At 43.6% G+C, this 144,179-nt stretch overlaps 1 protein-coding gene and 1 long non-coding RNA gene across 2 annotated transcripts; one reads left to right on the forward strand and one right to left on the reverse strand.

Annotated features, from left to right (window-relative positions):
• The first annotated feature begins 51,006 nt into the window (after positions 1 to 51,006).
• On the forward strand, positions 51,007 to 92,073 carry LOC149440362 (chromaffin granule amine transporter-like). Its single transcript, XM_089658725.1, has 15 exons — positions 51,007 to 51,230; positions 56,095 to 56,227; positions 56,395 to 56,731; positions 56,823 to 56,881; positions 62,821 to 62,904; positions 65,693 to 65,785; positions 65,884 to 65,973; positions 69,206 to 69,249; positions 69,326 to 69,386; positions 77,926 to 78,021; positions 86,438 to 86,516; positions 86,605 to 86,656; positions 88,781 to 88,964; positions 91,283 to 91,416; positions 91,496 to 92,073. Exons 1-15 carry the CDS (start codon positions 51,147 to 51,149, stop codon positions 91,634 to 91,636), a joined length of 1,671 nt encoding a protein of 556 aa, XP_089514851.1. The 5' UTR covers positions 51,007 to 51,146; the 3' UTR covers positions 91,637 to 92,073.
• LOC149440363 (uncharacterized) lies at positions 86,810 to 90,836 on the reverse strand. The gene is made up of 2 exons (XR_016307652.1): positions 90,689 to 90,836; positions 86,810 to 87,097 (listed from the first exon to the last, which is right to left on the reverse strand). It is a non-coding gene; the product is annotated as an uncharacterized LOC149440363 (long non-coding RNA).
• Positions 92,074 to 144,179: the final 52,106 nt, after the last annotated feature.

The following is a 144,179-nucleotide window of genomic DNA, read 5'->3' on the forward strand; positions in this document are numbered from 1 at the left end:
GGCAACTGCATTAAAACACAAAAACATTGCAAAAAGTGCGACAGTTACTTGACAATAGACAACTTCTCCACCATACTAGTAATCAACAGTATATTTGCAGGTCAGTTACACAAAAAAATGGAGAGAGCAAAAAAATTGATTGAAAAACTTTTAGAATTTACAGTAGATAAACCTGACTGCACTTTATTACTCCAATTTAGAGGCTTCTATGCCTCTATTATGCATCTCTCTCTAATGTGTGTGATACTTGGATTAATTGACTTTGATCCCAAGTACACCCAAATTGACCACTCCACTCCTCCTAAGACATTATGATCTCCAGCTTCCTTGTTACCTCCTCCCATGCTCATCATCAGGACTGCTCCAGTACCTCTGGAACTCCCCTCCTCAATATGTCCAGCCAGCTCCTACCCTGTTGAACCTCATCCGCCTCCAACTAAAAACTAAATCTCAGCCTGCTCCATCAGACCATTCTCCGCAGCTATTTAATTTTGTACTACCACCCCCTCCCTTTAGATAAAAAGCCCCTTGAGCTGGGCCCTCCTATTAACGCTCTGCACAAACTGTTGGCGCTATCTAAAATCTGTTGCCTAAAGTCTAACAATCAAACTTTTAACTCCACCTCAAATTCCAAAGGCAGTTTCTGTAGGTGTGTGAGGGTGTCAGGTTTGAGACCAAGCCTTTTCTCTGAGGTAATAGGGGTATATCCCTGTGTCTCTGCTATATCTATGCCAAGGACAGGAGATGTAGAGTAGACTCCCCGAGGTAGTGTACCCCGCTGTGTACAATGTAACCTGTATGTAGAATATAGGGCATCATTAGACATTTGATACCAGCACCAATACCCTTGCCCCAAGTATTCTATAACAAGGTTGGGACAATTCCTCAGCATCTATTAGACAAGACCTTTCTTTGTGCCAGCATTGCTGTCTCCTGTAAAGCCCCAAGCATGACATAACACCCTCCTTTCTCCAGCACCCATCAGTATCAATCATCTGAGGATGTCCAGACTCATAAACCATCAAAACATGATGGACTCGGGGATACAATACAGTAAAGTCAAATTGACTGCGGTATACACACGTTGTTTAGTCCCTGCAACCGGACACAGGGATGAGACAGTGTAAGTCAGGCCTTGACATCCAGGGAACTGAACCATCCACCAATCCTTATGACTCATGACAAACTTGGATACTACCCTACCTGTGTCTTTTCAAAGTGGAAATTGTCCCACTGAGAAAGAGGCAATCATTCCTCCAAGGTCCTGGGACACCTCTGATTGTACCTGGGTACTGGACAGAGCAAGTTGGATTTCCTGACCCCTTCACCAACATGTAGCAGACCTCCCAATTTGGTTCTGAGTACCTCCAGATCCGTAGTGTAATATTAGTTGAGGTACACTAGGAGTCTAGGACAGGAAGGACACCTATGGGTACTATCCGAGGAGACTACAGCATACCCGCATGTATAATAAAGGTGAAGGGCTCTTGGAAAGACCGAGGCGCAGTGTTCAAGGAACTGCTACTATTGGGATAAAACGGGCAATAAACAAACAAGAATCCCTTGCAGCGACAAGATGCTGGGATCACTGAACAGTAGGGGGTACAATGCAAGCTGACAGGTATGCATAGAGACACCAGACACTGAGGGCAAATACAGAAAAACACATAAAAACAGCCGTGGAAACAAACAAATCTCTAGAAGCAGGTAGAGGCGCATGGTGACACTGTACAGGAAACAGACTTGAAATACACTTGGGGACACAAAAGGCAGGCTGCTAGGAACACTAAGGTGACAAGCCACGGAACTACATATGCCATCATACCTACTGATCTTTAGGAATATCTACACAACACACAAACACAATAAATGTAGTAACACTTTTTAGCCTTATAGCGCCGTCCTAATCAGATTTCCATCTGAAAACTGGCTTTACCTAGTCGCCAATCAGTGGAGCAAAGAAACTCATTAATACCAGAGCTCCATACATGTCAGATTAGGACATACAAGTGTACAATCCAAATGCACATGTTCCTGCATTACAAATGGCTGTGTATATAAGTGGGTGCTGCAGCGACCGTCTGCTGGAACCGAACAGAATCAGTAAGGGAGATTGTCACCAGCACACCGAGGATCACCAATATGGGTCCAAAAGTTTTAATGAATGATCACATAGTTACAACAAGGCAATTAGATTAGAACATACAACACACGCAAGGTCCGCAAGGTCTGAACACAGCAAAAGACAAACGCAAACAAGCACCATCTAGCTAATGGGGGGTGAAACTCATAAAAATGTACACATAAAAACAGACAATACAGGAAAAAGACAATTTTTGGGGATGACACTTCTTGTCATTAGAGACCATGATCGCCTTCTGTTCGGAAAGCCCTGAAAGCCAATGACAAAACCTGTAAGGTAAAACACCAATAAAATTTAGTAATAAAACATTACATTTTTCACCTAAAAAATAATAAACCAATGGTTAGGGACTTTATAACACCAACACAGCTTACAGTGAATATTTAAAAAAAACATTTTCTTAGATGTTTTAAGAGTGCACTTTTTCTATTACAAAAATTGTTGCCGTCAACTAATTATTACCACGTGGATTTTGTTTTTGTATACCATTAATATCCAAAAGAAAAAAATTGTTCACCGTGGTTAAAATAAAAATGAAAAATATGAGCAGCTCAAAACAACCATTTTAGTGTTACCATTAATTTACAAAATGTTGCACTTCACCAAAGAAATTCTTCAAAACTTGTCTTTCTAGAAAAACAAACACATTATAGTGAACACAGCTCAGTACATTTGCCTGTCAATAGAGTCATTTACACTGACAGACCTGGCTATACAGGAGGGGGGTCAGCTGCTAGTGGGCTGTCAGCAACTGAGACAACATTAGATTTTTGAAGCTATAGACCAGGGGCGGACTGACCATTTGGAAACTCGGGCACTGCCCGAGGGCACGGGGTCAGTAGGGGGCCCCATGAGATGTCCCTAGTACCTTTTTCATAGGCTTTTTTGAGTTTGGGCAAGGACACGGGCCCCATGATCCCCTATTGCCCGGGGGCCCCATGAGTTGTCAGTCCGCCCCTGCTCTAGACAAACATTCCATAAACACACTCTTACAATTTGTTAACTTAAAGACAAACTCTAGACACCACAAATACCAGCATGTCTTCTCCAATAACCTGGACTTTTTCTTTTTACTTCCATAAAATCTATTTTGGAAGTTTGAGTTTCCTTTAATGATTCATCCTGTTTCAGTTGCTTATTGTCAGCCTGTATAGATGCATTCTCTCCCTTAATATGCTGGCACCAGGGGCATCTCATGATATATATATATTCTGGGGCGGACTGACAACTCATGGGACCCCCGGGCAATAGAGGATCATGGGGCCCCTGTGTCCTAGCCCACATTCAACCACACCCAAAAAAGCCTATGAAAGGCACCAGGGGCATCTCATGATATATATATATTCAGGGGCGGACTGACAACTCATGGGGCCCCCGGGCAATAGGGGATCATGGGGCCCCTGTGTCCTAGCCCACACTCAAACCACACCCAAAAAAGCCTATGAAAGGCACTAGGGGCGTCTCATGGGGCCCCCTACTGACCCCAGGCCCTCGGGCAGTGCCTGAGTTCCCAAATGGTCAGTCCGCCCCTGAATGGGACCCATGATCTAGACCAGCAATGGGCAAACTACGGCCCGCGGGCCGTATAGGGCCCGGCGGACCTTTTAATCCGGCCCGCGGAGCTAGGCTCCCGCTAGGCTCCTCTCACAGTCTGCCCTGAAGACCGGTGTAGCATGAAAACCTGTCTCCTATGAGGATCTGTCCCCCTCGACGTATCTGCGCATGTGCCGGAGATCGCCGATCGGCTGCTAATGCCTGAAACTGGCACATGCGCAGATACGTCGAGGGGGACAGATCCTCATAGGAGACAGGTTTGCATGCTACACCGGAACAGCGCGGGAACACGGCGAGAGGAACGCGCGGAGCAAAGGTAAGTGAATTGACACAGGGGGGACTTGGGGACTTAATATGGGGAATTAATTACTATAGGGGGGATGAATTACTATATGGGGGATGAATTACTATATGGGGGATGACTTACTATGGGGGATGAATTACTATATGGGGGATGAATTACTATGGGGGATGAATTACTATGGGGGATGAATTACTATATGGGGGATGAATTACTATGGGGGATGAATTACTATGGGGGATGAATTACTATGGGGGATGAATTACTATATGGGGGATGAATTACTATATGGGGGATGAATTACTATGGGGGATGAATTACTATGGGGGATGAATTACTATGGGGGATGAATTACTCTATGGGGGATGAATTACTCTATGGGGGATGAATTACTATGGGGGATGAATTACTATGGGGGATGAATTACTATATGGGGGATGAATTACTATGGGGGATGAATTACTATATGGGGGATTAATTACTATGCTTACTATGGGGGAATATTACTATACTTACTATGGATGACACATACACATCATTCATCTACTCTTGGTCCGGCCCCCGGGTCCAATATATGAACCCATTGCGGCCCTCAAGTCAAAAAGTTTGCCCACCCCTGATCTAGGCTGTTCATACTGTACTTTGTAGACCTCGGCTATGCTCCAAAGCGTGCTGAATACACTTCAAAATCACGTCTCGTTGTCCTATATGGATTTTTTTTCCCTACCTTTCCAGCAGAAGAGGATAGACAAAATCGAGCAACGTGGCCAAATAATCCACATGCATAACATTTGATCTTTTCTAAGGTGGTACGGCATCTATTAACTAAAGGCTTTGTTTTAGACTGAGAATATTCAGTGACTGACACTTGATTAGCAACTTTTTCTGGCTGTGTACAAGATGAAGGGGCAGCTTTACAATCACTCTTACCATCCAGAGATTTACAGATATTGTCACATACACAAGGGGCGGATGATTTCTCACTGAATTCACAAATACTTAAATCAGTCTTTTTATCATCTAACGGGAAAATGAGCAAGCTGCTTCTGGCAGTCGACAGTGAATTAATTCAATTCACTTTCTGCATTCTTCAATCTTTCTACTAACTGATCAATTTCCTCCTGTAATATTTTGTTATCTCTTGTTAGCTGTTGGTGGCTAGCATCAGAATTAGTTACAGAAATTTTTAAACTACTCAGGTCACTTTTGGATATTTCAAGAGCTTCCTTTAGTGATTCATTTTGCAACTTCAGATGTTCATATTGCTTAGTCTTCCAACAGGCAGCAAAGATCAGTGGAGTCTTTCCAACACACTTACTATAACTTTTCCTGCTAGGCTTTGATTTTGTATCTTCTTCTAACTCCAGTCTGGCCTTTCCCTGCCTAACATCTCTTCTTTCCTTGTTCTGTTCCTGTTCCTCGCAGTCTTTTGGCCTTACCCTGTGGCTCTCCCTTTTCATCAACTGCTGATAACAGTCCATATCAGTGCTTGAGAATTCCACTGGCAAGGACTGGGTAACTGCATAACGCCTCAGTCCTGACGATTGCTCATTGTCCCCCTGTTCATCATTGCCACAGTTCTGGGGTTTAGACGTTTGTGACTGTGCCTTCATATATCTACTTTCAAGTGTTGTTTGGAATGATTTCTCTTTAGATTCCATACAGGGGCGGACTGACAACTCATGGGGCCCCCGGGCAGTAAGAGATAATAGTTCCTCCTGTGCCCCCACCTACACTCAAGCCACATCCACACAACACCCTACCTACATATTGCAGCTCAGCTGCATAGAAGGGGCATATAAATATTTACTGCAGCAAAGACTGCATGAATTTTCCCGGCTTCTTTCCGTAGAAGCCACTGGGCACTTCCAGGTTTAAAGATGGCTGCCAGGTGGGGGAAGTGAAAGAGAGAGGGGAGTGAGAGGGTGAAAAAGAGGAAGGGTGTGAGAGAGAGGAAGGGATGAGAGAGGAGGGGTGTGTTTTAAATTGCACTAAAAATTGGGCATGGCTTAAAATGGGTGTAGTTAATTAGTACCTGAGATGACTTATATAGTGCAGAATGAGGTAATGTTAAATAGAGGATGTACAGTGTGGCGTGTATGACAGTGGGTAGTATGTACAGGGAGAGGAGTGTGGAGTGCATGGCGGTGGGTAGTATGTACAGGGACAGGAGTGTATGGCTGTGAGTACTATGTGTAAGGTGGTGTCAGTAGTTCTTCATTTTTATTAGTATTATTTTTTTTTTGCAATTTTATGATTTTATTGACAAATTAATGTTTTATTATTTTTATCATTTTTTTTCAAAATGCTTTGGGTGGAAGGGGAGGAAGAAAGGGAGGGAGGGAGGGAGGGAGGGAGGAAGGAAGGAGTGGATGGGGGAAGGAAGGAATGAAGGAAGGAAAGAAAATAGATGGGCGAAGTAATGAAGGTAAAGGTGGGAAGGAAGGAAGGAAGGAAGGAAGGAAGGGGAGGGAAGGAAGGGAGGAAGGAAGGAAGAAAGAAAAGGGTGGGAATAGATGGCGGGAGGGAAAGAAAGAATTAAGGGAGGGGATGGAGGAAGGAATGAAAGTAAAGAAGAAAAGGGAGGGAGCGAATGGAGGAAGGAAGGAAGGAACGAACGGGAGGGAAGGAAGGAGGGGAGGGAAGAAGGAAGGAAGAAAAAGGAGAGAGGAAATGGATGAAGAAAGGGAGGAAGGAAGGAAGGAAAGAAGGGGAAGGAAGGAAAGAAGGAGAGGGAAGGAGAGCGAAAGGAAGGAAGGGAGAGAGGGAGGGAGGGAAGGAAAGAAAGATTGAAGGGAAGGGATGGAGGAAGGAAGAAAAGGGAGGGAGGGAATGGATGGAGGAAAGCAATGGAGGGAATAGATGGAGGAAGGAGAGAGAGGGAGGGAGAGAGAGAGGGAGAGAGGGAGAGCGAGAGGGGGGGATAGAGGGAGAGGGGGGGAGAGAGCGAGGGGAGAGAAGGAGAGATGGAGAGAGAGAGGAGAGGGAGGGGAGGGAGGGAGAGAGAGAAGGGGGTAGGGAGAGGGAGGGAGAGAGAGAGGTGGGTAGGGAGAAGGAGGGAGAGAGATGGAGAGAGGTAGAGTGAGAGGGAGAGAGGGGGGAGAGGGAGGGGGGAGAGGTAGGGGGAGAGAGGGAGGGAGAGAGAGAGAGGGAGAGAGACGTGGACCTGGTACATTCAGAAGCATCACAGAGCTGCCGGCTGATCTGGACAGGGGAGGCAGAGCAGATCCTCTCTCTTCTTTGCTCTGCCGTGGAGGATGGGGGATGCTTTACGTTTTTTTCAGCCTTTGTTTTGTTAAAGTGGAAATTGTTTTGTGGGGCAGATAAAAAAAATGCAAAACGCTGTAAAAACGGGGCACAAACGCACTACATGTGTTTCAGCAGCTTTTCCATTTAACTCTATTGTAGCAAAAACGCAGCTTTTTTTGTTTTATAAAAGTCCCCGACCTTTCAAAAAACACAGCAGTTCAAAAGAGCATAGATGTGAACATGTCCCATAGGAAACCATGTTATATGGACTGTAATGCATTTCTGCAGAAAGCGCTAAAAAATGCATTGATGTGAACCAGGCCTTAAGGTTGGCTATGCTAAAAACTGTGTATGCACCTTCTCTGGTGCATTAGGAAACCCATTCAAAATAATGGACTGCTTTAATACATTGCAGGATTAAGTGCATCGTAATGAGCATTCGTATGCGTGTGTTACCACACCACAAAGTCTTAAATGGAATCTGAAACACAGGGTATAGAACAATGTCAGCCTAACTGAAATAATCTATCTAATCTAAATCTATCTATCTTTTTCACTTCCCTCTCCTCATTGGCACTGTACTGTGCAGCAGCTGCCTCTCACCCTGAGCTTCCCTGATGTGTGAGCATCAGAGTGACCCTGTGTCTGCATTCACAGGGGGAATACCCCATTGTTGCTCCGATGCTCACACAGCAGGAAAGCTCAGGGTGAGAGGCAGCTGTTGCACAGTACATATATTGTGACAGTGTGGCGATCTGTCACCCTGGATTCTCAACAAGGCAGGTTGAGGGGCTCCAGGGTAAGTGTTTGATATGGAGGAAAGTGGCTTTTCACTTTCCTTCTTTGTTTGTAAGGTCTGTTTTGGGATCTGGAGCCTGGAGATTTCAAAGAGATCTGGGAGGGATGAAATCTCCAATCCTGGGACCAGGTTTTGGGATAGGCCAGGAGACTGATTGCACAGGTGTGTGCAGGCCTTTAGAGAGAGTCAGGACCAGGGTTCTGGGCTCCACCCCGGCAGATAGGAGTCAGCAGGGCTCCACCCTGGCAGACAGGAGGTCACTGCCTGGAAGTCAGGTGGGCTTCACCTAGGAGAGGTGGAAGCCAAAAGCAGCAAGGGGCTGCTAGAGACTAGCTGTGTGCTAGTGGCCATAAGTCTTGAAGAAGTCTGCAGGAGACAGACAGGAAGATTGTATATCTGAGAGAGCCAGGAGGCTGAATTTTGTTTTGTGGATGATCGATACCCCTGTGTGGGATACTTCTGTTTGATCTTTCATTTAAATAAAAGTGGGCTAAAAAAGGCCTTGAAAAATAAGCGAGTAGCTGTTTGCGTTTAAAAGCTCTACCACGTTGAAGCGAGATCCCACAATATATATATATATATATATATATACACAATATACTGTGTGTGTGTGTGTGTATATATGTATATGTATGTGTATATGTGTATATATGTATGTGTATATATGTATGTGTATATATATATATATATATATATGTGTATATATATATATATACACACATATGCAGTGCTCAGCATAAATTAATACACCCTTTTTGAACAGGAAGATTTTAATCAATATCCACACAAGAACAATTCCCAATCTTTTAACAAAACTGAGTTTTATAGAACATTTGTTTGGCTCATTTCATGTAAGTAAGGTTTATAATATAACTTAGATCACAAAATCTTCAATTTCACTAAAATTAGTTGATGCAAAAATGAATACACCCCACAAACTACTACATCTAGTATTTTGTATGGCTACATGATATGTAAGTTCAGCACCAAGTCTTCTAGGCATAGAATGAGCAAGTTGGCGACATATTGCAACATCGATCTTTTTCCATTTTTCAAGAACAACCTCTTTTAGAGCCTGGATGCTGGATGGAGAGTGATGCTCAACAAGAAAGCCGATGATCCCCGCAGGATGGATCCTATCCATCCTGAGGGGCTCGTCGACTTGCTTTACAGCCAGGGGCGGACTGACCATTTGAGCACTCGGGCAATGTCCAAGGGCCGGGGTCAGTAGGGGGCCCCATGAGATGTCCCTGGTACCTTTTTTATATGCTTTTTTGGGTGTGGGCAAGGACACAGGGGCCCCATGATCCCCTGTTGCCTGGGGGCCCCATGAGTTGTCAGTCCACCCCTGTTTACAACTTACCTTTTTGTGGAGCGGGTCCGGTGTCACCCAGTGCGGTCGGTGTCACAGCCGCTGCACCTGCCTCAGGACGCCACTGTTGGCCACTCAATCACTTTCACCCTCTTCTTCTTCAGAAATGCAACAGTGGCCTTAAATATGTGTTTTGGATCATTGTCATGTTGGAAACGTCAAGGAGAGATGGCAGCATCTTCTCTTTCAATATAGAGCATGTTTCACTGTAGGCACAATGCGTTTTTCTTTGTACTCACCTTTGCAACACCATACCGTTTTGAAGCCATCAGTTCCAAAAACATTTATCTTGTTATCTTGATCTCACTACTCCAGAATCCCAGTAGTCTTCTTTTTCAGCATGGGCCCTGGCAAATTCTAGGCTTTTTTGTGCATGGGCTTTAGGAGAGGCTTCCTTCGTGGACAACACCCATGCATGCCATTCCTCTGACGTGTACGCCGAATTGTGTCACGGGAAACAATCACCCCAGTTTGGCTTTCTACTTCTTTAGCTAACTGCAGTGAACTTGCATGGCAATTTTTTTTTTTTTCAGACCTTATCAGAAGACGCTCCTGACTTGTAGTCTCTCTTTCACAGAGATGACTACTTTTTTTTAAATTTGTCAGCTAGCAAGGGGGGGGAGAAGATTATTATTATTATTATACAGGACTTATAAAGCGCCGACAGTTTTCTCAGCGCTTTACATTACGGAAGGAGACAGTACAGTAACAATAGAGTTCAATACAAAATAGTGGTACAAAAGGTAATTAGCTGTGGGGGATGGAGTGGTTGGAAGAGTAGAGGATTCCAGTATCAGCTGGGGTCGGGGTAGGCTTCCCTGAAGGGATGGGTTTTCAGAGTGCGCCTAAAAGTGAGCAGAGTAGGCGATAGTCTGATAGATTGGGGTAGGGAGTTCCAGAGGATGGGAGAAGCCCTGGAGAAATCCTGGAGACGAGCATGGGAGGAGGAGACAAGGGAGCTAGAGAGTAGGAGGTCTTGCGAGGAGCAGAGAGTACGGTTTGAGTTGTATTTAGAGACAAGATCGGTGATGTAATTTGGGGCAGTGTAATGAACGGCTTTATACGTCAGCGTTAGTGTTTTGAATTTTATCCGTTGGGCAATTGGAAGCCAGTGGAGTTATTGGCAGAGAGGGGTGGCAGATACAGAACGGTTAGTAAGGTCAATGAGTCTGGCAGCAGCATTCATGATGGACTGAAGTGGGGATAGCCTGCGATGAGGTAGGCCAGTGAGGAGGGAGTTACAGTAGTCGAGGCATGATATAATAAGGGAGTGAATGAGTTGCTTAGTGGTTTCCGAGGTTAGGAACGGTCGTATCTTGGAGATGTTGCGGAGGTGAAGTCTGCACGAGTTTGTCAGCGATTGGACCTGGGGCTGAAAGGACAGATTGGAGTCTAGTATTACACCTAATACCCTGGCGTGAGGGGTGGAACTGATGATAGTGTTGTTGATCTTGATGGAGAAGTCTGGGGGGGGGGGGCACGGGCTGGGGGAATACTAGGAGCTCAGTTTTGGAAAGGTTGAGTTTGAGGAAGTGGAGTGACATCCAGTCCAATATGTCACTTAGTAGGCTAGTGATACGATTGGAGACTGAGGGGGTGAGGTGAGGGGTAGAGAGATAGATTTGTGTGTCGTCGGCATAGAAATGGTAGTTGAAGCTCTGGGAGATTATCAATTGGCCAAGGGAGGAGGTGTAGATGGAGAAGAGAAGGGGTCTGAGGACAGAACCTTGAGGGACCCCAGAGAGAGAGGGAGTGAAGAGGAGGTGGCATCGTTATAGGTAACACTGAAGGAGCGCTGCGATAGATAGGAGGAGAACCAGGAGAGAGTGGAGTCTCTGAGGCCAAGATAGTGTAGTTTTTTGAGGAGGAGGGGGTGGTCAACCGTGTCAAAAGCCGCAGTGGGGTCAAGTAGTAGGAGTACAGTAGAGTGGCCATTGGTTTTGGCGGTTAGTAGGTCATTGGTGAGTTTGAGTAGGGCAGTTTCAGTGGAGTGTAAGGGGCGGAAGCCAGACTGTAAAGGGTCGAGAAGGTTGTTGTCGGTGAGATGGGAGCTCAGGCCATTATAGACTAAGCGTTCTAGGAGTTTAGAGGTAAATGGCAGTAAGGAGATGGGTCTTAAGTTGTTCAGATCGGTGGGGTCCTGGGAGGGTTTCTTAAGTATGGGAATGATGTGCGCGTGCTTTAGAGGGGAGGGGAAGGTACCGGTAAAGAGGGAAAGATTGAAGATGTGAGTGAGGGAGCAAAGGATGGAAGAGGAGGGTGAACGTAGGAGATGTGAGGGGAAAGGATCCAGGGGGCAGGTGGTGAGGCGTGCTTCTGAGAAAACCTTAGTGACCTCTTTGGTAGTAGCGAGGTCAAGAGAGTTAAGTGTTGAGGGGGTTATTGTGTGAGGAATGCTAAGTGGAGTGGATGTCTGAGCAGTGGCGATGTCCCTACGAATTGCGTAAATCTTGTTTTGGAAGTGGTTAGCAATCTCGTGAGCGATAAGTGAAGTACTTTGTGGAGGTGGAGGCAGAGAAAGTAGAGAGTTAAAAGTGGAGAAGAGCTGACGAGGACAGGAGGAGAAGGTATTAATGAGGGTAACAAAGTAGGCTTGTTTGGCAGCGTGAAGGGAGGAAGTGTACATTAAGAAGGCAGATTTATAGCGGGTGAACGCTTGTTGGGATTTGGTTTTACGCCATAGTCGCTCCAGCGTACGACTATGATGTTTGAGGTTTCTGGTGTGGTCGGTCTGCCAGGGTTGTAGCGGTCGGGTCCTAATGCATCGCGTTGTTGGGGGTGCGAGCGAGTCTAGAGCGGCTGAAAGCAAGTTGTTGTAGACAGTAGTGGCCAGGTCAGGGCAGGACAGGGGATGGATACTGTCGTAAAGTTGGTCAGTTGCAGAGTGGAAGGGAGCAGGGTTCAAGTTCCGGAGGTTTTTGCTGGTAATTGTTTGCCGTTTTGAGGACGAGGAGACGGAGAAGGTGATGAGGTTGTGATCAGAGAGGAAAGGGGGTGTTAGTGATCCCGTTAGCTGTCAAAGCGGGGATTGGGGGGTAGTGGTGGGCCGGTCTGATCATAGTATGTTACACCCTGAAGTTTTATTTTAGGATAGTTCCATTGATATCAGCCAGAGAACAGCAGCAATCACATCACTGACAACCACAGCATGCAAGAAGGTCCATTCATATACTGCAGTGCAGTGATCCTTGGATGGAATCTAAGGCCCCGTTCACACAGGGTGTTTTAATCTGTGCCTAATGCAGGGTTGTGTTTTATCGGCACAGGAATGCCCAGCTGTTGCATGCATCCCCATGCTGGCAGTCCCATATCTGTCAATTGGGAAGCAGAGACTGGAAGCACACAGCCACTGCTCCTAATTTGACCTCTGTTCTGTTGTGGTTGCAGAGGCCTGGATGCACCCAGGGTGGTTCAGGCCGTGCACCCACATGGATGTCATATTGGGAGCAGCAGCTGTGTCCGTGCACCCACTGCGTCCTAATAGACAGCAATGAGGCTACGGCACTGGAATGCAGACAAAACTTGTACATCCTCGTGCCAGTAAAACAAAGCCCTGCGTGGGTCAGAAAATAAAATTCCTGATGTGAATGAGGCCTAATAGTGGCTGCTAGTAAGGTGGCGGGAGGCTGCCAGTATGTGGTTATAGTCTATTTATTAAGTATAATATTCAGACAGGCAGCTAGTAATTTCAGAATTAAGTCAGGAATAATAGTTTCCATGTCAGCACAGGTCTCCTTTAAAGGCAAAGGCCAACTCTGAGCAGATGAAAAAAAATGATCCCTTGTGGTGGGGCTGTGCCTGCATTACATGTGTTAATTGCATGTTTTGTCTAGGAGATAGGAGACACAGTTGTACTGACTTGATTCTCTGTTCCCTGGAAGGTGGCGCTCCCCCATGATCCAATGGTGAACTGTCCCTGGGCGCTCTCACATCCAGAGCAGGGCTATGGACCCTGCTTTGGTATTATTGATGTCAAGATGGAGCAGAGGATCAGGTAAGTATATCTCCTTTATTTTCCCCCCCTAAACATTTAACCCTTACAGTGCAGGCACAGCCCCACTGAAATGGATCATTTTTTATTTGCCCGCAGTTGGCCTTTAAAGCCGAGGAAGCTGGCCATTACTGTACTAGGAACTCCAGGTAGGCCAAGGAAGCTGGCCATTACTGTACTAGGAACTTCAGGTAGGCCGAGGAAGCTGGCCATTACTATACTAGGAACTCCAGGTAGGCCGAGGAAGCTGGCCATTACTGTACCAGGAACTCCAGGTAGGCCGAGGAAGCTGGCCATTACTGTACCAGGAACTCCAGGTAGGCCGAGGAAGCTGGCCATTACTGTACCAGGAACTCCAGGTAGGCCGAGGAAGCTGGCCATTACTGTACCAGGAACTCCAGGTAGGCCGAGGAAGCTGGCCATTACTGTACCAGGAACTCCAGGTAGGCCGAGGAAGCTGGCCATTACTGTACCAGGAACTCCAGGTAGGCCGAGGAAGCTGGCCATTACTGTACCAGGAACTCCAGGTAGGCCAAGGAAGCTGGCCATTACTGTACCAGGAACTCCAGGTAGGCCGGGGAAGCTGACCATTACTGTACCAGGAACTCCAGGTAGGCCGAGGAAGCTGGCCATTACTATAGTAGGAACTCCAGGTAGGCTGAGGATGCTGGCCATTACTGTACTAGTTGGCTCTTCTAATGTGATAGTGGAAATCTTCTGGGTCCTGTGTCACCATTCATAGAATACCTTGCATTTTTTTCAGTGAAAAGGCGTTCTTTGAATAGACAAGATGGGGATTGTGACAACACAGCTCTGTACAATAGCCAGGGGGGGAATCCCATGTTTGCCATCATCTCCATTTACAGAATGCCTTTTTTTTCTTCTTTTTTTTCAATGAATACAGGGCATTCTGTGACTGGACATGGTAGAGAGGAGAGGTGGGAACATCACCATCTCCATACAAAGTACGCCTTGCACAGATGTGCACGATCTACTCTCTGGCTGCTCTATCCCAGGAGAGCTGTGAGAGGTGACCAATGTTTTCATACCATCAAAGTTCTCTTTGTACTGCTTTGCTGCTGGATCCTAACAACTCCTGTTCAGGAAGACGGTTGTTCCTTCCTGATTACTAGATCCCATGCCGCAAGGCCCTCACTAAAACACTACAACTGTTGGTGGCAGATCCCCACCTCATCCTCACCCAGAAAACAGGAAGAAGGGGCTAAACCACAATTATAAAGGTATTAACTCTGCCTAATATAAAAAAAAACCTCTTTGTGATTTATGTTTTTGGGGGGCTGATGAGAGGTCTGCTTTCAATTTTAACTATTAAAGAAGAACTCGCTCAATAGTCATAATTTAAAGGGGGGAAGGGGTTGGGTACAAAAAAGTAAACAAACACTAAAAATAAACTATAATCCTTAAAGGAGAATTCCATCATTGCAAAAAAAAAAAAAATTTAATAAATGCACTCATACTACAAACAAGCAAAAATGTGCATTTATTTGTTTGTTTGTATTTTTGCATGTGAGCTTGCAAAGGATTTTTGCCCTGATTAGAGGAACACAGGTGCAATACTCTGGTTCTGCAGACTATTCCTCAAACCCCAGGTCTGTCCTGATATGCTGACCCTAAGCTGAGGAGCTAGAGGACTTTATCAATGGACTACAAGTGCAATGCTGTCACCGCACTTGTGATCCACTGAGAACCACATGTCCCTCTTGTAGGTTTTATTTTTTTTATTCACAGCTTTCTGTGACTGCATGATGTAGCTGTGTGAGCAAAGCATTGCATTTGAAAATCGGCTGCGCAAATATGATGTGACATACAAAAATAATTGCAACAACCTCCATTTTATTCTCCAGGGCCTCCACGTTTGGAAAATATATCATGTTTGGGGGCTCCAAGTTATTTTCTAACAAAAAAAAATGCTGAATTTCACCATGTATGTGGGAAATGCACAAATTAACCCGGAGAGCAAGAGGTTAAATGGGGTGGGGGTGGATTATAATGGGGGGGGAGTCCATATTTGGATTGAAGGTTCATGTTGGTGGAAATATGTTGAAGTGTGATATTCAGTGTCACCAGTAAAGGGCGCTGCTGTCTCACGATCAGGAGCCTACATTGAATGTACTGACAGGCAGAACTCTCTGATCACTTTGCTCTCCCTTGTTTGACTTTTTTTTATTAATTTTATTGACTAAAAAGCACAAAATGGAAAGTGATTCCTCACAATACACAGGAGTAATTGTCCATGCAGAGCCGTGGATAAGGGGGTACCACCAGTCCTCTGTACGGGACCAGGGCCAGCAGGAGGGCACAGGCAATTAGGCAAATCAGATGTTGGTAGGGAGGGTGATCATTGGTACTGATCACTCACTGTGTTCATTCATAACTTAAGCATCTTAAACTGTGTTTTTTTTGGAGGGGGCCCCTGTCAGGCCGGCTGTATGGAACCCCATGGTTTCTAACAACAGCCCTGTGTCCACGCCCCAGCAACATGTTCATTCCTCTGCTGTTTTACTTACTCAGCCAGGATCAGAGTCTCCCTCCATTTACAGGCAGCACCGCCTGGGTGAGATGATGTCTCCCTCTCCTTCCCGAGCTGAAGGAATGACAGGCACTTGCACTTGAGCAGCAGGGCTGGTGTTAGAAACCATGGGGCCCCATGCAGCCAACCTCACAGGGGCCCCCTCTAAAAAAAAAAAAAAAAAAAAACTGTTTACGATATTTAAGTTATGAATTAATGCAGTGAGTGATCGCTACTAATAACTTCACTACTAAATTAGTGCAGCGCTAAAAATAATTAGATCAATAATATATTCCAAAAACATGCAGTAAAAACATACCACAAATGAGTGAAAAAATCAAACATCTACATACTGTGCATAAAGTGCTCAAAACAGTGTACAGTATGCTGAGGTCATACGTACGGCCTCTAATAAGTGCAATCACACTAATAGAAGAGGCACATGTATTTAAAGGATAGATCAAGGGCAGGTGAACCTGAGGGAGCCCACCCCCTCTTAAAGGTACAGGAGTGCACTGGACACCCAGCATTTAGCACAATGGCAGCCAGGGTGTCCTAGTGCACCCACTCTCCTACAATTCAACAATACAAAAGATGGTAACTTCCCTAGTCTATAACTAGTTTTTGCAGCAAGGACACGTGAACAGGGCAACGCATGTCAAAAAAAAGAGAAAAGAAGGTTCAAAATCAACTTGCCAGCCAGCTTGCCAACGACCAAGTTAACCTAACAGTATGCGTTAAAAACAGGGGTTTAATTAGCACATATTTGCAAATACATACGTAAGCCATAGAGCCACATCACGGCGCCCTGGTATTCTGTGGTCCTAACTCTACAAATTTTGAGAGCCCCCATAGTAGGGGCACATGTATTTAAAGGATAGATCAAGGGCAGGTGAACCTGAGGGAGCCCACCCCTCTTAAAGGAACAGGAGTGCACTGGACACCCAGCATATAGCACAATGGCAGCCAGGGTGTCATGACAAGCTATGACAATATGATATGATATGATGGTATGATGAGAGGACATTGAATTGATGATATAATTATATGATGAAATATGATATGTTAAAAAAGGAATATAAGGTATGATATGACTAGAAATTATAATATATGATAAGTCGATATGTTGTTTTAATGTGTTAAGAATTCTGTATATAGCCCTACAGAACAGACAGTGCACAGTCCACACATGCTTTTCTACTTCACTGCAACAAGGAAACAGGAAACTTTTATTCAGAGAAAAAACAGAGTATACCAGAGATGAAGCTACAAACTTAAACACTGCCATCTACTGGTTGAAGAATGTATCTCTGCTAAATACTGATGTACAGTAGTTGTTACACAAAATACATGAACACTGTAATGCTGTTATGATGGGATAATATGATTTTATAATGAGATATTAAAATATGCAATAATGAGATACGGTTATATGATGAGAAACCATAATATGATTCGTTGATGAGACGATGATATGAGATGATGAAATGATATAAGAAGTAATGAAATTATGAGATATCATGATATGATAAGATGACATGATAGGATATGGTCAGGTAAATTAATACGATGAGATATGAAATGATCTGACACTATCAGATATAATGATATGATGAAATGCTGATATTAATGCTGATTTTAACTATATTATGACATTCAGATATAGTATGATGATATTCTAATGATATATTTTGGTGATATGATGAGATTGGCTGATAGTATATGATGTGTATAGCAGCAAAAAATGACAAGCCTACAGCCAAGCCACCTAATGCGCCTAATCTCGTTTGATCTCAGAAGTGAAGAAGGGCTGGTCCTGGTTAGTATTTTGGGTGGTTATCTAGCTGGGAATACCAGGTGTAGTAGGCTTAAAACATGCAGTGAGGTCCATCTTAGTGCAAAATAATAATAGTAGGATTGCTTGTGGGAGCAAACCATGTTGTTTAGTGACAAAGTAATTTTTATATGGCGATATTGTTTGATGTGTTGATATGATATAATTATTAAATATGATGAGATGTGACGTTCTGGTATGATATGGTAGGATGATATGATATATAGCGTTATGAAGAATTCTGATAAGATATAATGGTATGACGAGATGATGATAATATAATGATAACATATAATGAAAAAAGATAAGGTATAGTAGGCTCCATTCATTAAATCACATCACATGCTGTATTTAGGTGCCTGGACACATTTTCCTCAAACATACGATACCGAAATTGTCAGTTCACTATGCCATTTTTCTGTATTTATCACAAAATGCTTGGTAAATACCACTTTAAAATGAGTTAAAGAAGTAGTGGCCCAGGCATGCAGTATTTAAGGAATGTAAACATAATCGGCAATTTGGAATAATCTTTGTCTTTTTGGATCAGTTCTCTCAACAGTAATGCATAGAAACCTAAATATGGGGGAAAAAACACAGCATCGTTGGGGTTGACTCACTAAAAGTATAACTAAAGGCAAAGTTTTTTTAGTTTTGAACAGAGTAGAGATGGAGTAAAACTCCTGTCAGTTTATTATTGTCTGCATTCCCATTAAGGAGATTTACCTTCTCTATTAGTCCTGTTAATCATTGTCATTGAAAGTAAAAGAAAATCCCAAATTTTGGATTGTTCCCACAAAAGTAATAGAGGGGAAATCTTCAATGTGGACACTGGTTTTGGTGACCTGGGGGTCTCAAGGTATTCATTTAATTTGTGGGGATTTTCTCTCAATTCCTGTTTTGGAAATGGGACAGGATGTGAAGGAAAATCTTTCCAATGGGACACAGACTGCAAAAAAACTAACAGGGGTCCTAACCCTCCATTACTCTATCCAAAATGAAAAAGAAAGTTTTGCCTGTAGTTACATCTTAACCACTTGCCATCCGCCTGCTGTTTATAAACAGCAGGACGGTGGCACTTCTGGGGCGGGGTGCCGTTCATAAACGGCACCTGCCATTTCTAGCTGTGCGCTCCCTGGGAGCATGCAGCACCGTGATCCGGTGCCCGCTGTGTCCTCCGGACCGATTGTCGGACGGGATCCCGATCATGTAATCACTGATTGGCCAATCAGTGATCACATGCAAAGTAGTAAGCAAGATGTCACTTGTGACATTATTGCTTACTACGTGTGAAATCTGTGAATGATCACACAGGTCACATGGTACAAGGCTATTCACAACAGCCTTGTACCATGTGACAAGCTGTGACCAATCACAGCTCACTCAGTATTTCTCAATGGCTGCAAGAATGCAGACAGAGAGAAGGAGAAATGATTGCTTTTACATCCTATATGGGTGTAAAAGCAATCGCTGTACAAAAAAAAAAATCTTCATCACCCCCCACAAGTAGTACAGTGTCACCATGGTGACACTGTACTGCTAGGGTGACAGTATGTAAAAAAAACAATAAAAAAAACATAAATAATAATATAAAAAAATAAATGTAAAAAAAAGTTTAAAAATTATAATTTGTGGTTATAAACTAATTTTTTCTTTTTTTTTTTTTACTAAAAAGATAACGGAATACATTTCGGCCAAGATTTATGATGAAAGATTATTTATATGCAAAATGTTATAAGAAAAACACCTTTTTTCAAAATTTTTGGACGTTTTCATTTACATAGCAAAAAAAATAAAAATCCCAGCGGTGAATAAATACCACCAAAATAAAGCTTTATCTGTCTCAAAAAAATGGTAAAAAATTCATATGGGTACAGTGTTGCATGACCGCGCAATTGTCATTCAATGTGTGATAGCGCTGAAAGCTAAAAAATTGCCCTAGACAGGAAGGGGGTAAAAGTGTCCGGACAGGAAGTGGTTAAAACAATTTTTGTCATCCTTTTCAACACAGAGGAACCCTTGGTCATATTAGTCCAAAGACCCGATTCATCATATGTTCGTGTTTTCTCCTGCAATGACCAGGCGTATATATGAGAATATAATGCGTTTCATGCATTTCAATGACAATACACTCTGTCGTCCTCGGAGTGACCCTGAATATGGTCAGCTCCACAAAATTTGGCCCCTCGTAAATCACTTTTCCCGAAATTTGCTTAGTCCCTCATTATTTTTTTAGATGAGTCCCTTATTCATTTTTCTGGTCGCCCTGCATTCAAGCAGTATCTCCCCAGCAAGTGTGCCAGCTCTGGGGTCAAAATGTTAGAGAGCAGCAGGCTATACAAATGCTTTTAGGATTTATGGGGGAAAGAATAGTCATGTGGAGCCCCCCCCCCCCCCCCGGATGCCCAGACTACATGGGGAACAGTGACAAGATAGTATGAGACTTGGTGTAACTCTATTTTCTTATAAGGTACCACTTGTATGTGGACATTTACTATGCAAGCGTACCACTTTTTAGGCATTTATTTGATCATGGAATTGCTTGTTGTGGTACCAAACAGAGTATTATTTAGAAAAGCGCCACACCCTTAATTGATATAGCAGCAACTCCAAACCCAAAACATATATCTTGGTCTAAATAAACTAAACTGTAGGAATGCGCTAATTAATAAAAATAAATATAAACATAAAAAACCAATTCAAGTGTTCATAGACCCATACCAGCATCAAAAGCATAGGCATAAACCACTAGCACCGCTCACCACGGATCCCCTCCGACAGACACAGGAGGAGAGTCAAAATGTCAGCATCCAACTGGCCCCGCCCTACACGTTTCATCACCACGACATCCTCACGGGGCGGTCCTTGGTGACGAAACGCGTAGGTTGGGGCCAGTTGGATGTTGATGTTTTGACACTCCTCCTGTGTCTGTCAGAGGGGATCCGCGGTGAGCGGTGCTAGTGGTTTATGCATATGCCTTTGATGCTGGTGTCGGTCTAGACACCTTGTTTGTAAGTGTGTTACTACATTAAAATATGTTCTGGTTTTAAAACACGCTGCACTTTTATGCCTTTTCTTTACCTTTGAATATGGTCCCAATGCCTATGGAGAATCGAATACCTACCTAGGAGAGAGTGGTCGCAGAGGGTTTCTTCCGTATTATCAGGAATCAGTCCATATTACAAAGTGGCGTTTCTTTACACCTAAAAGGATCCAATACTGCAGAGTATCGCTCCTAAGGTGTCTAGACCGACACCAGCATCAAAGGCATATGCATAAACCACTAGCACCGCTCACCGCGGATCCCCTCTGACAGACACAGGAGGAGTGTCAAAACATCAACATCCAACTGGCCCCAACCTACGCGTTTCGTCACCAAGGACCGCCCCGTGAGGATGTCGTGGTGATGAAACGTGTAGGGCGGGGCCAGTTGGATGCTGACATTTTGACTCTCCTCCTGTGTCTGTCGGAGGGGATCCGTGGTGAGCGGTGCTAGTGGTTTATGCCTATGCTTTTGATGCTGGTATGGGTCTATGAACACTTGAATTGTTTTTTTATGTTTATATTTATTTTTATTAATTAGCGCATTCCTACAGTTGTGGTACCAAACAACCTAATCATAGGGGCTTCCCCCAACGGTTTGTAAACACCTGACTTAGAAAGGGACAGAAAGCCTGCTTGCATAATGAAGAACTTCTTGCAGTGAAATGGAAGGACAAATGGGTTGTTTTTGTCCTGTCTTTCATTCACGCAGACCCGACAGTCCAAATTTGCATGGCATCTGGTGGTGTTGAGTCCTTCTGTGTCCATGAATATAAGCTTAATATGGGAGGGGTGGACTTCAACGATCAGATGATGAAGCCGTACTTAGTTTCCTGTAAAGCTAGACACTTGTGCAATAAAGTGTCTGTATATTTATTTCAATTGGCTCTGTACAACGCTTTTGTGCTGGAAGAAGTGGATCTTTCCTTAACCTCCCTGGCAGTATTCCCGAGTGTAGCTCAGGGTAAAGTTTCAGTACCACAAGCGGTAACTCCGAGCTACACTCGGGAATACCTTGCAGCGTTGCTCAGGGATCTCTTCTTCATTTACCTTGTCCTTCGCTCCCACGATGTCCCCCCTGCAGTGTCCCCGGCAATGTCCTCTGACAGATGTCGGCATCTGTCTTCTGGGTTCCATTCTCTGCGACGTCGGGACGTATGGGGGACGGAACGGCGGGAAATTAAAAAATGTGAAAAAGTGACATTCACTAAATACACTAAAATCACATAGTAAACCATTACTGTATCAAAGCACTTCACATACATTTTGTCCCTAGTGCTTTGTCTTGTGCCCTGCCTGCATTTTTACTGTTCTTTCTGCCTGGAAACTGAGAAATGTCCATGGCGTCCAAAAAGCGTCCCTTTAGGTCAAAAGCGGTTTTAGACCAGCTAGGGAACAGCGATAGTAAATTAAAACTACTTGCCGAATTGAGTGATAATGATTCGTGGGGATATTCATCATCAGACACTGAAAACGATTTTGCGACTTTGCTCAGTGATGTGCGAACTTGGCGCTATATTTAAAATTTCAGTGTTTTTGGTTTGATTATATTATTGAATTAAATTAATTTTTATTATATTATTATTTTTTATGATAATTTATTAAATTATAATTTATGATTTTGTGTTTCAAATTTTAATATACCCGGGATGTTTACTAGACTCTTGTTCAGACAGATTTCAGTTAGTTATTCCTAAAAATTACAGGCCTACAATACAAAAATACTTATTTCCATGCAAAGAAATGTACCGTGTTGAGCACAGAAATATGGACATAATCAGACCGTTAGGGAGGTTAAATCATGGCCCTTTTGTATCTAGAAGGTGCTGTGGCCCCAACCCCAAATACAGATGCAGTGAGTCAGCTGCATGAGAGGCATTTTTCTGATGTCCCCTCTGGTACCCCGATCTCCGTTAGAGGGTAACAAGTTATACAAATGCTTTTAGGATTTACCAGGGAAAAGATAGTCATGTGGAGCCCCCCCCCCCCCCCGGATGCCCAGACTGCATGGGGAGCAGTGACAAGATAGTATGGGACGTTGTGTCACTATATTTCCTTATAGGGTACCACTTGTCTGTGGACAACTACTATGCAAGTGTACCACTTTTTAGGCATTTAATTGATCGTGGAATTGGCTGCTGTGGTACCATACAACCTAATCAGGGGCTTCCCCCCAACGATTTGTAAACACCTGACTTAGAAAGGGGCAGAAAGCCTGCTTGCACAATGAAGAACTTCTTGCAGTGAAGTGGAAGGACAAATGGTTTGTTTTTGTCCTGTCCTCCATTCATGCAGACACGGCAGTCCAAATTTGCACGGCATCTGGTGGTGTTGAGTACATCTGTGTCCATGAATAGAACTTTAATATGGGAGGGGTGGACTTCAACAACCAGATGATGAAGCCGTACTTAATTCCCCAAACCCCAAATACAGATGCAGTAATTCAGCTGCATGAGAGGCATTTTGCTGATGTTCCCTCTAGTACCCCAACCCAAAGGTCACCCCAAAAAAGATGTCATGTCTGCAGCAGATGTGAAATTAGGCATGACACCCATTATTTTTTTACCTCCTGTCTTGGCCAACCTGGTCTCTGCTTCAAGGACTGCTTCTGTCGCTACCACACACTAAGGGAGTATTAGCACAGTTTAGGGTACAGCACAGCATAGTCTAGGGTACACAATTCACACACAAGGGTCTCAAAAGATGTTAGGCAGTCAGGAAACTGTCTATTGCATTTTGAGAGACCCTAAAATCACAAGCTGGAAAGCATGGTTAAGTTACAAAAAAGTTACGAAAGTAAAAAAATAAAAAAGAACTTAGATAAAATGATAGCCCTGAATGTCACTCTAGCCCCCAACCTGGTCACTCACCTTCAGTCCCACTATCCTTATTGTTGGGTGCAGTCCTCCATTGATTACCATGGCATATAGTTAACTCTTCCCTACTCTTCTTTATTTGCCACCAATTATTATCCATTGCTTTGCTTGCTGACTGCCCTTATGCAGTCCTGGCAGTTCCCGCATTTATCTTGGATAATGCATATTAATTCTGTGAAAATGACGGTCCTGACCAAGCTCCTATATTACTTTCACACTCTATCCGTGGAGTCCCCCCTCATTTTATTTGCCTGATCCAGAACTGGATCCTATGCTTTATCTGGGCTAATGAACGCCCTAGAGTCCCCAAAGCTACTTTTTCACATATAGGTTACAGGTTGTATTGAGGGTTCCTAATGTCGCTAAATAATAACTGGCCACCCAGATCTCTTAGTTATCCTTACATCATGCTTCTTCAGTTGTTCCCTTATTGGTGCTCCTGGAGCTCCTTAACTGTGCTCCTATCACAATGCAGACGCTTTTGTGGCTCCCTCATAAATTTTGCCTGATGTCCCTAAGCACACTTACAGTATGTGACATAGTATGCAATTATAGGACTTGGTGAGATATTCCAGCTACCTTATGTTGCCCTTCTTGCCTTTGTTGCTAATTGTTTACAACCCCCTGTTCCCCCCTCAAGCAATGCATAAGGAAAGCTGGTGCTCCAATGCAATAGCTATAATCAAATGCTCCTTATTAAAGTTCGTGTGGTTCAGTCATGTAAAAAGCCAACGCATTTTGGCCATCAGGCCTTAACCAGTTCCCCGCCACTCTATAGCAGAAATACAGGTGCACAAAATCATGTGTGTATACAGTGGATATAAAAAGTCTACACACCTCTGGTAAAATATCAGGTTTATGTGATGTAAAAAAATTAGACAAAGATAAATCATTTCAGAACTTTTTCCACCTTTAATATAACCTATAAACTGTACAACTAAGTTGAACAACAAACTGAAATCTTTTAGGTGGAGGGAAGTAAAAATAAAAAAACTAAAATAATAAGGTTGCCTAAGTGTGCACACCCTTAAACTAATACTCTGTTGAAGCACCTTTTGATGTGATTCCAGCACTCAGTCTTTTTGGGTATGAGTCTATCAGCATGGCACATCTTGACTTGGCAATATTTGCCCACTCTTCCTTGCAAAAACACTCCAAATCTGTCAGATTGCCAGGACATCTCCTGTGCACAGCCCTCTTCAGAGCACCACACAGATTTTCGATCGGAGTGAGGTCTGGGCTCTGGCTGGGCCAATCCAAAACTTTAATCTTCTTCTAGTGAAGTCATTCCTTTGTTGATTTATATGTATGCTTAGCAGATGCCTGAAGGTTTTGTGCCAATATTGACTGGTATTTGGAACTGTTCATAATTCCCTCTACCTTGACTAAGGCCCCAAGTTCCAGCTGAAGAAAAACAGCCCTAAAGCATGATGCTGCCACCACCATGCTTCACTGTGGGTATGGTGTTCTTTTGGTGATGTGCAGTGTTGTCTGTGGTCCAAACATATCTTTTGGAATTATGGCCAAAAATTTCAACCTTGGTTTCATCAGACCATAACAAATTTTCCCATATGCTTTTGGGAGACTTCAGATGTGTTTTTGCAAAATTTTGCCAGGCTTGGATTTTTTTCTTCGTAAGAAAAGGCTTCCGTTTTGCCACTCTACCCCAAAGCCCAGACATATGAAGAATACAGGAGGTTGTTGTCACATGTACCACACAGCCAGTACTTGCCAGATATTCCTGCAGCTCCTTTAATGTTGCTGTAGGCCTCTTGGCAGCTTCCCAGATCAGTTTTCTTCTCGTCTTTTCATCAATTTTGGAGGGACATCCAGTTCTTGGTAATGTCACTGTTGCGCCATATTTTCTCCACTTGATGATGACTGTCTTCACTGTATTCCATGGTATATCTAATGCCTTGGAATTCTTTTGTACCCTTCTCCTGACTGATACCTTTCAACAATGAGCTCCCTCTGATGCTTTGGAAGCTCTCTCCGGACCATGGCTTTTGCTGTAGGATGCAACTAAGAAAATGTCAGGAAAGACCTACTGGAACAGCTGAACTTTATTTGGAGTTAATCATCGGCACTTTAATTGATGGCAGGTGTGTACTGACTCCTTTTTAACATGATTTTGAATGTGATTGCTTAATTCTTAACACAGCTGCATCCCCAGTTATAAGAGGGTGTGCACACTTATGCAACCACATTATTTTAGTTTTTTTTATGTTTACTTCCCTCCCTTAAAGATTTCAGTTTGTTTTTCAACTGAGTTGTACAGTTTATAGGTCACATTAACGTTGGAAAAAGTTCTGAAATGATTTATCTAATTTTTTTTACATCACATAAACCTGACATTTTAAGAGGGTTGTGTAGACTTTTTATATCCACTGTATACGTGATTTTGCAGTTCCAGGTAGGGGGCACACGTTACTCTACCTGTGCTGCCATGCGTAGCCTCGGCTGCCAATCACCGGGTCCTGGCTGGTGATTACTTGCTGACACCCAGTGATCACCGAGTATCTCTCGAAGGGGGAGAGACCTGTATGTAAACAATACAGATCTCTCCCCCGTCAGCTCCTGCACACTGCTTTGTATGGCTCTGCATAGCAGAGCCATACAAAGCAGTGTGCTTACAATGAAGCGCACACACAGCCCCTATAGTGAAACAGCACAAAGCACACAGTTAACCCTTTGATTGCCCCAGATGTTAACCCCTTTATGCCCAGTGCCATTAGTACAGTATCAGTGCTTTTATTAGCACTGATCACTGTATTAGTGTCATTAGGGATGTCAGTGGTAGTTAGTCAGTTCCCCCCAGTGTCAGAATGCCCGCCGCAGTGCCACAGTCCCACTATAAGTTGCTGATCGCCGCCATTACTAGCAGAAAAAAAAACATTCCAATATATATACAGCCATTTGTAAATGCTATAACTTTCAGATAAACCAATTAATTTACACGTATTGGGATTTTCTTTAGCAAAGACATGTAGCAGAATACATTTTGGCCTAAATTTATGACGAAATTTGATGTTTTGAAATTTTTTTACTGGACATGTTTAATAGCAAAAAGTAAAAAATATAGATTTTTCTCAAAATTGTTGGTCTTAATTGTTTATAGCGCAAAAAAAAAAACGCAGGCAATCAAATACCACCGAAAGAAAGCTTTATTTGTGGGAAAAAAGGATGTAAATTTCATTTGGGTGCAGCGTTGCATGACCACACAATTTTCAACTAAAGTAACACAGCTCTGTATCAAAAAATTGCCTGGTCAGGAAAGGGGGTAAATCCTCTGGAGAGCAAGTGATTAATTATGGCTAACAAATAAGTGAATATGACTCTAATAAATAGTACAAACATAATTGTCAATCCCGACTCCCATGATCACATGACTCCAGGAGGGAGGAATAAATTATGCAGTATAAACCATGTATGTGTATATATATATATATATATATATATATATATATATATAAAAAGAAAATGTATAAAAGCAAGAGCAAAAAGACATCAGAATATGGATATCCCTATATGGATCACTGCATAAACAGAAAAAGCAGTTGCATAATCAAAATATCAGATAAATTAAAAACAAATAAAGCCATCCCTGTAGGTGAATTCACTAGAGCCAGGAGGAATTGTACCACTGAAGGTGTACTTACTCAAGAGTGTAAAATCATTAGTGAGAGACTTAGGTCCAGGGGCTATCCTAAATGCTTTATTGACAGAGATTATAGGATTGCAGCTGCTAAACAGAGATAATCTCTTTTGGAATATTCCTATAATGCAAAATCCAGTATTAAGAATGTGGGAAAATTTAAACGCAAAAATCAACAGGTAATTTTTGTTACCTCTTACTCAGCAGTAGTTTTTTTGCTACCTTTATTTTGGCACTGGCTATCTTCTCTACGTCGCACATCCACTTACCCTTATCGAAAATTATTATTTATTATTATTATACAGGATTTATAAAGCGCCGACAGTTTACTCAGCGCTTTATAATATAACGGGAGGCAATACAGCAACAATACAGTTTAATACATGAGGGTTAGGAGGGCCCTGCTCCTTGGAGCTTACAATCTAAGAGATGACCTTTGAGCATACCTGCCAGCACAGTCTGGACTCCCCAGGCATCATTTCTTATCTATACTTGTCCTTGAATGTCTGCTCAACTTCCACCCCTCTCTCCTACTGTATGTGACTCAAGAAGACATGGAGTCTGAGATAGATTTGGTGGACTGGAGCAAGGTGCTTATATGATGGTACTGGGCTCCAGCCCACATTGCCCTTGCTAATCTGACTACTGATGACCACTGTTTTCAGACTTGTGGCCAGCGCAGTGATGTTTTGCATACCTGGTGGACGTGTCCCCAACTGATAGGCTTTTGGTTCTGAGTATTTGGCCTTTTACATACTTTGCTCCACCTGTTCAGTTTGTGGGGATGCTAAATTTGCCATTCCAGGCTTATTTGCCCATCATCAAAGGTTCGCTTCTTATTTATTTTTATCAGCTAAAAGAATGATAGCTCAAGCCTGGAGAAAACCCTTTGTCTCTTTCCAGACTGCCACTAACGATGCTCCCAAGCCCCTGTACCCTCTTTTCCTTCTGACGCTGCCTTACTTCCTCATTTATTCTCTGCCACTTTTCTTTCTTTCCCCTCCAAGAGCTGATTCCTTTCTTTTTCTTCTCCTTATACATACAGATATGAAGCATTTTGCACTGCTGTATGGACGTTAGTGTGTCCAGGTTTATGTGCATTTGATACATAGACTTTCTCATGGATATCTTTCACCATGTGCCTTATCCATAATATTTACAGTATCTATTGATTCATTGATTCAGTATTACTTTAATGTCCCCTTTGTTGGCACCATATTTGCCTTGCATTGTTACAGTTGTCAGTGCCAGCCCCTCTGTGGACTGAGTTGATGCTCTCTTTTGTGGCGCTCTTTAAACCAAATGAAGAATGACTGAACTAGAAAAAATAAAAACGTATAAATAAAAAATTTAATGATATATTGAGTTAATGATATATTGTTACTGTGTGTTACTGTTAACCGATGTTTGCTTTGCAGAAACACATCAGCTGCAGCACTGATCTGTTTATTCTGACAGCAACAGGGTGGTGCTGTCAGAATATATACATCAGTGCTTGCGAAGCTGCAGGAGGAAATTTCTCGTCAGCAGTTAAAAAAAAAAGAAAGTATATGCCCAAGCATGAGGGGCCTCGGTTGGTCAGTGGGCAGATCGCTCCTATGCTTCGGCATATTTTTTTCACATATTTTCTAGCAGAGATTTCTTCATCCGCATTGATCGAAGTGCTTGAAGGAAATTACCAGGTTATTTTTTTTTTGTTCAGTCCATGGGCTGAACAAAAGAAGAGAACATTACATGTATGCCCAAAATTAGCAGTGGGTGGATGCAGGGTGGTAGATTCTAATGGTATTTGCCTCTTAAATTTGATCCCCATGATCTTTGCTCCTTGAATTTGATCTTCCCACTGTTCGCCTCTTAAATTTGAAACCTCTACCCTTCGCCTCTTGAATTTGATCCCCCTACCTTTTTTCTCTAGAATTTTACCCCTCTACCTTTCAATTTTTTTATTTGATGCCTCACCCTTTCTCCTCCTGATGTTTATCCTCCTACCATTTGCCTCTTGTTTATCTTCCCACCCTTCACCCTTTGATTTTGATCTCCCTACCCTTCAGCTTGTTATTTTGCTCTTCCCAACCTTCGCCTCTTGAATTAGATTTCCCTACCCTTCTCCTTTTGAATTTGATTCCTCTAACCTTTGCCTCTTTGTATTTTATCTCCCTACCCATCACTTGAATTTGGTTCCCATACTCTTCCTCTCCTAAAATTAATTCTCCTACCTTTGCCTTTTGAATTTAATCCTATCTCTTTGCCCTGGTGATCTCCTCCCAGAAGGCCTGAATCTTTGTACATTCCCAAAACAGGTGCACAAAGGTTCCTGGTAAATCACATCCCTTCCAACACAGGGGAGACATCTCCTCCCTAAATTTCCGCACCCTCAGTGAGTTCATATACCATTTTGGCAAGCTTAAAACACATTTCCATCATCTTAGCATCAATTGATGAGAAGCATGCTAATTTTAAAACCTTCTCCTCTGATGCTCGTCTATCGTATATCATCAGCATACATAGCAACTTTATACTCCTCCCCAATTCTAATATCTTTAATATCTGCACTATTGCCTTTACGTCTTGATTGTGATCTCCCTACCCTTCACTTCTTGAATTTTACCCCCTACCCTTCGCCTCTTGAATTTGATCACTCTACCCTTTGCCTCTTGTTTGTGTTCTTCCAATCCTTCACCTTCTGAATTTGAGCCCCCTACCCTTCACCTCTTGAATGTGATTATCCTACTCTTCGCCCTTTGAATTTGATTCTGCTACTATTCGTCTCTTTAATTTGACCTCCCAACCATTAGCTGCTTGAGTCTGACCTTCTTTCCTTTCGCCTCTTCTGACCCCCTACCTTTTTCCTCTAGAATTTGACCCCCTAACTTTTCACCTCTTAAATTTATTTCCCCCACCCTTCACCTCTTGATTTTGATCACTTCACTCGTTTCCTCTTGAATTTGATCTCCCTACTTTTTGCCTCTTGAATTCGATCCCCCTATTCTTTCCCTCTTAAATTTGATCTCCCCACTGTTCACCTCCTAAATTTGATCTCCCTACCCTTCGCCTCTTGAATTGGATTTCCCTACCCTTCTCCTTTTGAATTTGATTCTGCTCCCCTTTGTCTCTTGAATTTGATGTCCCTACCCTTCTTTAATTTGACGTCTCTACCCTACACCTCCTGAATTTGTCCTTTCTACCATTTGCCTCTAGAATTTCACTCCATTACCTTTTGCCTCTTCAGTGTGACCTCCCTACCCTTTGCCTCTTGAATTTGATCCACACACTTTTTGCCTCTTCAATTTGATTCCCCTACCCTCACTTCTTGAATTTGATCCTCCTACCTTTTGCCTCTTGAATTTGATCTCTGCACCATTCACCTCCTAAATTTGATCCCCCTACCCTTTGCCTTCTTTATTTGGTTTCCCTACCCTTCACCTCTTGAATTTTTTCTCCCTATCCTTCACTTCTTTATTTTGATCTCCCCACCCTTCACTTCGTTATTTTAATCACTCTACCCTTTGCCTCTTGAATTTTATCTCCCTACACTTCACCTCCTAAATTTTAACTCTATACTTTTTTCCTCTTGAATTTGATTCCACTACTCTTCAGCTTCTGAATTTTATTTCCCTATCCTTTGTCTTTTCAATTTTGATTCCGCAACCCTTCGGCTCTTGAATTTTATTTCCTTACCCTTCGCTCTCTAATTTGACCTCCCTTACCCCCCTTTGCCTCTTAAATTTTACATCCCTATAATTTGCCTCTGGAATTTGACCACTCTACCTTTTTCCTCTAGAATTTTACCCTCTTACCCCTCTCCTCTTGAATTTTACCTTCCTACCCTTTAAGTCTTGATTTTTATGCCCCCACCCTTTGCCCCTGGATTTTGATCCCCCTATCTTTTACTTCTTGAATTTGGTCCCCCCCACCCTTCGCCTCTTGAAACAGATCTCCTTACCCTTCGCCTCTTGAAATGGATCTCCCCACCCTTCATCTCTTGGATTTTAAGCCCCAAAATGTTATTGTTAAACTTAATTTTCCTGTTTTTTATGTTTTTCTAAATTTTACAATCTAGATCTGTTCCCTTAATTTCTTATCCCCAAACGCAATACTTTCTTTAACTGACAACCATACACTTGTCATCATATGCTGACAAGATTCATTGACCTACATTTTCAAACAAGGACAATCAGACATACAATAACTGATAAAAGTGTACATTAGAGAGATACAGATAGATGGATAACCAACTTACCATAGAGTAGATCAAACACATTTTTTAGAAGATGAGGTGTAATTTTAGAAATGTATCCATCACTAGAAAAACTAATGTTAAGTAGGTTAGGCTAGTGTAGTTTAGTGTAGGTCCTGTCCTAAAAGAGTCTACCTTGTTATGGTGGGCAGACTTGTGATCTTTGAACAAAAAAATGTGTGACCAAACTGAAGAGAGAATAATTTCTATGTTCATTTTTGGCCATTTGATCATACTAAAAGACTTAGTTTAATCAGAGTATAGTAAAACAGCTATGATTGCAGCAAAAGTATATTTGTACATCCATTCACATACATAAACATGCAAAAACTAAAGAGTCAAGGGGTTTAACCTTTCCCTACTCTTTCTATGTTTTGGCTTAATATACATAATCCATGCATGCCTAATACAGCCTTTTCACGCTATCCTTTGACTCTTGAATTTGATCTCCTTACCCTTCTCCTCTTGAATTTGATCCCCATACAATTTGCCTCTTGAATATGATCTCCCCACCATTTGCCTCTTGAATTTGATCCCCCTGCTCTTCACCTCTTGATTTTGATTTCCCTACCCATAGCCTTTTGAATTTAAGTACACTACCCTTCCCCACTTGGTTTTGATGCACCTACCTATGCCTCTTTAATTTGACCTCCCTCTGATTTGGCTTCTGAATTTGACCTCCCTACCATTTGCCTCTTGAAATTGACCCCCCTACATTATTCTTCTAGAATTGCAACCCCCAACCCTTCTCCTGTTTATTTAACCTCCCTAGTCATTCTATTCTTGAATTTGATCCTGCACCCTCTTGGTTTTGATCCCCCTACCATTCGCCTCTTAAATTTGACCCCCACCCTTTCCTTCTTGAATTGTATTCCCCTGACCTTTGACTCTTGAATTTTATCTCCCTACCATGTTCCTGTTTAATTTGATCTCTCCGTTGTTCACCTCTTGATTCCCCTACCATTCGCCTCTTAAATTTGAGCCCCCTACCTTTTGTTGAATTAGTTTCCCTTACCTTCTCCTTTTGAATTTGATTCCTTTACTCTTTGCCTTTTTAATTTGACCTCCATGTTCTTCAACTCTTGAATTTGATCCCCCACCCTTCGCCTCTTGATTTTGATCATCATACCCTTTGCCTCTTGAATTTCATCTCCCCATCGTTCACCTCTTGAAATAGATTTCCCTCCCCTTCTCCTTTTGAATTTGATCCCTCTCCACTTTTCCTCTTGAATTTTATCTCCCTACCCTTCATCTAATAAATTTGATCCCCATACCCTTCTACTTTTTTAATTTGATCCCCTCACCCTTTGCCTATTGAATTTGATCACCCTGCCTTTTGCTTTGTTATTTTGATCCCCCTGTCCTTCACCTTTTAATTAATTTCCCTATCCTTCACATTTTGAATTTTATTCTGCTACCCTTTGCCTCCTGAATTTGACTTCCCTACCAATCGCCTCTTGAATTTGACTCCCCTGAGCTTTTTCCTCTAGAATTTCTCCTCTCCATCCTTTTCCTCTTGATTTTGACCACCCTACCCTTTGCCTCTTGAATTCCAAGGACGGCAGGGGTGTGCAAAATCACGTATATATACATGATTTTGCACTTCTGGGTAGGGGGCACGCACGTGCCATGCATGCGCCCTACCCGCACATTTCGTGAACTCACCCTATCCGCACCACCATTCACGACCGCTGCTGTCAATCACTGGGTCCCGGGCGGTAATTACCCGCCTGCACCTGGTGATTACCGAGCATCTCCGACAGGGAGGAAGACTGTTTTGTTTACTAATAGTCTTTCTCCCTGTCGGCCTGGGCACACTGCACAGCACAGCCATCCAGAGCAGTGTGCTTACAGTGAAACACACACCCCCTGTCCCCTAGTAAAACACTCCCTACACATAGTTAACCCTCTGATCGCCCACTGGACCCGCCCAGTGCCATTAGTACAGTGTCAGTGCTTTTTTTTAGCACTGATCACTGTATTGGTGTCACTGGGGATGTCAGTGACTCCAAGTCAGTTCCACCCAGGTGTCAGAATGTCCGCCGCAGTCCCACAGTCCCGCTAAAAGTCATTGATCGCCACTATTACTAGTAGAAAAAAATCCCATTATCTATACCGCTATTTGTAAATAACTTTCACGTAAACCAATTAATTTACACATATTGGGATTTTTTTTAGCAAAGACATGTGGCAGAATACATTATGTGACGAAATTTGATTTTTTTTTAATTTTTTTTACTGGACATGTTTAATGGCAAAAAGTCCAAAATGTAGTTTTTTTGCCAAAATTGCTGCTTTTTTTTATAGCGCAAAAAATAAAAACTGCACAGGTGATCAAATACTACCAAAAAAAAGCTCAATTTGTGGGAAAAAAGTACGTAAATTTAATTTGGGTGCAGCATTGCATGACTGCGCAATTGTCTGTTAAAGTAACGCAAAAAATGGCCTGGTCAGGAAGGGGGGTAAATCCTCAGGAGGGTAAGTGGTTAAGGTTTACAAGTACATAAGCAGTACTAAATTGTACATTAACAATTCACATTGGTACAATCATATACTGGCACAGCCAGTAAACTTGGCATCCTACCCAATCCCAAACTGTAATGCAATACCTCAAATAGGAAAAGGCCAGGAGCATATAACTTCTGTATAAAGAAGTAGTAAAATCAGGTAAAGTGCAATAATGTAACTTCCAGTATCTACAGGTATAAAAAAAGGTATGAAGAGTACAGAGTGTGTGTAGCAGAGACTCAAATGTGCCAGACCTTATCAAACTTCTTAGGACAGCCCCTACTCAAATAGGTTGCTTTATACAAAAGCAACATTTCATTAATCAGGGTTTTCCAGAAAGATATTGAGGGGGCTTCTGTTTTTTTTCCAATGGAGCAAGATTACCTTGTGAGCATAAAAGAAGGTTACTGATAGAAAAGTTTGCTGTGCTTGTAAGGGTGCCAACTCCTCTACTAATCCAACAAGAAAAGCCGAGACGGTCTGCGGGATTTGCAATGCCACAAGTTCAACCAGGGACTGATTCACCTCATGCCAGAAGTCCTAAATTATCGGACAAAGCCAGAATGAATGATTAAAAACTGCCGGTGAAGATTTACAACACCAGCAGTCTGCAGAGCCATAAGCATATATACAAGCCAATCTGGCCAGCATAGTGAATTCTGTGCACCAACTTAAATTGAATGAGGCAGTCCCTGGCCGAAACCATATTTCGGAAGGGGTAATCCCATATATCGTCTCCCTGGAGGTCAGAAACTACTGAGGTCCACTGTGCCCGACACTTCTCCAGGGGCTTAGGTCTAGTTGCAAAGAGCTCTTTGTATATCCCTGACAGCATCTTTTTAAGAGCATCAGAGCACAGCAAATGCTCTAGCTCTGAGGTCCTAATGCATGGTGGTACCACCAAAGTGTGCCACAAAGGAATACCAGAGCTGTACATTACAGAAAACATACCAGTAACATAGGTGAAACTTTAATTTCAGCTCATCAAAGGTAAGGTCAAATATGAAGTTAAGGTGTGGGAGACGAGGGTTAAACCATAGCAAAGAAGGTGAATACCCTGCCCCTTCAGGTTGCATAAGGCATTTCACCTTATCCCAGGCTCTTAGGGAGACTTTCATGGAACCTGTGGCGCATGCACCTGAGGACCTCTAAAGAGTAAATTATGCAAAACTCCATAAGAACCCACCAGCGTGGCATCAAGAACTGTGGCTGCATCTTTCTTATTTTTCAGAAGCCAGCGGTATGCAAAGACCATTTGACTTGCTGAAAAGTACTTATATAAGTCAGGAAGTGCTAGACCACCCTGACTCAATGGCTTCTAAAATGTCTGGAGCCCTATTCTGGAATGGGATGAGGGCCATAAAAAGGAACTAAACAGACCCTCAATTTTCCAAAAGTATGGGAATCCACAATAGGGCATTACATGAGAAAAAAAGACTGGCAAAATTTTCATTTTAAGCAGATTGACCTTGCCAGTCAATGATAGGGGAAAATCCTCTAACCACCTTTTTAAAGTGACGACCAGGGGCAACAGGTTGAGCTCAGAAAAATCAGTAACCTTAGTAGAATCAACTATCCCCAGATAAGTTATACGGGACACCCAGGAAATAGGAATCTAGGGGTCCATCCTAAACCGAGCTCCTTCATCCAAGGGACTTAACCCAATTAACCTTAAGGCCTGAGTAGGTTTTGAAGGTATTCAAAATCTGAAAAGCAGCTTGTAGGGAGGGACCTGGATCTTGTAAAAAATGTAAAATATTATCCACGTATAGCGATGTGCACTCATGAATGCCCCCCACCTCCAATGCTCCTACCTCCAGGGATGTCTGCAAAGCAATACCTATGGGCTCCATCATAAGTACAAAAAGGGAGGGTGATAGCGGACACCCCTGCTTAGTTCCCCTACTAATAGGAAAGAAGGGAGATATCCCTTTACCTATCTTGAGTGCTGCTCTAGGGTGACCATAAAATAAGGAAATCCAGGTAAAAAAATCTAGGCCCAAAACCCATATGGCAAAGGACAGAGGCCATACATTGCCAGTCCACGGAGTCAAAAGCCTTCTCTATATTGAATTACACCACCACTTATGCACCATGAGTGGCATGGTTAATCTGCACATGATGAATAAACATCTCATATTAGTGTCTGTAGACTTATTAGGAATAAATCCTGCTTGATCAATATTGAATAGGTTAGTGATAACCAGAGAGGGTCTTGTAGCTAGAATCTTAGTACTTTAAGGTCCAGGCGATTTATGGGGAGGGAAGGAGCGAATAGTTAATTCAGTTTCTTCCAAGGTAATATCTTTGTCAAGAAATTCCACCTCAGCGGTCGCTAAGGTTGGGATAGGCAAGCTGTTATTTTCCTTCTTCAAAGCATCAGGGTCATATGCAGCAATGGGGGCATACAATCAAGATATAGTAATATTAATCAAGAAACGTGTCTAGAATGGTATCAGTAATGAGTTCACCTCCAGGGTTTCTAACACATGGGATATTCATTTGGACCCTCTGGTCTGCCACCAACATAGACAAAGGCTTGCCATTTTTGTCACACTGCTCAAAAAGGTCTTCCACCCTTCTAGAGCATGATGTCAACATAAGTTCAGTTAGGTGAAGGGCTAATTGTTGCCTGGCCTCCAGCAGTTTGTCATATGTGGCCAGGGGTGGGGCTATGGCATGGGCAAGTTTGCAACTCCGCTACTTTTCGTGCAGCCACCATAAGGTGGCATTATAATCCTGCTGAGCAATGTTGATGGCTGAAATAAACTGCCCCCTCACACAAGCTTTAAAAGTATCCCACACTACTGGTTTCTAGCAAAAGGGCCACCTGTGAGGACACAGTATCCACATCCAACCAGCCTGGGGTCACCTCCATGAACCTGGGTAGGGAATCCTAAAACCACTGAAAGTGGGGTATGATCAGAAAGACCTCCTGGAAGGTAGTCAGTATACTGAACCACTTGAAGTAGAGGAACATTAGCAAATGCCAGGTCAATTCTAGATGAAGACTTTTAAAAGTAAACAGGTCAGCAATAACAATCAAATACTGGACCCCAGGGTCTAAGAGCTCCTGTTGGATGGTATAGGGAACTGACTTACTGATTAATATGGAAACATCTCAGGAGTAGGTAGAGTATGTGGCGTGGAACGCCCTTTGTACCTATGGGCGTCACAAGGCAAAAATCCTACTACCATCCAGGTGTGTCTCTTGGAGAAATACCACATGCGGTTTAAGAGGTTTCAGGTATTGGAACACCAGGGCTCTCCTGAACTTGTCATTTAAGCCACAGACATTCCATGAGACAAATTTCAGAGGTTTAATCAACATAATGCAATAAAGAAACAAACACAAGCACTGGATAAAGCAGGCATTGTGGGGCACCATCCATATGTACTGCATAGAGGCTATGCTCGTTCCTAGAGCCCTCTTCTCATGTGTTTTCTGTCCAATCAGGATGAAGACAATGGCAAAATAGTGCTGGGGCATCAACATGCCATATTTGTGCTGTGTTCTCCATTACCCTCCAGTACTCTTGTTTTATGATGCAGTTTCATTATTACATTTTGAACATGGGTAGCTCTGCTGCTCTACTACCCCACAACTGAATTCTTTTTCCTTTATAGCCAGAGTGCAAAAAAGCAAACACATCACATATCAAAGTAGCAAATGCTCATGTAGAGATGTGCTGGTTGCTTTAAATCTTAAACAGCAGTTGCAAAGCATTTTTTTTTCTTTTCACTCGTTGTGAGTGACAGACAGGAAAAGCAGGACTGTGCTCTGATTGGTGGTTGCTACAGCTGAGAAGGATCCACCCATAGCAGCACTGTTGCAGCTGAACTTATGATTGGCTGTGGAGGAAAGGAGAGAGGAAAAAGGAAGAAGAAGCACATGTGGGGAGGCAGATATTTTCAGGGGACCGCATGGAGCAAGGGCTCCTGGTGTAAAGTCAGAGTCTCACTCTCTGTGCTGCTAGAGCTCATGGACTGGGCTGAGATTGTGTAGCAGAGGAATTGTTGCAGGAGGACAGTGTGCATATCAAGGATTGTCCTGCTTGATACTCAGGATTACAGCCACTCTAGTGCATGTGTCTCTCAAAGTCTGGAGCTGCTGAAAGAGAGAGGATTTCTACTACTATCTAATGCTATCTAGAGGATAATCCAGAAACAGTGAGTACTCTGTGATGAAAGGGGATTTTGATATTGCTGCATTTGCTGTTCATCTCTGGAGAATGGTCATGAGAAAGCCTGCTCTCTAATTCTCAGAGTGACACAGATCTTGGAAAGCCCAAGCTGCTCAGAATTAGCTATTCCTGCTGCTGATTGATGAGAGAACTCTGTCTCTGTATATTACTGGTTTGTCTCCTCAAGACTTGTGCTGTGGCTGAAGAGTCCCCACAGAAGCTTGCTGCTTTGAATATACTGAGCAAGTGTCAGTATATCAGGATTTCACCTGTATGGTAAAGATTTTGTTGAAGTGTTGTTTTTCCTATTGCAATGTTCACTGGAAGATTCTGCTTAAAGGAGACTGTGCTATCCTGCTACCCCTGGATTACAAATACTCTCCCATGCAGAGAGTGAGTGCTCTTCCATTGATTAAACGGCCCCAACATTGAGAGACTTTAAGTTTCATCCCACTGGCCAGTGGTTAGGTAGGTCATTTCTGCTTTAGATAGTACTGCTGTAGCAAATGTCAATAAGCTGCTAAATCTCATTAACAGTTATTGTTTCATGTGTCAATGTCACTCTCATATGTCACCCTAGTCAGTGTGATACTAGTCAGTTTTTGGAGTCTTTGGCAAGTGAAGAGTGATTTCTTACTAACTGTGTTATGCAAAGTGGTATCTGTGTTTTATGTACATTACCTGTGTTAAATCAGCTAGTTCTTTTTCAGGGTTTGTCTTCTTCAATAAAACCCATAAAAAATATTCTTAGAGTGTCGAAGTGTTCTGGGTATATTCGGAGGTGTCACCAGACTCAGGTGGGAGCTGAACCTATATATCTAGCCAAGCATCACCCAAGGGTGTGCTACACTCAGCACACTTTACCATTAACAGTCACTTTATATATGATGCTATAACTCATTGCATAGCTTTCCTGCATTTGTAGCTCACGCTAAGGCCATTCACAGAAAGCACATACAATGGCCCTGGTTCACACTGAATAAGACTTTGAAATCATGGAACTTCACTTGAAGTTGCACGATTTCAAAGCTGCATGTCAGTGCGACTTCACGTGAGACTTGCAAGACAACTTCATGCACAGATGTTTATAATAATCGCACTTGAAATTGCAAAAAATAGTGCAGGAACCTTTATTTCAAATCACCGCAAAGTCAGAGTCACACCGATTTGAATAGTTCTATTGTCTATAGTTCTATACTTCAAATCAGGTGACAAGTCACACCGGTGTAAATGGGGACTTAAACAGTTACAGCAACAGTGTTCTTTTTTCATTTTGGGATAATGGTTTTAAATAAATAAAAAAATGTAAGGATTTAAGTTACTGAAAAAAACAGACTTACTGGCTGGATCACCAGGGGAAAATAAAAGAAAAAGGCCTAAAAAAAGAAAACTAATGCAGCCACCACAACTAAGAATTGTTAAGCTGCAATATAATACAGTTCTGTTTTGGGTGTAATATTGCTTTAAAGCCTATGTTTGCGAAAAAAAACCCCCAAAACATCAGCACAAGCAATATTACTTTCAGTGTGATGTGTCCCTTCCTCCTCCGATGCCTGAACTGCCCCTCCTCTCCCCGTGCCTCAGTAACAGTAATCTTCCAGGGCTGCGGGGGTTAATAGAACTAAGGGCGCTGTCACCAGAGGAGCCCAGCTATGTGTGTAGGTGGGGCCAGGGGCGGACTGACAACTCATGGGGCCCCCGGGCAATAGGGGATCATTGGGCCCCTGTGTCCTTGCCCAAACTCAAAAGTCTATGAAAAAGGTACCAGGGGCATCTCATGGGGCCCCCTACTGACCCCGGCCCTCGGGCAGTACCTGAGTTTCCAAATGGTCAGTCCGCCTTGGTAGCGCTGATATTTAGGTGTCCAGAAAATATACAGTCCCAGCTTTTACAAGTTATATTACCAGAGTGTATTGAAGGAAAAAGGAGCCTCTCTAAAGCTATGCTTTCTATGCTAATGTCCCTTACAAATGGGTTCCTGTCCCTAACAATTCACTCACCAGAAGTGTGCCAAAATGACATAGGTCCCCTTATTTAAAAGGTTCCCTTACCCAAGATGGCTGCCAAAGTTTCTTGAGAGTTCTGTACCCAATCAGACCACTTCTCCTCTCGAAGCACTGGCTGGAATCAATAAGGGATCAATCCTTTCACGAGAATCCCCTTCCCAAGCAAAAATGGCAGTAGTCCACCTGCAGTTGTTAACACTAACTGCACCTTCCTACACTTCCTTCCTGCCCTTTCTGCCCAGCTCCTCTATTCAATGAAGCCATTACTACAGCTTCTTTATATGAAAAGCTATCTATGAATGGGAGGGGCGTATTTAACAATCATGTGCCCGTTCTCCATAAATAGATCCTGTTTCATTCATAGAACTTGTAGTACTGGCTTTTATGAATAGAGGAGCTGGGCAGAAAGGGTGGACATAGTCAGGCAGTCTTGAAGAGTTTCCTTAAAATACTGGAAGAGTTCAGGGTAGGGGGTGCAGCATTGGAAGAGGAATATTTCTGCTACACCAGGATACAGCAGCACAAAGGATACATCACACTGAAAGTAAGTAATATCCCTTACCATCATTGCTGATTTTTTTATTTTAATTTTTAAACATAGTAAACATAGACTTTACTCGCTTTAACACCGCGATGTAGCTGATAAGCAGCTACATCGTAGCTCTCCAGCCTCCCATGTGCACAACTTGGGCGTGCAACGGTTGCTCTCTGTGAGCGCTGTGTGCCTTGGACTCAGCAGATCATAGATCAGGGTAAAGGACCAATCACAGCGGCCTTTTACCATATGATCAGCTGTGTCCAATCACAGCTGTCACAGATGTAAACAGACTGAAATCCTTTGCTGGTTTTTGACAGAGACAGCATGTGAGGAAAGGAGAGCCGATCTGTGAGGGGTACAGTAAGTATAGCATTTAATAGTGCCCTGATTATTAGTGCAGCCCCATCAGTGCTGTCTCACCAGTGCCAATCAGTGCAGCTTCATTGGTGCCCATCAGTGCAGCCTCATCAGTGTCTTGCAGTGCAGCCTCGTCAGCACAAATTCGAGAAGAAAAATTACTTATTAGCAAAATTTTATATAATAAAAACTTTTTTTTTAATTTTCAGTGTTTGTTTTCATTTAGCAAAAAGTAAAAACCCAATGGTGATTAAATACCACCAAAAGAAAACTCTATCTGTCTCAAAAAAATTATACAAATTTCAACTGGGTACAGTGTTGCATGACTAAGTAATTAGCATTCAAAGTGTGACAGACCTGATATCCGAAAATTGGCCTGGGCAGGAAGGAGGTGAAAGTGTCCAGTATTGAAGTGGTTACTTACACTTTCATTAACAGATACCTTGATGATCTCTTTGTCACAAAATCTACTCCAGCATCTAATCAACTTCCTAGCAATGATGGTGAATCCTAGGGAAAAAAAAACAAATGTTCTCTTGGTTTCTACATAGTACACCTACAGTGTTTCCGTGATCAGAACACACTGTTTTCTTAATTGGATTATAGCAATGACGAGGTTAATCAGACTACTCTACTCAGTGTGAGCACAGTTACCAGTACACATATTGTGACACCAGCACCTTATCTGTGAGCTGTCTGCTTTCCTGGTGATTCACATAATACTGGAGCGTAAAGTGAATTCTAATTTCCTGCTCCTGTTTATTACTGTTTGCTGTAGATATTACAACACTATGATCCCTGTTTCCTATAATATGTGGATTTTCATAGGTCAGATTCATAAAGAGATCAGGATTCTTTATCTCTACTGTGTTTATTCATATCTGAAGTCAGAAATGCAATAGATGTTTATTCTAGCCTTGTATATACGTTACTTTTTTGCACCATAAACTTCTCTATTCTTTCCTTTTAGTTGTAATAATGACATTCAGACTTATTTATCACAGTTTCTAAATCAAGGGTTATCTTTTCTATACCAATGCAGCCAAACCATTATTGAATTGGGACCCCTTGGTAATAGTCTACCATATTTTCGGAAGCCACCAATTATTTTTCACATAATTGGCACTTAAACATAGGGATGTTAGGCAGGTCTCAATCAAGTGATAGCAAGGCACTCCTTAAAGTATCACTTTGCCCAGGCTTCAGACAATCAAATATACTCAAATATCAGCATATTTTTAACAAGCAGTGAGTGAACTTTAACCACTTGACCTCTGGAAGGTTTTACACCCTTCATGACCAGGCCATTTTTTGCTATTCTGCACTGTGCTATTTTAAATGCCAATAGTGGGGTCATGCAAGACTGTACGCATGTGAAATTTATATAATTTTTTTTCACACAAATAGAGCTTTTTTAGTGGTATTTGATATTATTGACTGGGTTTTTATTTTTTGCTATATAAACTAAAAAATACTGAAAATTTTGTATGTACTTTTCCTGTAATAAAACATAAAACAAACAATAAATCATGTATCAGTGCTCATGTGCTAAGGGTTGTACGCAGGCCCAGACTGGGACAAAAAACAGGCCCAGGCAGTTTAGACTGAGCAGCCAATTTCCGGGAGGGGGCGGGTGCAAAGGCATTCACAGGGGCAGTTGGTGATGGAATATTCAGAGTTGGTCCTTTGCACTGTAATGTAAAGGGGAACTATGATATAAAGGAGACTGCACTATAAAGGGGCACAGTATTGATTACAGTGCCCCTTTACAGCGCAGTCCCCTTTATATCACAGTGCCCCTTTACATAACAGTGTCCCTAGAGATCTAATCACAGTGCCCCCTATATATTCAAAGAGATGGCCCAATCCAGCAGAGACATCCCCATCCAGCAAAGACATTCTAATATAGCAAAGAGACAGCCCAGGAAAGAGACATCCCCATATAGCAAAAAGAAATCCTCATCCAGCAAAGAGACATCAAAATCCACAAAGAGAGGAGATGTCTCTTTGCTGAACAGGGATGTCTCTTTGCTGGACTGGAATGTCTCTTTGCTGGACCCCACTGCACAAAAGACAGCCAAGTCCAGCAAATAGACATCCTCATCCAGCAAAGAGACAGCCCAATCCAGAAAAGAGACATCCCTGTCCAGCAAAGAGACATCCCGTCCAGCAAAGAGACAGCCCATCCAGCAAAGAGGCAGCTCATCCAGCAAAAAAAACAGCCTGGCCAGCAAAGAGACAGCCTGACCAGCAAAGAGACAGCTCATTCAACAAAGAGACAGCCCATCCAGCAAAGAGACAGCCCATCCAGCAAAGATACAGTTTGTCCAGCAAAGAGGCAGCTTTTCCAGCAAACAGATAGCCCGTACATCACTTAGACAGCCTGTCCAGCAAAGAAACAGCTTGTTCAGCAAACAGACAGCCCATCCAGCAAGGAGAGAGTCCGTCCAGCAAGGAGAGAGTCCGTCCAGCAAGGAGACATCCCGTCCAGCAAAGAGACATCCCGTCCAGCAAAGAGACATCCCGTCCAGCAAAGAGACATCCCGTCCAGCAAAGAAACATCCCAACCAGCAAAGAAACATCCCAACCAGCAAAGAAACAGTTCATCCAGCAAAGAGGCATCCCATCCAGCAGACAGCCTGTCCAGCAAAGAGACATCCTGCCCAGCAAAGAGACAGCCCGTACAGTAAAGAGACAGCCTATTCAGCAAAGAGACAGCTCATCAAGCAAAAAAACAACCTGTCCAGCAAACAGACAGCCTGTCCAGCAAAGAGACAGCTCATGCAGCAAAGAGACATCCTGCCCACCAAAGAGATATCCTGCCCACCAAAGAGACAGCCCATCCAGCAAAAAGACACCCCATCCAGCAAAGAGACCGCTCGTCCAGCAAACAGACCATCCAGTAAAGAGACAGCTCATCCAGCAAAGAGACATGCTGCCCAGCAAAGACACAGCCCATCCAGCAAAGAGACATGCTGCCCAGCAAAGACACAGCCCGTCCAGCAAAGAGACAGCCCGTCCAGCAAAGAGACAGCCCGTCCAGCAAAGAGACAGCCCGTCCAGCAAAGAGACAGCTTGTCCAGCAAAGAGACAGCTCATCCAGCAAGGAGACAGCCCATCCAGCAAAAAGACAGCCCATTCAGCAAAGAGACAGCTCAACCAGTAAAGAGACAGCCCGTCCAGCAAAGAGACAGCCCGTCCAGCAAAGAGACAGCCCGTCCAGCAAAGAGACAGCTTAACCAGCAAAGAGACAGCCCGTCCAGCAAAGAGATAGCCCGTCCAGCAAAAAGACAGTTTGACAAGCAAAGAGACAACTCAACTAGCAAAGAGACAGCTTAATCCACCGCCGCTACAGAGCTGTCACAGTGTGCCGGCTGGAAAAGAAGAGAGGCCGCCATTGTCCCTTTAGTGCAGCTGTGTGTGCAGCCGATGAGGTTTCTGTGTGTCCTCGGTGGCGCTTCCTGCTTGTCTCTAGAGCTGTTACTGCCACTCCTCCCGTTGGCCCTGCCTTAGGCATAGCCACTCAGGCGGAGATGAGTGGTGGCTGTGGTCTGTGTTAGCCCTGTCCAGTCGCCGCTTACCTCTCACTGTGTGGCCAGTCATCAACTGGCAAATGCCCAATGTGCCTTATGGTCAGTCTTGGCCTGGTTGTACAAGTATGTCTCTTAGCCTGCCCGTGCCATGCTCCCACAGTAAATGTACTGTGGGCGGGAATTTGTTAAAATAACCCAATACTATCTAGCCTCTGTAGCTGTAGGCACTGTGCAGTAATAAATTGTGAAAATTCACAGCAGAATAACTGAAATCTTTGTCTAGCCAGCTCATATCACCCCTTCTATTTTTCAGAAGTGCATGAGCACCCTTCCACACAAAGCAAGTGTGTGAGAGGGGGGAAAAGATTGATTTGAGCTGCTGAGAGAACACCTTGGACAACCTAGGGTGGTCCTGCCACTAAAACAGTATAAAACCCCAAAACAAAAATGTAATATATTGCAGCTTACCAATCCATAAATATGGTGGCTTTTCCCTTTTACTTTTATCTGATGATCCAACTAGTAACACACTTCCTATCCTAGCATGTGTCCACTCTGAATGGAGGAGCATCAGAGACAGCAGAGAAGCACCGAAAAAGTGGTGTGGGATGTATTCACATATTTAGATGGACTTGACTAACAAAACTGAACTACAGATAACACTTTTTAATCTGCTACAGCAACAGTTTTTTTCTCTTTTGGGATGAAGTTTTTCTTAAATGAATGTAGCACCTTCCTAGTGTAGGATGCTAGGCAAATTTAGTTTTTGCCACCTTCTGTGGTCAAGGGAGCAGTCATTGATCTTATCTGTTCAGGGTTTCACAGGCGGGAAGTTTGATTGCCCTCCCCTGCCTCTGTAAAAATCTTCCAGAACATAGGGAGGGAGATTCAAATGATCAGCTTGAATATGAATCATGCCAATCCCTGGAAAGTAATGCCCATATGGTGGCTGGAGAGGCAATAAATAGTCTAAAGACCTGGTGAGAAGGTTCTTTCCTCAGCAGGTGGAGTTCCAAAGCTACTGCGCTAGGAGGCAGCATGTGAACTGAGTTCCTGTTTTTCGAGGTCTTAGCTGTGGCAGCGATCTTTCTGAGGAGCTGGCTGTAGGACTTCACTATAAGTGATCTGGATTGGAGAAGGATTGTCACCCTCAATGGACCATGTCTGGAGGAAGCTGGAAGGTGTGCAGCTGTCCTGGGGACTTGTGAGTAATGACCCTAAATCAGGGGTGGACTGACAACTCATGGGGCCCCCGGGCAATAGGGGATAATGGGGCCCCTGTGTCCTTGCCCAAACTCAAAGCCTATGAAAAAGGTACCAGTGGCATCTCATGGGGCCCCCTACTGACCCCGGGCCCTCAGGCAGTGCCAGAGTTTCCAAATGGTCAGTCCGTCCCTGCCCTGAATTGATTCCTGGTGACTGTGTGCTTTTGGGATATAAGTGCCAGAGGTAGCTTGGACTGAGATAGCTTTCATAGGGTCTCAGAGCACTGGCTAGTCCCCTGTTCTCAGCAGGCTCCTGGGGTGTGAGCATAGAGAAAAGAGTCCTCCTGTTACTGTGCAAGTATTTTGGTGTATTCCTTTCCCAACCCCCTTTTTCTATTTGAATGTTCTTCAAGCAATAAATATCAAAAAGATTCCCCTAGACTGAGGTATTGGAGTGGACTGGTGCTTGTGGGGACAGGCAGTATCTGTACTACTTGGGAAGAACCAGCTATTACCAGAGGCCCCCTATGGAGGTAAAGGCTAACCATTGTAAGTATCCCTGTCAGTGGTTTGTCTTTACCCTCTAATTGCTAATTTTGTTGGACAGCTTTGTTTGTTAAGGAAAGTTGAAAAATAATAGGATTATCGTGTAAACAATAAAGGGAAAAAAGCCAAAAAAATTTAAAATGAGTGCAGTCACCACATCTAAGAATTTGCAAGCTGCAATATAATAAATGTTTTCTTGTGGGGTTAGTACTGTTTTAAATTTGAGGTTGAATTGCTCCACAGGTATACAGCTACAGAGATCAATAAGGACTTATTTTAATTTAAGTTTCTGTTTGTTATGTTCATTATGTTGGCACACAAGGATTAGTTTTTGATAGATGCTGGAAGTATTCTTCGGTGACTCTATAAGCCTGTGTACAGTTCTGCACCCCTGCTATGGCCGGTATAACGGGTTCCCCCTCTGTTTTTTTTATACAATGAAGAATGCAACAGGTGGTGCTAAAACAAGCAAATTGGTACGCCCACTGGTGCCAAGTTGGCTATTTAAACCTGAGCTCTGCACAGGAGCATTGCTGAATGGTCTTTCAGCCTTTACTTCTGTGACCCTAATCCAAAATTTTTACAGACCTTGTTACTGACCTGACTTCCACTTGACCTACTTTTGTATTACCCTTGTCTGCTTATGTTTGCTGTTCATCTCTTAACGATCTTGTCCTGGACTTATGACCAAGATTTTGCCCATTAACTTTATACCTCAAATCCTGCACATTGTTGACCTTTGATTAATCCTGATTCTGACCCTGCCTATGATTTGGTTCCTTCTTGCTCAGCTTTTTCTGGATCCAGCTTGTGACTGGATTCTACTTCTAATTGAATTTGGTTATCCATAGTCTACCACTAGCTTTATCTCTGCTCATCTGAAACCAGCGCTCCCAAATTTCAGTCTTCGATATATGCACCTTGGCACTTATGCACCTTGGCACTTTTGCCTTTCCATTGCATTGCTCCTGCAGACCATGTCTCATCTTCCAGAAATGCTCAGGTGGGAACTGTGCAAGATGGCCATCCTTGTCATCTCGGGCACTGCATACAGGTACTTGTCACATTTGCATGAGCTGATCCTTTATTAAGGAGGCAGGGTGATGGTCATATGCCTTTACTATTGAATGGCAACTTAATGAAGGAAAGGCTTACTACTAAGTAACCTTTATATTTTACCTGCCCTCTGCTTTTACTAATGCTACACATTATTTAGGGTCCATGCACACTGGCTTTAAAATCGCTGCTTCTACAGGAGTTTTATAATTTTCTGGTAGAATCAGCTGACTGTTATCTTATGTGTCCATGCACATTAGGATGTTTAGAGGCATAGTTTAAGCTCAGTGTTTAGAGGCAGAAAAAAACCTTTTTGGTTTGTGTTTGTGATTCCTAAACACACCTAAACATGTGTACAAAAATGCTCTATATGAGGGTTTTTTTTCTTGCAAATCAACTGGCATTTTTTAAAGCCCAGTGTGCATGGAATGTCATCATAATTAGCAATGCAAATACATTTTTTTAATATTTAACAGCACATCTCTGGGTCTTGGGTGATTGCTGCAACTGATGGAAGAAGACTCCAACAACACCCAGAGCATTGGAGCTGGTTGGGTGACATCACTACCCTGGGAATTCCTCATTATTGTAAGCTCTCGCAGTAGCCACTCAGGAACCGCAGCTGTGTGTTCATGTAACTGCTTGGAAACATTAGGAAAATATATATTGTACATACACATCAGTCCCTAACCCTCAAGGGGCGTACAATCTAAGGTATATTATTACAAACATTTATAAAGGCAGACAAAAGCTTAAAGTTGAAGTTCACCCAAAACCTAATTAACTGTAAACCTACTCGTAGTCACATTCTAAAACTAATCTATTTAGCCCTGAAAAGAAGAAATCACTATAAATACTTGATCTGCTGCCACTCTGGTCCCATGCTGAGCTGTCAGCGGCGGCTTTAGTGTGTAGGCATGTGCAGGACAGGCAGCTGACAACAGAAGCCCTATAGTATCTCTGTGAGTGACATCACTTCCCAGGCATTTCACCACTGTTGTCGGTTCTCTCCCGCACACAGTATCCGCCACTGAAGACCTTAACCGAATGGGCTTCAGAAAATGTATGTATAGCGAGTTCTTCTTTACAGGGCTAGATAGATTTGTTGTGTGGCTGAGAGTAGGCTTAGAGTTAGTTAGGTTCTGGGTGAACTTCTGCTTTAAAGCTTTCTTAGCAGATAGTCTTTTTTTTTTCTTTCTTTAAAGTATAACTGAAGGAAAAACGTTTTGTTCTAGTGGAGAGTAATTAGAAAAACCTGTCCGTTTTTTGTACTGCGGTTACCTTTAGGGAGATTCACCATTTCTATTTGTCCATGTGACTTATCATGCAAAAGAAAGTGCCACATTTTGAGTGGTCAGCAGCACAGGAACAGAGGGGACATCTTCCAATGGGGGCCTTAGTTCTACTGGTGACTACTAGATTGTAAGCTCGAAAGAGCAGGGCCCTCAATCCCCTCATGTTTTGCATTGTATTGGTATTGTTCTGTCACATGTTCTGTCCCCCTTTGTAATGTACAGCGCTGAGCGAACTATTGGCGCTTTATAAATACTGTATAATAATAATAATACTAGAGATTACGCTCACTGTAGAGGGATTTCCTATTATTTCCTGTTGTGGCTATGGGATAGGAAGTGAAAGGCAATCTCCCAAAATGGACATGGATGGCAAAAAAACCTGATAGGGGTTAGAGCCTTCATTACTTTTTCCAAAATCAAAAAATGTTTTTCAGTCAGCACTCAATCTCATTATTTCTATTTCTAAGATTCTGGCAACATTTGGGAAGGTGGGGAAGGGTGGGAGTCATTCTACCATGGAGCATTGGTGTGAAATGTTAGAATGTTTTTTTTTGCAATCAAGACATATTTAATCTGTTTGGTCAATAACTAGACAACACATGGTGTACTTTCAAGGTTATTTGCTTGCCTTGTTTTATGTAGTTCTCTATTGTTCTTTACAAACCACAAGGAAATACTTAAAAAAAATTATCCATATTGGGGAATCAAGATACTGTAATCTGGCTTGTATTTGCTAAACAAATTGGTGGGGCCATTCCTGAGAGCTATAAGAAACCAATATGCAATCTAAAAGATCAAAGATCACCCATTGATACTTTGATTATCCACTTTCCCTTGTCTCTGTTCACCTGTCATCAGGGCCACTGATAAGGCAGTACAGCCAGCACTCCTGTACCAGGCACGGGCTCCATCCGTTCAAAAGTGGGGCCCAGGCACCTGCTGAGCAGAAGGACCAATTGTACTGCCTTATTACAGACACCGAAACTCTTGTGACTTCCCCTGCAGTGCTGATGGATTCTACTCTTTCTCGCTCCTGCAGAGCTGCAGGGGGATCAACTCTAGTATCTGCGCCTCATCCCCCTGATGCCCAGGCCCTCTCTTTGTGCCCCATTTCCCTTGCAGCCTTGCCAGCTTCCCACCTCTTCTTCCCTACCAGCAGTTGCTGTGGGGACACAGGTGGATGTTTCAGAAAGAAGAGCAGGGGAAGGGGTCTGTAAATATGTCATTTTCCGACTTTCCCTTTTCTGAATGAATACAATGAGCAATCAGTTCTTTGACCGTGTGGAAGGTGTGAAAAATGCATGTTGCCTGGTCATGCAGAGCATAGGGGGACCCAAATCAAATTCAGGAGCCCTTACAAGGGCAGTGCTACATTTATTTTTATCAAAAATATAATTTGACATTTTTGGGGATGGAGGCTGTCAGGTAGGCTGTATGGGGTCCCATGATTTCTAACAGCAGCCCTGCCTGTCACATCCAAGAAGCCTAATCCTGTGTAAGTTCTGTGTTAGATGGTGTTAGAGCTTTCACTGGATTTTTACTTCTTAACCATCTTCATGTAACACTGTTTGGGTTTTGGTGATTGGCTGCTCAAGCCCCAAGTACTGTATCCTGGGAGGAGGTCGCATGCTCCCCCAAACATGGAAGCACCAGGTATCTTATGATGACACTGTGAAAAGAATGGAATTTGGGGGGGGGGGGGATCCCATTGAAGAAAAGTACCAATGGGGGGAAGGAGGGTTCTTCTTTCAAGGAAACCCACCACTTTGCCCATGCAAAGCGGCAGGGTGCTTTTAAAGCTTCATAACCCCCCAATAAACAAAAACATAAACAGTTTCAATCTCTGCTACATTTTCTATTCAAGGCATACACTTTCCTAAGAAAAAAAGAAAGGTTGCGGTTTTAGCTTAGGTTGTAGCCCCTTGTAACCAACAATTCCTCAACTAGGGTCTCCCGACAAAATACAGAGTCCCCACCAAGATCTTTTGACAGGCGAAAATATTTGATAGAGTCATCCAGATATATAACAGACTCCTGTCCCCTATCTGTCTTTTTCCATATAGACATTTCCTGTCCTCTTCTGTCACCCTCAGGCATTAAAAAAAGAGAAGAGATGAGTTTGTCAGCTGCTTTAGGAAAGCACATAGAGGAAAGCAAATACAGTGAGTCACAGCCCTCTGTCTACCTCTCTCTTCATTCTGAACTGTGCAGAGATAGATGTGATAAAAGTTGACAGAAAACAGCAAGCATGGTGCTTTATTAACCCTGTCTGCCCATGACGCAGACACTGACTGCAGGGCAAAACCTGGAAGCTTTTCACTGAGATGGATATTGGATGGTCCCTCTCATCTGGGCTGACACAAAACACAGACCAGAGCCTCTCTTGGTAAAGGACATTACTACAGGAGGAGCTCACAAGGTAAGACCAACGTCTTTTTCTTCTTCTATTCCTATCTGCCAATCACTTCAAATCAGGGACACTATGGTGCTGAATAATTATATCAAAGGCTGTATTACCCAACACTGTCTCATTTGGCCATGGACCACTCAATGAGCAATTATGATTTGTTTGGGATGTATATTTTTGTTGATAAATTACAGACATTAGTTAATATTGTTCAAATGTCAATCAATGATCAAGCAAGATAATAAGAACTGAATATATAAAACAGGAAAATAATGTTCTAGTATGCCTTTCTCATTTTAGAAATTACATCCCATTGATAGCTATATAGACGGCATCGCTATAGACATTTTTAGGTTTGTGAATACTGAACGATATGAATCCTGGAATACTTTGTGCTTTGTGTATAATATAGAAAAAAACTCTGAACTCATATTTTAGACCTCCAAGTGCAACTATTCAAATAACCCTAGCTTTATTGTATACTCCAAAAAACAGTTCCACATCCTCCAGTAAGCAGCAGCTTTACTTAAAGTCTCACTACACCAGATACTGTTATTGTTCAATCTGTGGTATTTATTGTATGCAGTATTTTAATATGATGTATGGTTTATTAGAGTATAGTTTTAATTTAGTTTTATATGGTACTAATTGCTGTTATTGGTTTTTTGTGTCGTGTCTTGTCTCCGTTCATAATTGTGATCTTGTGTTGTCTTTGTTAAATGTAACTACATTTTAATCATTTTCCTTTGGGAGTAACAAAGTATTCCAGATACTTGTGTGATTATATGATCTGGTGTGTAAATTTGTAGGAGAGCTGCTGACTGCCAAAGAAAACAGAACTTTGCATAGGTATACAATGAATATAAGGTTGTTGGAGTTCCTGCATCTACAGATTGGATTTAAATGCAGTGTATTTGTATGTATAGTTTTAATGTTTGAGAGGTAAGCTCTACCTCATTGATTACTGCTTGGTTAAATCAAAAAGAGTATTGATTTGGATATATGTATGTATACATAGGTTTATTTTTATGTTTTATAAACTCTATACTGTTCAATTATCTGATACAAAACAATAAGCCGAACAGAACACTTGTTAAAATATTTTGAAATAGGATGGAGAAACACTTCCTACCACTGATTTTCCTTCAATGATTTTCCACATTTTTCCTTTTCCAGCACCAGTGTTAACTGTTTTTAAGTATTTTAACAAATTACATACGGAAGGGTAATTAATTTTTGATGGCGGGATACAACAAAAAAATGTTAAACTGACAAATTAGGAGGTGTCTAGAGTTCCAGTTAATTTGGGAGATCTTTAATAAATCTGTTAAAACAAGCACACACTGCCAAAAGATCAGTTAATAAAGCAAACATGGGTAAAAGAAAAATGAAAGTTTTATTAGTTCTTCGTAGTCCCTCATATACTTAATTATATAGATTCCTAATTTATTTATTATTTTAGTAAAATATACTTATTATATATAGTTATATATAGTTTATAACAATCATAATATATTAAAAAATAATCTATTATATAACCTGTAATGGCTTGTTCAGCGTACAAAGAAATATTAAAGCTACATAACAAAAATGCTTAATAAAAACAGGCAAGGCTGTAACTGTCAATGTTATATTAATCTAGTTGTAAAATATATGCACTGCAAAGAAAAGATAATTTTTAGTCTGTTGCTACTTTTTGCTCATAGTATAAATAGAATGATCAGATCTTGCAAGGCTTTTTTCTGATCTGGAGACAAGTGGAATTGTAGAATGTATAGATAATGTTTATTATACAGTATATGCTGCATGTCCTATTTAGAATTCCTGCCTTATCTATTCCTATATATATGATTTATTACTAAATGAGTGTACACACGTTTATTGCCTTGGATCCTGCTCAAAAAGCTTGCAATGAATGGGTGGACTGTTAGTGCTTTAGGGTAGTGCCTTTTTGAATTCCTACAAAATATAATAAATGTATATGCAAACTAAAATAGCCCTTATTTAATTAGCAAGCAATTTTAAATGAGGAAAAACCTACTGATCCTAATGCATTAAACCGCAAACAGTGGAAGGGCCACACATGTAAAATCGGGTCTAAAAGTGCATTTTTTGGAACGATTGTACACATATACAGGTTTGAATTGTGGTGAAGGTGCATATTTGTACTTCAGGAAATAGGGGTAGGGGTTGGACTACACTGCCTTCCAAAAAACAATAATGGTCAATATCAAAAATCTATCTTGGCTATGTTCCATTTATGCATGTTGTGTTTGTAAATCTCTTTTCTTGTTGGTTGGTCCTATGACGGCCGTGGCCTTTACTTTGTATTTTCAGGTTCTTGGGTTCTTCTGCTGTGGTAGTTTTTTTGCTTGGCATTTGGAGACTGGACACATGGAATCTGTCTAGGGCATCTAAACTGTATGATTAGTATTTAGGTCCCTGGTGCCCGACCTGTCTTCCTTAGGTAATTGTTGCATGGCCCTTGGACATTACCAGTTTCTAGTGAAGTGGAACCATTGGTTTGTAACAGTGACCTCTACTAGCTTCATGGAACCCCCAGTCTTTCTTCTGCAGCCTCCAACAAAAACTCTAGCATGTCCACAGTCTCTGGCTGCTATTTCTCTTCATATGTCTTCCTTGTTTAGCATTACATATACTGAACATTATGTTTGTCCCTTTGGTGATGTTACAGGCCATGTTTGTGGCCCCCTATATCTTGTGGGTTTACAACCACTCATTCAAGACATGTGTCCGTGAGCATAGCTGAGTTTGTCTTGAGATCTTTTTGAGTTTCAACAGAGCTGCTTCTGATTTGCTTTTACATTCACATTTTTTTTCATCTGGAGGAAAATCAAACAAGTGCTTATGCACACAACCCTTTAAAGGATAAATTCACCTTTTTAAAAATTGCACATCATTTTGCAAATAAAAAAATATGCATTTATTCATTTTTACTAGGAGCCTGTAAAGCATTGCACCCATGAACACCAGATCGCGGGTGCAATCTCAAGCTGTTGCAGACTGGCAGTGTAGCTACTGAATGGCAGGAATCCATGAATCCATAAACTACTAGAGCGCTCACCTGTGTCTTGGTAGTTCATTGAGAACTACAAGTCGTCAGCCGCAATGGCTAACAGTAGTTGTAGTTCTCCCATTCACAGAAATCTGCAAACGAATAGCGCAGCTGGGTAGGCAGAGCCCCGCATTGCCATGTTTTTTTTAAATTGTGACACTGGGTGTGGGGAGAAGATCCCTGGCTTGCTGTCATGGATGGTGGGTGCAGGGGCTGCTGCAACAGTTACATGTTACACCCTGAATACGGGTGTAACATGCAACATGGTACAAAATGTATCCTTTATCCTTTAAGGACTTGTTCAAACATGCAGCTATTATTGAAAAGCTCTCCATGGTGGATTGCTTTTCGGGGGGCCTTTAACTGCCAGTGACAGGCCAAAACGCTAACCCACAGCACCAAATGCAACATGCTGTTTGATTTTTGCCATGGCTGTAGCTCAACCTCCTGTTTTTCCCACCCTCTGGCCACCCGTGTGAACGAGCCCTAACAGTAGTGTCGTGGCCCTTCCACAATTCCTATACAGCTGCTCTTTTTACATATGGGAGCATTGAAATAAAGCCTTGTATAAGGACTCTTTCTCTGCTTTCCCCCATGCGATAGCACTGGGTGCCTAATTGTCCATTGGCAAAGCACCAGAGACAATTGAGTGAGTCGTGTGTACTACTATAACCAGAAGTACTAGGTAAGTCATTTTTTTTCTGGGTGTGAGAGGTAGGAGAATAAGTATAAACTAATGTGGGGGTCATCATTAAAGGGAACCTGTTGCTTAGCCTTGTATAGGCAAAGAAAAATGATGTTATCTGAGGAACATAGGGCAGGAAAGCTGTAGCACTTTGTTCTGCACTCCTGTGACCCATCACTCAGCTGGTCCAGGCTCAGGAAAGATCCAGATTTTATGGCTGGTATCCATCCAGATGCCTGGACCCGCAGCAGGCTCAGCCTCTCAGCAAGCCGCTGAGAGGCTGAGCCAGCCACTCCCACCCCCTCCACAGCGCGGTGCTTCAGTGAGCGCTGGAGGGGCAGAGCAGAGAGCCCGTGACTGACTCTCTGCTCACTAAAGACCGAGAACCGAGGAATTAGTGGTTTTATCACTCCGTTCTCAGTCTTTAAAGTGATGCAGAACAGATGCAGCATTGGATTGATGCTGCATCCACCTAGGTGAGTTTAAATTGTTTTTTTGTTCTCTTTTAATGAGTGTGAGTGTGTGGGTACGAATTAAAAGACATATTTAAGCTGCCACAAAGTTTTTTTTTTTAAGACCATTTACTGACTTCAGTTGCACTTTATACCGGTTTATGCTTTTTAAACAGTTTTTATATCTTTTTGTCATTGCGGAATTCATATAGAGCCCTATAGAGGGATGGGGAGTGAGGGGGAGGAGCCACAGCTTAGAATGATTCACTTGAGTGTATAAACATCAGCTTGGGCTATTGAGCTCTATAAACAGACCTTTTATAAAAGGCAGTAAAGAGAAGCTGGAAAATATATGATAATAAATTGAGAGCTTCACCAGTTGGCTAGATATGAAACTATCAAATATATATATACTTTTTAAAATTGTATTTGTTCAGACTATAATAAACATAAGAAAAGTGCACAAAATGACTATTTAATCCCTTTACAAAATGCTGCATGCAATATTTTTGGAAAATAATTGCTTTCTCCTCTAGTAATCCCCATTCACTTCCATGCTGTAATGGTGCAGATAAGCTTTCCTGTTAATAGAGGGATCTGTTTTGACATCACTCGGTATGAGACCTATTTTTAAAATGTAATTGTTAATTTTTACTTTTGTAGGGAGTTTTTTGTCTTTGCGAGATGGAGTGTAAACTCTGTAAGTGGCTAAATGAGAAGAGAGGGTCCCGCCAGGTGGTCCTTGTGGTGGTATCTGTGGGTCTTCTACTGGACAACATGCTGTTCACAGTTGTAGGTATGTTTGGAGACGCAGCTGACCCTCTAATCAATAATATGGAATCAGTCTGCATTTACAAGGTGACCTTTTTTTAACAAAATTACAGTGAGGAATGCTGGTTCAAACCAAAATATGAAGCGGGAGTAATTTTGTTATCTACTCATCTCTAACATTTCTTTCTTTAGTGCCCATCATCCCAAGCTTTTTGTATGAAAAAGAATCCGTGAATGGAAATGCATCTATAGTCCAGCTGTCTTCTCCTCAGTCTGCCACCAAAGCTCCATTTGCATTCATTCACTCTTCATTTGACAATTCTATGGTATTCACTGAAGTTCCAGAGCATCATTATAATACTGATTCTCAAGGGACCAAAGGCAAGATCCAAGAACCGCCAAAGAATGAGACTTGTACCATGGAAAAGAGTGTATTACAGGATGAGAATGTACAAGTTGGTTTACTGTTTGCCTCCAAAGCAATATTACAGCTCCTGGTGAACCCACTAGTAGGACTGATAACCAACAGGTATGGCTGTATGTGTTCAGTCTAACACAAGAAGGCCTGTGTGTGAATAGACAAATGTTTACTTCACTTATTTATTTTTTGTTGTCCGTAGGATAGGATATGATGCGCCTTTATTCTGTGGATTTGTCATCCTGTTCCTGTCTACTCTCAGTGAGTAACTTGCAAGTGCATGTAAAAAAAGTCTCATCATTTTTTAATTAAAAATGGCGTGCTAGTAGGAGGATTATTTTTACTATAAGTGCTAACAAAAAAAGTGACAATCAGCAGATAAAATAATAAAAACAGCTGCCTGTGCAATGGCAGGTACTGTGAGGGGGCTCCTGCGTGCACCCCTCCCCCCCAAGTCCAATACAATTTTCAGTTTCTTTTAAATCAAAAGCACAGGGCTAAGGCAGCTTGCTCTCCTTCCCACTATGACATTGCTCGGCCTGGAGAAGCTGAACATAGGTCTCAAGTATTGAAAGGTCTGACAATTTGGTGGTTGGTTAACCTCCCTAGCGGTATGATTATGTCCATATTTCTGTGCTGAAAGTGGTACATTTTTTTGCATGGAAATATGTCGTTTTTTTTATTGTAGGCCTGTAATTCTTAGGAATAACTCACTGAAATCTGTCCGAACAAGAGTCTAGTAAACATCCTGGGTATAATAAAATCTGAAACACGAAATCATAAATTATAATTTAATAAATAATCATAAAAAATAATATAATAATAATGAATTTAATGCAATAATATAATCAAACCAAAACCACTGAAATTTGAAATATAGCGCCAAGTTCGCACATCACTGAGCAAAGTCGCAAAATCTTTTTCAGTGTTTGATGATGAATTTCCCCACAAATCATTATCACTCAATTCTGCAAGTGGTTCTGATTTACTATCGCTGTTCTCTAGCTGGTCTAAAACCGCTTTTGACCTAAAGGGATGCTTTTTGGACGCCATGGACATTTCTCAGTTTCCAGGCAGAAAGAACGGTAAAAATGCAGGCAGGGCACAGGACAAAGCACTCGGGACAAAATGTATGTGAAATGGTTTGATACAATAATGTTTTACTATGTGATTTTACTGTATTTTGTGAATGTCACTTTTTAAAATTTTTTAATTTTCTGCTGGTTCCGGCCCCCGTACGTCCCGACGTTCGACAGGGACCGGAACCCGGAAGATGGATGCCAGCATCGGCCAGAGGAGATGGACGGGGATGCTGCAAGGGACACATCGCGGGAGCGCAGGACAAGGTAAGTGAAACTGGGAATCCCTGAGCAACGCTGCATGGTAATCCCGAATGTAGCTCAGGTTTACTGCATTTGGCACTGCAAATTAACCCCGAGCTACACTCGGGAATACCGCCTGTAGCAGAACCATTCCACCTGGGCTTCCTCGTGTGGAGTGATGCGTCTCAGCCCATGGTTCCCTTGTCCTGCAAGTCTTCCAGTGCTCTGCCAAGGCAGGTATTAGAGCTCAAAACCAATCCTTCCCTGCTGTCCCAAACCACGAGTCGGAACTTCGTGTAGGGTGAAATGAATCAATCTTTATTTTACACAGTTCAGTATATACAGCTTCATCTCCACCCCCACCAGACAGCCTGGCACCGGGTTTTCCCCACCCACAACAAAACCCTACAACCAACAATACAGTATGAACTCTATTAGAAGTGAAAGACTACAAGATCACATTTCCCTAAACAAACAGTGTAGAATGCCTGTCTACATACCAGCTGCTAAATATATACAGCTTTATAAAGGGAAGAAAACTGAAACAGAAAGGGCAAAATGTTATCACAAAGGGACGGTTCATCACACCGCCAGGGAGGTTAATAAAGCAAAGGAAAGAGCAGACATCTTGGGTAGCTAGATTTGCAAGCCATACTGTACATTAACAATGAAAATGTATCTGCGCATACGGTTCATACCCTAAAGGAGTACCAAAGATGTGATATACTAACTAATTAGGTTATTGCAAATGTTAGTGTATATTTACGACGATTTGGGGTAACTTAGGTACATTTTACATTTTAATTAGTCATTTTGATAGAAGCCTCTTTCCTGGTGCTTCTATAGATTACAAAGGGACCACATAGAGGCATAATCAAGTTTGGCACATTTACCTAAACTAGTGATAAATGAACTGATGCTTACAAATACTTTTCCATCCCAGATCATGCCAATCCATCAACTATGCAAGTTGGGGGTTAAGATGATGTCCAATATCTATTATTAAGAACTTTGGGCTAGCTGTAAGAAATTTAAAGCACATGAATTTAAATGATTCATACATTTAAAACTGACATCTCTGTTGTGGATAGATGCTCTTAGGCTGAACCATCCTCTACATATCAACTAAAGCTCCATGTACACTAGCATTTTTGTAAGCTCCTAGAAGCTGTTATTAGCTTTTTTTTGGCTCCTAGAAGCTAAATAGTGTTACCCTATGTGTCCATGCACACTACTTTAGGCTATTAGTGTTTTTTGAGCTTCAGTATCTAGGTGCAGGAAAAAAATGCTTTTGTAGAGTGTTTTGGAGTGTTTTTCCAGCAGAAAAAATGCCAAATGCTTTTAAATGATTCTAAACACTATTATAATGCTTCTAGCGTTTTTTTCCTAGCTTTTTTCTCTTCATGTACTGTAAAAACGCTACTAAAATGCTGACACTCCTAAACGCTTCTAAATGCTACTAAAATGCTACTGAAAATACTATTACTAGCGTTTTTTATCCAGCATTTTTTCCAGCTTTTTTTAAGCTTAACATGCTAGTGTGCATGGAGCCTGAAAGTGGAGGTAAATTGTATCTGAACACCAAAAACTTGTGAGGTAGATGCAGCGTATTTGTGGCAGAAATGACATTGAAGCCCGAAATGCAGGAAACGATGTATGAAAGAACTTGCAGAACAATTCAACAATCCTGCAGGGTGGAGCACCCGACTGGGAACCAATGTAGCGGAGAGTCAGCAGTATTAGACCTGAGCTGAAGAGGGCACTTGCCAAGGGAAGTGGAATGCAGCGTGGTCAATCCAACCCAAGAGGGAGCTTGAGAAGGTCTAAGCATAGGCTTTGCTCTTCCCTACTCTTCAGGAACTTTTCCCACCACTAGCATTGTCCCTGATAAGTGTGTAACCTCTTCCTACTCTAGCCATTTTGCAATTGCATGCCAAAACCTGGAAGCAGGGATTTTAAAAGACTCTACATGACCCAAGATGGCTGTTATGGTCACCTGGATGCAGCGTAGCCAACCAAAATGCTGCTCCAGAGGACCAAGAAAACCATGAGGAAACCAAGATTTTCCTGACTTCCCCTCCAACTGCAGTACTGCTCCAATTGAGTGCCCTCTCCAGTTTGTAGGCAGGTGTAGTCTGCTTTCTTTACTGTAAACACTGTTTAACCCCTTGACCGCCGACGTAACACAAATATGCACCTCACAGAACTGGGCTTTTTTCCGTGGGGCCACATATTTGCGTACCTGTCTTTCTGGTGGGAGCGAGCTGCACAGCGCACTCCCAGCACAAAGACTGTGGTGTCACTGAAAGTCCCAGGTACCGATTACGGGTCACATGATCACTGTGATAGCCTCTGATTGGTTATCACAGTGATCAGTCACTGTACAGCCCGGCTCCCTTGTGTTTTTTTTCTCTATGAATGGAGGATAGAGGTACATTGTATCTCTCTAACTCATGGCATAGAGGGGAAAAAAAAGTTTGTAAAAAAAAATAGATAAATATAAACAAATAGAATTTAATAAAATGAAAATATATCTAGATCAAGGTTTAATGTAGTTCAGTGCCAGGGTAAGTGTTTGGGTCAAGGTCAGGGTCAAAGGTCAAGGTCAAAAGGTCAGGGTCAAAGATCAGGATTTAAAAAAAAAATGGTTTCAGTGTATTTTTAGGTAAAAAAAAACAAAAACAAAATGTGCACTATTGTTTCTGGGCTGTACTACAGGTACAAATAACATTTTTCTTTGGTGGTAGGTTATGGTAGTAACAAGAAACACACAACTAAATAAAAAAAAAAAGATTTTTTTTTTACTATTTTGGGCCAGTTTTCCTTTGATAATAAACAAAATCAGGAGATATCCATTACCATTTACCACCAAATAAAAGTCCAATTTGTCCTGAAAAAACAAGGTATAATCCACCTGGATGTACAAAGTAGTTGTGATGATACGTACGATTTTACTAAAGTCAATGTTGCAAATTTGTGCTTAGGCATTTAGATTTGTTTTACCCTTAGGCGTGAAGGGGTTAAATCATGTTTAACTTCGAGGCGCCGAATGTACACAAATATGTGGCCTCTGGGCAACTGGGCCATATTTGCATACCCAATGTAAACAAAAGATGTATGGAGAGAGCACGCCCTGCTCGCTCCTGGCACATTTACCAGAGCCTCAAAGAAATTCCACGAATGCTACTTGCAGTCGGGAGCTTTACGATCATGTGACCAATCACGGGGGTCACATGACCCTAAACCCCGCCCCACTTCCTGGCGTCACAAACCCCTTAAACAGTATGTTCTAAAAAATGCTACACAGTTCTTTCACAAAGTAAATGTTATTCAGTTTTGGTTTGGATTTATGTTAAAATTACGATTTTGTCAAACAATAAAATAAGTTTGTGATATTCCATTCCATTATAGTTTGGGGAAATGTTTTCTGAAAACTACTAGACACGTTAGGGTGATTCGTTAAAAACAAAAACTTGGATTAATAAAGATATTGTATTTTTTTCTTCTTTAAAATGTAACTTAATCCAAGTCTAAAAGTAATGCTAAAAATACACCTTTAATATTTGATCAGACGTCTAAAAAAAGATCAGGATGCCTGTGGCAACAGCAATGCTCAGGGCTTATGACTGTTTGATCCATCAATGTTGGATTAAATGAAAAACATGACAGTGCCCCAGAGCCGATTAACAAAATCCTAATCAAAAAACAGTTTGGTCTGTCAATCATGATGGTATTGTTGATTTTCAAATTTTGGAACCAAACAAGGTCAACAGGGAGCAGTGTATTTACTCAATGCACTATTGGTCAGGTAACTGATAGGGCCTCTTAACAACCATGAAGGAGCAGTTATTGTGTTTTATAACTAGAGGTATTGTCTTTGAGATGGGGATTAGCATCCAGGTTTAGCATATCCATAGCATTTGTAGATAGGTGCTCAAACTACATTTAATTTAATTTTATCCAAAGGTATTTGCCATATTCTAATTTTACACTGCCTGAATGAATCCCTGTGTAGCTAGACAGTGCTGGGCCCGCAGACCTCCAGGCACCGTAGCAGCTGCATCAATTGCTAAAGCTATACTTCTGTTCTTATTGTGTAACACAACTGGAAAATGCCGAACACAAGGACATGTCTGATAACACAGGCCATACCATAAAAAAGTCCAATCAAAATAAATGTGATTTCAAATGCAATTGGATTGAAGCTTTTGGAGTTTATTTAAAATTTGCTATAAAGGAAAGTGGCAGTGTTGCCCTCAGGGCCAGGACAAGGGGTGGGCAGGAGGAACGGTTGCCCTGGGCGCACTGATTTACTGTAGGGATAGGGGTGCCTTGCTTCTGTTACAAGACTGACAGAAGTGAAGACAGTGATTTTGACAAGCAAGCGACTGCTGGGCATAGGATCCCCTAAACTTTCACATCATGAACCCCGGGGGGTTGGGGATTGCCACAGTTTGGCATCTTTGCCCTGGGTGCTGGATGACCTTGTCCTGGCACTGGTTGCCCTTCATAACCAATCACAATTAACATGACACTTTTTTATAGCAGGATAGGAAATGGAACATTACACCTAGTTTGTTATGATCTTTAACATTCTTTGAAAGGGGGTTTCCATCTAAATCTCAAAGTGTGCCAGAAAACACTTTGTAGGTATAGATGACTTTGTGGATTTTGGCCCTCTGCGTGCAGCTATGATGATGATCCTATCAACACTATTATGTTACCACTGATGGAATTAGGGCAATTGTATGATAGAGGAGTCTGGTAAAAATTACAAGAAGAGTAAATATCCATTTTTTAATAAAATGTTATATACATTTTTTATTGTGCATGTAGATATTACATCTAGTAGCAATAATGTCTGTCTCTTTGTACTAGTGTTTGCCTTCTCTGGCTCTTACACATTACTTTTCCTGGCAAGATCACTGCAGGGTGTTGGATCTTCATTTTCAACTGTGGCAGGTAAGAGCCTAGCACTTATGTTTTATCATGTAAACATGGCATAGCACAGTAGAGCCTTCCTTGAACAGAGGATATTCTCAATCCATCAGCAAAAATAAGGACATTGCTTCTCATTTCAAGATAATGGGTAGAGCAATGCAAGTCATTCCTGTTTGCCTCAATAGCTAACTGTAAATTCAGAATCAATGCTGTATAGCACCGATGCAGCCTAAGCCCTGGTTCACACTGGATTTTGAAATTGTGCAACTTCACTTGAAGTTGCTAGTTATAACTCTATCAGCATCATTATTTTTTTAAAATGATTTGGTTGTAGTGTGCTGACCCCAAAGCCAGGTATTTGCATGCAGACTACCCAAGGTAATGCCCCCCTGTGATGCTAAACTCTTTAGGTGCAAACCTAGAGTGTTTCTGAGAAAGAGTTTCCCTACAAACACTGGCAATAGACAGCCAACAACTTGTGTCATAAATCAGCCATGTTGTTCCAAGAAAAACATAGCACAAAGTAGAAACTGTTTGAATGCCTAACATTTTATTCCAGGGACATCTTAATAGCATCATGGGCCCCTTGGAAAAGTAATGCAGTGCGTCCCTGTAGCAATCATGCATACAGAGATGTTGTTAAGGGTCTTCCATCTTCTATCATGTCCTACTCCCAAATCAGCTTTCCTCATTCCCCCCCTCCCTCTCTGTTGAGTGACATATGGTCTACTTGATGCAGATCACAGGCAGCAAACTCAATGGGAGGGCGTCATGGCTATAAACCCCACAACCGAGCTGGGGCCTAGCTGTCTGTTAGCTGTGCAATCTGGGATATCGTAAAACCATAAACCAAGTCCTTCACTGAGCTCAAAGGCATTCCAGGGAGTCGTAAAAACAGACCTACATTTAAAAACTCACTTTTCCATATAATTTCACATCTTGAATTATGAAAGACTTACACAAACATGGAGCCCATACTCAGGCGGCTCACATTGAGAGCAGTCTCCTGGTATATTACACCCCCTCTCTGACATATACAGGAGAGCAGAAAATCATATCTCCGTAAGCATCCAAACAGATATGTCATATTTCATATCTAACCATTTGGCAGATGCGTCTGCATGTTAATCTACAAGTGCAAGGCTGATAAATAAGGCACCGAGAATAAGTTATGAACCATAATATGAGCTAGGAGAGTTTTCGGTCATAGCTTGGGTCTCCACCTACAACTCCCTCCCCAAATGAGGCGATTGGTTTACTGCTCCAGGGAGACACCCTGTGGAGTTGCTAGAAAAAGCTAAGCAGAGTTGAGAGAGTTGAAGTTCTCCCCTTTTTAACATCGGAACTAAGGTTGGGAGATAAGGCATCCTTTTGGCTCATGAAACCTGATCATTTGGCAACTACTTTAACCCTCTAAACTCCTCTCTGTTATCTCTTTGCTGTGCTATTGTTTTCTGTATATTTATATATATGTTGGCTACATCTTTTTCTGTAAATAATTTTATTTCACCTGTTTGGCCTTTTAGTAATAAATCTTACTTTCTGAAAGTGTTGAACTGTTTTTAAAGCTCTTTAATGCAAACTAAAGCACTCCCACCTCTGAAGAATGCTACTGTGTGTGTGTTTTAAACTTCAGTATATCTCTGCGGTGACAGTGGTATACCGACAATTATTCAAACATCATAGTGTTATTGCTGATATTGCCGAGTTTCCTCTTTCTCTGTACAAAAAGGAGGTGGTGGCAGTGTGAAGGGTTAATTGTGTAATTAACCTGACCCAGTAGCAATCGCTCTCAGGCTGCAGATACACAGATTGTTGTCCATTAGCTGGAAAATCTTTGTGCAGGGTGCAGCTAGGTGTGGCATTGACACACGTGACAGCGCGGTTTTAGATTGGCTGGTCCTTCGGTCACGAGTTTGGTGAGAAGGGCTGGGGTCTGACGCCGCGATCGTCACAGACCCCTTCTAGCCTGCCCAATTTATGCACCTACTCTCAAGAATTAAAGTATAAATAGTTGATGGAATTAAACATATATTTTTAAACAATCAGAAAATATGCCATAAATCAAAGACTAATTAACACAAAGGGCACAGTACAGGAGGGGTCAGGAGGGCACAATACTGGGATCAGGAGAGCACAGTACAACTGTCCCAGGACAGCTTAGCAAAAAGTGTGACTGTTCTGACAAATCCGTCAATTTGTCAAGAATGATGTAATGTAAGATTATCATGGGGCCCCCATGCACCTGGGGCCCCTGGCCAGTGCCCAGGGGTGCCCATGCATTAAGACAGCCCTGTATCATACTGTATTGTTATACTGTATAACTGCACTACTATTAGTACTGTATACTGCACTAGTTTTTAGGGGAAAAAAACTGACATTTAGATAATTAACATTTTTGAGTACCATGGGGGATATGTATTCAGCACAGTAATGACAAAATTAGAGGCAAATCGGGCTGCCTCTCAGTTCACAAAGTCTATGCAACAGATTTTTTGGGGGATATTTGTGACCTCTTGACAGCTGTGCACAGGTCTGCAACACAATTAACAATGGAGACAAGATAGATTGTCTCTCCAAAGAGATGTACAATAAAGTAGTGTTCTGGGGCAGGTTTTACTACTTTAGAGCCTGAAGGAGAAAGATATGAATGAAGCTGCCTCATCCTAATGTCTCATTACTCTGCTGTTTTGCATTATCTTGTTCTTCAACAGAAATAATGCATACTGTATCCCCCTTAGAAATGTCTGTCTTTATTAAATTTGATTTTGTTTAAATGTATGTATTGTTGTTATATATGCTCCTTTAGGTCTGGGGATGCTTGCAAATGTGTACACTGATGACTATGAGAGAGGACAAGCAATGGGTATAGCACTGGGAGGGTTAGCATTGGGCGTTCTCAGTAAGTATCTGTATTTCCTATCCTATTCCTATGTTGTGCTCTGAATGTTTCTGTCTTCTCTTGAGATTTCCTTTCTCACATTCTGAATATCTCTACAGCTGGCGCTCCATTTGGTTCTGTCATGTATGAGTTTGTTGGAAAGGCTTCCCCGTTCCTGGTGCTGGCAGTTTTTGCTCTACTGGATGGTGGTAAGAATTTCTGTCTCTGTTTCTACTGTATTCTTTATGATAAATGGTATATTGACTAAGTTAAGCCCCATACACATGATGAAAACACTGGGTGAATGATTGTCTGTTTTTTTTTTGCATGCTAGCCTCATATTGAAAGTGAAGAGGTTACTAAAATTATGAAAATTCTTGTATGACAGAATAAAAATTCGGAAGTGATGCAATGTATTTGTATTGTATTTTTGGCTGAAAACTGTACTTATGCGATTAAATAATATGATCTGGTATCATAGAAGAAAAATTATTGTGCTTGTCCTTTTTGATCAGTTTCAGAAGAAAGCTGTGTACTAACAATCAGATTATCATACGGTCAATTTGAAAGCAGTATTTTTTGTGCAATTTTCCGATTGTGTGTACTAGGCTTTACTCTATCACTAAGTAATATCTGAACAGTAGCAGAGTGATACTGAGACAGAAGTACTGCTGGCTACATGTAAACAGCCACTACAGTCTCTGTCATTGTTGGGTTAATTTTATCCCTCCTAGCTGATGCCACAATTCATTTCAGGGGGATATTGTGATTACAGGTGCCAATAGATATCTGTTGATTGTCTGGATCCTCATGTCTGGGGACACTATACAGTGCAGTACAGGGACAAGGTCCTTTAACACTGAAGGTGAAAAGGCCAAAGTGTGCTCCCCCTCCAGCAAAATCATCTAAGCTCTCCATCCACCACTTACACCTACCCCTCTGCCTGGCCATGGGCAACTGATCTCAGGAAATATTGAATATTTTTGCTTGAATCCTAATATTTTAATTTAGGATAAATCAGTTGGATATGTCCATCCATGTTCTTCCTCGGATGATCCAAACATTCATGTTTATGTCACAAGCAATTAAAAAAAATATCTGGAGGTTAAGTGGTGCCTACTTGTATAGCCAACTTTGCTTTCTGCACAAAGAAGAAAGCTAGGTGAGGATTTGAATTTGTGTTCCAATCCTTGCCTTAGAAAGTATGCCACCGCTGACATAGAAAGTCCGTAGTGCACTTCCTTTGGTGAAACGTAATACATATATTTTATAGGATAACTATAGCAGATAACACATTTAGATTATTTGACTTTAATTTTATAAATTAAATTCCCTAATAATATCTTACAGCTTTAAAAGCATGTAGTGCCTGGCTGCGGTTTGTTTAGCATTCAGCAAATGAGCTGGTGGTCCTGGGTCACAAACTCTGGCTACACCACCAGAGCTCCACACTCTAAGGCCAATAGGGCTTGTCAGTTTTGTGTCACAACAGAGTTGTAGGGGACTTCGAACCTGTGATTGCAGGTTGGGTCTGACAGGGGCCATGCCAGACACCCATCTCACTTAACACCAGGGTTGGGGGTACAAGACACATGGTCCAGAAAGGAGATCTTTCACCACCACCAATCTGGCCAATTCTCCTTCTCTTGATCACCACCAGTCTCCTGACTGAGCTAGGCTTTACACTTACTTCTTGTTCCCCGGGTTTTGGCCACCATGTACCGCTGAAATAAAGGCATAATCCAGAAATTATTCTTCACTTTTCAAACATGCAATAAACAATTGATTTAAATGTTTATATTTACAGTCAATGTGCTACATGGTCCCATATATCATATTACATTCAGTTCTCTGCTCACTTTAAGGACTGGGTACTCTCTCAATAGAGCTCTCCAGCTTTCCTGAGAGGACCCACTGGGAGAAGAATAGGCAGCATTCCCCTGGAGGGGAAGACTGTTTCTGGTAACTTCCCATTTCTGTGTTGTGCAGGTCCCAGAGCTTCCACGAGGTCTAAGGTGCTCACTTCTCCTTACTACATATAGTCGAAACTGGAAAGTAAATGAGTATTTCTAGAGGGCACAAAGTAGGAGCTACAAGAAGGCTCTACAAGCAGACATAAAAAAGAGATTGCACAATATTTCTAATGTCTGTTGTGGTGTTAGGTAAAATTTCTAAGGTTTGTTTAGTAAGTTTGACATTTAAACCTCTTTATGCCCCTGCTCAAGTAGACTTTCATTAGGTCTCCTCTTCCACAAAGACTGGCTTATTAGTGATTGTGGCCATAAAATGCCTATATCCTTACACACCACAAACCTGTAAAATTGGCTTAAGGGTGTAATAAAGGGGCCTCTTTTCTATTTAAACTCAATTGCAAATGCCTGTGTTTTTCCCTCAGAGCCCATCAACACTAGGGTGATTGGAAAACCAAATTATTTTAATGTTCCTTTGTTGAATTTTGCTTTTTATTCTGCAGTGGGTTGCATTATAATTGCAGTGCATTTTCATCATGTGTTCCTTGTATGTAGTTCCTATGCCTTTACAGGCAGAGAAACAAGCGGAAGTATTCTGCCTGCGTGCAGCTACCTGCCTTAAAACACATGTAAACCCTCTTAATCTATACTATATTAAAGATATATTACTGTTCATTCCAATGGGAGACACATTTATGAGGAGATAAACTGCAGCATGAAGTACATTTGAAAAAAATCACCAGGCAAAAACTCATAGGTGTGGACTGTAGCACTGAAAACACATAAACATATAATTTTGCTCTGTCATTTGGAGGGCCTGTCCCTCTTTTGGAAGAAAATCTCTCTGCTTTTCATTTCATCTGAAATATCCTTCTTTTATCTCAGGTGTAAAGAGCTGTATAAATAATAAATGTATTCATTAACTAGCAAACATATTCATTATGCACTAAAATTTTCATTCATTTTTAAACTCGGTACTTGTATTTTGACCCTTTAACCCATTTAGGTGCATTAAATCTCTACAGAATATATGCAAAAAAAGAAAAATGAAGAGGTCAAAAAGCCCCAGTGGGTTTAAGTGATCCTTTTTGTGCTTTCATTTTTCATTTTTCACATGAACGGGGGCGAAGGTTAAAAAGGCCCATTCACACTTTGGTGGGCATTGCATTGCATCAACAACCAAGCATTAATTGAATACTTGCACTAAGATATCCTATTCATTTTAAAAAAAACTGTCAACAACAAACAAAATGTACATGCACCTTTTTTATGCAGTGCACCACAGCACACTACATGCACTGTCAAGGGGGCAGAAGGCCTTTTCTTTTGCTCTAGTAGTGCATTAGGGTGCAGTTAAAAAACAAAAACAAAGGTATCACAATGTACTGCACTACAGTAAATGCATTACTACCTTATCCTGCCTTCTGAGTCTTCTAGTCTTATGTATATTTGTCGTCCATTCTGTCCACAGCTCTGCAGCTTTTTTTTCTGAGGCCTTCTAAGTTTTCTCCAGGGGTGAGTGTCAGTAAAGGGAGAGACATGGGAGCTCACTGCTATATTTGCTTCTAATATATTGTGTTTTATTCTTTAGAGCATTGCACCAACCTCGTTCCTGACACTCATCATGGACCCTTATATCTTGGTTGCTGCAGGTAAGTTATATTGTGGAGATAATGGCACTTAACTTGTAGTGCTTCTACTCATAAAAATGCTACACCTGGGTCCATCAGCATGGGACCCCAGTACAATATGGGACCCCTGGTCCATGCCACCCCCCCAGAACCCCCTCTCACATATATATATATATATATATATATATATATATATATATATACACACAGTTACGTCCATGTATATTTGGACACAGGCACAATTTTAGTTTTTTTTTTCAGGTATTTACCAAAACATATTCAAGCTATAGTTATATAATGGATATGGGCTGAAACTGTACGCTCTCAGGTTTAATTTGAGGGTAAGTACATTCAAATTGGAGGAAGGGTTTAGGAAATACAGCTCTTAAGAGTAGCCATCCCCCTTTTTCAAGGGATCAAAAGTAATTGGACAAATGAATATAGTCATAAATAAAAAGAAATGCCCGTAGCGAATAGGGAAGAATGGAAATAGCGCAGGGCATACATGACTAGGCCCAGAGTGGTGTAGGGAACGGAAAGGGTTACATTTAGCTCCAGGGGGTGGGGAATTGATTGGGGAATTATAGTATTGGCAGATGTGGAGTGTAGGAGGGGTCTGTGATACCTTAGGGTGGGGGGTTCTGCGGAAGGGGCGTCAGTGGAGCTGGACGTGGCAAGGACCAGAGCTTGGTGCAAGGACCGGAGCTTCATGTGAGCTGGGTCCTGTTATTTTTTTTCCCCCTATCAGACCTGTGCAGCATGGAGGAACTTTTGGCACAGCTGCAGGTGGCAGCGGAGGAAAGAGGTACGGGCTGGTTGCAGGGCCGGGTCTCTGAGCTGTTGGGAGACCCGGGCTTGTCACCAGCTGCAGGGGGACGGGTGCGCCCACGTGCTCGGAGGTCTAGACCTCCGGAGCGCTTCAGTCCGGCCCCACCCCCTGTTGGAGCTCAGCACCGCAATGGGAGCCCCCCTCGGGACCCTCCGGCCCCGCTGGCAGGGCGCTCACTTGCCTCTGCTAGCGGAGGTGTCGGGAGGAATCCCCGGCGATGGCGGAGCTCGGCGGGCGGGGTTTCGCTAAGTGGCCCCTCCCCCCGCCCGCACAGAGAGGAGGACGCAGAGGGAGCTTGGCGGGCGGGGTTTCGCGAGGTAGCCTCTCCCCCCCACCCGCGCGGCGAAGAGGAGGCAGAGGGAGCGCAGGTACCGGCTCCTCCGCTGACAGGGTGTCTGTCAGGGAGGGAGCTTGGCGTGGGAGGCGTTCGGCTGCGGCTGTCGGGCTGTCCCCTGATGCGGCTGGTGGGCCCCCTGGACAGTCGGGAGCTGGGGCTCCAGGAAGACGGAGGAAGAGGTGCAGCGCTGGGCGGAGTGCAGCTGGGAGTGCTGCAGGACGGAGCCCAGGGACGGCGACTGGCGTGGCTGGTGCCCAGAGGTGGAGTCAGGAGCGGCACAACCCTGAGGGACCCGTGGCTCCTGGGACCGGGAGGCCATCCGGACGTCAAGCGGTGGACGAGAGGTCGGAGGGCGAGCTGTCGGAACCCGATGCGGGGGCGACGGCTCGCCGCTCTTCATCGATGGAGCGAGAGCGCGCGGCTGATGGGGCATCTCCTGGGCAGCCTGGTGAGTTATCTGTTCCTGTGTCTGTCTCCCTTTCTTCTGCGTTGCGGGATCTGCTGGGGGGCGGTCAGGCCGCCCCGGTGGGTGCGGCCTCGGCGGTGTTCCCCTGTCCGGTTTAGGTGGGGGTCTCGGGGAGGTGATTTCCGGTTTGCGGGACTTGTTGCGGCGGCTGGAGTGGGGCGGTGTTGGGACCCCTGGGCCTGCTTCTGCGTGGCTCCCGCCGGCCGGTGGGGACGGGCTCGCGCTTCCTGGACAGGACAGAGGGGTGGTGCGGGGCCTGGGGGTCTCTTCTCCGCTTAGTTCTGGGACTGGGGTGGTTGCCGCGGAGTCTGGGGTTATTGGCTCTGCGGTTCCTTCCGCGGTTTTGGGGGAGGGTTCGGGGGTGTCCGGACCTGTCGGCGTGGCGGACTCTGCGAAGGGGGAAGTGTATGTGTGTTTTGAGGGCCCCTTGGGTGCGCATTTGCAGTCGGACGTACGGGAACAAATTTGGAAAGGGGAGTATGTGGACATATTCACGCTCTTACCTTTGGAGCGTTTTCCGTTCGATGGGTCCCGGTTTGATGACGGTAGACGGGAGGATGCGGATCGGCGGCGTTTTCAGCTTATCCCCCGTACTTTTGCGAATTGGTTGCAGGCTTTCGCAATCATGGCCAGTGTCATTGGGGAGAAAGCTCCGGAGCATTGCTCGGCGTTGTTCTGTTACCTGGACGCCATTAGTGAGGCTCACAGGGTTTACGGCAGGTCTGTGTGGCTTCGGTATGATGAGCAGTTTTGGCAGCGGAGGGCTGTTCGCCCGTCGTTGCGTTGGGACCATAAGGGCATTGGCCTCTGGATGCGGCTCATGGCGCCGCCGAGGGCCCCTGGTCCGTTTTTTCAGGGCGGGGCCGGTGGTTCGTTTTCCCCGGGACAATCGGCCGCCAAGCATAGGGGTTTCTGCTGGCAGTTCCAGGAGGGCACTTGTCGTTTTGGAGGGTCCTGCCGGTTTAGGCACGAGTGTTCCGGGTGCGGTGGATCCCACCCTTTCTCGCGCTGTTTCAGGCGGGGTAGAGGCCCTACCGGAGAGCCTGCGGGTAAGAGGGACGACGCCGGTGCGGGTGGAAAGGATGGGGCCTTTCTTAAATAGATATCCTGATCGGGCTGCGGCAGTCCTGCTGGCGGCAGGTTTTTCGGAGGGTTTTCGCATCCCCTGTACTTTGACTTTGGTCCCCCCCTTAGCTCGGAATTTACGGTCGGCCTTGCAGCATGCTGAGGTGGTTTCGGCTAAGTTGCGGAAGGAAGTGGGGTTAGGTCGTATGGGTGGTCCGTTTCCTTGTGCTCCGTTTGCGGATCTGGTAGTTTCTCCCTTGGGGGTTGTGCCTAAGAAAGAGCCGAATGCGTTTCGGTTAATTCACCACCTGTCCTTCCCTAAGGGGGGGTCGGTGAATGACGCTATAGATCCGGAGTCGTGTTCGGTGTCTTACATGTCCTTTGATGCGGCAGTGTTCTGGGTTCATCGGTATGGGCGCGGTGCACTCATGGTGAAGTCCGACATTGAGTCGGCGTTCCGGCTGTTGCCGGTTCATCCGGACAGTTTTCGTTTTTTGGGTTGCCGTTGGCAGGGCGCGTTTTACGTCGATAGGTGTTTGCCCATGGGGTGTTCTATCTCTTGTGCGTTGTTTGAAAAGTTCAGTTCGTTCGTGGAGTGGGTGGTTCGGGATGTTTCGGGGGTGAATTCGGTCATCCATTATTTGGATGATTTTCTTTGTGTGGGTCCGCCGGCTTCCGGGGTGTGTGCGGTCTTGCTTGCTACGTTGCAGCACGTTGCTGATCGTTTCGGGATTTTTTTGGCGGCTGATAAGACGGAGGGTCCGGCTTCGGTGATGACTTTCTTGGGCATCGTTTTGGATTCTGGTGCAATGGAGTGCCGGCTGCCTGCAGAGAAGCTGTTGGCCCTTCAGGGTGAAATTTGCGCGGTTCAGGGGAAGCGAAATATTCAGCTGCGGCCCTTGCAGTCATTGTTGGGAAAACTTAATTTCGCTTGTCGGATCCTGCCAATGGGTCGGGTGTTCTGCCGTCGGTTGGCGACGGCGACGGCGGGAATTGCCTCCCCTTTTCATTTCATTCGGCTGACTCGGGAGCATCGGGAGGATTTGCAGTTGTGGCACACCTTTTTGGATTCTTTCAACGGGCGGGCACTTTGGATGTCTGGCCCGGTTAGTAATTTTGACTTGGAACTGTTCACGGACGCGGCGGCTTCTGCGGGATACGGGGCCTTTTTCCGGGGTCGGTGGAGTGCCTTCCTGGCGGGAGGCAGGTTTTCTCAGTAACTTAGCGCTGTTGGAACTTTTTCCAGTGGTATTGGCGGTTGAGGTTTGGGGGGAGAATTTTCGGAATCAAAAGGTGCGTTTTCACTGTGACAATTTGGGGGTGGTTCAGGTCATCAATAGGGTCTCGGCTTCTTCCCGACCGGTGGCCCTGCTTCGCCACTTAGTGTTGCGTTGCTTGCAGCTGAATGTTTTTCTCCATGCGGTACATCTCCCTGGGGTTGACAACACCTTAGCTGACGCTTTGTCTCGTTTTCAGTGGGACAAATTCCGAGAGTTGGCGCCGGCGGCGGAGCAACACGGGGTTCCTTGTCCCGACTGGCTGTGGGAGATTGCTTTGGAGTTGTTGCGGGCTGGATCCGGCGGTCGGTGAGTGAGGCGACTTGGTCCACTTACTCTACGGTCTGGCGGGAGTGGATGAATCTGTTGCGATTGGCCGCTATTGATCCCTGGGGGCCGGAGGTGCGTGTGGCAGTGTTGTACTTCTTGGCGTGGAGTTTGGAGCGGGGGGTGTCGGCGTCCGCGGTGGATCGCCGACTGGCGGGATTGGCGTTTTTCTTTAAGTTACAAGGGTGTCGGGATTTCACTAAAGATTTTTGGGTTCGACAGGCTCTGCGGGGTTATCGGAGGGCTCATCGTTGTAGGGATTCTCGTCGTCCGGTGTCGTTCGAGTTGTTGGGGTCTTTGTTTGAGCATTTGCGGACTGTGTGTTCTTCGGATTTTGAGGTGTTTTTTTTTCGGGCTGCCTTTGCGGTGGCCTTTTTTGGGGCGTTGCAGATTGGGGAGCAAGTTAGTCCGTCCAAGTCGGTTCTTGGGGGGTTGTTGGTGGAGGAGGTTGTGTGCTCCGGTGAATGGGTGGAGGTGCTTGTCCGTCGGTCTAAGACGGATCAATTGGGCAGGGGTGCGAAGGTGCGTTTTTTCGCTGTTCCGGGTTCACTGGTGTGCCCGGTTCAGGCGGTTCGGGAATTTTTGTCCCGTCGCCCTGGGGGCTGGGGTCCTTTTTCAGGCACATTGATGGATCCCCTTTAACGCGTTTTCAATTTGTGGCAGTTTTTCGCCGGTGTCTGACGGCTGCTGGTTTAGATGCGTCTTTGTATGCTTCGCACTCGTTTCGGATCGGGGCTGCTACGGAGGCGGCCAGGTGGGGGCTGTCGGCTGATGTGGTGAAGCGCATTGGTAGGTGGGATTCCCAGAGATTTCGCCTGTACGTTCGGCCGCATTTGTTGCGGGATTAGTGGGTGGTCCTGTGTTTTGGTTTGTTTGGGTTGTGGGTGGTAGTTGCGGTTCTGTCCCTGTGCTGTATTGTTCAGGCGGTATTGTTTCTTTTTTTTCAGGTGGAGAGGTGTGCCTGGTGTGGATCCTGGGTCACTCGTATGTGTTTTGGGGGGCCAGGTGGGCTGATGTTCGGCCCAATGGCAGGCAGCTGGGGTTGGATAGAAGGGAGGTTTGTGTCCGCTGATTAGGTGTGCCGGGCATGTTGTGGAGTTGTGTCGTGCCCGAGGTGCGGCGTTTTGCGCGGCTGGATACACCACCGGATGTGTTGGTGATTCACGCGGGTGGCAACGATTTGGGGGGTAGGTCCATGTGGGAGCTGGTTCGCGATGTCAAGCTGGATTTTCTCCAGTTGTGGCGGGAGTTTCCGGGGATGGTGGTGGTGTGGTCTGACATGGTCGCTCGCACTTCTTGGCGCTTGGCGCGGTCGGTGGAGCGGCTCAACAAGGCCAGGATTAAGGTCAACCGGGAGGTGGGGCGCTTTTTTAGTCGCAATGGAGGGTTGGTGGTCCGGCATGTGGAGTTGGAGGTGGATACTTGGCGGTATCTTCGCAGTGATGGAGTGCATTTGAATGCGGTGGGCACGGATTTGTGGTCCCTGGAGCTGCAGGACGGCATACTACGGGCGGTTCGTTTGTGGCGTGGCACACATGGGTAAGGGCTTACCCAGCGTGCTGTGGCGGTTGTTGGTCTTTGGAGGCGGTTCTCATCTTGGAAGGTAAAACAATGGTGTGGGAGCCCATCCGTGGTATGGGGGGCCCAGTGGATATTCCCAGTTAACCAAGGTTTAACTGGAAGGTGGTGGTGCTGCACTGCGGACGGTATGGTTGTCTCCGAGCTGGTTGGTTGCGGCTGGAGGCCTAGTGTATAGGGTTGTCCGTAGGTGCATTTTGGATCGTTTGTGGGTGCCTTTGAAGACCAACAACAATTCTTTGGTTTCCGTTAAGGAACGGTTGATGTATGTTAAAATGTGAAGTTGTTAATAAAAGGCCATGTTGGCCATTTACTCCAAATGGTGTCATGTTTTTTGTAAAGTTTAGTTGGTTAAGGGGGTGTGGAGTGGTATGGATAGGTAATGGTGGAAGTAGGAGTGGACAAGCCTATCTATGGTGCATTAGTCATGTTAATTTGTAATATTTTGTTGAGAATCCTTGACTGACAATGACTGCCTGAAGTCTGGAACCCATGGACATTACCAAAGACTGGGTTTCTTCTTTTCTGATGCTTTGCCAGGCTGTAACTGCAGCTGTCTCCAGTTGTTCTTTGTTTGTGGGTCTTTCTGCCTTTAGTTTTGCCTTCAGCATGTGAAATGCATGCTCAATTGGGTTGAGATCAGGTGATTGACTCGGCCATTGCAGAATATTCCACTTCTTTTCCTTCAAAAGCTCCTGGGTTGCTCTTGCAGTGTGTTTTTGATCATTGTTCATCTGTACTGTGAAGCGCCGTCCAATCAACTTTGCTGCATTTGGCTGAATCTGGGCTGACAGTATATCTCTAAACACTGCAGAATTCATCTGGCTGCTTCTGTCTTCTGTCATATCATCAATAAACACCAATGACCCAGTGCCACTGGAAGCAACACATGCCCATGCCATCACACTGCCCCCACCATGTTTTACAGATGATGTTGTGTGCTTTGGATCATGATCTGTTCAAAGCCTTCTCCACACTTTTTTCTTTCCGTCATTCTGGTACAGATTAATCTTAGTTTCATCCAAAGAATGCTTTTTCAGAACTGGTCTGTCTTTTTTAGATGTTTTTTGGCAAAGTCTAATCTGGCTTTTCTATTCTTCAGGCTTATGAATGGTTTGCACCTTGTGGTGAACCCTCTGTATTTGCTCTTGTGAAGTCTTCTCTTGACTGTAGACGTTGACAATGATATTCCCACCTCCTGGAGCGTGTCCTTCACTTGTCTGGATGTTGTGAATGGGTTTTTCTTCACCATAGAGAGGATTCTGCATTCATCCACCATTGTTGTCTAAAGTGGATGTCCATGTCTTTTTATGTTGCTGAGCTCATTAGTGCATTCTTCTTTCCTCAGAATGTACCAAACTGTTGATTTGGCCACTCCTAATGTTGCTGCTATCTCTCTGATGGATTTGTTTCGTTTTTGAAGCCTTACAACAATAGATTCGAAATGCAAATACCACACTTAGAATCAACTCCAGACCTTTTATCTGCTTAATTGATGAAGAAATAATGGAGTAGCCCACACCTGGCCATGAAACCGCTTTTGATTCAATTGTCCAATTACTTTTGGTCCCTTGAAAAAGGGGGGCATGGCTACTCTTAAGAGCTGTAATTCCTAAACCCTTCCTCCAATTTGGATGTACATACCCTCAAATTAAACCTAAGAGTGTGCACTTTCAGCCCATATCCATTATGTTTTGATAAATACCTGAAAAAAACTAAAATTGTGCCTGTGTCCAAATATTTATGGACCTCACTGTATATATATATATATATATGTGATATTGCAGGAGATATTTTTTAAATGTAGTACGTCACCAGTGAGCTCAGACCAGCCAGGGAATGCTGTTTCAGGGCTGGTTGGCCCACTTTTATTAAAAATTAAAATAAAGTACAAAACAGCAAATGGCTTTCCTTGCAGGGTTTCCACCATCGTTTCAAAGATGAAAATAAAATACTTTAAGCCTCCTGGCTTTTCCGTAGAGGTCTATGGATGGTCCTATTAGGTCCCCCTGATAAACTGACAGGTGAACCCGATGTGACCGTCAGTGTGAAAGAGGCCTAAGGCTGCCTTTTTCATCTTTTTCCAACTATTAAGCTGGCCATAGGTGGTTCATCTTTTTTTTTTCTTTGATCAGTCGGTTGACTGTTAAAAAAAAAATTGACAGATTCCCCCATCCACACTTGTGAGGAGGGTGGAGGAATCCTCCTTGCTGCAGTATCTTATTCTGATTGGTTGTGGTTCTGATCAAGAACAAATTTTCCTACGATCTCATTTGAGAGGAGTCGGTCACTAGGTCAACTCCTCTTGAATGAGAATGGCCATAGATGGATTGAAATGTGGCCGGTCCCTCCTGAACTAGTTGAATTTTGATACTTCTGTGGCCAGCTTTACTTTTCATGGTGTACTGCTGTCTCTTGTATATGCTTTGTCTATCTTTTCCCCTTTGCTTTCCTCTCTCTTCCCTCTATGCCTCTTTTATTCCCTTTCCTTGTATTTATTGCCCTCTGTCTCTCTACCTCCTTTCTCTTTCCCACCCCCAAAGCTATAAAAAGAGTCCAAAAAATGGTACTCTGAGAAATACTTTACTATTACAATATGTTTTCTAAAGAGCAGTTGGGTTGGCTGATAAAATGATACAAACAAACTAAAGACAGCTCATGGTGTTATATTTTTTTCACAGGGTCTCTCTGGATTGCAAATATGGCTATTGGAGTTATGGAGCCTACCTTGCCTATTTGGATGATGGAAACCATGTGCTCCCCAAGCTGGCAACTAGGTACCTGTGCCAATACACTTTGAAGAGTGATGCTGCAAACTCCTTTTTTGTGAACAACATATTTATCAGGTTCTAAAATTATCCCAGTTGAACAATTGTGCAGGCAAGAAAGAACACCTTCAAAAAATTTTGTTAGGATAACCTAACCCATAGACATAATATGATCATCACCTGACTGTTGTGTAAACTGTTGTGTTGTCAGATTGCTCTAAGCAAAAAAGGAAAGAAAATGTGCAAATATGCAGAATACCTTTGCAATACATGAATAAAAAGAAAAACATCGTAAGAACAGAAAAGTAAGTTGATCTGGAGGGTTCCTAACTTCCTGTTTGAGCTGCCAATACTGCTTCTACTCCACTAAAATCCCAATCAGCCCTGCCTTCTCTTATAATATGGAGATAAGGAGAGGGGGAGATGTCCTATAGTCCTGTAGAAAAGAACTGGACAGGGCTGGTAACACTGCTTAGTATTTTAGTACAGGTGAGGCACTGAGTTGTCAGCTCTAACAGGAAGTTAGAAGGTCTCCAGATTTCTAGAATATTAACAGGTATTTACTTGCTTGCAGATGCCCGGCAAACGTGCAGTTATTACATAGATATACTGAATTTTATTTTCAAAGTGATACAAAACACACATTGTTTAATTTACATTATCCCTTCTCTTTCTGAATGTGAATGATGGCACTGTAATTATTTTAATGAAAAAAAAAACATATAAGTACCCTTTTCCTAATTGATACACAGCTGTCACATGACCCAGCTCATTCCCAGCCTGTCTGCAGGGAAACATAGGCAGGAGGAGCCCCTAGTCCTGTTGCTGGTTTTGAAATAAAAAAAAATAACCTTTGGAAGGCAGAGTAACAATGAATAGGTAATATCAATAAACTGTTTTAAACTGTCATACTATTATATATTTGAAATCAAATTTGTATTGTTTTTGGCAAAAACATTCCTGCCAATCACAGGCTATGTCATGCCCCTCCAACCTGAGTCTTAGGCTCAGTTCACGCTAGCTTTGTCAGCAGGCATCAGACAGGCGTTTGGGAAGCGTTTTCAACACTTCTCAAATGCCTATAAAAATTCTGCATATGGCAGCACACAGTGCTGTTCACACTGATGCCTTGTGTAGAGTCAGGAGGAGTTGAAGCCTCCTATTGAAGTCTATGATGCCGCTCCGCAAATGCCTGGCAGTGCGGTTGCGACGTGGTTCAGGAGCGTTAATACCATTTAACTTCATTATAGGCATTTGTGGTGCGGTTTTAACGCTTGGTATACACCTATCAACAACCTCAAAACCACGCATAGGGCGTTCGGGGAGCATTTGGGAAGCGTTACAAATGCTTCCCAAATGCCTATCTAATGCCTGTCAAACGCTATAGGGGCATTTGGCAAGAGTTATAAATAAAGTGAAGTGTGAACGAGCCCTAAGAATAACAGGGAGGTGAAGCCTCCATCAATCAAAATATCCCACCCTCATTGTGTTTAGCTGGTTAGTGGGCATGGAGGAGGGAGGGAGTGGGCTGTCATTTACCACTGTGTATACGCCCACCTGTGTGACTTTATAGTTATATGGGCTGGTCAGATGTGATAGGGAGGAAATGCTCAGCATACAAACACACTGAAATTGACCATGTTCACTAGTTGCCTAAAGCTGCTCTGCAGAATCCCCAACTGCACTGGGAACATGGACAGAATGGGGAGATAGAGAACAGAGGGATCAACCAGGTTTTTTTTTGCAGAATACCGAAAACAATACCCATAGTGACTGAGTGAGTACGATCGGCATGTATTTATTGATAGTTTTTCAATGATGTGGGTTTAATGACACGTTAATCTTTTACTTGACATACCCTTTATTTAGCTGTTTTTTTAATTTTATCCGGACTTAAGTAAAATGCATTATGAGCGAAGGATATTTATATACATTTCCTCTCTCTGTCTCTCTATATATATATATAAAATTTATATATATAATATATATATATATATACAGTTGCAAGAAAAAGTATGTGAACCCCTTGGGATTACGTGGAGTTTTGCATGAATTGGGCATAAAATGTGCTCTGAACGTCATCTAAGTCACAACAATAGAAGAACACAGTCTGCTGAACATAATACTACACAAACATTAGATGTTGCCATGGTTTAATTGCACATAACATGTAAACATTCACAGTGCAGGGAGGAAAAAGTATGTGAACCTTTGGATTTAATAACTGGTTGACCCTCCTTTGGCAGCAATAACCTCAACCAAACGTTTCCTGTAGTTGCAGATCAGACCTGCACAACGATCTGGAGTCATTTTGGACCACTCCTCTTCACAAAACTGTTTCAGTGTAGCAATAGTCTTGGGATGTCTGGTGTGAATCGCTCTCTTAAGGTCATGCCACAGCATTTCAATCGGGTTGAGGTCAGGACTCTGACTGGGCCACTCCAGAAGGCGTATTCTGTGCTGTTGCAGCCATTGTTTTGTTGAATTACTTGTATGCTTTGGGTCATTGTCCTGTTGCATCACCCATCCTCTGCGGAGCTTCAGTTGGCGGACAGATGGTCATACGTTTTCCTGCAAAATGTCTTGAAAAACTCTGGAATTCATTTTCCCATCAATGACAACAATCCGTCCAGACCCTGAGGCAGCAAAGCAGCCCCAAACCATGATGCTCCCTCCGCCATGTTTTACAGTGGGGATGAGGTTTTAATGTTGGTGTGCTGTGCCTTTTTTTCTCCACACATAGTGTTGTGTGTTCTTCTCAAACAACTCAATCTTGGTTTCATCTGTCCACAGTATATTTTGCCAGTAGTGCTGTGGAACATCGAGGTGCTCTTTTGCAAACTTCAAACGTGCTGCAATATTCTTTTTGGACAGCAATGGCTTCCTCCGTGGTGTCCTCCCATGTACTCCATTCTTGTTTAATGTTTTCCTTATTGTAGATGTGTCAACAAAAATGTTAGCATGTGCCAGAGATTTCTGTAGGTCTTTAGCTGACACTCTGGGATTCTTCTTTACCTCATGCAGCATTCTGCGCTGTGCTCTTGCAGTCATTTTTACAGGACAACCATGCCTAGGGAGAGTAGCAACAGTGCTAAACTTTCTCCATTTGTAGACAGTCTGTCTTACCATGGACACATGAATATCAAGGCTTTTGGAGATACTTTTGTAACCCTTTCCAGCTTCATGCAAGTCAACAATTCTTGATCGTAGGTCTTCTGAGAGCTCTTTTCTGCGAGGCATGGTTCACATCAGACAGTGCTTCTTGAAACCAGTAAACCCAAAACAGGTGTGTGTTTTTTAAGGGCAGGACAACTGTCAGCAACACATCCAATATCATCACACTGATTGGAGTCAAGGTTGGCTCACTCCTGGCTCCAATTAGCTCTGGGAGAAGTCATTAAGCTAGGGCCTCACATACTTTTTCCTCCCTGCACTGTGAATGTTTACATGTTATGTGCAATTAAACCATGGCAACATCTAATGTTTGTGTAGTATTATGTTCAGCAGACTGTGTTCTTCTATTGTTCTGACTTAGATGATGTTCAGAGCACATTTTATGCCCAATTCATGCAAAACTCCACGTAATCCCAAGGGGTTCACATACTTTTTCTTGCAACTGTACACGGTATACAGTTGTGTTCAAAATAATAGCAGTGTGTTGAAAAAAGTGAATAAAGCTCAAAATCCTTCTAATAGCTTTTATTTCCATACAAACAAATGCATTGGGAACACTACACATTCTATTCCAAATCAAAACATGAAGAAAAATATATCAAATTTGTGTTGTTCCTCTAAACAAATTGAAGAAAAGTGAATATTAGACTGTTCAAAAAATAGCAGTGTTTGTATTCTTCTTTACAAATTTAAACATTCACTATATAAACTGAAAAATGTTTGAAGATTTTGCTTTCCTTTGAATCACTTAATGAATATTTAGTTGTATAAGCACTGTTTCTGAGAACTGATGTACATCTGTGTTGCATGGAGTCAACCAACTTCTGGCACCTGTGAACAGGTATTCCAGCCCAGGATGATTGGACTACATTCCACAGTTCTCTATTTTTTGGTTTTGCCTCAGAAACTGCATTTTTGATGTCACCCCACAAGTTTTCTATTGGATTAAGATCCGGGGATTGGGCTGGCCACACCATAACGTCAATCTTGTTGGTCTGGAACCAAGATGTTGCACGTTTACTGGTGTGTTTGGGGTCGTTGTCTTGTTGGAACACTAATTTCAAGGGCATTTCCTTTTCAGCATAAAGCAGCATGACCTCTTCAAGTATTCTGATGTATTCAAACTGATCCATGATCCCTGGTATGCGATAAATAGGCCCAACACCGTAGTATGAGAAACATCCCCATATCATGATGCTTGCTACTGTGGCTGTACTGTGGCTTGAATTCAGTGTTTGGGGGTCATCTGACAAACTGTCTCCGGCCACTAGACCCAAAAAGAACAATCTTACTTTCATCAGTCCACAAAATGTTGCGCCATTTCTCTTTAGGCCAGTCAATGTGCTCTTTGGCAAATTGTAACCTCTTCAGCACATGTCTTTTTTTTAACAGTGGGACTTTGCGGGGGTTTCTTGCAGATAGCTTGGCTTCACATAGGCGTCTCCTAATTGTAACAGTACTCACAGGTAACTTTACACCTTCTTTGATCTTCCTGGAGCTGATTGTTGGCTGAGTCCTTGCCATTTTGGGTATTCTTCTATCCATTCGAATTGTAGTTTTTCGCTTTCTTCCACATATTTCAGGTTTTGGTTGCCATTTTAAAGCATTGCGATCATTTTAGCTGAGCAGCCTATCATTTTCTGCACTTCTTTATATGTTTTCCCCTCTCCAATCAACTTTTTAATCAAGGTACGCTGTTCTTCTGAACAATGTCTGGAATGACCCATTTTCCTCAGGATTTCAGAGAGAAACGCACTGTAACCAGCATGAACAACATTTGCTGCCTTCCTTCCTTAAATAAGGGCAATAATTGCCACCTGTTTTTCAAAGAATAAATGACCTCACTAATAGAACTCCACACTGCTATTATTTTGAACATGCCCCTTTCAATTAGTGATTCAATTACACAGAATCAGCAGCATGCATGTCATGACTGTTGGGTCTGTTGGATTTCTATTACTCTACTACACCTGCTAGTAAATTATTTGCCATGTAGAAATATCATTTCTACCAAAAACAGTGATTGATCAGGTTAGTGATGTCTGACTGCTATTATTTTGAACACAACTGTATATATATATATATAATACAATTATATATAGGATATTTATATACATTTCATGTGTGTGTATGTATATATATATATATATATATATATATATATATATATATATATATATAAAAATTTCCATTGTCATGGGTCACAGTTCAGCAAGCAAACAGAATTTCCAGGAGGATGACAAGGCTGTTGCATATATGACTGTTTCATTTTGTTGTGCAGATGTAGAACAGTGCCTGTTCAGCATCACATTAAGGTCCTTCTGGAAATCAAACCACTTAATCAACATCCAGTCTAGTAAATCACATTAGAGAGACATTAACGACTTAAAAGAGAACTCTCCTCAGGGTAAGCCTGGTATAATAATATGACACAACATGTGAATAGTTTTAAAACACCTGACACTTTTAACCATTAAAAGCAGGAAAAGTTTCACTATCTCTTAATCTTGTTAAGCTTCCTAGAATTTCCTGGACTGTCTCAGGCTGCAGTTCTCTGGAGAATAAGCCTTACCAGAAGTTACATCAAGGCACAGTTTGGATGGACTAAAGAGTGGTCTATTTTGTCCTAGATTTTCCATTATAAACACATCTAAGGATGCTGTTCTTGGATAATAGTTGTTAGTGCGCCATTCTTTAGAGAGCATCTACAGACCTTTGACATGGTAAATTAATCTTTTATTGAACTTACTTTAGTTGTTGACCTAGGGCCATTCAGGAGGGCATGGATTGGGTCACTGTACATAACACCTTCAGCACAAAGTAGAACCAATGGAGTCCTTTTCGTCCCAATTTACAATTAATAACACAGCATGGATGTCCTTTGTCACTGTTTATTTTCATTCTGACACTTGAACCATTGTTCAGGCATATCTGGGTGAAAATGAACATCTCGAGGATTGAGATTGGCCTTACACCTCAAGGTTTCCGCCTACTGGGATGATCTTTTTTTCCTTATCAGTCAATCATACATTACCATCCCAAATTTGATGGGTGAATTCAAAGAATATGGAGCTCTGTCCAATTTCCAATTAAGTTACCAGAAATCAGAGGTGCTCAGTTTGAACCCTTCTGGTACTTTACTACACGTTTGTTTTTAAATGGGCATTGTCTCATATCCATTACTTGGAGATTCAACTAACAAATGACCTGACAAAGCTTTTGTTGCTCAATTTTCTGCCCCTCATTTCCTCATTCAGGAAAGATTTAGAAGTGTGTTTAAAACAGACATTTTCCTAATGTTATTAACCTCCCTGGCGGTATTCCCGAGTGTAGCTCGGGGTAAAGTTTCTGTACCAAAAGCGGTAACCCCGAGCTACACTCGGGCTTACCATGCGGCGCTGCATAGGGAGTCCCTGCAGAGCTTACCTTGTCCTGCGCTCCCACGATGTGTCCCCTGCAGCATCCCCGGCCATCTCCTCCGGCCGATGCCGGCATCCAGCTTCTGTGTTCCGGTCCCTGTGACGTCGGGACGTACGGGCGCCGCCGGCGGCGGGAAATTTGAAAATTTAAAAAAAAATGTCATTTTTTTCAAAATGAATTTTACAGAGTAAAACATTGCTGTTTCAAACCATTTCACATACATTTTGTTCCTAGTGCTTTGTCCTGTGCCCTGTCTGCATTTTGACTGTTCTTTCTGCCTGGAAACTTAGAAAAGTCCATGGCGTCCAAAAAGCGTCCCTTTAGGTCAAAAGCGGTTTTAGATCAGCTAGAGAACAGCAATAGTAAATCAGAACCACTTGCAGAATTGAGTGATAATGATTCGTGGAGAAATTTGTCATCAGACATTGAAAACAATTCTGCGACTTTGCTCAGTGATGTGCGAACTTGGCGCTATATTTCAAATTTCAGTGTTTTTGGTTTGATTATATTATTGAATTAAATGTATTATTATTATATTAATATTTTTTATGATTATTTATTAAATTATAATTTATGATTTTGTGTTTCAAATTTTATCATACCCGGGTTGTTTAATAGACTCTTGTTCGGACAGATTTCAGTGAGTTATTCCTAAATATTACAGCCTACAATAAAAAAACTACATATTTCCATGCAAAATAAAGGTACCGCTTTCAGCACCAAAAATCTGAAATAATCATACCGCCAGGGAGGTTAAACAAAATCTTTTACCTCAAATTTTATACCTGTTGGAGAAAATCTACTAGATCACATGATTTCAAAATTGTATTAGGTGAATAATTTACAAGAGAATGTTTTGCTTTAATTCTTTTCCCAAATTTTGTCTCAGATATGGGTACACTATGTGCAGTATATTCAAAGCTTTCAATAATTTGTCCAGCAAGTTAATTCTGCTTCCTCAAGTGCAGCTGACCAAAAGATGAACTCCAAGCAAAGTACCAAATACACAAGTGAAATAAAGGCAGTACAGGAAAGCTGTATTATTTGCTGCAGGATTTCAATTCCTGTCCATCCAGTCCTGAGCTTTACAATGCTCTGACACACAGCACTGCTCTGTCTGGCAGGACAAGAGATATTTTCTCTGCTACAGCTCAGTGTTACTAAACCCACAACAGTAACATCAGTCTGCATATGCAAAAAACCAGCTTGTTATACTCACTGTGGAACCTAAGGAATTAATCCTCCGTGTCATTGTGTAAAAAGGCTGTTTGATCCTGTCTTCTCCGATCCTCCCCTTCTTCAGCAATCCCCAATCCAAATATAAAGGGAGACAATACAGCAACTATACAGTTCAATACAAGAGGGTTAGGAGGGCCCTGCTCCTTGGAGCTTACAATCTAAGAGGGAGGGATCTGTTGAAGCTGCTTCCAAAAAAGCAGAGAGCAAAGAACTAGTCACCAGTACTACCTGTGATCCTTTGGCAGCTGATTGTTTCCCATTACTGACTTACCAGTGAGGCAGTGCCTCAGATCTCACAATGCAGATATACAGCTATGAGGCTACAGGCACAGGAGATAGCTAGGCACACTCATACACCAGGCAGTACACTATTTTTCAGAGGGCATTCAAGCAAAATGGTACATTTTCAGGATACTGCTTAGGCGCAATTAACATTTATACATTTCCCCATTAATATAGTACATTTTTCCTGTTTCAGCTATGTTTGTTCACATCTAAAGTTATATTTTAGTTATTGCACCTTGCTATTGCTGTGTTTTGCCACTCTAGACATCAAGTAATGTTTCACTAAAGAAGATTTATATTTCTCTAGGACTGGCTTTCTTGCCTGCTAGCATTTCATACCTACTATGTACTAACCTGTTTGGGATCCTGTCACACAAGATGGGAAGGTGAGGCAAACATACTCTACTGAAACTGCAGCTTATTATTTGACAGAATAAGGTGACAATATATATATATATATATTTTTTTTTTTAGGTGGCTGTGTACACTTATTGGTATGATTGTGGTTGGTGTTAGCCTTCTTTGCGTGAGTACAGTTTGGTAATCTTGCAGAATGATGGTGAAGCTTTAACATGTATATATCATTGAAATGCTATACCAATATTATAATGACTCGCACCTTGCAAAGCCTTTCTGCCCTTACAAACTACCATATAACAATTGTATCCAAAATATTCAATATTGTTAATTACTTTATTAGGACTTTGAAAAACATAATAAAAGCACAAAGACACAAAAATTGTATAGATTGTTTCAACAGTTTTAAAAGAATACATGATGATCCTCCATGAAAGTCCTTGTTCAGGCTCTTGCTGTTAAGAGGTGACAACTCCCTCCCAATTATTCTCTTGTATGGCCATCCTATTACACGTGGCCCTTGTGAAGAACACACTGGCCATCCTGGAACACATTGCGCAGGTCCACCATTATCAGGAAGCTGATTCAGGGCAATACTGTGCAGCTGACGCTAGAGTGAGTTCATGTAGATAGGAAGCAGATGGAGAAGATCAACAACGCCATGCGAAAAACAAAAAAAAAAAACAAGATGAAAACAGCTGTGTATGGTTTAGCAAATGAAATGTTAACATATCTTAGAAACTCCCCCCCCCCCCTTGTGAATAGTCTATAATGTGACGGGGGACTGAGGGGGGCAGTAATGTGAAGGGGGGGACAGAGGACACTGCTGTTGGGGAATAATGTGAAGGGGGGACAGAAGACATTGCTTCAAGGGGGGGGGTAATGTGAAGTGGGGGACAGAGGATACCACTGTGGGGGCAGTAATGTGAAGGGGGGACAGAGGACACCATTGTGGGGGGGGGATAAATGTGAAGAGGAGGACAGAGGACACCATTGTGGGGGTAATGTGAAGGAGGGGACAGAGAACATCGCTGTGGGGGGTAATGTGAAGGAGGGGACAGACAACATCACTGTGGGGGAGTAATGTGCAGGAAGGGACAGAGAACATCGCCGTGGGGGGTAATGTGAAGGAGGGGACAGAGAACATCGCCGTGGGTGGTAATGTGAAGGAGGGGACAGAGAACATCGCCGTGGGTGGTAATGTGAAGGAGGGGACAGAGAACATCGCCGTGGGGGGTAATGTGAAGGAGGGGACAGAGAACATCGCCGTGGGGGGTAATGTGAAGGAGGGGACAGAGAACATCGCCGTGGGGGGTAATGTGAAGGAGGGGACAGAGAACATCGCCGTGGGGGGTAATGTGAAGGAGGGGACAGAGAACATCGCCGTGGGGGGTAATGTGAAGGAGGGGACAGAGAACATCGCTGCGGGGGGTATTGTGAAGGAGGGGACAGAGAACATCACTGTGGGGGAGTAATGTGCAGGAAGGGACAGAGAACATCGCCGTGGGGGGTAATGTGAAGGAGGGGACAGAGAACATAGCTGTGGGGGGTAATGTGAAGGAGGGGACAGAGAACATCGCTGTGGGGGGGGGTAATGTGACGGAAGGGACAGAGAACATTGCCGTGGGGGGTAATGTGAAGGAGGGGACAGAGAACATTGCCGTGGGGGGTAATGTGAAGGAGGGGACAGAGAACATCGCCGTGGGGCGTAATGTGTAGGAGGGGACAGAGAACATTGCTGTGGGGGTTAATGTGAAGGGGGGGACAGAGGACACCATTGTGGAGGGTAATGTTAAAGAGGGGGAACAGAGGACACTGTTGTGGAGGGGTAATGTGAAGGGGGTATGGACAGAGGACACCTCTGTGGGGGTAAGTGATGTTAGGGGGGGCAGAGGACACTTCTGTGGGGTGAATGGGGGTGACATGAAGGTGCTGCAGACACTGCTCTAAAGGGGGGGCGACTTGCAGGGGGCTGAGGACACTGCTGTGAAGGGGAAACTGTGATGTGAAGGGGGAATTGTGAAATGGGGGGAGGGGGCAGACAATCTGATGAAATAATGGGATTGTTATTTAAAAGGAAGGAGGCTGTGATGTGAAGGATCTGAGTCATCATGCAAACATACGATTCTGACCTCGGTTGGAAGAAAATTTTACTGATCAACCTCTTTAAATTTTAATTCAGTACACCTGCCATAGGACAAAATTTTTTAAGTAGTGCAACTTCCAGTAGCTCAAAACTTTATCCTTACATGTACTGGACCTTTTTAGATCCTAACATTCTTCCATGTTTCAGGTTCCACTTGCTGTCAATATTTATGGCCTCATTGGTCCCAATGCTGGGATTGGCATTGCCCTTGGAATGGTGGATGCATCTATCATGCCCATCATGGGACACTTAGTTGATCTGCGTCACACCTCTGTCTATGGTGGGATATATGCAATCTCTGATATCGCCCTGTGCATGGGCTTTGCATTGGGTAAGAAAAATGTTGTTATCTTTAACCTATATAAAACTGCTGATATTATATTAAGACTCTGCTGTTGACATGTACAGATCTGCCATCTTGCAAATATATTTACAACCTTCTTCTTGTATATAATAGGATATGACATACAATATGCAAAAGATATGCAGGGACATATATCAGTCAACAGGCTTAAAGCTGTCCTCTAGGTAGATGAAGAGGCAAATTACATCTCTGTAATCATTAATACATCATTACATCTATATTTGTAGCTATTTTTTTTTAAATACAAGTAGTGTAAGTACTTGAATTTGACCTGATATCAACCTCCTGAAGTCCCTGTAGTGAAAGGCTGCAGTGTGAAAAGAAGAAATGTACTTGAATTTGACCTGATATCAGCCTCCTGAAGTCCCTGTAGTGAAAGGCTGGAGTGTGAAGAAATAGTACAAGGATCAGTCAGTTCATGTATTGAAAAGAAGCATGTTGGCACATGCAATTAGCTTGCCTTCCAATAGATGGCTCTATGGACATTATGTAATGATAAAAGGAAGGCTGTAATCAGGTGTAAGCTCACCTTTTACAGAAGTCAGTCCTTAGTGATGTCATGGGTGGAATTAGTGCCCATAGAAATGCCAGGTGTGGGTAGAGCCAGTCAGGGTCTACGACATGGGAGCAAGATACCACCACTGTTAAAATGTAGTCTTCCAAGGCAAGGCGGTACAGAAATGGGAGTTCTCTGATGTGAGCAATGGTGGGAGCCAGGGAATGAGTAGGTCATCTGGAAGCATGGCTGCTTGGGTAAAGCTATAAAATGGACATTGGGAAGAGACTGGTATACTAACAGAAGCCACTTGTTCCCCCTGGCCCTCAGCTGCGGGTCCTGTGACTTAGTGATGGAAGCCTAATGCTATGGATGTAGGGGAAGCGATTGATCCCAGTTCTATGGTGCTCCTAAAGAGAAAAGGGAAGATGGCTTATTTAAAAAATGCGTACTTGCTCTCTGTGTTGAAATGACTGCTAAAGAATATCTAGTCTCATATGTGGATTTTGCTATTATGACAAATGTGATATGTCACAGGAAGTCAAGATCTGAAGTTGCAGTAAAGTGCTGGAAATGCATGTGTGTGTGGAAATTCTATTTTTTTTAAATATTAAGGCTTTTTGCTGGGGATGTCATGAGTGAGCCTCTGGCTGGAAGTATGACATAATATGGTGGAGAGTTTCTCAATAAGAGGTGGGTGGTTGTCCTATCTGAGAAGTATCGGTGGAGGAACTTGTACAGTTTGGTGCCAACACATGCCCATCTGTAGTCCCTCTTATAAGCATGGTGATTGGAATATAAAGCAGAGTGAAATAGAGAAGGAAAGGGAAAGAGGAAGCAGCACAAGGAGTCAGTGAGTTATGTTTTAGTGCTTATGTACTAATAAGAAACTCTCCAGACACAATTATAGATCCTAAATCCCAACTGGAAGATTTCCCTTCTATTCCTGTTCCAAAGACAACTCAAAATTTGAATTTTCCCTTACCTTAGTCCTAGACTAAGAAGATGACTCTACCCAGCAGGGACAAAGACACCAATACGTAAGTGGACCAAGGGCTGTTTTTAGTTTTTGTGTGACATTTAGATTTAAAGTAGAAGAAAAGCCTAACTCTACATACCTATTCCTAAAAATGTTCACTTCTACCTCCTCCTACCTATCCTGCCTACCCTGTAAAAAAAAGATCTGTTCACTTACCTGTTTTTAATCTAATTCTGTGTGGTCATGTGGTGCTGCAGCTCCGACACCCCTGCATCAGTGAACAGCTGCTGGAGGGGAAAGGAAGAAGCACCAAAAACGGCTGAGACATGGGAGCCTGAGAGACGTCATGGCTCCCAAAATTCACACCTGCTGTCAACAGCTACCTTACACGGGGAAGCCAGAGCTGCAGGATCATGTGACTAGACCGCAGCAGTTTAAAAATAGATAAGCACACAGATGTTTTTTTATACAGAGTAAGCGGGATAGGTATGGTGATGGGGGAGGGAACATTTTTACGAACAGTTAGAATTAAACTTTTCTTCCATTTTAATGAAATTCACTCCTATATGTTGTAAAGGAGTATACTATGACCCTCATGTATCTAACATTGAAGCTCTAAAAGGGGCTAGTTGCAAAACAAAATTAGTTTCAAATGGCTTTTGAAAATTTGTGTACCTTATTTATATAAATGGACCATGCTGCAGTGTCTGCAGGTGGTATGTTTTATTGAATAAATATATGCAAGATTAGAAGTTCATACAATAATAAGTTAAATAGACTTCCGTAACCTTTAGGCAATTGCAATTTTAGGACCTTCGACTGGAGGAGCCATTGCAAAAGCCATAGGATTTCCCTGGTTAATGGTCATCATCGGAGTGTTAAACATCGCCTATGCACCTCTATGTCTCTTTCTGCGTAATCCACCAGCGAGAGAAGAGAAACTGGTAAGAGGACCCACATTTTTTAGTTTCACATTGTCCCAGTTACAAAACTGCCTACTAATGAATTGTCTCAATTCTGTAGGCTATTCTAAACCAGGAATGCTCCATGCAGACAAGGACTTACATGACTCAGAGTAATGCTCCAGATCTGCCACTTTCTGACCACAGTGGTGATGAGGAAGGCAGTGTTGTCCACAACAGAACCGGAAAGATACCCCATTGACCAGTTTTACAACAAGAGTGGTAATGGAGTGCACTTAATAACCTACAGACTGTTACTCTTCCAACAGCAACCATCATTGATGAGCACTGAGGAAAAATAAATTGGATATTAGAACATTATATCATGTTCTCAAGAGTATAATGCAATCATCACAGAAATCCTTTCCCCCCTGGCACCACCAGAACAGAAGTCCTCATTGTATCTCCTTCCACTCCTGCCTTAATAACAGCCAATCCACACCAGTTTACATTTAGGGTTTATGCTGTCTTAGACATTGGTTAATGATGGTGCCATTTCCTGCAGACTCTGCGTCTTTTCTCTCCACTCATGTTATTTGATTATTACCCTGTTGTGAAGTGCTATGGAAGATCATGGCATCATATAAAAGATAATAGCAGCAACAATAATAACCACTAAAATTAAAGCAGTATACAGCACATTATAGAAGTCTTCATGCCACATGGACTATATACAGTATGGAAATCAAAGTGCGAGAACTTCCTGCGCTAAGAATGGGGCCCTATTCACCAAGCAGCTGACACCAAAACTCCTTACCAAAATGAGTGAATAAATATAAATACAAAGTGCAGCGCTCTCCCTAAACTGATTATAAATAAATATAAATAAAAAATAAATAAAGTGCACACTTGACTAAAAAATGCTCTACATAGTAACACAAACTACTAAACATATGTGTAAAAATGGTGCATATACAAATATGCGCATAATCAAAAATTGTGCAAACCATGTGCTTCAAAGTGAGAATAAAGAGCAATCAAAATGAGAATAAAGTGCAATAAAAATCACTCCAATCATCTATTGCAAATAATGATGAATCCCAAATAAGATAAAGTGTCCAAATGCATCAAAAGGACTAACAATCTTCATGCATGTGTCACACGTGTCCACACTGTGTGAATCCAAACTTTGGCCGTGATGGCTCCTCACCTCCTTGCCAAGACCCTACAGGGTCAGCTCGCTTTACAACAGGACACCCTTTAGATGACTCACCAGGACCTTCCCCGCCTTTTACACTCTAACAGCGATCTCCTCCTCGGTTCATATGCAAACAAAAACTCACATAGTGTAATCCTGTTTATTACATCAGTAGATATATAGTAAAAATTGCCCACTCACATTTAAAATCGTCTTGTAACAAGCCTTCAGTATCCCATGCTATGAATCTCCTGCATGGGTATATGTATACAGGGGTTTCAAATATGGCCACCACGCCGGAAATGACATCACCGCGCTCCCATAATCCTCCTCGCGTTCCGACGCGTTGCGTCACGGTAACACATGACTTCCTCAGGGTTCAAGACTTCCTCAGGGTTCAAGTTTAACACCCTGAGGAAGTCACGTGTTACCGTGACGCAACGCGTCGGAACGCGAGGAGGATTCTGGGAGCGCGGTGACGTCATTTCCGGCGTGGCGGCCATATTTGAAACCCCTGTATACATATACCCATGCAGGAGATTCATAGCATGGGGTACTGAAGGCTTGTTACAAGACTGATGTAATAAACAGGATTACACTATGTGAGTTTTTGTTTGCATATGAACCGAGGAGGAGATCGCTGTTAGAGTGTAAAAGGCGGGGAAGGTCCTGGTGAGTCATCTAAAGGGTGTCCTGTTGTAAAGCGAGCTGACCCTGTAGGGTCTTGGCAAGGAGGTGAGGAGCCATCACGGCCAAAGTTTGGATTCACACAGTGTGGACACGTGTGACACATGCATGAAGATTGTTAGTCCTTTTGATGTATTTGGACACTTTATCTTATTTGGGATTCATCATTATTTGTAATAGATGATTGGAGTGATTTTTATTGCACTTTATTCTCATTTTGATTGCACTTTATTCTCACTTTGAAGCACATGGTTTGCACAATTTTTGCTTATGCGCATATTTGTATATGCACCATTTTTACACATATGTTTAGTAGTTTGTGTTACTATGTAGAGCATTTTTTAGTCAAGTGTGCACTTTATTTATTTTTTATTTATATTTATTTATAATCAGTTTAGGGAGAGCGCTGCACTTTGTATTTATATATATACAGTATGGTCCATCAGTCAACAACCAGCAGGAGGGGCAATGAGCTGTCCATTGCACAGATTGCTATTTCTTGAGATTTCCCCTGTAAAACCCACTCTACCAGTTCTGTGGCATCATGTATGAGCTGTTGATTTAGGAAATAGTTGATGTTCCCTAAGGGTCCTTTCACATGGGCATCATCAGTTCAATTGCGGTTTTTTTGCTAAGAAAAAACTTTTATCTACGGATTGAACTTACATTGATTTACGTCAGTTTGCACTTCAATTAAATTCACTTAAAGCAGTTCTGCTCTTAACCCACCTCCCACCATCTTCTGCCATATTTGGAATTTTTTTTTGGGCTGGAGCCAGGGGCGGACTGACAACTCATGGGGCCCCCGGGCAATAGGGGATCATGGGGCCCCTGTGTCCTTGCCCAAACTCAAAAAAGCCTATGAAAAAGTTACCAGGGGCATCTCATGGGGCCCCCTACTGACCCTGGGCCGTCGGGCAGTTTCCAAATGGTCAGTCTGCCCCTGGGGGAAGCAAGTATCTAGTTTTGGCAGTTACCCGCTGCCATTTCCACAAACGGAAGTTTCCTCCCCCTCCAGCAACCTTCTAAGACATGTCACAGGTCTTAGGATGCTGTGGGACCGTTCACAGGGTTCAGGGTGGTTCGCACAAAGAGTCACAGTCAGCTTCCCACAGTTAACATGCCAGAGACCCGAAGACGGTCGAACAACCGGCCTGGTTGAGGACGGATCTGGATTCTTGTTCAGGTAAGTGTCTGTTTATTAAAAGTCAGCAGCTACAGTTTTTGTAGCTGCTGACTTTTACATTTTGGAAATCTGCCTGAAGCTTCTCATTAAAGTGGAACTAAATCCATTGACTTAACAATTACAAAACACAGTTACATTCCCAGAATGTCGGGAATGCTAACTGTCACGTTTGCTTGTGCTTTCAACTAAATCGTCAAACCATCAACCCCGCTTCACACTGTCACACCTCATATGATTTTCATAGAAATGTGGTGCAAATTCCGCATTTTTGTCCTACTGAAATCTGATCTCATTGATGTTTATACCCATGCAATCCTTTTTAGTCAAACACACTGCGTTCTGCGACCAGCTTTTGGGACGTTGTAAACTTTTAATTGATATCCACAGCAGATCACATGAATGCAGTATGATTGCTATTTGGTGCAGGAAAGGCAGCGATTCCTGTGCGTTTCCCACATTGCAGTGTAAACTGGGCCTCCAATGGCTGGTGTCATAACTGATCACATGGGCACCGCCATGGCAGTTGCAGGTCAAACAGAGGCCAAGACGGCAGCTTCCTTGGCTAAAATGGATAGGAGGGTTTAGTTCCACTTAAAATTTATATCCATTTTTTAAAAAAAAATTTTATTACTTGTATAGCTCTGTCAATTTACAGGTGTATATATATATATATATATATATATATTGCACATTCACATCAGTCCCTAACTCTCAAGGATTGTGCAATCTAAGGTCCATAACTCACATTCATGCATACTAGGGCCAATTTAGACAGGAACCAATGAACCTACCAGCATGTCTTTGGAGTGTGGGAGGAAACCTGTGTACCTGGAGGAAACCCAAGCAGGCACAGGGAGAACATGCAAACTCCAGGCAGGTGGTGCTGTGGCTGGGATTTGAACCAATAACTCAAGTACTAACAGGTGGAAGTGCTTACCATTTACAGTTGCAAGAAAAAGTATGTGAACCCCTTGGGATTACGTGGAGTTTTGCATGAATTGGGCATAAAATGTGCTCTGAACATCATCTAAGTCAAAACAATAGAAGAACACAATCTGCTGAACATAATACTACACAAACATTAGATGTTGCCATGGTTTAATTGCACATAACATGTAAACATTCACAGTGCAGGGAGGAAAAAGTATGTGAACCTTTGGACTTAATAACTGGTTGACCCTCCTTTGGCAGCAATAACCTCAACCAAACGTTTCCTGTAGTTGCAGATCAGACCTGCACAACGATCTGGAGTAATTTTGGACCACTCCTCTTCACAAAACTGTTTCAGTGTAGCAATATTCTTGGGATGTCTGGTGTGAATCGCTCTCTTAAGGTCATGCCACAGCATTTCAATCGGGTTGAGGTCAGGACTCTGACTGGGCCACTCCAGAAGGCATATTCTGTGCTGTTGCAGCCATTGTTTTGTTGAATTACTTGTATGCTTTGGGTCATTGTCCTGTTGCATCACCCATCCTCTGCGGAGCTTCAGTTGGCGGACAGATGGTCGTACGTTTTCCTGCAAAATGTCTTGATAAACTCTGGAATTCATTTTCCCATCAATGACAACAATCCGTCCAGGCCCTAAGGCAGCAAAGCAGCCCCAAACCATGATGCTCCCTCCGCCATGTTTTACAGTGGGGATGAGGTTTTGATGTTGGTGTGCTGTGCCTTTTTTTCTCCACACATAGTGTTGTGTGTTCTTCCCAAACAACTCAATCTTGGTTTCATCTGTCCACAGTATATTTTGCCAGTAGTGCTGTGGAACATCCAGGTGCTCTTTTTCAAACTTCAAACGTGCTGCAATATTCTTTTTGGACAGCAATGGCTTCCTCCGTGGTGTCCTCCCATGTACTCCATTCTTGTTTAATGTTTTCCTTATTGTAGATGTGTCAACAAAAATGTTAGCATGTGCCAGAGATTTCTGTAGGTCTTTAGCTGACACTCTGGGATTCTTCTTTACCTCATGCAGCATTCTGTGCTGTGCTCTTGCAGTCATTTTTACAGGACGACCACGCCTAGGTAGAGTAGCAACAGTGCTATACTTTCTCCATTTGTAGACAGTCTGCCTTACCGTGGACACATGAACATCAAGGCTTTTGGAGATACATTTGTAACGCTTTCCAGCTTCATGCAAGTCAACAATTCTTGATCGTAGGTCTTCTGAGAGCTCTTTTCTGCGAGGCATGGTTCACATCAGACAGTGCTTCTTGAAACCAGTAAACCCAAAACAGGTGTGTGTTTTTTAAGGGCAGGACAGCTGTCAGCAACACATCCAATATCATCACACTGATTGGAGTCAAGGTTGGCTCACTCCTGGCTCCAATTAGCTCTGGGAGAAGTCGTTAAGCTAGGGCCTCACATACTTTTTCCTCCCTGCACTGTGAATGTTTACATGTTATGTGCAATTAAACCATGGCAACATCTAATGTTTGTGTAGTATTATGTTCAGCAGACTGTGTTCTTCTATTGTTGTGACTTAGATGACGTTCAGAGCACATTTTATGCCCAATTCATGCAAAACTCCACGTAATCCCAAGGGGTTCACATGCTTTTTCTTGCAACTGTAGCTGTTACAAAAACCAATCATAGATGACAAACCTATGAACAAAAATGTTTATTGCCTAAAAATGGTCATAAGTGGAATGGACATAAATAGATGGCATTGTCTGTGCTGCCACTGCACCCCAACTGACCTAAGTGGGACCGCATGCACAGGAATAAATGGAACATCTGTGCATTCCTATGCTGGTAAAACACGGCCCTCACAGGGGTGTGCACTGTAGTATGCATGTGTGAACAAGGCCTTAAAGGAAAAGGTTTTGTGTTTTTTTAAACAAACCTTAACAGATATGGGTGTAGGCAGACTTATGATTCCATAGGAATGAATTGCTGTCCATTTTTCATTTGGTAGTGGAGAGATGAAAAACAGAAAACAGTGGAACACTCCTGTGAAAAGATCCCTGGGAAGTGGATGCACAGTTTTTTGCATTCGTCACATGATCACATCAGTGACAGAGTAGAGAAAATGGTCAGGTATTTGAAGAAGTGTTTTAGTTTCTAGCTCTACTATAACAGCTAGGGGCTGCCACAGAAGAATTGGGTAGTTTTTCCCCTGTGAATGAAGTTTTGTATAACACTTCTATCTTGTACTGGTCTCACTTAAAGCCGAAATAAACCCAAACACAAAATGTATTATATTGCAACTTACAAATTCTTTGCTTTTAGGCTTTTTTTTATCTATCATCACCTGTTGATCCTGCCAGTAACTCTTATTTTTAACAGACCAAGCTGTCCAGCTAAAGAGCCAGTTAGAGGGTTGAGACAAAGAATCTAACACTGATAGGGGTGCTTATACTGGTTAGCTTTTATTCATTTTTGTAGAAAAAACAGTTGTTGTAACTGCTTATATTGTTAGTTTTAGTACAGCTTTAATTTTTGTAACCACTTGCCCTCCAGCAGATTTACCCCTCTTCCTTACCAGGCCATTTTTTGCGATACGGTGCCACGTAACTGACAATTGTGCGGTCATGCAACACTACACCCAAATGAAATTTTTGTCCTTTTTTACCACAAATAGTTTTCTTTCTGTGGTACTTGATCATCTCTGCCATTTTTATTTTTGTGCTATAAACAAAAAAAGACTTACAATTTTGTGAAACAAACAATATTTTTGACTTTTTGCTATATACATGTCCAGTAAAAAAATTAAAAAAATCAAATTTTGTCATAAATTTAGGCCAAAATGTACTCTGATACATGACTTTGCTAAATAAAATCCCAATACATGTAAATTAATTGGTTTACGTGAAAGTTATAGCATGTACAAATGGCGGTATGTATACTGGAATTTTTTTTTTCATACTAGTAATGGTGGTGATCAGCGACTTATAGTAGGACTGTGGGACTGTGGTGGGCATTCTGACACTGGTTGGGAACAGACTAACTGCCACTGACATCCCCAGTGACACTAATATAGTGATCATGCTAATAAAATGCACTGACACTGTACTAATGACACTGGGCAGGAAGGGGTTAACATCTGGGGCAATCAAAGGGTTAACTGTGTCCTGTAAGTGTTTTACTAGAGAAATATGCTGCTTTGTGTTGCTCTGCTATGCAGAGCAACACAAAGCAGCTCGTCAGTCCTGACAGGGGAGAGATCTGTGTTGTTTACACACAGACCTCTCCCCTTTCACTGTTCCTCGGTGATCGCTGGGTGCCGGCAGGGTATCGACATCTGTAGCCACCAACAGCGGCACGGGTAGGGTGGCGCGTGCACGTGCCCCCTAACCAGAAATGCAAAATCATATATATATATATATATATATATATATATATATATATATATATATATATATGTGTGTGTGTGTGATTTTGTGCAGCCCTGCCTCCCTGCAGCAGTAGTTCTGCCATAGGGCGGTGGGGAACCGGTTACAGTGTTAGTTCACCTTTACTGAAAAAATTTAAAAAGTGTCCCCGCAACTGGCACAGAGGTCCTGGAATTTAAAATCCTTGCTCTTCTGCCTCTTCTCCAGGTAGTGCCTCTGGGATGGACCTGAGCGATTTGCCATCACAATTAATTGCTCCTGGAAGCGCTGCATGGAGAAGAGGGAGGTGAACTAACCCTTAAACCTGCCAACAGATGGATTGAAATGCAGCTATTTCAGCGGGGACCTGCCAAATTTCAATCCATCTATGGGCATTCCCACAACACAGAAGTCTGTCTAATGATCGACTTCTGTCAAACATGACTGTTGGAAAACTTCTGTTGATCAGCTGGCTGCAGCCACTTAATAGTGTATTCTGACAGCGAGGAGACCCACTTTCAGAATAGAGTGGCATAACGGGGGGTATTTCTCCATCTACCTCACATGTTTAGCTGGAGAAAGCTTTTTTTGTTTTGTTTTTTTTTAATTTTTTGATTAGTCCTCTGGCTGGGAAATAAGGGAAAAAACGTATAAAAAAAAAAAACAACTAATGCAGCCACCACATTTAAAGTGGTGCTCCAGTCAAAGCTGAAAAAAATAAAAGTCAGCAGCTACAAAAACTGTAGCTGCTGACTTTTAAAATATAGCCACTCACTTGTCCCACAATCCAGCGGTGTGCTTACTGCAGCTGGTTTCACCAGCCATCTTCGTTGCCTGGGGCTGGCATCTTAAGTGTGGGCACCCGGCTTTGACAGCTTGGTGCCCACTGTGCATGCGCAAGTAGCACTGTGCCTTGTGAATGGTCCCGGAGTGCAGGGAGGGAGGGGGTAGAACAACTTCACCTAGGCATTTGCAGCAGAAATGGGAGCAGGTACCTGTCAAAATCGGGTACCCGCTCTGCAAAAGGTTCCAATTCCTCACAGGGAGCAGGAGACTAGTACTTTTAAGTGGAAATTCCCCTTTTGGAGCTCCGCTTTAAGACTTTGTAAGCTGCAATATATTACATTTTTGTTTCTTGGGTTGAATATCGCTTTAAAGAAACTAAATTTTGATTCACGGCAAATAGGCTCTCTGTGCTGTTTATTCAATAGCTCAGTAGAGTACACTGTTAATTGTAATGCTGCACTGTCACTCTAATGACCTAACAAATGAGTCTCAGAGAAGGTCTTCATGACATACAGTGGGTATCAGGGGCGGACTGACCATTGGGGAACTCGGGCACTGCCCGAGGGCCCGGGGTCAGTAGGGGGCCCCATGAGATGTCCCTGGTACCTTTCATAGGCTTTTTTGGGTGTGGTTTGAGTGTGGGCAAGGACACAGGGGCCCCATGTTCCCCTATTGCCCGGGGGCCCCATGAGTTGTCAGTCCGCCCCTGGTGGGTATAGAAAAAATGCACCCCCCCCCTTTTAAAATAATCACATTTTGTTGCTTTGCTGCCTGCAATGAAGACACACAACGTTTTTGTTTATCCAGCTGTATTTACTCACTGCAGCTTATAACATCCAAGTGAAAGATATAACAAAAACATGTCAGAAAAAAATAAAATTCAAAAACAGAATCACTGAGTTGGAAAAAGGATCACCCCCCCATTGTATCAGTATTTTGTTGACCCACCTTTTTACTTTAATTACAGCTTTTAGTCTGTTGGAATATGTCTCTACCAACTTTGCACATCTAGACATTACAATATTTGCCCACTCTTCTTTGCAGAACTGCACAAGTTTAGTTAAATTTGATGGTGACCGTTTGTAGACTGCAGTCTTCAAATCATTCCACAGATTTTGAATAGGGTTTAATGCCGACCATACATGGGTCGAATTCCGAAAAAAGTTTCTTTAGAAATTCTGAAAGTTTGCGCATTTTGTAATCTGATGAAGAATCCGATCAGAAAAAAATAGAAAATAAATAAATGGAATCACTGAGTTGGAAAATGGATCACCTCCCTCTTAAAAATGACTTGTAAAATCAGGTGTAGCTAATAATCTTCTCAATAGCACACAAAGCCGCTTGACTTTCAACTGTGATCACTTTGATTAGCTCAGCATGAAAAGAGCTTTCCTGGAGCATTTCAGTCCCTAGTAGTGCTACTGAAGCAAACAATCAATTATGGGTGGAAAGGCACTGTCAAAATATCTTTGGGATTAAGTTGTGGACAGGCATAAGTCAGGAGATGGATACAAAAACATTTAAAATGCTTTATCAATGCCAAGAAGTACAGTGAAGTCTATTATTAAGAAATGGAAGGTATTCTTACAACACAGACCCTCCCTGAATCAAGACGTCGCTCCAAAGAGCCAGGAGGAAACTGGTCAGAGAGGCTACCAAGATGCCTACAGCAACTCTTAAGCAGCAGCAGGAATTTATGATAAAGAGTGGTCATTGTGCGCATATGACAATAATATCACATGTAATGGAGGGTTGCAAGAAAAAAGCCACTCCTCAAGAAAGGCCATATGCCATCACGAGTGAGCTTTGCCAAAACGCACCTTGAAGATTCTGAGGCCACATGGAAATATGCGTTATGGTCAGATGAAACTAAAATTGAATTATTTGGCCTCAACACTAAACGATATTTCTGCTGGAAATCCAATACAGCTCACCATCCAAATAACACCATTCCTACAATAAAGCATGGAGGTGGTAATATCCTGTTATGGGGAGGGGGGTTCTCTGCGGCAGGGACTGGATCACTTGTCAGGATAGAAGGAACAATGGATGGGGCAAAATACCATCAAATTCTTGAGGAAAATCTGCTGTCCTCTGCAAGAAAGTTGTCAATGGGAAGAAGGTTTACCTTCCATCAAGACAATGACCCAAAACACACACCAAAAATTACCATATAGTGGTTGTGGGAGAAAAAGGTGAATGTTCTTGCATGGCCTAGTCAGAGCCCAGACTTAAGCCGCCCATACATGTGTCGAATTCTGGAAGAATTTTCTTTCAAAAATCTTTTCTAAGAATTTTCGTTCGAATTTCGCAACATTAGTGGGTCACAGCAACGGCCGATTTTCGAGCGACCATCGAATCTGAGTGATCTGGGACGTTGGAAATTTTTTGAAAAACGAACAAATTTCTAATCAATGATGGGAGAATCATGTGAGAAATGTATTTGACAAAGAAATGAGCGTGTGACCTGGAAAGAAAAGAAAATTCTTGGCCAAGAAAATTCTTTTCTGTAGCAACATGTGAAATTGAAGGCTTGGTTGGTCGAATTTCAAAATCAATGGTGGCGCCATCGGATTACAAAATGCGCAAACTTTCGGAATTTCTAAAGAAAATTTGTTCGAAATTCGACCCATGTATGGTCTGCATTAAACCCCATTCAAAATCTGTGGAATGACTTGAAGACTGCAGTCCACAAACGGTCACCATCAAATTTAACTAAACTTGTGCAGTTCTGCAAAGAAGAGTGGGCAAATATTGCAAAGTCTAGGGTGTGTAAAGTTAGTAGAGACATATCCCAACATACTAAAGCCTGTAATTAAAGTAAAGTAAAAGGTGGGTCAACAAAATACTGATAGAAGGGGGTAATCCTTTTTCCAACTCAGTGATTCTGTTTTTGAATTTTGTTTATTTTCTTCTGACATGTTAGTATTCTATCTTTCACTTGGATGCCGTAAGTTGCACTGAGTAAATACAGCTGGATAAAACAAAAACTGTGTCTGTCTTCATTTTCGGCTGCAAAGCAACAAAATGTGATTATTTTAAAGGTGGTTGATTCTTTTCTATACCCACAGTATCAATGGAAAAGGTAGTTGGAGGTAAGTGGAATGTGTTAATCACACTTACCCCCAAGATCCAGCTCTCCTTAAATTATGTCTGGAGAGGAGTGGTATTGGTAGCTCAATACTAACATGACTTATGCAATAAAAACATAGAATGGATGGGAATTAGAATACCTGTGGGCTATAGGCATTGAGCATTTGGTACTGTGCCAGTTTCAGTGCTGTATTACAGAAAGGATTGTAGAGAGGTAATGCATTACACTTACCTTTCACTGTCCTTTCCAATTAGATTTCCTGGAGCTCTCCTATAAATAGTTTACAAAAATAGGATGAGCAGGGGGTAATTACAAACAATGTAATGGACAGTTATGAGCAAAACCTTTTTGGGGGGATGGAGCGGGAAAGTTTAGAGGTTTTCCTGCCCTCGGGGTCTCCATTAGAGAGATTTCTCCTCACTTCCCGTTCTGGTGACACCTTGTTAACCAGACAGGATGTGAGGGGAAGTTTGCAATCAGGAAACAGATAACAATAAAGAAGTCCTGATCCTTCTCCACTCCATCCAAAACTACAAACAATGTCTTTAGATACACTTTATAATGCCTCTTTCCTAGATATAGATAGAGTGGGAAAAGGTTGGACCCTCAAATGTTCATTGCTGTCTGTGTCCCTGTTGAGGAGGTTCGCCCCCACTATTTGTACTGATGACCGTTGTCAGCAAGACAGAAAATCCAGAATTTTAGAGTTGTCCTTAATAACGAGAAGTAAGGGGAAGTTTTCTAATTGAGGGGAAAACTGTCAAAAAGGGGAATTCACCTCACTTTTAGGAGATTTCCTCTAACTTTCTGTTGTGTCTCTGGGAAAAGTAGTGAAGGGAAAGTAACTTAGTGAGACAGAGACAGCAAAATAATAACTTGATAGGAAGTTTAATCCATCCCTGCTCCATCCAAAGCACAAAAAAAAGTTTTAGCTTCACTACACTTCATTGTATCACGCTTTAATATTTGGTTTTGGTTGGAAAAAAATGCGGAACGTTCCAGGTCTGGGGTGTGACAGCGCTGAGGAAAGGAAATGCAGATAACGGGCATTTGTTTACATGTGATCAGCTGTGATGGGGCACAGCTGATCAGATGGTAAAGAGCCAATGTCATTGGCTCTTTACCCTGATCAGTGATGCCCTGTGCCTGAGGGGTACCGCTCACTGTCGATCGCCATGCTGCACGCCCCAGGGGGCACACGTGCAGCAAGAATGAGAGGACGTCATATCACGTCCTCCCAGAATGAGAGAGGTCATCACTGTACAATAGGTCAGGAGGTAGCCAGGTAATGTGACACTAAACTATTTCCTTATTCTCCAAAAATAATTCATATACATCCACTACTTAATGTGGATCTTTGACCGCCCCCCCACCCATTTTTATTTTCTTTTACCCCTACATACCAGGTGGTGTGTTGCTCGCATTTCAGATATGCTCCCACCCAGAGGATCCAGCCTAGTCCCACTGAGATCCCCTTGTATTCTGCCACCTCTTGGTCCTGCACCGCCATGCTGATTGTGACATTGAGAAGCCCACTTGTTTTTCTTGGTTCAGCTGGTGCGCCTCCCGAAAATGATGCGGTGCTAGGCATGCCCCCATCCTCCTTTTTAAATGAAACGCTATGCCTCCTGGAATATGTGATGTGCATATCCCAGGGGTCAAAGGGAGTACAGTGCAAGTCATTCACCTAGGTCAGGAGGCAAAGGGAGCACAGTGCAAGTCATTCGCCTAGGTCAGTGGTCTCTAAACTGCGGCCCGAGGGTTGAATGTGGCCCTTTGCTTGTCTTCATCTGGCCCTTGGGGCACTATTCTATCCACTGACACCAACAACGGGGCATAATTTCTATCACTGACACCAACAGTGGGTCAGTATTCCTTCCACTGACACTATTGAAAGGGCACAATTCCTCCCATTGACACCAACAATGGGGCATAACTCCTTCCAGTGATACCAGCGATGGGCCAATACTCCTCCCACTGACACCAACAATGAGGCACTATTCCTCCCACTGACACCAAAGAAAGGACACAATTCCTCCTACTGACACCAACGATGGGGCACTATTTTGTCCACTGACACCAATGATGGGGCAGAATTGCTTCCATTGACCCTAAATTCTCAAGGACAGTAAACTGGCCCTGTTTAGAAAGTTTGGATACCCCTGGCCTAGGTGAATTAAATGCAAGGGGGTCTATGGCTAACATTTAAAAAAAAGGAAAGAGAAAGAAAAGAAAGAAAATACATTCCTATTCATGCAATGCATGGGAGGAGGGGTGGATAGGAAGGAAGATTTTCAGAGGGTGAAGATCTGCTTTAATGACCCTGTAATTATTTTTTGTGAAAATATACCTTACTGCATTTTTCTGCCATTTAACATCCTCCATAAGCTACTGGACCTCTTCCTTTCCCCCTTCATTTCCTTTTGTTTGGACAGAGCAGGGCATGTTAGTTGGGGTCATGGTGCCACGCTGCTAATAAGGGCTACAAATACATACAAATTAGTATAGCAGTAAGAAATGCATGTTTTTTTGTTTTTATGTTATTTATTACTGGTTTACTAATTTGTATGTATTTGTAGCTTTAATTAGCAGCATGCCACCATTATACTTTATTATTATTTCAGAAGCAAGAGAAAGAGGGTGGCTACATTCCGAAATGGAGAACAAACATAGCCACTCTCTAGCAGAAAGTTGGATCATAGCAGCAAGAAAAAAAAAGGAATATGGAAATTCAGAGCAGGCTGAAAGTCCTTTTTGAGTTCAGAATGCATACTTTACTATTTTTTTTTTTTTTATTGAATTGATTTATTTTTTTAAACCCGGCCCCTTTCACACAGGCAGACTCTGCCAACAGATCCGTCTTGCTCGGGTGGTCACATGATCGGGAGGGGTCCCGATCGAAAGAGGAGATCGGGACCTTTCCGTGAGTACCAAACGTGTGTGCTGGGAGTGTACAGGGCAGGGCTCTCAGCACATTTTTTTTTTTTTATAGAACGCAAATGTGCGGCCGCTCGGCGTCTAGGCCCAGACGCCGGGAGGCCGCACATTTGCGTTCGGCCGGCGTGAAGAGGTTAAGCAATCTCCAAATAATGAATAGCACAATATGAACAGAATTTTCACTGTAGGACTTTATATTCCTAGCTAGACTAAAATGTGCAGCTGGCCTAAATATAGCACTTTATGACAAATATATCACACAAAAGGGCTTACAAGAAAAACAACAGTGGAATCCAACTTAAATTCTGATAAATGGAATCAGGGGTATTATTATTAAACAATGGTGTGTGTATTATTTTTAGTTTGGCGTGATGTAGAACTAGGTGCTCACGTGCTGTATACATACTATGCTCAGTACATGTACTCTGAACTCCAGGCATTGGGATATGCATTGATCAGTTCCTTGTTAAGATTTTGTGCTTAAGCCCTCAATGTCAAATTACTGTCTTGGTTCACATCCACTTCTGATTTATCTTGGTTGTGTTTTTTATTCTCTTTTAGTCCAATAAATTACAATTATATTATGACTGGAATGACTGCCCTAGGCCCCTACTAGCAGGTGTAGGCACACTGAGGATAAAAGAAGGGGAGTGAAGTGAAAGTGATCAGTGAAGGGGGGGGGGGGCGACTCAGTGCTCATTTAAACAGATGTTGAAACGCATCCTGCATGCTGAGCCGCAGTTTTCTGTGCACAGGCAGTCTATGTGACGTGTGCAGGAGCAGGTACAAGGATCTACAGTATGCGCACACTGTCTGCTTTCTTAGGGTTGATGTACACGGGACGTTTGGAATACACTTCTGAATGATGGAAAATGACTGCTGGAAAATGTAGGTTAAAAAGAGTCTGTTTAGCCGCATTTGCATACCGCGTTTATGCGCATTTGCGTTTAGAAGCGTTTTTTAACCACAAGCCTACAGGGCACTTATACCCCCTTCCTGCCCAGGCCATATTCCAGCTTTCAGCGCTGTCGCACTTTGAATGACAATTGCGCGGTCATGCAACACTGTCTGAGGGACACAGTGCACCGCCGATCGCCGCGTTGCGTGCTCCCTGAGCCACGCATGCGCAGTGAGAAAGGGAGGACGTCATATGACGTCCTCCCAGAATGAGAGAACCACCTTGCGTCTGTCATATTACTATATGGCGGGCAGGAGGTAGTTAAAGATAACATCAGGAGACCTTCCAAAATGTCCAGAATGCACTGTAAAAAACAGTAAAAAATTTACAATTTCAGACATTTTGAGAGAAATAGAGAGAGCAGAAGCAGAGAGAGCAGTATGTGTTGAGATGACCTGTCTTTCCTGGTTGTATTCACCATGGATCCCATCATGAGCATAATGCAGCACGTTCTACCATGTTTTCCTTTACGCAAAACCTGGAACTGACTGCGCTGGTGTACTGGGTCCATATGAATACATGGAAAACGCTTTGCATGCATTTCTGATGATGAAAAAAGGCTCTGGACCAGGGGCGGACTGACAATTCATGGGGCTCCTGGGCAATAGGGGATCATGGGGCCCCTGTGTCCTTGCCCAAACTCAAAAAAGCCTATGAAAAAGGTACCAGGGGCATCTCATGGGGCCCCCTACTGACCCCGGGCCCTCGGGCAGTGCCTGAGTTTCCAAATGGTCAGTCCGCCCCTGCTCTGGACAGCATCTGGATATGGAACAGTTAAACAGTTTGGCATTTGAAACACTGATAAAATCTACTCCTGATGGCAAGTTTGGTGCGTTCAAAAAAATGACTGTAAACTCAACTGCCTGTAAACAACTATAAACGACACAGTGTACATGGACACATAGGAAAACATTAGGGAGAGTTCAGGCTGCTGAAAAAAATGCAGAAAAGCTCCTGAATGTGAGTCTATCAGCTGCAGTGTACTGTACATGTGCCCTTATCAGCGCACCTGCTCCTATACGCATGTCAAATTTTGACATGCAGCTGTGTTCGTGCAGCCACTGCATCTGCATCTACTTCCATTTCCATTGGCTGCCTGCGTATAGCTCCAAGACAAATGTAGATGCAGGAAACAGCATCTCAGCATGCATGACAGGTATCAGCACACGTCTACATGAGCCCTAACTCAGGGCTCAACAAATCCCAGGTGCCAGGTCACCATGGCAGCTAGAAATTGCTTCCTGGTGCCTGGGTTCACACACTGCCTCCCACTGACTTCGATGGGAAATCACGCCCCATAGGCATCGATGGGAAATCACGCCCCATAGGCATCGATGGGAAATCGCACCCCATAGGCATCGATGGGAAATCGTGCCCAATAGGCATCGATGGGAATTAGCGCCCCATAGGCATCGATGAGAAATCGCGCCCCATAGGCATCGATGGGAAATCACGCCCCATAGGCATCGATGGGAAATCGCACCCCATAGGCATCGATGGGAAATCACGCCCCATAGGCATCAATGGGAAATTGCACCCCATAGGCATCGATGAGAAATCGCGCCCCATAGGCATCGATGGGAAATCGCGCCCCATAGGCATCGATGGGAAATCGCGCCCCATAGGCATCGATGGGAAATCGCGCCCCATAGGCATCGATGGGAAATCGTGCCCCATAGGCATCGATGGGAAATCGTGCCCCATAGGCATCGATGGGAAATCGTGCCCCATAGGCATCGATGGGAAATCGTGCCCCATAGGCATCGATGGCAAATCGCACCCCATAGACTTCAATGGGAAATCGCGCCCCATAGAGTTCAATGGGAAAACACCTCCCATAGACGTCGATGGGGAAATGCCTCCCATAGACTTTGATGCGAAAACTCCTGTTAATAGCAATCTTATGAAACGCACCGTTACAAATTCGCACACTACCCTTTGCATAATGGTATTCAAAGCACAGTATGTGCTGAACCACCTCAATAGGAACACAAAATATCTAGCCTGTCATGTGAATCTGTGAGTGTCAAAACAAATCCAGAATAGCATATGTGTGAACCAGGGTGGTTCCATTCACACTTGGACATTTTGGGATTGCAGCAAAATCGTTGTGATCGCAAAACACAGGTTCAGGTGGCATTATTTTCAATGGTGTTTTGCTGTGTTGCTACGCAAAGAAAAAAATATACGTACAAAGTGGGTTTACTATCACTTTAAGGAACATTGTAAGTACCATGAATGTACTGTCATTTTAATGCAGGCATTTATTGGCATGTGCACTTATTTGTAGATGATTCTTCAAGCATCATAGTTGCTCCAAAATCCTCGCTGCTGTACCATGGAAGTCTTAATACTTCCTGGAGGAATCATGGTCTAGTATGCTGCCTCTCATAAATTCTGAGCCGCTCATCAACGGTGCGAAGTGCAGAACAATGGATAAGCTCTTGACACTACCAGGAGGCGCCAAGATTTGCATATTACATCAGGCCAAGGATTAATTAAGGCAGTGTTCAAACTGCTAAAACCCCTATGAAGCCCACCAAAAGCTTGTTTTATACTACTGCTCTCACTCTCTACAATCTGAACCAAATACCTCCAATCTGGAACGTTGAGGGGCTTTAAGGGCTTTTAACCACTTGCCCTCCTGAGGATTTACCCCCCTTCCTGACCAGGCCATTTTTTGCGTAAATGTACATGTGTAAAGGCAAGTGTCCCAATACTTTTGGCAATATAGTGTAGATTTTTTTGAAACCAGAATTTAGTGTCATTTTAAAGTGAAACTTTAACCACTTGCCCTCCTGAGGATTTGCCCCCCTTCCTGACCAGGCCATTTTTTGCGTTACGGCGCAGCGTTACTTTAACTGACAATTGCGCAGCCATGCAATGCTGGACCCAAATTAAATTTATGTCCTTTTTTCTCATGAATTAAGCTTTCTTTCAGTGGTATTTGATCATCTGTGCGTTTTAAATTTTTTGCACTATTAAAAAAAAAAAAAGACCGACAATTTTGAGAAAAAAAAACAATATTTTTGACTTTTTCCTATTAAACATGTGAAGTAAAAAGATGTAAATAATTTTGTCATAAATTTAGGCCAAAATGTATTCTGCTACATGTATATGCTAAATTAATTGGTTTATGTGAAAGTTATAGCGTTTGCAAATGGTGGTATAGATACTGGAATTTTTCTACTAGTAATGGCGGTGATCAGCGACCTATAGCGCGACTGCGGCAGACATTCTGACATTGGGAGGAACTGACTTTGTGTCACTGACATCCCCAAAAAAAAAAAAAGCACTGACACGGTGCTAATGGCACTGGGCAGGAAGGGGTTAACATGAGGTGCGATCAAAGGGTTAACTATGTGCAGTGTGCCCGAGCTGATAGGGAGGAGGACTGTTAGTAACAAAACAGTCCTCCTCCCTGTTGGTGTGTCAAGGTCCTACCTTTTCCCTGAGGTTATGTTACTCCATGTGCTGGCGTTCATCTTGGATTCTGCTGTGCATGATGGGAATCCTTTTATGCCTTCAGGTTTCTGTGGTCCATCCCCCAGAGGGGTGTGGCTGATGACATATAAGCCTGTGGCCCGCACATGCTCTTTGCACTTGTGTCTTGTGTCTTTGTGTTGCTATTACTCTGTTCTGACTCTTGTGACTCTCCTGGTATCTTATTCGGCTTGTGACTTGACTATTCTTTGTATTCTCCTTTGATCTGACCCTCTGTTGCTGAACCCGGCTCGTGACCTGTGATTCTCGTCTGCTGTCCTGTACTGTTTTGCCCTGTTGTTGTTGACCCCGGCTTGTCTGACTACTCTTTTGTCTCTTCCACCAGCTACACGCCATTGGCGGCGGCCATTACCGCAGCTGAGGTGTCTCGGGGGCCGCGACCTGGTTCCTGGCTGCGTCAAGTCCATCCCCACCATCAGGGGCCCTGGTGAAGGGCAGCCTGGGACTTAGACTCCGCGCCCTGAGGGACTTCGGTCTGTGGGTGGTGGTTGTCGCCAGCCAGTGCGTTACATTGTTAGGCCTGCCTGTCCGTTCCTCAGCTCCTGCCCTGACATGGTGATTGTCAGAAATCACCGAGTGATGGCAAGTAATTACCGGCTGGGACCCGGTGATTGACAGCCATGGCTTCAAATGGCAGTGCGGGTAGGGCACATGCGAGGCTCGCGCGCCCCCTACCCGGAAATGCAAAATCATGTATATATAGGTGATTGTGCGTACCCGTGCCACCCTGTAGCAGTATTTCTGCTATAGGGTGGACAGGAAGTGGTTTATAAATGCAGCTGAAAGCTGGTTAAAGTGGATGTAAAGTCTACTGAGTGGGGAGCTCTGCATAATGTGTGAATATATTCACTCACCTACTAGTGTGCTCTCTTCCAGTGTTGGCAGAGCCAGGCTCGCAGTTACTACTCCATCCCCTACTGCTGCCATCTTCTTCACTGCTTCTTCCAGGTCTCGTGTCACTCTTCTTTAGCCATTGGATGGCCATTGATGATGGTATTCCTACGCATGCAAACAAGAGTTATAGGATCCTTGGCATTTGGCTCCATTCTCGTCATCTGGGGGTCAGAAGCAGTGTACAGTACGCAAAAAAGGAAACATTGCTAGAAGAAAAAGGAAGACTTTTTTTATCTCCAAGTTTATTTTGTCTGTATACAATAAAGAGCTTCAACATACACGAAAGTACTCAGTCTTCATTTCACTATCCCATTATGATGAAGTATAGATGACTAAATGTCAGAAGATGTCTATATAGACAAGAATCTTAGACAGTGGGGTTGATTTACTAAAGGCAAATAGTCTGCTCGCTTTGCAAGGATTTTTCACTTTGAAAGATAATTTTCCCTTAGCTTAGCGAATGTAGTGAAAATTCACTTTGCAAAAAATACCCAATCATATACAAAGAAAACAAACAGTATTTTTGCTTGTACATGATTGGATGATGAAAGCCCTCAGAGCTTCACTTCATTCAGTAAACTAAGTGAAAATTCCCTTTGCCTTTAGTACATCAACCCCAATGTGTTACAGACAAAAAACTGCAATGCAAACACAATAACCTGACCATTGACCTTTAGTGCAGGAAACATTAGAACATACCTACACAACTCTAATGTGTACTTGACCACAGGTACAAATTGTTAAGGCAGGCAGGGCAGGTGCTTCCACTAGGTAAACTAGCTGGCCGTCTCTGTGTGGGAAGCTGCCATGTCATGAATGATCCTTCAGCTGAGGGGAAGGGCAGAAGAGAGGAGGAAGAAAGGACAGAGGAAGATACCCAGTGTCTGGGGCCAGTGTAGCAGCTGAGTTGCCGCTCATTCCAGTGTTCCTCTCAGACTCAGTCCCTTACAGCAAGAAGGCTGGTGGCTGCTGATCACTGTGGAGTTCCAGCCCTTTTCTTCCCATTTAACAGTGGAGGCGGAGCTGCGCCTGCGGAGGAAGGTAATGCCTGACTCTGATGTGTGTCTGTGTGAGTGTGACCCACTGGCCAGCCATCCATCCATCACATGTGCAATGTGTCAGTGAGTCATGACATCATCATGATCCCACAGCCTGCTCTCCTAGCGCCTGCTGATCTGTTTCAGTGTTGGTGGTGGTGTGTTGTGTTGGATCTGTCACTGTGTGATATCAGCCTGCTGTCACAGCATTTTATCTCAAGATATTCCAGCCTGGGATCTGTCAGAGTGTGGATCCATCATCCTCCACTCACCACAACTGTCACCCAGCCACTGCCAGCCACAGGTACAGTCTGTCCGTGACACTGATCCTGGGCTTAATATTGGTGCTGGTGGCATCTTATGGCACTTATTTTTGCAAATTAAAAGACACTTAGCAGTTTCATGTTTTATTGATTGAATATTTTCTACATTTTTTTAACTTTTTATTTTTTTCTGGGGGGGGGGGGGGGGAATGCACAAGTAGCTGGTCTTACCTAGGGCACAAAATAGTCTAGCACTGAAGGCAGCCCATACTTTATGCAATTTTCTTCAGCCACGGGTTGAAGGAAAGAAAATTGCTCAATTCCTCCATCAACATAGTCAGTGTTGATGGGGGAATACCTAAAGCAGTGCTGTTCTATTCTGACAGCGGGAGGTTTCCTGGCTGTCAGAATACAATGATCACCGCTGGTACCTATAGTCCCGGCAACGATCAATCGAAAAAAACTGACAGCCTGCCCATAGATTGATTGAAATTTGTCTGGTTCCTGCTGAACCATCTGAATTTTGCTCAGTCTATGGCCAATTTAAAATGGAACTTCACTCTCTCAGTCAACATGGACTATTTTTAATCCCTATGTTGCTACCATTAGCACTGGAAATAGATAGGAAGGTATATTATATTTTCGTGTCTTAAACTTTTTTTTAAATTTCTTGTAGTTACTCCCTAGTTTCCAGGCCTAGGCCAATTATGTCATACATCCCAGGAGTCTTCTGGAGAGGAGGAGGGGTTTTCTCAGCTAGGCACACCCTCCTGCCGGCATGACTGAGCTAAGGGCAGATGGGTTCCAGGAAGTAAATGCTACATGAATAATCTGCCCTTACTCAAGATGGTCAGCAAAATAAAACATGCACACATGGATAGATGGGGGTGCTTTGAATATTAAAAATTAATTAAATAGTGTTTTTGGTTTGTGGTGCTCAGATACAGTGTAGTTCCACTTTAAGCTCTAGTTCACACCAAATGCGGCTTTAAAATGTGACTTCAGTTGAAGTCGCGTTTTCAAAGCCGTTAATCGGTGCAATTTCGTGCGCGGCTTGTCAACATCTGTGCGACTTCATTAGCAGATGCCAATGCAAACCGCACATGAAATCGCTAGAGATAGAGCAGGAACCTTTTTCAAAATCGGTGCAAGTCGGAGGCGCACTTATTTGAATGGTTGCATGGGCACAAGTAGGGTGCAACTTGTCATGTGATGAACTGTCAAATCGCTTTGGTGGGAATGGGGGCTAACTGCTACAGTATCCACCTCAACTAGATACTTAGGCTGCCCATACATTACATTATACAATTTTCTTGAGATTTTTGGTTTAAATTTACCAAAAACCATGTAATATGAGGTTAAACCTAAACAACACTTTCAATTGTATCCAATTAGGTAAGCCCTTGCACTACATAGTTGAAGGTAAATCTAAAGGAAATTGGGCAGAAAATTGTATAGTGTATGAGTATATGGCCAGCCTTAGTCTCACAGGGAAATGCACATTTCACAGAGATGTACTGCATATATACTGTGTATATATATATATAATTGTATTTATTTTCTTTGGGGGGGAGCTAAAATACACTTCAGTTTTAGCTTTGCACTTCACTCAACAATTCATCTTCTCCTTGAAAAAAGTCACACTTTCTCTTTCTAAAAGTTTCTCAGATCATGTAGAACTGTATTGTCTGTTTGCACAAGGTGTAGGGCAGGCTAAGGTATGGCCTGTGCAAACAGTGCAAACAGCAGCTTGGGAGCCATCAGTCTGTGAGAATGTGACTCTTAATTAAATGTAATATGTCCAGGAATAAATATAAAATGACTTACTGTATTTTCCCTCAAAGGAAATTTTATTTTATTTTTTCAGATTAGTTTAGTGACATTTCCAGAAATTCATCATTATACAGATTTGGCACATAGCAGCTAAAATAAAGCTTGCAACCACAATACCAACTCTGTAGAATCGCATGCACACCCCCTAGGCGGAAGTGCAAAATCACATTTATATATGTGATTTTGCACAGGAAAGCTGCCCAGTAGCAGTATATCTGTTATAGGGTGACCTTTAAGTGGATAAAGCCCACCTCCAACTGCCCCACCATCCACCACCACTTCTAATTTCTCCCAAAGTTCTCTTGTGCTTTAAAATATAAATAAAATTAAACATACTTCTGGCCGGTCCAGTGACATCTCCTATGCTGGTGGTGAGAGGTCATGACAGGAGCAGTGCAGCTCCATGAGCGCCGTTTCCTAGAGCAGTGATGTGCGATGACACACACTAAGGCATGTCCATAAGGGTCCAGTCTTGCAATATGTGGGTTGAATTATGCTCGGTTGGCATTCAACCTGTAGGAGAAACAACATCTGTGGGAAGAGTGGAGACCACAGTGATGGATTAAAAGTGAGTATTGTAGAAATTGTTTTTTTTTAATGTTTAATACTGCTGGAGTACTGCTTTAAAGTGGACATCATCTGCATGGTGATATTCTGAGGAGTCCTAAGAGCAGACAGGAGATGGAGAAGTGGGAAAGAAGATGGAGCAGTGGGAAAGAGTCTGCAAAACTACAAACTCTTAAAAATGTTATCAGCATTGACAGACATATCATACAGCAAACACGGTGCATAACAAGTATTCATGTATTACTGTTGCTAATCTTAGAGGTAAAACTCTACCTGTATAATTTTACCTTGCAAAGAAAATACATGGCTGGTAATGCCCTTTAAAGCAGAGTTCCACCCAAAAGTGGAAGCTCCGCCTGTTTGCCACCTCCCCCCTCCACTTCCATATATGGCACTTTTTGGGGGGGAGCGGATCTCTGTTTTTGACAGTTCGGCCCACCAGTCTTGTGGGACACTTCACAGAACGTACAGTATATTCTGACACTGAAATGTCTTCAGTCAGAATATAATGTCCCAGTGGTGGGGATCCCTTTCTCCATCTCATCCAAATAGGAGTGGACAACCCAGCAAGTCTTCAGCAATAATCCTTTTATTGGATTACTTGGTAAGATAAAATTCAAAGTAAAGAGTCTTGTTTCTGTGGATGGGGGAATCCAATCTTTTTTTTTTCTTCATTGAGCACAATGGCCGACTAGCTTTAGCAGTTACTTGACTTGAAAAGTAGGACAAAAATAAAAGTATTTGTGAACTTGCTAAATTGATTTCTGGTGATGCACTCCACCTACAGTAGAGGAAAAAGCTTCAGGTCTTACAACTGCTAAAACAATTAACCCTAAGGCTTGACTTACATGGCTCGAATTTCAGTCAATTCATGCTGAATCATCCAAAATTTGAGCCAAGGGTGCCCCTGATGAAACCACCCAGCTTGTCAAAAGTGGACTGAACAATTGACTTTTAATGATAAAGCCGGGTGGAAAATTGTCAACTTAAAAGCACCATCCAATCAACAGCTGGAGCAGGAGAGATTCATCCATTTATGTTCTTTAGCTTGGATGGAGGATTTAGACAAAAGGGAATCACAAAGTTACTGATCACTGGTGGTTACACATGCATGATGGTATGCATGCATGTGGTCACGAGTGGAAAATGTATTACAGCTTGGAAAATACTGCACTATATGAGTTTTTTCTTCTTTGGAGATACACTGAAGAGATTGTGAAGGGGTTTAAGGAAGACAGAGGTGTTAGACCCCTTGATTGGTGTGTGGCCTAGAAAATCTGGTAAGAATATTTGAGATTGAACTGGACTGGACCTTTTGACTTTACAGTTGCAGGAACCTGTTAGATTTCTTTGGGTCATCCTCACTGACTGCTTGAAGCACAACTTCAAGAAAATCCATTGCAGTAGGGCTGCCACCACACTACAAAGGTTAACTGCTTGTTTCTGTCTAGGGGACAGGAAAAGCACTTTTGCTTACCCAACCCTCCACTCCACTGGCAAACAGCACCCCCCAGCTATGGGCCCTGGCTTGGTTGATGATGCAGAAGAGGCTGCAGGGACTGGTCTAGCAGTGCAGAGGAGTCTGCAGGAGTGGAGGATCAGGTAAGTAAAACTGCTATACCCAGTTGCCGAGGCACAAATTAACAGTTAACCCTTGCAGTGTGAGCACAGCCTGACTGCTAAGAAGGACTTTTAGTTTTCCCACACTTAGCTTTCTAACCTTATGCCATTCACCAACCTTGCCCAACTCCTAAATTAAGTGCTAACACTAAGTGAACTCTGTTCTACCGAATACTCGCCACCTTATGTGCCAGTAGTGCCTGGGCTGATGGCTTGTAGGGGCTTTCCAAATAAGAGAAGTTCATTGTTAGGGTTTTCATACACTTTAAAACCCTCTAAAGATTTGAAAATTATCTCTTGTAGAGGGGCTGTGCCCACACTGCAGAGGTTAACTGCTCATCTAGTCTAAGGGAGAGAAGAATCACTTTAACTTACCTGATCCTCCGCTCCTCCCTGCTCCAGTGGTAGACTGCACCTCATCATCATAACATCCAGGGGCATATTTACCACAAGGCAGTTTCCTAGGGCGGCATTTTTCAGGGGGGCAGCACTGCCCCCTGGAAGAAGGGACACTTGCGGCATGGGGACCAGGTGGGAGCCGAGAGAGGCTGTGGACTACTTGATGGTGTATGCAGAGCCCGTCTCTCTTTCCCAGGGATGTCCGGAGCTGTGAAGGTGAGTGACTTTTTCTCCAGGGGAGGGGGATGTGTGTTAGTGGAAGGCTCTTTCGGGTGGGTGGGGGCAGGGGTGTTGTTGGTCAATGTCAGAATGTCATGCTCTCCCCGTGTTGGGGGGGGCAATTTTTGTGTTGCCTAGGGCAGCATAAAACCTAAATACAAACTGATAACATCCATAGCAGGACTATGGACCCTGCATTGGTCTCGATGACGTCTGGCCCTTTGACCGCTGGTTCATGGTGCATGAAGAAGATAATGCAGAGACCAGTCCAGCAGCTCAGGAGAGTGGAGGCTCGGGTAAGTAAATCTACTTTAACAAGTCCCTTTGACCTAAACTAGCAATAATCTCTTGCAATGTGGGTGCAGCCCCACTGCAAAGGCTAATTTCTAAGTTTCCCAGAGTTCAACTTTAAGAATGTATTATGGGAGTGTGAGTAAATTTTGATTCTCGAGCCTGGGTTTACATATATGCTGAGCGGTATATCACATGTGATTCGCACAGGAACCGCACCACATTCCTGTGCAAATCACGTGATTTGTGTGCGGTGCAATTGGAGCCATACATTTTATATGACTCTAATTGCACCGCACCAAAAAGGGGCAGGACCCTTTTTTGGGTCCGCACCAGAATCGGATCACATGGGTATTCACACATATGCAATCTGATTCTGCACCACGTTTTGCAGTTCGCTTTCGGGTGTTTTTAACTTAACATACACACCCGCAATGGTTCGCATGAACGGGGTGTGATTATGATGCGGTGCAGAATTTGCACAGAAAACGCTGTGAATTCCGCACTGCATCAGTGTGAACTCGGGCTGAGTGTTGTTATACATTTTCCACAGCATGGCTCACTGTTCCTTCTTTTGTCTAAATGGAGCTTGTAGGCAGAACATAAAATGAGGACCTTTACACCGTATATACTGCCTTCCATGCCCACACCCTTGTTAATTAATGTTAGATTATTACTGACATTTTACCAAGTGTTTGGTCTAACACAAGGATATTAAAAAAGAACAGAGGGGAAGTGATATATCTGTGCGTTGTGCATTCCATTCCATGGTAATCTTTTAATTACACATCCTATTCAGAACACAAGGCAGGTGCAATGCCATCTTCCTCCTCATATCCGGTCTCTTTCTCTGTTTGTCTGCAGGCTTGTCCAGACAGGAGATGAACGATCTTAGATACCAGGATAACAGAAATGGATTGTTTCAGCAGACAAAATGTAATTCCACCCATAGACAGTGGGCTTGGGTGCCGGGAATACCTGTTGGCTTTCTTCAGGAACACAGCAGCTAGATCTTCTCTGCACAATTCCCAGCTCTTTTCCTCCTGACAATCAACTGACCTCCAGCTATTATTTAGCATTAAAAAAAATTCTAAAAAAAATAACTTAAAAGTCCAGATAGAATTACCTATCTCAATGACTGTAACAGGACACTGGGGAGTGAGCTTGGAACTCAAGTGCATAGGTCACACATTTGGCTGGTGGTGCCACCTTGTAGCATCTGCCAAAAGAATGTATATTGTGGATTGAGGCTTTAAATAATATGTAAACTGAACATTTCATAGTCCTAATATATGCCTGCCGTACCATGTACTTGTATGAAGAAGTATCATGTTCTCTTTTTATTGCTTCCTTTGTGTGAACTCTCTGGTGTTCCTGCCAGTCCCTCTGCTTTCCTATTAAAAACTGACCGGAAAGCACAGTGTGGTCAGATTTCTAGCTGTGCTGGGAACTCAGCCTGCTCTCCTTTAATGATCAAACTTAATGATCAAACTTATACTGACATGTCTTTCCCCTGCACAGCCATTCACTGGGAAGTTCAGTGCATTGCAGTTTCTCCTTCCATAGCTGTCTGAGCTCCTTCGAGCTGCAGCTGAGAATAGAGGTTATGTGATCACCTATATAAAAGGGGAAAACATTTATTTATAATGTTTTTATATATGCTCAAAAGTGTTGCTTTTCATTTCTTTTTTAAATTGAATGGGTTGATTTACAAGGTGAGGGTTCACATATACTTTAATCTTGGAATTCTTAAAATTCAGAAGATTAAAGGAGAAGTACAGTCAAAGCTCATTTGGCTGTACTTCTGTGGATCACAGGAATGCAGTTCATTCTGCACTCCTGTAACCCTTTTTCATCCAACAGCAGGTTTAGATCTGCTGTTGGCTGATGACTTTAAAGTCGGGATCCACGCAGATCCCGCACTGGCACCTGTCTCAGCCTCTTAGTGGTCCTGCTGAGAGCCTGAGCCAACCACTTTCACTTCCTCCACAGCCCAGTGCTTCAGTGAGCACTGGGGGGGAAATGGGCAGAGCAGAGAACAGTGACTGACAGTCACCAGCTCTCTGCTCACAGAGAACTGAGCAGTCAGCAGTCTTTGCAAACAAATTATATTAATGATGAAGCGCTCAACTTATATAAAAGTGAAAATTATCTCCTTCCAAAAAGATTATAATAAATTAAATAATCATCAATCTACAAAATATCTAGTGCAAAATCCCCACACATAAATTATAAGCCCCCTGGTGGTCAATAATGATAATCAACAAAATAACACTTAAACTGTGCAAAGTGATAAATATTATATAGGAAAATAATTCAAAATCAATTCAAAATTATTTGTGATGCCACACTGTGCAAAATAATAAAAGTGTTCAATACACAGTGGTTATGACTTCACTCCATGCTGCAATTGTGCTCTTCGTGATACTCTTGATGTGCCTCCCCTCATTAATAGCCAAAGTGCCCCCTCACCTTCCACATTCGACCCTTGCAGGTCACAAAGCTTTATATATATAATATATCTTTGCCAGGGTTTTGATACTCCACTGCCTCCACTGACTTAATCAAGATCCTCCTCCAAGCAATGGGTTCCTCTCAAATACCTTCCCTCACAATACGGACTCAAATACAGGGCGCTGGCTAGCATCATACTCCTCCAGGTAACCAGGTATATTCCACACCTTGCTGCCCTCTTTGGATCTAAAGAATCAAAGCAAACTGATAAGCTCATATATATATAAAAGACTGCACCCAGCCATATACTCAACCAGTGGCTCTAGGTAGACAATCTGACATCACATGGCAAAGATGAAAGTGCCTCAAGAAGAGAGCTCAACAAGTAGCTCTTCTTGAGGCACTTTCATCTTTGCCATGTGATGTCAGATTGTCTACCTAGAGCCACTGGTTGAGTATATGGCTGGGTGCAGTCTTTTATATATATATGAGCTTATCAGTTTGCTTTGATTCTTTAGATCCAAAGAGGGCAGCAAGGTGTGGAATATACCTGGTTACCTGGAGAAGTATGATGCTAGCCAGCGCCCTGTATTTGAGTCCGTATTGTGAGGGAAGGTATTTGAGAGGAACCCATTGCTTGGAGGAGGATCTTGATTAAGTCAGTGGAGGCAGTGGAGTATCAAAACCCTGGCAAAGATATATTATATATATAAAGCTTTGTGACCTGCAAGGGTCGAATGTGGAAGGTGAGGGGGCACTTTGGCTATTAATGAGGGGAGGCACATCAAGAGTATCACGAAGAGCACAATTGCAGCATGGAGTGAAGTCATAACCACTGTGTATTGAACACTTTTATTATTTTGCACAGTGTGGCATCACAAATAATTTTGAATTGATTTTGAATTATTTTCCTATATAATATTTATCACTTTGCACAGTTTAAGTGTTATTTTGTTGATTATCATTATTGACCACCAGGGGGCTTATAATTTATGTGTGGGGATTTTGCACTAGATATTTTGTAGATTGATGATTATTTAATTTATTATAATCTTTTTGGAAGGAGATAATTTTCACTTTTATATAAATTGAGCGCTTCATCATTAATATAATTTGTTTGCACATATCTTGAGGTATAAAGAATAGGTGATAGCAGCTAACTTTTGATCACTAGGTTCTGTGGAGCGCAGGGGGATTCTTTGTATATTTAAGTCAGCAGTCTTTGATCACTCAGTTCTCTGTCTTAGAGCAGGCGGGGGACAGATGTAGCTTTGGACTGATACTGCATCCACCTAAGCAAGTATGATTTCTAAAAAAAAAACAAAAAAACCCTCAACTTCTCTTTTAAGGTATATGTAAAGCCTCGCCTTGTAAAACAAGCTATTCAGTTTAAAATAGAAATGAAAGTCAAAACATTTGTGTATAAAAATCATTATAAATACCTTTTTTTTCTTGTTTTATAAGTGATCACATTACACACAGCTCCCATAGCTTAACCCCTGTAGAAGCCACTAGGATTTTGCCCACGTCTTCCCCACTTTTGTCTAGCAGACAGGCACAAGGTAGCTTCATAGCCAGGTACACACCACACATTTGCTCTTTGTCTTCAATAATCAGTCTAGAGGTGTTGCTTTTGTAGTTTTATTATTGGAGAACTTGGATAGGGAGAGAGGGATTTAGTAGGATACTCCAAGAATACAACTATGTACAAGTGAGAACTCTATCTGATCTTTGGCTGAGCTTTCGGTGAAGTCCTTGCTGGGAACAGATAGATGACTTCTCTTTGTAGCTAGTAGTGACAGTAACAGCAAAGTTAAGCAAAGTTCCTGAGTAGCTGAGCAAGCTGGACAGAGCCAGTGTTCCCTTGACTGGACCCTTAGGTGACTATAGCACATCAGAGGGGGTTAACAGCAACAGCCTATGAGATCCTTAGCATGTCTGTATTCACAAGGCCCAAAAGAACAGCTGGCAGCCCCTTCTCTGTGATACTAGACCAGAACCTTGATAGACACCCCCTCATCCAGCTCTCTGTAGAACAAGGGTCAGTCTCATTCTCTTCAGGCCCTCAAGTCATCCACCTGAGGCCACATGGCCGCAGGTGCCCAAGGGGGACAGCGTGTCCTCTCCTGAGCTGGTTCAATCCTCTCCAGGAAAGGCCTATAACTAAGTAGACACCTATACACCACAGTATAGATACCACAGTATATATCAGGGATGACAAGCTTCATACCTCAATATACAGAAAACCCACTGACAGATGCAACTACCTCCACAGTCCCAGCTTTCTCCCCCAACACATGAAATGGGCCATCATACACAGTCAGGCCATCAGATACCATCGAATATGTGCAGACCCGGAAGACAGAGATAAACATCTCGGGACACTAGCAAACTCCTTCCATAAGAAAGGTTACAAGGACAAAACTATCAACACCGGCATAAACACAGCCTTGAGAACCTGAAGAGAAAATCTGCTTCAGTACAAGGAGAAAAAAACAAACAACCTTGTACCTCTAGTAACCACATACAACCCAGCACTAGAAGGAATTAGAAAAATAATCAAAGATTTACAACCCATCATAAGAGAGGATGGAACTCTGAAAGAAATATTCCAGCAACCCCCAATACTGGCTTTCAGACAACCTCCTAACCTCAGATATAAAGTAATCAGTAGGAAACTGATCATGACAGATAATGGAAGCAAACCCTGCAATAAAAGGCGCTGCAAACTGTGCAACCAAATGAATCCATCAAAAAGTGCCACGCACTCAGAAGGGATCTTCACTATCACTGGATCATACAGATGCACCTCTAGTAATGTTGTGTACCTTATCCAGTGCAAAAAATATAACAAAGGATCTTATGTTGGTGAAACAGGACAGAAGTTGAGAACAAGGATGAATTTGCACAGATACATCATCAAGGAACATAAAGAAGATGATTTCTGCACACCTGTGGGACACCATTTCGCACAACCGGACCACACTATGGAAGACCTCAATATCTTAGTTCTTAAAGGGAATTTCAAAACTAATCAGGAAAGGAAAACTTTTGAACTAAGAATTATATTTCTATTTGATACAAAAGATAATGGCCTCAATTTGGACATGGGATTCCTCACTCATTATCTAACAGTTTTCGACCCCCTCTGTGATTGTCAGCCCAACCCCCCCCCCCCTTCCCATTTTTGCTTTTGCTCTGCCTCATCTCTAGTCTAATCCCAGTTTTATAACAATTGCTGTGTGCATTTTTTTCTTTTAACATTCTGCTAAAAACTTGTGAAGTAGTACTGCTTGGACCTTGAAGAAGAGGACATACCCATAAAGCTTGTCCTGAAAATTGTATGTTAGTGCAAATAAAAAAGATATCACGGGCAGTACCCAATTGTTTCTGCTTACATTAAAAAAAATTTCAATTGGAGAGAAAGTAGGATAATAACACAACAAATGTACAAGCAGGAGCAATAGGTTCACACTTTTTTGTATAAATACACCCCTAAGTGTCAATTTACAAACTGACAACTGGGCCACCAGTGAACTAAGACGCAGTGTAGGCCTCTGATTAGCCCCAATTCTTGCACCCTCAGAAAGCAGATCATTCTTAATTATTGCACTCTCACAACTCAGATCATTCCTAATTCCTGCATCTTCAGGTATGATTTTACAGTACATTCATAGCTACAGAATGCAGATCATTCCTAATTAATGCACCCTCACAACTAGATTTACTTCTAATTCCTGCACCTTCAGAAATGATTTTACAATACATTCATACCTGCAGAATGCCAATCATTCCTAATTAATGCACCCTTACAACTCAGGTTATTTCTAAGGCAGGCCATACATGGGTCGATTTCCGAACAATTTTTCATTCGAAAATCGGACCTAAGAATAATCGGACTATTTTCGCTCTGTTGTGGTTCCTCCCCATTCCATTTATCGAGCATGCTGAAAAATTTGTGAAAAACGACCGATTTTCAAAATCAATGGTGGCACCATCGGATTACAGAACAAATGATGTTTTCAATTTTGAATCCAAAAATCTTTCGACCCATGTATGGACTGCTTAATTCCTGCATCTTGAGAAATGATTTTACAGTACATTCATACCTGCAGAATGCAGATCATTCCTAATTAAGGCACCTTCACAATTCAGATCATTCCTAATTTCTGCATCTTCAGAAATGATTTTACAGTACATTCATACCTGATGTAGCTGGCGGTTCCACTAGGAGAAGAAAGCTGTCAATTACAGCCTATTGCAGTGCCATTGTACAGTATGTGTAGGTAGCAGGGGCCCTCTGGTCTTCTGGTAAGCTAGTTCAAGCCTGTGCACCAACTACATTATGATCTGGGTGCCACTGAAAATAACATTGCATGTCCACTCTGACACCCATGTCTTAGGTTGCTTATCCCTGGATTAGATGGTAGGAAAAATGACCGACTACCCAGCCACCAAGAGAATTGCAGATCTGTGCATATTGCTGGAATACATAGGTGGCTTGCTTCCACCCCAAGATGTGTTGGGGTCATCAAATACTTCCCCTTATATGCTGGCAATGCTATACTGCTAATATGTTCATGTTCATATTTTTAAGCCTTCTGATGGGAAAGTATCCTTCTGAATATACACTGAAAAAATTGAGAAAAAAAATCTGTCCAAATGTGCTATTCATGGTAAAATGCACACATTACTACAACACATGGCAATGGCAACCTGTCCTATGTGCAGTGCCATTCATTTTGAAATTAGCACAGTGACCAAAAAGGTTAGCACTTCTGCCTTGCAGTACTAGGGTTGTTGGTTCAAATCCCAACCACAGCCCCACCTGCCTGGAGTTTGCATATTCTCCTTGTGCATACGTGGGTTTCCTCTGGGTACTCTGGTTTCCTCCCACACTCCAAAGTCATGCTGGTAGGTTAATTGGCTCCTGTCCAAATTGGCCCTAGTATGTGTATGTATGAATGTAAGTTAGGGACCTTAGATTGTACACACCTTGAGGGTTAAGGACTGATGTGAAAGTACAATATATATGTAAAGCACTGTGTAAATTGACGGTGCTACATAAGTACCTGTAACAAAATACATTTTGTATAACATCACAATGTGCTGTACAGTAGAAGGCAATGTAAAAACACATGATAAAGCACATACTGTATGTTGTGGTGCACTGTGTTGTTAAAAAAGGATCATGTGCATTTTTGGTCTATTTCTGTGTCTTGGCAAGCCATTAATAATGAATGAAACTCCAGACCAAGTGGTAAATACACACATGAAATTCAGGTATGGAAGCTGATTTAACTGCTAAATTATTTGTATATTTGTCCATCAAGTCCTGAGATATACAGAAAACCTCCCTATCTGGAGTGCGGGTGACTAGTGTATTGAGCATCGCGCTCTACACTGGTTTCAATCAGCGTAAATGTGACAGATCCTCTCTGGCAGTGAAAGAGTCTATGCTCCCAGCTGTTTGCTTTCTTTCTATTGAATCTGTACAATAAGTGGCCAAATATTGGATTTAGAGCTGGGTGACAGATTGGTTGCTGGCAGGTCGCTGTTCCAGCTATTTATCACCTGCTCTGACGCTGATATCTTCTGTGTGACCAGACAAAACCTCTCCCCGATGAATAGATGGGCCAAATAGTAACATCACAAGACGTGTCTGCCTGCTCACAACCTTCACTTATATTATACACAGAGCTCATTACTGATTGAGGTGGGACTCCTATGGAACCACTGGGGTACGTTGGAGGAACTCCCAAAAATAATGAAATCTCATCATTGGAAAACGTATTATCTGATGAATGAATCAATCCTGGGATTGCCTATCTTTAGTTTTCGCACATCTGTGTAGTACCAAGGAGGACACCATTTTACAGCATGTTACATTGATCGGATATCGTATGTACTCTCCAGCCCCTCAGGATATGCACAGCCAAAAGGGAAGCCAAGGGTACCAGGACAGCGACAACCAAAGGAAATGCTTCAGGGGTGCAGCCCTCCTCAGACGGGGAAATCAGCCACTGGATAGAGAGAAAACAGGTGGCGCACACACCTAGTGCATTATCCAAGGTTTATTGTAGGAGTGAAAGAATAATAAAAACATACTCACAGACGAAGCATGTATCTAAAAAGCATAGAAAAATGACAATGGCCACAACGCCAGGCAAGGTGTTCTCACTGTCAGTGCGGTCAAACGGCTGACGCGTTTCGGGGACGAATCCCTTTTTTTTTCAGAGCTGATGACCAGCCTCTGATGCAGATGTATGATGAATGGAAAGTAGGAGCCTTGCTGTTAATGCCTGAGTGGGATGGTGTGGGAGTGTGCTTTATGCCTGTGGGGAAATGGCCTTTTCCCCACAGGCATAAAGCACACTCCCACACCATCCCACTCAGGCATCAACAGCAAGGCTGGTCATCAGCTCTGAGGAAAGGGATTCATCCCCAAAACGCGTCAGCAATTTGACCGCACTGACAGTGAGAACACCTTGCCTGCTGTTGTGGCCATTGTCATTTTTCTATGCTTTTTAGATACATGCTTCGTCTGTGAGTATGTTTTTATTATTCTTTCACTCCTACAATAAACCTTGGATTATGCACTAGGTGTGTGCGCCACCTGTTTTCTCTCTATGTTACATTGATGATATGAAAGAACCATAACACTCTCCAGAAAAGTATGAATTCCAGCTATGGATATTTGGCACAGTAGTAGTCACTGCTACAGTGATTGCCTCTGTCTTCTGGGTCCTGTGACATAAGGGAGCACTTGCTGAGCCCAGGCACAATTCACATAACACTTTGCATTCTTCTCAATAAATGGAAAGTGTTTTCTGGTTGGATCAGGTGAAGATCATGATGTCACCACCCCTCCTTTCCACTTCGTCCAATCAAAGAATGCTTTGCCATCAGGGGCGGACTGACCATTTGGAAACTCGGGCACTACCCGAGGGCCTGGGGTCAGTAGGGGGCCCCATGAGATGCCCCTGGTACCTTTTTCATAGGCTTTTTTGAGTTTGGGCAAGGACACAGGGGCCCCATGATCCCCTATTGCCCGGGGGCCCCATGAGTTGTCAGTTCGCCCCTGTTTGCCATCATTGAGAAAAATGCAAAGCGTTCTGTAAAGAATGCCCATGCTGAGCGAGCCAGCTTCTGTGTTCACTATGTGGCAGGGTAGCCAATCGTCTCAATGTAGACACGGATGATCCCTGTAGTAGTAGTACAGTGATTCTGTAGGTATACCCCATACATACTTACATTGGTCCGAGTTGAACCAATGTTACTATGCAAAAAAATCCATACCTTGAATTCATATTTATCTGGAGAGTGTTATAGTTATGGTTCTTTCATATCATCAATGTAACATACTGAATATTTTAGTCTGCACGGGTCGGTAAGCTCCTCCTCCCTTCCTTGGAGTGCACTTATCCACTTCAATGGACATGTAGTGGAGCTGCTCCGTCTCACACTGCACACAGCCGACACCAAATTGTTTTATAAACACCTCCTCGATCTGCACAGTGTGACTGTAGCTGGCTGTTGTAGTTCTCAGATCAGAAAAGAAGTACAGCTACAAGAGCAAGTTACAGTCACACTGTGCAGATCGAGGACATGTTTGTAAAACAACCTGATCTCAGCTGTGTGCAGTGTGGGAAGGAGCAGCTCTGTTGAGTACCCTGCTACCATATAACCCCACCCCAAGACCTGGTAACACTGTCCTATGCCCTGGGGACCCCATTCTATTTCCCACTGACTCCTGTCCTCTACCCTGCGGACCCTGTCCTGTGCTCTGCGAACCCCATCCTATGTCCTAGTGATCCCTGTCCTTTACCCTGTGGACCGCATCCTGTGCACTGTAGACCCCATCCTTTGCCCCACTGACCCCTGTCTTCTACCCTGTGGACCCTGTCCTATACTCTGCAGACCGCATCCTATACTCTGCTGACCTCATCCATTTGCCTTGCTGACCCCATCCTATGCCTTGCTAACCCCTGTTCTCTGCTCTGCAGACTCTGTCCTATGCCCTGCTCACCTCATCCTATCTCATACTGACCCCTGTCCTCTACCCTGCGGACCCTGTCCTGTGCCTTGTGGACCCCATCCTATGCCCTATGGGCCCCATCCTATGTGCTACTGACCCCTGTCCTCTACCATGTGGACTCCATCCTGTGCACTGTAGACCCTGTCCTATGCCCTGTTGATGCCTGTCATCTACCCTGTGGACCCCGTCCTATGCCCTGCTGACCTCATCCAATGTCATGTTGACCCCATCCAATGCCCTGTGAACCCAACCTATCTCCTGCGGACTCCGTCCTATACCTTGCTGACCTCATCCAATGCCCGGCTGACCCCTGTCCTATGCCCCGCTGATCATCTGCCCTGCTGACCCCGTGCTTTTCCTGCTGACCCCTTCCTCCGCTGTGCTGACCCCATCCTCTGCATTGGTGACCCCTGTCCTATTCCCTTACTGACTTCTTCCCTATGCCTTGTTGACCCCTGTACACTGCCTTGTTGACCCCATTCTCTGTCCTGCTTACCCCTGTTCTATGCCCTATTGATCTAATCCTCTGCTTGCTGATCCTTGTGTAGCAATCATGCACACAGAGATGGACGCAGTCATCCATTTTGCTTCAAACCCCTCCATCTTGTATCTCTCTCTCCCAAATCATATTCCTCCGCTATCCCCCCTCCCTCTCTGTTGAGTGACATGTGGTCTGGATGATGACAGAGATCACAGGCAGCAAACTCATTGGGAGGGTGTCATGGCTATAAACCCCACTAGCTGGTGCCCATATGTCTGCAAGACTCTTGCTGGAGAAGGGATCGTAAAACCATAAACCAAGCCCTCACTGAGCCTCAAAGACATTCCAGGTAGTCGTAAAAACAGACTTACATTTAAAAACTAATTTTTCCATATAATTTTATATTTTTAAATAATTACATAAACATGGAGCACATATTCGGACGGCTCACTCTAATACAAGTCGCCTGGTATATTACAGTACCAGGGCTGGCCAGCGGGTGCTCCCAGCAATCAGAGACTCAACCTTGCAGCCAGCCAAACACCTGAAACTGCTTATACTGGTGTATTTAAGGGATGGCCAGACCTGCAGACTCTGCCTTGGTGTGTGTTTCTCCTGGGCCCTGTATCCTGTTCCTGCAACCCTGTTCCTGTTCCTGTCTGATTCGTTGCTGACCCTGCTCTCATCCCTGGCTTTGTCTGACCATTCTTCTGCTCTGATCCCTGGCTTTGTCTGACCATTCTCCTGCTTTAAGCCATACGTTCTGACCTCCTGTTTATGATCCGACCTGCCTGACGACGCTTGCATTGTATGTTTTGTTATCTATGGGTGGTTTGGTTTGGTTCGTTTGCACTGTGTTATGTTTTAGTATTGCATTGCGTTTATGTTTGTATTGTTAGTCTTTAATAAATTATATTGTTTATAACATATCTGAAGTCTGCGTTTCCCTGCGTCAGTCACATACCTCTGGTCATACCCTGGAGCCCTGACATTACACCAAGGCCAATCCTGACCAGAAGTGGCTGCACAGGGAAGCCATCTTGGTTTGTTGATGGGAAGGATGGATCTTGATGAGGTTGTGTATTTATATCTGCTAGTGTTTGATGACAGAGAATATGCTTATCAGACTCTGAAGGAGTATCCCAGGGATGAACTGCTAGAATGTATACAGCTCGCTCATGTTCTAGTAGATCAGGGCACAGAATTCTCTGAGGTGCAGCCATTGATTCAGGTTTGTGCGGAGTTGGTTTCATCTGGTACCCCCGAATGCAGGGATGAATTTTTGCCGCCATTTAGTGCCGACCAGGTAGAGTCCCTGGTATGGTTATTAGAGGATGATGTGGATTGCTTCTTGGAGCATTATGCTGCATGTTCACCACTGATACTAAGAGATTGTATAAACGCACTGCAGTCTTTGGTCAGACAGGCTTTGTGTAAGCTCAGCTTTGTTCAACCCATACTGCAGACATGGACAGATTTGTTGCACCCAGCCTCAGTCAGCTTACAAAATCCCAGTCCTGCTTCTAATCTATTTCCTCAAAGCTCTACTCCTGCATTCCCAACAGCTCCTCCTGCCCTGCTATCTACCGCATGTCAGTACCCTGTTCCCACTCGCTGCACCTATCCTGCCTTTAACCCTGTAAAAAAGCCCTCTGTAGCAACTGTTCCCTCCCCTGTTCCATCCTCCAGCTCTTATCTGTCTCCAGCTGCTCCATTCGTTTGCAGACCTGCGTTTACTTGCAGTGCTCCAGTAGTTAAAACCAGAAAAAAGCGAAAATTCTTTCCAACCAATACCATCCTGCCAGTATCCAAACCGGTGAGCCTGCCGTCTGAGAACCTGCCTTCCGTGGTTCAGCCTGGTGCCTCGGCACCCGCACTTCAGCCTGAGGTCTGTACCCAGCCTGATGCCTGTACCCAGCCTGATGCCTCTACTCAGCCTGATGCCTCTACTCAGCCTGATGCCTCTACTCAGCCTGATGCCTCCACTCAGCCTGATGCCTCTACCCAGCCTGATGAACTGATCCAGCCTGATGAACTGATCCAGCCTGATGATCCTATTAGGCCAGTTGACTCGATGCCCGCTGTTGATCCAGACGATCCGGTACCTGATCCGGTGCCCGCTGTCGTGCCAATTGACTCAGAGCCCGCTGCCGTGCCTGGTGACTCGGTGCCCACTGCCTTGCCAGATGACGCGGTGCCCGCTGGCGAGCCAAATGACCTGATGCCTGGTGACCCAGTGCCCGCTGTCATACCTGGTGACCCGATGCCCGCTGTTGAGCCAGACAATCCGGTACCTGATGACCCGGTGCCCGCTGTCGTGCCAATTGACTCAGAGCCCACTGTCGTGCCTGGTGACTTGGTGCCCACTGCCTTGCCAGATGACGCAGTGCCCGCTGTCGAGCCAAATGACCTGATGCCTGGTGACCCGATGCCCGCTGTCCAGCCAGACGATCCAATGTCTGACCCAGTGCCCGCAGTCATGCCAGTTGACTCGGAGCCCACTGCCTTGCCAGATGACGCGGTGCCCGCTGTCGAGCCAAATTACCTGATGCCTGGTGACCCGATGCCCACTGTCCAGCCAGACGATCCAATGTCTGACCCAGTGCCAGCGGTCATGCCAGTTGACTCGGAGCCCACTGTTGTGCCTGGTGACTCGGTGCCTGTCGCTCCGCCTGGGGGTCTGGCGCCCGCCGCTCCACCTGGGGGCCCGAGACCTGTCGCTCCGCCTGGGGGTCCGGCGCCCGCCCCTCCGCCTGGGGGCCCAAGACCTGTCGCTCCGCCTGGGGGTCCGGCGCCCGCCGCTCGGCCTGGGGGCCCGAGACCTGTCTCCCCGCCTGGGGGCCCGATGCTTGTCGCCCCTCCTGGGGGCCCGGCGCCCGCCGCTCCGCCTGGGGGCCCGGCGCCCGCCGCTCCGCCTGGGGGCCCGGTGCCTGTCGCCCCGCCTGGGGGCCCGATGCCTGTCGCCCCGCCTGGGGGCCCGGCGCCTGTCGCCCCTCCTGGGGGCCCGGTGCCCGCCGCTCCGCCTGGGGGCCCGGCGCCCGCCGCTCCGCCTGGGGGCCCGGTGCCCGTCGCCCCGCCTGGGGGCCCGGTGCCCGTCGCCCCGCCTGGGGGCCCGGTGCCGTCGCCCGCCTGGGGGCCCGGTGCCTGTCGCCCCGCCTGGGGGCCCGCTGCCTGCCGCTCCGCCTGGTGGCCCGCTGCCTGCTGCTCCGCCTGGTGGCCCGGTGCCTGCTGCTTCGCCTGGTGATCCAATGTGCCTCTGCCCGGAGTCCAGCCCGATGTGCCTCTGCCCGGAGTCCAGCCCGATGTGCCTCTGCCCGGAGTCCAGCCCGATGTGCCTCTGCCCGGAGTCCAGCCCGATGTGCCTCTGCCCGGAGTCCAGCCCGATGTGCCTCTGCCCGATGTGCCTCTGCCCGATGTGCCTCTGCCCGGTGTGCCTCTGCCCGATGTGCCTCTGCCCGGTGTGCCGCTGCCCGATGGGCCTCTGCCCGGAGTCCTGCCCGGTGTGCCGCTGCCCGGAGTCCTGCCCGGTGTGCCAGTCTTTGATATCCCGCCAGTTACCAGACCCGGGCGGTGGAACATTTTGCCCAGCTAGGACTGTTTGGAGCATCCTGAGGCCGCTCCTTGAGGGGGGGGGTACTGTCAGGAATGGACTGGCCAGCAATGGTGGGACTCACCTGCCTTATGGGCTGCAGTACCAGGGCTGGCCAGCGGGTGCTCCCAGCAATCAGAGACTCAACCTTGCAGCCAGCCAAACACCTGAAACTGCTTATACTGGTGTATTTAAGGGATGGCCAGACCTGCAGACTCTGCCTTGGTGTGTGTTTCTCCTGGGCCCTGTATCCTGTTCCTGCAACCCTGTTCCTGTTCCTGTCTGATTCGTTGCTGACCCTGCTCTGATCCCTGGCTTTGTCTGACCATTCTCCTGCTCTGATCCCTGGCTTTGTCTGACCATTCTCCTGCTTTACCCCATACGTTCTGACCTCCTATTTATGATCCGGCCTGCCTGACGACGCTTGCATTGTATGTTTTGTTATCTGTGGGTGGTTTGGTTTGGTTCGTTTGCACTGTGTTATGTTTTAGTATTGCACTGCGTTTATGTTTGTATTGTTAGTCTTTAATAAATTATATTGTTTATAACATATCTGAAGTCTGCGTTTCCCTGCGTCAGTCACATACCTCTGGTCATACCCTGGAGCCCTGACAGTGCTATTGCTGATATTGCTGAGTTTCCTCTTTCTCTGTACAAAAAAAAGGTGGTGGCAGTGTGAAGGGTTAATTGCGTAATTAACCTGACCCAGTAACAATCGCTCTCAGGCTGCAGGTACACAGGTTGTGGTCCATTAGCTGGAAAATCTGTGTGCAGGGGGCAGCTGGGCATGACATTGTTACGCATGTGACAGCACGGTTTTAGATTGGCTAGTCCTTCAGTTACGAGTTTGGTGAGAAAGGCTGGGGTCTGACGCCGCGATCGTCACACCTTGTTTTTTGCCCTGCTGACCCCTATCTTATGCTCTGGTGACCCCATCCTCTGCCCTGCTAACCCCTGTCCCCTGCACCTCTAACCACTGTCCACTATCCTGCTAACCCTCTGTCCTCTACCCCACTAATCCCTGTCCTCTGCCCTGCTAACCCCTGTTGTCCACCCTGCTGGACCCTGTCCTCTGTTTTGCTGACCCATGTACACTCCCCTTCTGACCTCCCATCCTCTGCCCTGCTAGCCTCTGCGCACTGCCCTACAAACAACTGACACAATCCTTTGCCCTGCTGGCCAACCAATCCTTTGCCCCTTGACATTTTATACCGGACCCCCTCATCAGACAGGCTAGGTAGAATCCTGGAGTTAGCTGCCCCAAGCAGCCTGCTCTAATTTTGGACTGATAATTAAGTAGCTATTGGGAACCTCTAATTTAGAGGTGCAGGAATTGGGACTGATATGTGGTATGAAGGTACAGAAATTGTGCATGACCTGAGGTGTGAATATACAGGAATTGGGGTGATCTAAGGGGTGAAGGTGCGGGAATTAGGGTGATCTGAGGGGTGAAACTGCAGGAATTTTATTTGAGATCTGAGGGTGCAGAAATTGGGTCTGATCTAAGGTGCAAAGGTGCAGAAATTGGGAGTGATTTGAGATGCGACAGCGCAGGAATTGGTGTAATTTGAGATCTGGTGGTGCAGGAATTGAGAAGGCCTGAGGTGTGAAGGTGCAGGAGTTTGACTGTTCTAAAGTGTGACAGGAACTGGAGCTCCTCGGTGGTCTGAAGGTCCAGGAATTGGGCTGATTTGAGGCGTGACGTTGCAGGAATTGGAACTGATCTTAGGTAGGAACGTGAAGGATTTGGGGCTGATCTGAGGGGTGAAGGTGCAGGAATTTGGGTGATATGTGGTGTGAATGTGCAGGAATTGGGGCTGATCTAAGGGTGAAGGTGCAGGAATTGGGGCTGATCTAAGGGTGAAGGTGCAGAAATTTGGGCTGATCTGAAGCTTACAGATGAACGAATTGGGGTGATCTGAGGGGTGAAGGATCAGGAATTGGGGTGATCTGAGGAGTAAAGGTGCAGGAACTGGGGTGATCTGAGGAGTGAAGGTGCAGGATTTGGGGTTGATCTGAGGGGTGAAGGTGCAGGAATTTGGGTGATCTAAGGTTTGAACGTGCAAAGTTCAATATTCATTTCTTACTAGTATTCAAGTCGTTTACAGCATTTCCTTAATAAAAATGTATTTTCGTGATTGAGAGTGTGAAGTTGACATTTTTTATACTACTGGCACTTTCAATTTCTTTGAAAACAGTTTTCAGCACACAATGCTCAAAAGGTTGCCTACCCCTGTTGTAGACTTGACTACTGCACCATAGATAGGCTTGTCCACTCCTACTTCCACCATTGCCTATCCTTACCACCCCAAACCCCCCCCCCCCTTAACCAAATAAACGTTACAAAAAACATGACACCATTTTGGAGTAAATGGCCAACATGGCCTTTTATTAACAACTTCACAATTTACATACATCAACCGTTCCTTAACGAAACCAAAGAATTGTTGTTGGTCTTCAAAGGCACCCACAAAACGATCCAAAATGCACCTGCGGACAACCCTATACACTAGGCCTCCAGCCGCAACCAACCAGCTCGGAGACAACCATACCGTCCGCAGTGCAGCACCACCACCTTCCAGCTAAACCTTGGTTAACTGGGAATATCCACCGGGCCCCCCATACCTCGGATGGGGTCCCACACCATTGTTTTCCTTCCAAGATGAGAACCGCCTCCAAAGACCAACAACCGCACCTGCCCCCGGACAAGACCCGATACCCAACCTAACAGGGAGGGCGGGAGGGAAGCTCTGGTCCTTGCACTCATCCAGCTGCAATGACGCCCCTTCCGCAGCAACCCCCCACCCTACGGTGCCACAGACACCTCCTACACTCCACGTCTGCCAATCCAATTATTCCCAATCCCATTCCCCACCTCTTGGAGCTAAATTTTTTAACCCTTTCCGTTCCCAACCACTCTGGGCCTAGTCATGTATGCCCTGCGCTATTTCCATTCTTCCCTATTCGCTACGGGCATTTCTTTTCTGTTTGATGAGGTTTGCTCCTGGAAAGTTTCCTTTTCAATATTGTTGCTTAAAAAAATGTATAAAAAAATATATATCTCATCAAGTATATGTCATCTGTAACCAGTTACAACAAGGCTATAAAAGAACATTGTGGCCTGCTCCCCAGCTATATGCCCCTACATTTGCACTCAAAAGATTTTGTTGGTCCTGCTTGTGACATATCTGGTGGATTCAACAAAAGATACCTCTGATGCCATTGTAAAGTGGAGCTCCACCCAAAAGGGGAAGTTCCGCTTTAAGGACTGCTCCCCCGCTTCCCATTAAGGATTGGCACCTTTGGAGAGCGGGTACCCGAATTCGACAGGTACCCGCTCCCGCTTCCGGTCCGATCACCTAGGTGATCGGAAGCAGAAGATGTCCTTCCTGCCTCCCTCCCTCCCTGTAGTCTTTTGGGACACATGACAGGTCCTAGAAGACTACAGGACCATTCATGAAGAGCAGCGCTACTCGCGTATGCGCACTGGGTACCCGGCAAGCTATCACACCTGGATGTCCACACTGAAGATGCTCACCTCCTGGAATACGGGACAGCCGGTGAAACGAGCTGCGGGGGACACACCGCTGGACCGAGGGACAGGTAAGTGGCTGTCTTTTAAAAGTCAGCAGCTACAGTTTTTGTAGCTGCTTTAATTTTTGATAGGTTGAGTGGAACTCCGCTTTAAGAAGCAGTTGCAGAAGTTGCCTTAGACCTTGCTTACACTTGTGCCTCTTTTGCAGGGGAGAGAGGACAGTAAAACATACATCCTAACCCTACTCTCGCCTATTACACATTTGGATTTATTTTTTCTGTGTAACAAGTACCTTTAGCAGCAGGTTCTTGCTCGCTTTTCCTCAGTCCTTATCTAGGCAAAGATCACATAACTATGGTACCCTATGGCACGTAACTATGGCACCCTTTGGTACGTAACTATGGCACCCTATGGTACGTAACTATGGTTCTGGCAAGAAAGGCACATATGTGTCTATGGTGGCATGGGGTTATTGAAAACACGCTCACTGAATGCTCCCAGCACACTGAGCTTTCACCAACAGCTCTCAATCATAGCTTCTGTTCCGGAGACAGCAAAATGGGCTCCTGAACATGTGACCAATGTAACAGCCAATCACAGTGGCCACGTTACAGAAGCCACTATGCCTGGTGGCCTTTTAACTGGGCTTTAATGCTGGCAGTGCAGTTTCTGTATCATATGACCGCTAAGGAGTTATAAGGTCAATAAGTGGTTAATGTATTTTCTTTCTATGCCCCCCATCCCCAAAGTCTTACCTGCGATCCCTTGTCATTGCCACTGCTCCAGCATTATCTGCACCTCTCCTCCATCTTCCGGGTTATAGTAGATGGCACTGAGGGCAACATAGCGATAGGGTCTTGCTGCCATCAAATTGCTGGGAAGAGGAGGTTGCATGGGTGTGTCCTGTGTGTCTAAGAATGCACACAATACCAGCCAGGAGTGTGCACACACAGGTATCCCTTAGCACCTGCAAGCAGGCAGTGGGAGCCAGCGAAAAAAATTTAAATTGATGACTCATAATGTGAGTTGTATAATTATATTATTACTGTAATAATACCAGTTCATACCAGAACCCCACCTCCACCTTGCTGGCGTCTGATTTGAAGTGGTGCTCCTTGCCCAATAGTGATCCAGCCATGGGCACATCCAGGGGCATATTTACCACATGGCAAATAAGGCATTTGCCTAGGGTGGCATTTTTCAGGGGGGCAGCACCGCCCCCTGGAAGAAGGGACACTTGCATCATGGGGACCAGGAGGGTAACGAGAGAGGCTGTGGGCTGCTTGATGGTGTATGCAGAACCCAACTCTCATTCCCAGGGATGTCCAAAGCTGTGAAGGTGAGTTTCTTTTTCATGTGTGTTAGTGGAAAGTTCTCTTGGGTGGGGGGGACAGGGGTGTTGTTGGTCAATTTCAGGCTCGCTCCGCTAAGGATGGGGGGGGAGGGGGGTGGGGTGTCTGATTTTTGTGTTGCCTAGGGCAGCACAAAATATAAATACACCACTGCGCCCATCCATCTGGTCCATCTAAAGTCATTCTCATCAGTCCATAAAACCTTTGAAAAATTTGTCTTCATATTTCTTCATCCAGTCTTAACGTTTCAACTTATGTGTCTTGTTCAGTGGTGGTCAGGTTTCAGCCTTCCTTACTTTGACCGTGTCTCTGAGCACTGAATACCTTGTACTTCTGGGCACTCCAGGTAGGTTGCAGTTCTGGAATATGACAGCACTTGAGAATAATGGCTTCCTGGTAGCTTCACGTTGATTCTTCTCAAATCTTTGGCAATTAATCTGTGTCTTTTTTTCTCAACACATTTCTTTCGCCCTTGTTGACTATTTGCAACAAACGATTGATGGTTCTGTGATCACACCCCAATATCTTAGCAATTTCAAGAGTGCTGCATCCCTCTGAAGGACTTTTTACAATTTTTGACTTTTCAGAGTCAAAAGAGTTCAGAACCAATCAGCTTCCAGGTTTTATTGTCAAAGCTTCATTGTAGAATCGAAGTGGTTACTATGCACAGCTGCACCAGATTCTGAGTGCTCCAGTTTTAGTAAGTCTCACCCAGTGTATCTTTTTCTCCATCCAAGAGGAGAAATGGTACAGGGGCAAGTTATACAGTGACTGATCACAGGCTATCGCAGCGATCATGTTATTGGTAGCCAGTCCTTCCGGATTCCAATCAATGGTATAAGACATGGACCTGTTGGTGACAGCTTGGTCTCTGTGATGGGAGAGTGCTATGCAACAGGCTCTCGGCACAAACACAGGTACACACATACGTGGCCCCATGGACGAAGGCCCTTCTGTAAGACCACATATATGCGTAAGGTCAGTGAGAAGTGGTATTTTTTTTTTAACCCGCAGTGGTGCACAAAAACAAAACACACGTAGGACCAGGGCTACTGTTAGAAACCTCGGGGCCCCATACAGCCAACCTGACAGGGCCCCCCCCCCCAAAAAAAAACCCAGTTTATTATACTTCAGTTATCAATGAACACATTGAGTGATAGGTACTGATCACTCATTGTGTTCATTCAGGAAAGGAAAGGGTTGGTAAATGTGACATATTTACCAGACCCTTCCCTAAGTCTCCACCCTGAAGGATCCTATTGCGTGACTGCAGTTGCTGGATGGAAAGGAGAGGAGGGAAGCCGGCAGCACTGCAAGAGTGGGGGCACACAGGGGGCCTGGGCAGCAAAGGGAAACATGTGGTGCACAGGGAGGGTGATGGGTGCGGCGGGAAGGGAAATTACTGGAATCAATCCCATGTATGTTTCTCTCTGGAGCTGATGAAAGCCAGCGGGAGGGAAAGGAGAAGAAGCCAGCTTTCAGCTACTACAGGGAGAGCCATACAGGGGATCGATTCCAGTAATTGCCCCCCCCCCCCTTGTGTCGATCATAATCCCTGCCCACAAATTTGATTCACTCAGCTGCCTCGGCCCCCCTGCTGGCCTGGGACCCATACAGGAGTACTGGTGGCAACCCTGTATCCACGGCCCTACGTAGGACCTTGCTCTATCCCCCCAAGGTGCAAGACTCCAGACAAGGGCTGGGCATACTCACTGTTCACCTAGCCAAAAGGCCTGGCGGATTGCTCTCCTCATAGTCAGCTGAAGCTGACCACCACGTACTAGGTGAGGGGCTCTCCCGAAGAGAGACCCCCGGTTTAGGGGAGGGAGAATCCTCTTTCCTCCGGATCCCACTTAGGATGGTCACCTAAGCATCAATAGAGGATAAATCTTCAATTTGGTACAACTAGTGGTTCCCTCAGTTTGGAAGGATTTCCTGTTTTGATTATGGACAGCAATTGAAGGGAAATCTCCCCAATGGGACACTAGATAGTAAAAATAAAACCTGACTGGGGCTATAACCCCCCATTACTCTATCAGAAAATAAAAAACTTCTCCCCCCTCCCTCTCTTGTCAATGGACATTTTTTTAAGTACTTAATTTAACCACTTCAGCTCCGGAAGGTGTTACCCCCTTCATGACCAGGCTATTTTTTGCTATTCGACATTGTACTACTTTAACTGGTAACTGCGAAGTCATGCAGCGCTGTATCCAAACAAAATTTATATCATTTTTTTTCACACAAGTAGGGCTTTCTTTTGGTGGTATTTGATCACCGCTGTTTTTTTTGTAATTTTCTGTGATATAAACAAAAAAAAGACCAAAAATTTTGATAAGAAAAAAACAATATTTTTTACTTTATCCTATAAAACATGTTTTATAAAAAAAAAAACATTTTTTAAAATAAATTTTGGCTAAAGTAAATTCTGCTATGTTTTGATAAAAAAAAATCCAAATATATGTATATCGATTGGTTTGCATGAATGTTATAGCACTTACAAACTATGGTAAATATACTGGAATTTTAATTTTGTTTATACTACTAATGGCGGTGATCAGCGACTTATAATGGGACTGCAATAGTGCGACGGGTAATCTGACACTAACTGGGGGGAACTGATTGTCACTGACAATTAGAGATGAGCGAATCGAAGTATCCGAAGTGGAATTCGAGTCGAATATCGGAAAAATTTCGATTCGTGCCGAATCCGAAAAACAGCCTAATTCGGACGCGCGAATCGAAATTTTTCCGAAAATGGCGGCTGACATGTGCGGCGACGGAGCGGGGATGTCGGGGAAGGCGCGCAGACAAGGCGCGCTGCCCCATAATGCATTCCTCAACGACATGTGATCGCATCAGCCAATCAGCAGCCAGCCAGCCAGCACTGTGTAATGGTCGAGGTATATATAGCGGCCATTTTGGAAATCTTCATTTGCCTGCAGTCATTGAACAGAGGCAGACCGCTCTGTACTAGGGACAGGGACAGAGTTAGGGCCACAGAAACGAGAATTGGGGACAGAGAGAAGTTACTTAGGGACAGAGAACCATTACTCAGGGACACAGACTTGTTAATGAGGGCCACAGAATCGTTATTTAGGGACAAAGAAACGCTAGTTAGGGCCACAGAATTCATACTCAGGGACAGACAGAATTGTTACTCAGTGCCAGAGAATTGTTACTTAGGGCCACAGAAACGTTATTAGGGCCACAGAATTTTTACTCAGGGACAGACAGAATTGTTACTGAGTGCCAGAGAATTGTTACTCAGGGACAGACAGAATTGTTACTGAGTGCCAGAGAATTCTTACTCAGGGCCACAGAATTCATTCTCAGGGACAGACAGAATTGTTACTCAGGGACAGACAGAATTGTTACTGAGTGCCAGAGAATTGTTACTCAGGGACAGACAGAATTGTTACTGAGTGCCAGAGAATTGTTACTCAGGGACAGACAGAATTGTTACTGAGTGCCAGAGAATTGTTACTCAGGGACAGACAGAATTGTTACTGAGTGCCAGAGAATTGTTACTCTCACAGACACAAAATTGTTACTTGCACAGACACAGAATTGTTACTTGCACAGACACACAATTGTTACTCAGGGCCACTGAATTCATACTCAGGGACAGACAGAATTGTTACTGAGTGCCAGAGAATTCTTACTCAGGGCCACAGAATTCATACTCAGGGACAGACAGAATTGTTACTCAGGGACAGACAGAATTGTTACTGAGTGCCAGAGAATTGTTACTCAGGGACAGACAGAATTGTTACTGAGTGCCAGAGAATTCTTACTCAGGGACAGACAGAATTGTTACTGAGTGCCAGAGAATTGTTACTCTCACAGACACAAAATTGTTACTTGCACAGACACAGAATTGTTACTCGCACAGAGACAGAATTGTTACTCAGGGCCACAGAATTCATACTCAGGGACAGACAGAATTGTTACTGAGTGCCAGAGAATTGTTACTCAGGGACAGACAGAATTGTTACTGAGTGCCAGAGAATTGTTACTCTCACAGACACAAAATTGTTACTTGCACAGACACAGAATTGTTACTTGCACAGACACACAATTGTTACTCAGGGCCACAGAATTCATACTCAGGGACAGACAGAATTGTTACTGAGTGCCAGAGAATTCTTACTCAGGGCCACAGAATTCATACTCAGGGACAGACAGAATTGTTACTCAGGGACAGACAGAATTGTTACTGAGTGCCAGAGAATTGTTACTCAGGGACAGACAGAATTGTTACTGAGTGCCAGAGAATTGTTACTCTCACAGACACAAAATTGTTACTTGCACAGACACAGAATTGTTACTTGCACAGACACACAATTGTTACTCAGGGCCACAGAATTCATACTCAGGGACAGACAGAATTGTTACTGAGTGCCAGAGAATTGTTACTCAGGGACAGACAGAATTGTTACTGAGTGCCAGAGAATTCTTACTCAGGGCCACAGAATTCATTCTCAGGGACAGACAGAATTGTTACTCAGGGACAGACAGAATTGTTACTGAGTGCCAGAGAATTGTTACTCAGGGACAGACAGAATTGTTACTGAGTGCCAGAGAATTGTTACTCAGGGACAGACAGAATTGTTACTGAGTGCCAGAGAATTGTTACTCAGGGACAGACAGAATTGTTATGAGTGCCAGAGAATTGTTACTCTCACAGACACAAAATTGTTACTTGCACAGACACAGAATTGTTACTTGCACAGACACACAATTGTTACTCAGGGCCACAGAATTCATACTCAGGGACAGACAGAATTGTTACTGAGTGCCAGAGAATTCTTACTCAGGGCCACAGAATTCATACTCAGGGACAGACAGAATTGTTACTCAGGGACAGACAGAATTGTTACTGAGTGCCAGAGAATTGTTACTCAGGGACAGACAGAATTGTTACTGAGTGCCAGAGAATTCTTACTCAGGGACAGACAGAATTGTTACTGAGTGCCAGAGAATTGTTACTCTCACAGACACAAAATTGTTACTTGCACAGACACAGAATTGTTACTCGCACAGAGACAGAATTGTTACTCAGGGCCACAGAATTCATACTCAGGGACAGACAGAATTGTTACTGAGTGCCAGAGAATTGTTACTCAGGGACAGACAGAATTGTTACTGAGTGCCAGAGAATTGTTACTCTCACAGACACAAAATTGTTACTTGCACAGACACAGAATTGTTACTTGCACAGACACACAATTGTTACTCAGGGCCACAGAATTCATACTCAGGGACAGACAGAATTGTTACTGAGTGCCAGAGAATTCTTACTCAGGGCCACAGAATTCATACTCAGGGACAGACAGAATTGTTACTCAGGGACAGACAGAATTGTTACTGAGTGCCAGAGAATTGTTACTCAGGGACAGACAGAATTGTTACTGAGTGCCAGAGAATTGTTACTCTCACAGACACAAAATTGTTACTTGCACAGACACAGAATTGTTACTTGCACAGACACACAATTGTTACTCAGGGCCACAGAATTCATACTCAGGGACAGACAGAATTGTTACTGAGTGCCAGAGAATTGTTACTCAGGGACAGACAGAATTGTTACTGAGTGCCAGAGAATTCTTACTCAGGGCCACAGAATTCATTCTCAGGGACAGACAGAATTGTTACTCAGGGACAGACAGAATTGTTACTGAGTGCCAGAGAATTGTTACTCAGGGACAGACAGAATTGTTACTGAGTGCCAGAGAATTGTTACTCAGGGACAGACAGAATTGTTACTGAGTGCCAGAGAATTGTTACTCAGGGGACAGACAGAATTGTTACTGAGTGCCAGAGAATTGTTACTCTCACAGACACAAAATTGTTACTTGCACAGACACAGAATTGTTACTTGCACAGACACACAATTGTTACTCAGGGCCACAGAATTCATACTCAGGGACAGACAGAATTGTTACTGAGTGCCAGAGAATTCTTACTCAGGGCCACAGAATTCATACTCAGGGACAGACAGAATTGTTACTCAGGGACAGACAGAATTGTTACTGAGTGCCAGAGAATTGTTACTCAGGGACAGACAGAATTGTTACTGAGTGCCAGAGAATTCTTACTCAGGGACAGACAGAATTGTTACTGAGTGCCAGAGAATTGTTACTCTCACAGACACAAAATTGTTACTTGCACAGACACAGAATTGTTACTCGCACAGAGACAGAATTGTTACTCAGGGCCACAGAATTCATACTCAGGGACAGACAGAATTGTTACTGAGTGCCAGAGAATTGTTACTCAGGGACAGACAGAATTGTTACTGAGTGCCAGAGAATTGTTACTCTCACAGACACAAAATTGTTACTTGCACAGACACAGAATTGTTACTTGCACAGACACACAATTGTTACTCAGGGCCACAGAATTCATACTCAGGGACAGACAGAATTGTTACTGAGTGCCAGAGAATTCTTACTCAGGGCCACAGAATTCATACTCAGGGACAGACAGAATTGTTACTCAGGGACAGACAGAATTGTTACTGAGTGCCAGAGAATTGTTACTCAGGGACAGACAGAATTGTTACTGAGTGCCAGAGAATTGTTACTCTCACAGACACAAAATTGTTACTTGCACAGACACAGAATTGTTACTTGCACAGACACACAATTGTTACTCAGGGCCACAGAATTCATACTCAGGGACAGACAGAATTGTTACTGAGTGCCAGAGAATTGTTACTCAGGGACAGACAGAATTGTTACTGAGTGCCAGAGAATTGTTACTCTCACAGACACAAAATTGTTACTTGCACAGACACAGAATTGTTACTCGCACAGAGACAGAATTGTTACTCAGGGCCACAGAATTCATACTCAGGGACAGACAGAATTGTTACTGAGTGCCAGAGAATTGTTACTCAGGGAAGACAGAATTGTTACTGAGTGCCAGAGAATTGTTACTCAGGGACAGACAGAATTGTTACTGAGTGCCAGAGAATTGTTACTCTCACAGACACAAAATTGTTACTTGCACAGACACAGAATTGTTACTCGCACAGAGACAGAATTGTTACTCAGGGCCACAGAATTCATACTCAGGGACAGACAGAATTGTTACTGAGTGCCAGAGAATTGTTACTCAGGGACAGACAGAATTGTTACTGAGTGCCAGAGAATTGTTACTCTCACAGACACAAAATTGTTACTTGCACAGACACAGAATTGTTACTTGCACAGACACACAATTGTTACTGAGTGCCAGAGAATTGTTACTCAGGGACAGACAGAATTGTTACTGAGTGCCAGAGAATTGTTACTCAGGGACAGACAGAATTGTTACTGAGTGCCAGAGAATTGTTACTCAGGGACAGACAGAATTGTTACTGAGTGCCAGAGAATTGTTACTCGCACAGACACAAAATTGTTACTTGCACAGACACAAAATTGTTACTTGCACAGACACAGAATTGTTACTCGCGCAGACACAGAATTGTTACTCAGGGCCACAGAATTCATACTCAGGGACAGACAGAATTGTTACTGAGTGCCAGAGAATTGTTACTCAGGGACAGACAGAATTGTTACTGAGTGCCAGA

Source organism: Staurois parvus, unplaced genomic scaffold (assembly GCF_062004578.1).
Source record: "Staurois parvus isolate SC_StPar_1 unplaced genomic scaffold, SC_StPar_1.0 ptg001090l, whole genome shotgun sequence".
Taxonomy (NCBI): domain Eukaryota; kingdom Metazoa; phylum Chordata; class Amphibia; order Anura; family Ranidae; genus Staurois; species Staurois parvus.

Bases quoted from the DNA above. Each gene is read 5' to 3' on its own strand.
- LOC149440362 (XM_089658725.1), top strand. From the start codon at position 51,147: ATGGTCCCTCTCATCTGGGCTGACACAAAACACAGACCAGAGCCTCTC. The intron at 56,882-62,820 runs GTGAGTAACTTG...TCTTTGTACTAG, and splicing joins CCTGTTCCTGTCTACTCTCA to TGTTTGCCTTCTCTGGCTCT. The intron at 86,517-86,604 runs GTGAGGCAAACA...TTTTTTTTTTAG, and splicing joins CTGTCACACAAGATGGGAAG to GTGGCTGTGTACACTTATTG.